Here is a 115,868-nt window from a genome sequence, read left to right on the forward strand (position 1 = left end):
AAGAAGATGGTATTGGACTATTGGTGGCCTGGGTTGCAGACTTGCAGTGGGTAATTTCAATAGTTATCCGTCCCAGGTTTTCACATGTATTATGACAGAGGACTTCCGATCCATACCTGTGAAATAAATCGATCGATCGAGACGTACGTACAATAACCAATTCAACCGGCTTTTTGTTTCATTCACATATTTATGTTTGGAAATTAGTATGTATGTAATTCTAGAGCTATAGCTAGTAGATGCTAGAAAATAGGGATCGACTGCGACGTAACTTGTTTCTAACAGTCATACTAATTAATGAATCTCCATGTGTTTGTATGGGCATCGAATGTCTACTACTCCGTATATGTATCATAATTGATATGGCTTACAAAATTACGTATCATATACTTCCTCCATTTTTTTATAATTGCACCATCTTGGTTTTAGCACTATTCACATATTCTTATACAGTTATTTTTTGTGATTTATATGTAAGGAAAAATATAATCAAGTGGGATCTTGTTAGATTCGTCTCGAAATATACTTTAAAATTATTAAATTTTTATAATTTTTTAAAATGTATAATGAGATATATTAGTGGTTAAAATAGTGCATTGACAAGCGTGAAATCCAAGATGGTGCAATTAAAAAAAAATGGAGGAAGTAGTTAGTAACCAGAACACCCAATTGAGCATTTATATTTGATTGTTACGTTACTCGACTCATATTCAAACAAATGATAAGCCACCTTTTTTTTTATCTACTACTCCCTCCGTCCCGGAATAATTGACCTGTTTTCCTTATCGGGCCGTCCCTTAATACTTGACTTGTTTCTAAAAATGGAAATATTCTAACAATATTAAATTATTTCTCACTCCACCTCTATTAACCCACCTACGCCCTACTCCATACAAAAAATAATTAAAAATTCAACCCTACTCTCCCCCAACCCCACCTCTTAAACCACCTCCCACTAACTACATTAAAATAATACCCCACTATCAACTACTACCTATTAAAATAAATAAGTCAATTCAAGTTCCTTAAACTTTGTGCCAGTCAAACCGGGTCGAGTATTCCTGGACGGAGGGAGTACATCAGTTTCAAAATAATCTTTACAATTTTTATTTTAGTCTGTTTATGATTTTCTTTACACGCACTCTGCTTTATTATTGTTTTGGGCATGGAAACTTACTACTTTATCTTTCTTACCCCTCAATATTTACAATTTCTCACTTTATTTTTATTTATTACATCCACCCAACTTATAGCAATATTAAGACAAAAGTAGAAAAGTTTGTTGAATATAAAGTATGGTTAAAGTATTAGCAATGTGTAAAAATAAACGTCTGATGCCATATATAGTTGATTTGTTGATATACAACATGCGTTCCTGAAAGTTATTTACGCTTTCCGGTTTAGTCTGTTCCTGATTTTTTTTTTCACAATTTCCTTTGTTCTTTATTGAGCATATAAATTTGACATTTGTACTCTTATTTATCGTACTAAAACATGCAACTTGTAATACTCCCTCTAAACCTAAATGTTATTCCCGTTTGTCATTTTACGTGGTTATTAATTAAGGAAAAAGAAACATTATAAGATTAACTATTATTAATGTAGTTTTATGGGGAATTGTTGCTTTTTTATTCCATTTTCACAAGAAAACAAAATAGTTGAACCAATAGAATTTAAGGAATAAAAATGTCAACTCATTAATCCATCCAAACTTAAACCAACCAATGAAACTAAAAGGTTTTTTATTGATAAACCAATAGAATTACAAAGTTAAAATTACAAGGAAGAAACTAAAAAAGGAAATAAAAGAAATGGGAAGATTATTTTGGGACATTAAAAAAGGAAACGGGAATAACATTTAGATTCGGAGGGAGTAGTTTATTATAGAAATTTACCATAAATTACCCACTGGCAATACTTTAATACTTCTTTCATTCCTTAAATATTGCACCATATATGGTTGATTTTACGCTTCCCAACGCATATTTTGACTCTTAATTCTCAAATTATGTATAAGTAAAAATTAGAAAATATATATTGATGCAAATCTAACAAGATCTGACATGACTACAATTTTTCTTAAGTAGGAATCACAAAAAAAGACCAAAGCTCTAGCGCGAATGGTATAAAAAACAAGATGGTGCAATATTTATGGAACGGATCAGAGGAAGTATCAATTTTCATTCACTCGGATTGTTAGACAATTTATAACCTCTCATTTTCCCGTTTGTTACCCCATCATCACATATTTAACAAAGTTCCTTAACTAGAGTACAAATAGTAAGCATAAAATTCATTTAAGAATATATATATGGAGGTAGTATATCATATACTTCGTATGACGTAGGTGCTTAGCCATATTATTATATACTTCAGTAAGTTGATTTGTTGATAGAAGGGGACCTAATCTGGATACTGGATAGCCATGCGATGGATATAGTTGCATAAGGACGTACTTCTCTGTCCTTTGAAGCCATTCTTCACCCATATCATACACAGACATAAACTAGCTAGACCACCCAGCTAGGTCCCTAGTACTACTAGTCTAGCTAGTAGAAGGTGATCATTATTATCGTATCATATCGATATATTGGCATGGATTAAACTACAAGTTACTCCTCCGTATTTATTTAAGGGATACACTTGTCTTTTCCGGCCGTATTTATTTAAGAGATACACTTGCCATTTTTAGTAACTTATCAACCCCACTATCTAATTAAATAATACATCTAATATACCCTATCACCCACCATCCTATTAAACAAATAATTTCATAAACCCACCCCACCCTCCACCCACCAAAATGACATGGTCCCCACATGTTTAATTATTAAAATATCTATCCAACCCCACTTGCTTTATTATTTTATTTCATTCAATTATTCTTCTTAATACCCGTGCCCGGCCAAGTGTGTCTCTTAAAAAAATACGGAGGGAGTAATACAAAGTATCTTTGGATAAAATGTTGGCATGTGGACAAGTGATTCCTTAAATTAATGACAATATACACACTATTGAAGGTCTGTTTGAAGGATAAACACACTATTCAGTAAAACCAATTCAAAAAAGGAAATTTTGTGAAACACTACATTTAAGTTTGGTGGTTTTGTGAGTTGCTACCTTATAAAAACTTTTTTTTAATTTAACTACCTTATAAGTTTGGTTTGTTTGACTAACACTACCATTTGACGTTTTTCGTTAATGTTTTCCGTCGTGTATTTCTTCTATTCTTTTAATATCTCTGTTCATTTGTCATTTTGTGCATTTGCCATATTAAATAACCGTTGTAGTGGAGTCCAAAGACGTAAAACATTAACAAAAATCAGCAAATTGTAGTGTTAGTCAAACAAACCAAACTTATAAGGTAGTAAAATATAATTTCTTTTTTAAAAGGTAGCAATTCACAAAACCACCAAACTTAAAGGTAGTGTTTCACCAAATTTCCTTCAAAAAAAGTGTATTTAGTTGAAATGATTTAGGAATTCGTTGGAAACAAATTTTAGAAATATAGGTTAAAATTAATTCAAAATTATTTTACATAATAACACGTGATTTTCTTTTTCAGTACTAAGTTGTTGTTTGGTTGCAAGAAATTAGAGGATAAAGTATGACTTCTTAGGAATTGGACATTTATCATGTTGTTTGGTTGGCAAGAAATAAATAGAATGGGGGGAAATGTAACCTCCTAGGAATTTGAAGTTCCCAAGGGACATGGAATTGTCTTACCCAACCCCCCCGGTAAGTCTCGTGTCATTTCTTAGAAAATGTGAATTCCTTAGGCTTAGTGCAATCAAACAAGAGTATGTCATTACCTAGGAAGTTCACAAAGGAAGTTAGGCCCCGTTTAGTTCACCTAGCTTATATCTCCTTATCTGATATGAACTTATTTTTATTTAACCTTATTAGTTCTAATCAAGTTGTTAATCTTAAGGATATAAGGAACTAATCATGGGTTTAACCAAAATATGAATAAAAGCCCCCACTCAAACCAAGAATTATGTGCTTAACTAATTTTTAAACATAAAAATGATTTTCCAAGTCCAATTGAAAACTACAAATTTAATTAAAAATTTAAAGCTCATATGCTAATTATTTAAGATCCCATTATTTGATTTTAGTTGATTAAATGAATTGATTATAATTTATTGAAGGTTTTAATTTTATTAAATAATTAGTATAAAATTAATTATAATAATTAAACTAATAAAATTAAATTCTGAGACAAATTATAAGCAAGAAAATAAAATTAATTAAGTTTGTCGCTCAACGGAAAATCAAAATCGCACAAGGCATACAATGGCACAAGACCATTGCGCCTCATGCGTGTACCGCTAGCAAGGCCCATGGGCACAACCCATGCCTCGCTTAGCACATACACCCTCTTCAACACCATGGGTTGCACGCACGTGGCCAAGGCTTTGGGCCTTGCCATCGTGTAGCGCCAATGTGCATGCTGGGTCGGCTTATCGCCAGCGTTGGTTGGGCGAGCAAGCCATGCGCAGTGCGCAAGAGAGCTCCCTTGCTCGTCGTGTCGTTGGCCCATGTTTCTGCCCTCGCCTTCCTCGCTTCCTTCGCTTGATGCTTCACTCGCCCAGGCAACACACAAGCCTGTCGCGCGCTCCCCTACACACTCGCACTCTGCACAGGTGCCGCACAACACGAGCTTCCATTGCTTGCACGTTGTGCGCGCACACCCAGCAGTGCGCCCTTGAGGCGCGCATAATTTCTTGGCCCTTGTGGTCGTGTTCGTATGCGCAAGTTCGTGAACGTTTTATAAAAATATAAAATTTTCATAATTTTAAAGTTCATGAAAAATTGATATATCATATTAATTTCATGAATTTAGGCGAAAAATCTAAAATATATTAATTAACAATGATTACATAAATTTTAGGGATTAAAATTAGGGTTCACAAAAATTTAAATTTTCAAACTTTAATAAATTTTAGGTGGTCTTCTAACCATGAGATCTCAATTAAATTATCAATTAATTATGAAAAACGAAACTAAATCCAATCTATTCGAAATTCAACAAATTAATTATAATTACAATTTAGGTAGCATAATTAATGAATTTAAATCTTGAAATTGTTAATCATAAGCAGTAGGTCAATTATTAATTCAAGATTATTAAATAAGATTCGCAAATATTAGTTTTAGCATCCAAAAACTAAAACCTCCAGAAAGTCATAGTTAGACTTCGATTGGGGATTTTGGGTTCGACTGAAAAATATTTTTTTGTCAAAATTTTAAAACATCGTTTACATGCGGAATTCACTATAAAATCATAAGACTCCGATGAGTATTGACAAAACTGCCGAAAATCCTGCGAACATATAATTAAATAATTGTATAGATTTGCAATTAATTACCACGAAATCAATTTACCCCTTTAATTCCTAGCAAAATTATAAAATTTAATCAATATTAATAATTGTTATGCAATTAAACAAGAGGCTCGTGATACCATTATTAGGTTATGAACAATTCAATGACATGCGGAAAAACCATAATTACCAAAATCCATGTTAAATGCACATAATCAATTAGCATAATGTCGGTTACATACTTTATGATGCGTGCCCTCCCTTGCTGCTCCCGAACCGAACAGGAACAAGTTAGAACTCCACCTTAATTAGGTTCAACCAAGTAAGATTTAATCTAAGGTATAATGATTCGGGATCTCACTTTGATGTGACATGCAAAAGTATTGTATTAAAAAATCGTGTATGTTCTATGATCATAGAACATGTATTTATAGGAAATAGGAAAACCCTAAGTGGCCAAAATCCTAGATTAGGTTTAGGCAGTTTTAAGAAAAATCCCAAAACCCAAAACCACTAAGACAACTAGACAAGTGAAGCTTGTAGCCAAGTGTACTTGTGAGGAAGTAAAAATCTCATGCTGTGATGTATCACCAAAAACATAACACCAACAAAGAGACAAAATAGAGAAAAGACAAAACTGCTTGCTGTCATATTTTTTTGGACCGATTATGGATCGAACAAATGATGTAATGGTACAAAAAATGAAATGAAATGGTATTTTTTAAATAAGAATGGCATTTTGTAAAAAACAAATGGTGTTTTGTTAAAAAATGGTACTTGTTTTTTAAATAAATGGTACATTGTAAAAGAAAAATTGTACTTCATGTCACTTTCTCTCTCCTCTTTTTCTGTCATTCACTTCTGTTTTATTTATTAATTTTGTCCTTTTCTGGTTGTCCGATTCATTTTGTCATATTCCTAATTTGTTTGATGTTGGTGTAAATTTACGAAAATACCCCTGTGATGTGTTTGCTCACACATCACAGCATGCCCCCTCTCCAACCTCGTGTACTTGTTGTGCAAGTAAGCTTGGCGTCCAAGCTTGCACTCGGCCCAGCAGCGCTAGCCAGAAGCATGCGCACACACGCTGGGCGCTGGGCCTGCGCACTGGCACTGCAACGCTTGGCTTGTGCCTTGCGTTGTGGGCCTTGTGGCGAGTCGGTGCTAGCGCATTGTCCTGTCGCTCGCCATGCTCCATTTTGTTTTCCGATTCCGAAATTATTTCATATTCGACTACAATAATATTTTCGATTCCGACGATATTATCAATTCGGATAGTATTTCTGATTCCTACAATATTTTCGTTTCCGATAATATTTTCTGATACGAACCATATTTCTGTTTCCGTTAATATATTCGACTTCAATAATATTTATATTTCCGATATGAAACATATTTTTATTTCCGACAAATTTTCTTATCTTGTCTTTTGATCGTTTGTTTAGCTCTCACTGAAACCAACATTTATCATTTCTGAATATCCAATACAATAATAAATTGTGACGTTAATAATATTAATTTCACTTGAACTGAAACGCCCTTTAGCTAGGCATTTTGATCTCTTGTTCGACATTGTCACATATGTTGTTCAAACTTGCCATCTACATCTAACAGCAGTCATACAGATTGCTGTTAGATGTACCAGCAATCATAGCCAACCAAAGATCAAATAGACACGATCAACAAGTACAAAACACAAACAATGGGGCAATATTACAATGGTTGTGAAGAGCAATATCTAAACCAAAAAAACCACCGCATATTTTTCTCATTACTACCGCAGTACTGCTAAGTCTGCAACCGTATAACCTCCGAACAAAATGAACAAGTTGGAAGCTATGATCTACAAAAATAACAAAAACTGTCTGAATTGGCCAAAACAGTATTACTAATTCTCAAATCTCAGGGCTTTTAGCAGACGAAAAAACAATACATGATTTATGATAGAAGATCCATAAAGAAACAGCAACATATTTTCAACGCTTCTTGGAGACACCAACAGTCTTTCCCCTACGTCCAGTAGTCTTGGTGTGCTGTCCACGCACTCTCAGACCCCAGTAGTGACGGAGACCACGGTGGTTTCTGCAAAGTTTTTCAAAATGTTAAAAAGGCATTTTGTATCATAGAGCAATGGTAACATGAAGCATTCAGTAAAAGAAAACACACCTGATCTTCTTCAGACGCTCAAGGTCATCCCTGAGTTTCATGTCAAGTTGGTTAGAAACAACCTGACTGTATCTTCCATCCTTGTAGTCCTTCTGTCTGTTGAGAAACCAGTCTGGGACTTTGAATTGCCTAGGATTTGCTACAACTGTCATCAAAGTTTCTAGCTCTGCATTTGTCAGTTCACCAGCCCTGCAGCAAAGTTTGCAGATTAGAGATAGCTTCTATATATGAAAACCACAGGAAGATATTCATAAAAAAACAAGTTCTAGAGCAGAAACCATTTAATGCATTCATAGTATGCAAAGATATGCATACTTCGGGGACTCGAAGTGTCTAATTTCATATCACTAAGAAGTAAGAACCCCCATATCTCATTTTTCATCAACAAGAACCTCTATTTCTGACTATTATGAACTCTCCAATATTTCTCAGCATCGCATCATTTTTTATCAACAAGAACCTCTATTTCTGACTGCTATGAACTCTCCAATATTTCTCAGCATCGCATATAAGTGGATGCTATAAGCATAAAGGATTAAAAGTGCAAGTTTCAAAGTTATCTTCATTCGGTCAATTATTATGCCTTATTAAATTGACGTACTGAAGTACAGAATAGACAAACCCCAATGAAACAGATACATATGCAAAACACCAGAATCAGTTATACAATTATGCTCTTGATTGGCCTCTGAAAATTCCTGTTCAATGCGCACAAACACGTATTATACTAGGACAAAAGAGGTTTTACAAAGAAAAATTGAAGGCCATAAATCAGAAGTTCGACTATAAGGAACCCACAAACTGTTGCTCAGCACCAAATATCACAGGCCTGAGTCACCCAACAAGTTAAAAAGGTACATTCGGCACAACCACAACCCTCTTCTTTAAAGAAGAGCCATTACAGCCAAAATCTAGACTTGCATTGCTGACTTGCTGCCCATCCTCCTGGCACTACAATGGCTCTTAGTTTTAAAAGAGCGAAGCGCACCGAAGCGCAAAAGGGTCCGGGAGCTTAAGCGCAAAGCGCATGCTTTTCGCAGGCGAAGCGCACCAGGAAAGAAAAAATAAAAATTTTAAAGTTCAGAAAAGATGGAGAAAATATGGAAAGAAAAGATGACAAGAAAAAGAGAAATCGAAAAGATGAAAGAAAAATTCAGAATCCAACCGGAGAAATCCGGCGAGAAGGCTAGAGAAATTCAGCTACGGGAGAAAATTGCACTAGGGTTTTCAAACCCCCAAATATTCGCTTTTTTAGAAAAAAAAAATCTCGTGATACTTAAAAAAAGAAGATTAGAGTCACGTGGCTTTATTTTTTAATTAAAAAGAAGGGCAAGGAAGCGCGCGCAAAAGGGTTCTTCTGTGAACTTCCGAGCTATCAGAGCTTTAAGTGCGCCTTTTAAAACTAAGCAATGGCTAACTATTTGAAGAAGTAAGGTCACCCCATAATATTTCTAAGGGTTCGGGAGGCAGTCAATTTGTAGTACCTATCCATATAAAACAAATAATGAGGAAGGTAGACTAAAAATGAAGAGAAATAGTCGTTTTTCCCTTCCAGAGAATTATTGCTCGAAGCAATGTTAGAAGGATGATGCGCATTGATTTGTAGACAGCTTAATGATGAAAATAAACTTCAACTTCATTAATTAAAAAACCCTTTGATAACCGATACACAAAAACAATGCAGAGCAAAACAGGATTGTTGCAACGGAAGAATTAGGCAAGGGCTATACACCAAGGATTTGAGATAGCATAGTGAAAAATCCAACTTCTACAATCTACAGTGGAACAACACGTCCAGAGACAGAAGTTCAAACCAAGACAATGACCAAATGCCCAAATTCGACAAAAATTGGGCATCAAAAACTTCAAAACCTGAATAAGCTTCTCTACACAACTGTGATAAACCAGGCCAACGATATTTAAAATCAACAGACTTGTAGCCAACTAAACTAACAATGAAATAGAAGAAGCAATTCTACTCTGTTACCTCTGCAATCAGGCTCTGAGTATTCTAAATCTAAAAGCTAATATTCTACTCAATGGCAGTAATCATAACATTACACTTGACACATTGTGTATATTTACATTATTCTGACAAAGACAGATGAATAAAAACAGCATCAGGCTTAACCTCCCAACATCATTTAACCAACAAAATCGAAGTTCATACAGCCGTAACAATAAGCATCAAGCATGATTAATACTCCGTATCACAAACATTATGTTGAATTTTCTAAAACAACAAAAAATTATAAAGTAGCAGAGCTACAAACTCCAAAACCCCAAAAAAATTCCATAATAATTATGCTAAAATACAAGATGCAGCAAATTGATTCCTAAATTAAGAGCAATCAACAGACCCAAAAACAATCATCAATAAACGAGCAGTATAAATTAAGAATTATCCTAAATAATAACATTCCCAGATATCTAATGTTCTTTTTGCTTTTTTTTTTATTTATAGACATGTAATGTTCTACATTCAACATTCTATAAAAAAAATTAATAAAAAAAACATCAACCCCATAAATAAAATGATGAATATTGTGCTAAAAATATTAGTTTTGGAGAAAAAAAATTAAACCTTTTGTTCATGTCGATGTCGGCCTTCTTGCAACAAATGTTGGCGTAACGACGGCCAATACCCTTAATTGAAGTCATTGCAAACATGATCTTCTGCTTTCCATCAACGTTGGTGTTCAACAAACGCAAAATGTGCTGGAAATCTTCATTTGCTACCAAAGACTGTTCATAAATTTTGCAACAAATATGCCGCAAATTAATCAGTCAATGCTACAGATAAGTAGTTCTATAAATTAAGAATTTATTATCATAATTTTTTAAGAAAAGGAGAGAGATCGAACCATGATTGCAGATGGGTTGTGGGGGTGTAGGCGTGTAGCTCCGAAGCGGCTGCTGGTAAGTGGAGGCGCAACAACGAAGGAGTGAAGAAATGTTTTCGCGGATTAGGGTTTTGCTTTTATAACGCTGACGCCTGATAGCTGATAGTACGACGTCGTTGTGATATGCTTTATTTTTCAGTTTTTCTTTAAAGTCAAATGGATGTATGGGCCTCAAGTGACACAAGTGACTTGTAATTGATAATTTGATACCCGCTAATTTGGTATTGGTACTAAGATTAGTATGGTATTGGTACTAAGATTAGTATGGTATTGGTATACCAATATATTGCTAAGAAATACCAATACAAATTATTTGTGTTATTGGTACTGACATAGGCTGTGTTGGTACTAAAAATAATTGTATTTGAGTCACTTGTGTCCATATGGACACAAGCCACTTGAGGTTTAACAATCCTCAGTCAAATTTATCCTTAATGAACACAGAGGAGGAAGGAGGTAGCCAGCAGGGGCGTTCAATTTCGGATATCGGATCCGATCCGAAATTTCTGATCGGGAAACGTGATCCGAATTCGATCTGAAAGTTTCAGATATCCGGATTTTTGAGATAGGATATCCGAATATTTAAAAACTATCCGAATTTTAAAAATTAAAAATATAATCACGTTTTAAACTAAATTTTGTGGATATTGGATACCTTAAAAACGGATCGGATATCCGAAAATTTGGATCCGATTATCGTATTTTTCTATTGTTTTTTTTAAATTATTGAAATACTTCGGATATCCGAAATGAAAAAAATATTGATCCCAATCCGATCTGAAATTTCGAAAAAAAAATCGGATATCCGATCGAAAATCTTAAAACCGGATCGGATATCCAAAAATTCGGATCGGATTTTCGGATTGTAATCCGGATTTTCAGATTGTATCAAACAGATCGAATATTTTTGCACACCCCTAGTATTCTAGTAACTAGGCACATGACGACCCCGTGTAGGTCAGGCTGTGTGAATTGTCCCTAAGAGTCGGTTTGGAACGGGATAAAAAAAAAAAAAGTCGCGTCATCTCAAGCTCATGTCTTTCTTCTACAAATGAATGAATGATTCACATGTGCGGCCTGTCCCAAATATTGTGTCGGCGGACTTTGTTAGCGAGGTCCTTTACCAATTTTAACATTTTGTTAATTGTTAAAAAAGAAACGTGTTGACATGCAGAGGTCCATCGTGCTTATGCAAAGTTTCTGAAATCATGTCCATGCACGGCTCATTTCTCATTGGTGTGCATGTTGGCGGGTTTACAACGGGCCCGTATTGTGTTGAGCCTTTCTTGTCGAACATAGGAAGCATGTGTGATCATCATACCCATGTCTAGCTCTATGAGAGAGTGAGGCCCCGTTTGGCGTTTATTTCATTTTTGTTTCCAAAATTTTGCTTTAAGAAAACTAAGAACCATTTACGGAAATCACAAGAGAAAATTTTAGTTTATGTACGTTGTCGGTTTTCAAAAGTGGACATGATTATTAACAGTGAGACTAATTTAACATTCATGATTCCCCTTAAAGCATCTAATTTATTCATAAAATAAAAATTAAGAACTAGACTGTGATTTATAGAAGACTAGTTTTGGTTTTATGAATCTGAAAATAATGTGATTTGGAGCACATTTAGCAATATCCAAGAGTTTGAAGTTCAACTTAATAAAATAAACAAAGTAATATTTTTTCTTTTCTTTCTCCAACACTGATAGGTTCAAGTCGTATCACCTAATTAAGGATAAACCTAATTTCACTAACTGAATTACAAGGGAAGTCAGGATTGAATCCATAGAGAAACAATGTTCTTCCTACTACTAATTTAATAGGTCTAAACTATTGGTAACAAATAAAAGTGTTGATTTTGGGATTATAACTACGACAATAATTAAATAGGAAAATATCAATATTAAAGGAATCTAAGGCAACGGTCACCACAAATGCAGACTAGGATTGGACAACGAACAATAACAATCAATTAACAATCATAAATAGGAAAACATGCATCTCTTGAATCTTATGATTTCCGTAGGAAATACAACTAGCAGACTCTCGCAATTTACTAGAAATAATTCCTATCTAATAGTCACAAATCATAAACATCAGATTTATACCTCTCGGCGCATAATCTAAGGTTAATCAAACTCAATCAAAATAGTCCTGCTGAACAGAATTGACGAACAATTAAAGCAGACTATAGAAATCACGATTACGAATCAATAATAAACCCAATACAATCCCAAACAAACATACATTCATGGATCCCCTAAACCCTAGAAAATAAACTAATCACACATATTTAAATTAAACCAAACAAGTTATATTTAATGAAAGCATAATTGAATTGAATAATAAAATAAGAAACAAACCAATACCGAATTGAAGAACGAAGGATGAAATTTAAATCTTGAAACTTGAATTGAATAATAAAAGTAATAACCAAAGTTTAGAGAGAGAATAAAACTAAGTCATAGACTAAAAGTCTAGGAAATAAGATAATAAGATGTTGAATACAAAAACTAAGGGCTTACATTTATAGTCTTGCCAAAAACAAAGTAAAAAAAGGGAACTAAACTTAAAAATCTGCGCCCAAGGTTGTCGCCGCCCGATAGGGCGAACAGCTCGCAACCCGCCCAACGGGCTTCCAACCACCTGATCGGGCACCCATCGCACGACGGGCAGCCATTCGCCCGATCGGGCGCGCGTACAACTGCACAATGCCCTATCTTCAAAACACCATATCTCCTTCGTTATTCGTCGAAATTAGGCGAGTGACCACTCGTTGGAAAGATATTGAAGTATAGAATCCAACCCAATTGAGAATCACTTCATTTGGATTTGTAGAACTTAATTTATGATTAAAATAGTGGACTATAGTCATTTTTCTGCTTCTTTCGTTATTCGCTTTACTTCAAAACTCCTACAACTCAATGTTCGTGCTCTGTAAAGTACATAATATCTTGTAGTGATTCAAATGAGTAGGAAATGCACACAAATATGCTAATTCCTACAATGATTAACCTGAAACTACAAACACAATACAAGGAGCACATTATTACTAAAAATCGCTCTAAAGAGCACAATTAAGACCAAAAGTACATACGGGACGGGGGTAAAAACACTATAAAATATGAACATATCAAACTCCCACAATCTAAACCTTTGCTTGTCCCTAAGCAAAGATCATCAATGAGAGATAGACAATTAATTCACCCTGAGTTCAACAGAAAAGATAAACGATGAAACAACAATAAAATTAAGGTAAGCATATATCATGATCGAATTCTCTAGTCCTTACGGTCACACATCAACCTGTACAAAGTTCACAATGCATACGCATAAAATCAAGATTGGGTCTCACCAAGTGAATCACTCCTCTCGTTATGTGGCGGGCTAAGCGAACCAAATGTTGCTCATTCACTCACCTTCCATTATGAACATGCATACAATCAAATGAGTAGTAACCCCTTCCAACTTACAACACTCTTGTGTTTGAAGGTTCTCCTAAACACTCCTACGTCGGAGTCGACTCGAAATGCACATATATATACTCTTTAATCCTTGATAAACGACTGATTTCAACCTATTTTTGTACACACATTGCACGATGATCAAAAAGGACTTTTAATAAGATTGTAATGTTGGCTGGATATAAACAAGGGGTAAGGAACATATGTGAGGGTAAAGTCTAACTTGGGGAGCAAAATGTAACCAATGAAACCAATCTCCAAAAGACTATAAACTCGTCATTAGCCAAACACGACCATAAGGGAAGAAGTAACCAACAATATGAAATATGAACCAACTTATACCATTTTCCTTGCCTGGCTAAACTACAAAAATAAATGACATGTTTTTTTTGTTTTTTGGTTTTTTTGAATTTGCTATTTTTTTTTTGAATTAAAATTATCGACAAAAATGACACAACTGAATATGTACAAACTAAAATACATGTAACCATAAGCTTTAGGTGCCACTTAGTAATTACACATCTTCCGAATTCACTTCCCATAAAACACAGGTGCGCAACCTTGAATATCATAGACCTAGAAAGCCAACCATCCCAACAAAGAGAACCAATACTAACATATGATAGCTCCCCCAAGCTTGATTTGGGATAAGTAACCAGCGGGGCTAATAAGGGTTATTTTGTGGAGTTAAACAACCAATCGATCAAGGCTAAGAATGGGAAAGAAAAATCAAGAACTAATGTACCTATGATCGTCTGGAGGCTTTCTAAAGAATGGTCTTTCATAATGCACAAAGTACAAGTGTGTTAAGCATACTAATTGTGTGTTAAGACTCATATCAATGTAACACCAAGAATTAAGCACTCAGAAGAATTAAGGCTCAAAATCTCACAGCTAACCACAATCCAGCAATATGCATATGACAAGTGGGACAAAGTTGACCTTCATCAAGGGTCAATGCAACCATAATTCATAAAAAAAAAATTAAAAAAAATCTATAATGCTCACTTGTCTTATCACCTTGAATTATCAAAAACTTTGGAACCAAAGGGGCACAGGGAGTTAATTGTCTCAATCTCATCAATCAACATGTATTTTTGGATAATTGTTTTTTTGAAAAGCGATAAACTACTCTAGAAAGCAATAACACATACCTCCCCCAAGCCGAAATCAACAATTTCCTCAGTGCTTGAAGGTTGAAGGAGTGGAGATCGGGGGTCTCAATCGTCGTTGAACCCCTTTGGGTCCAACTCTTATGTGCCTCCCGCTCAACCTTGATTAGTAAATAACCAACCAACGAGCGCAAAAGCTTGTCATGCGACCTTGCACAACTTTCGTGCAACAGGACATGCACTATAATCAACAACAAAATTTGCATGAGTTCCGAGCGAACTCTATGCCAGTAAGAAGTGGGATGCGTAAAGGAAGAAAAACAAAAAGAAAAAACAATAATAAAAGAAGAATAGGGAAAAGAAGGAAAAGAGAAAGTAGGCATACTCTCCTTATGGAAGTTGTTTTTGCGGACCATTAATTCTTCAACCTCAATTATCAATGAAATAACTCTCTTTGTGTTTTGGAATTCATGGTGAACAAGATCTTCACCATATAGAGCTCTCTGCAAAGCATCCACCTCTTCTTTATAAGTACTGCAAGTACCTGCAAAAGATTCACAAAGAGGAACAGACTTTACTAGGTCATTGGGCTTTTGATTTTCGGGGGGAGGAGGAAGGTCCTCAAGCAAAGGAGAGAAGTGCATGCTTAGCTGTATTGTCTACCAGTATGTCAATATGTGGTTGTGGAAATCATCCTTAGGACTGGGTTTGTTGAGAACACGGAAATCTACGCACATTCGCGCTCCTCCGTGTTTTTTAGCTACGGGGACGACATTAGCCACCCAATATGGATAATTAGATACCTTTATGAATCCCACCTCAAGTTGTTTGGTGACTTCCTATTTGATTTTCAGTGCTATTTCAGGCTTAAGCCGTCGTAGCTTATGTTTTACCAGCGTCTTTGTGGGATCTAGTGGGATCCTATGCTCAACGATTTCACGATATATTCCTGACATATCTTTGTATGACCATGCAAAGACGCCCATGAATTCTCTGAGAGTGGAGATTAGATCGGATTTTTCAGTTGGAGTTAAGGTTAAGCCAATTTTTATGAGTTTTGGATCTTCCTCAGTTCTGATGTTTACTGATTCAGTGTCCTCAACTACTGGAGTTTTATATTATATTCTTGCTCGTTTGCAGCTTTTATTAATTAGGCGTATTCATTTTCAAGTTCTTTATTTGCAAATCATTTAGGGTTGATATTCGTATTTTTAGACGGCCTGTACTCAAAAGTTTTATTCATCTTATTAAAATCATGGAGCGTTACATAAAAAAGGTCTTACGGGGTAGAAATTTCTGAATTACACTAGAATTAGGGGTGTCCATAGGTTTTTTGTTATTTGGTTCTGATTCGGATTCAGTCTCAGATTTTGATTGAGTGTCATCGAACATTGGGCCTTCTCCGAAAGACACTTTGAACTTTATTCCTCGAGCGTTAGTCCATTTAAAAGTTTTGCGCCAAACACGCTCAATCTTGTCGATTTGTGCAGTTGATGGAGAGATTAGTTTTGTTGGGTCGAATGATGAATCCTGTAGGGCCAAGGTCATGATTTCATCTTGATTTTGATAGGTTTCTTTTCTAACCCGAACAGTAGCCCTAAAGCATGTTGGTTTAGGTATCCATTATTGAGTGTATTGCATTCATGGAAAATCCTTGGTCCGTACTTAGAGGCACTTCCGAGAGCGAGTGGCTTTCGAAGGTTGTGACAGTCGTGGCTTGTAAGATCATGAGCCTTGATGATACCAACGTTGACAATGATGTTCGGTGTCGGTACATTGGGCTCACTTTGGGCTTGTGCGACTGTTAGGGACGAATTTTCTAAATGTGACTTCCCTACAGGAGAATCTATTAGTACGAATTGAACTTGCAGGTTTTCGAGCAGTATGACTTCTGGAATTGGAGTGAAAGATTTGAGAAGCATTAGTTGTTGGTTTGCAGAACAATGCCAAACAGTAGATCCGACCATATGTATAAGACAAACTATATTTAGGATTTCATATTTTATTTGGATGGAGCTTAGTCTAGACGCGGACTTATTTTATTTTTTTGAAATGGTTTTCAATAACTTTTCTTTGTGAACGTTAAAATTATTTTATGAGCATGAGCGGTATTAGGATGGACATTAGTGTCATTAGGAAGCTAATAACGACTTACGAATAGATTTTAATTATTGGTGCGTTTTAAGAAGTCAATTGTATGAAAAGATCTTGGGCATGACAAAATTCTTGCGCACAGGGGTGTGCGCTAGAATTTTGTTGCACGGGCCTGTGGGCGTGAGAAAACTCTTACGCCTGCAAGTTTATTTTTTGCTTATTCGTGTAGTTTATTTTTGTTAGGTTATGATACATATGACAATACATAAATCATGCGGAAAAACCATAAAGCCAGGAAAGCATATTATTTACACATAATCATTTAGCATAGTATAGATGCATACACTTTGTAGCGTGCCTTCCCTAGTTGCGCCCGAACCGAACAAGAACAAGTCTTTAGACTCCAATTGTCGTCCCTCCGTAGATAGTCCACAGTACGTCCGGATCCGCCTCAAGATTGACCAACTAGAATCGCCCTTAAGGTGCTTAGGAATTTTCGGCTATTAGTGCAAGAGTGTGGCTGATTTTTCTTTCAAAAAACTTACCATTTGAATACTTCAATCGTGTGTATAAATTATGACCCTAGGCCCTTATTTATAGAGGTTTGGAAAGGGAACTGGAATCCTAGTAAGATACGATTTAATTAAACTTAGAATCCTACAAGAACTCTATTTAATTAAATAATCCTAATAGGAATAGGAATTTAATCATACATCAAATCCTAATAGTTTTAGGAATTATGCATGGACACAAACACACACACGAGCATGACCCGCAAGCATGCAGGCCATGCCCGCGCACAGCCCACACGCCCACGAAGCCCATGCGAGCTACCGCAGCCCACGAGGCTGCCATGGCCTTAGCTGCGCGCTGGGTCTGCCTTGCGGTAGGCCTGCCGCAACCTTGGGCTGTGTTGTGGCGCGCCATTGCTTGCTGGGCGATGGCCTGGCTTCGTGCTGGGCCTTCGTCCGGCAGGCCTCGTCCGATGCTTATTCGTACGATACGCTTCCGATAAAATTCCCGGTTTCGGAATTCATTTCCGATACGAACAATATTTAATATTTCCGATTCCGGAATTAATTTCCGTTTCGAACAAATATTTAATATTTCCGTTTCCGGAATTATTTTCCGATTCCGATAATATTTCCGATTCTGACAATATTTCCGTTTCCGGCAATATTTCCGATTCCGACAATATTTCCATTTCCGATAATATTTTCCGATACGTACCATGTTTCCGTTTCCGGCAATATCTACGACTTGTATAATATTTATATTTCCGATACGATCCATATTTCCGTTTCCGGCAATATCATCGTTTCCGGAGTATTCATTTCTTGCTTGTGACGATCTCAGCTCCCACTGTAACCAAGATCCGTCGATTCCGAATATCCATAGATAGAGTATTTAATGCCATTAAATACTTGATCCGTTTACGTACTATTTGTGTGACCCTACGGGTTCAGTCAAGAGTAAGCTGTGGACTAATATCATTAATTCCACTTGAACTGAAGCGGCCTCTAGCTAGGCATTCAGCTCACTTGATCTCACTGAATTATTAACTTGTTAATTAATACTGAACCGCATTTAACATTGAATGCATACTTGGACCAAGGGAATTATTTCCTTCAATTTTCTGGTCATTCCAACTTTTCGTAGTTTATCTTTACTGAATTAGGCCATTTGTTTGAGCGTCCGTGCACTCAAACATTCAGCGTTTCCGGCACAAAAGTATAATGTATGCGCGTAATGGCCTCTGGGGTAATTTGTAAACACTACTTGGATTACTTTCATGACTTGTACGATTAACGTAATTCCATAAAGTACATTTGGCGCAATTTTGAATTTGCACTTTTAAGGTGGATATTTTTAACTAGACCAACGTATCGTTTTAAGTACGAATGCATTTTGGTCGTTTGAATTAGTTGCACGAATATTATATTATATATTTTTTTCTTTGACTTCGCCAACATACAATATTTTCCTGGGTAATTCTCAAGTGGGCGTGATAAAATTCTCGCGCACAGAGTTGTGCGCAGGAATTTAATTGCGCCAGGTCCCAGGTGTGAGTAAATTCTCGCGCGCAGGGCCAACTTTCACTTGTAGATTCATGCATAAAAAATTTCTTGCGCCATAGTTCGAGCGCTTAAAATCTTTCGCGCCAACTGGCGTGAATTACTTTATCCTTGCGCATAGCCTAGTTCGCAGAATACATATAGTTTACTATTATTCTATTCACAGCTAAGTAATTATTTTTCAACGTTTAAGCATTTTTTATTAACTTTTAAAATATCATTGGCTTTAAACTTAGCGTCTGTTTAGTTAATTTCACACCTAGCACATAATTTCTACACGAAACTAACAATTTGCATGATTTTTAAGCTTAAATATGCACAATTAGTTTATGTAAGTCTTTGTGGTAAATAATAGGCTTGGGTGTCAAAAGGTACCAAACATATCGTCAATAACATGCCCCTCTCGGAGTAGCCGAGTTTATGAACGAATTTTATCAAGGCCTATCAGGTAAAAGCTGGAGTGGCGCGTACCAAGAATGGACCTATGAGATAAGTGATTTGATTTGGGTGGATGTGCTACGATGTGAATGTGCCTAGTAGACAACATCTGATGCACGTGCACCCCCCGAGTTAATAGGATTTCTTATTCCCAACTTTTGAGATGAAACATGCCAAGGAAGCAAGAATTTCGTGAGGTTATGACTGGTCAAACGATTACATTGAATATTTCAGGTTGTCCCGACTTAATAAGGAAATAAAAGCGACCTAGAGTTAGATTTTTCCCTTGGGCTAGGTCCACTTACTACTTGCACGATTATTTCAATATACTCCCCAGTGGAGTCGCCTCTGTGAGGGGGTTGGAAAAAGACGGGTTTAGAGCCTCTTTCGTTCTCTTCCCTCGCGGATTTGTGGAAAGCAATGTTAAGTACAACGGAACTAATTGTGGGAGTTAGCCTCTTTTTACTAGTTTAGGAGTCGCCGTTCAATTTTCAACGACAATGACTGACAAAAGCCGGTGATTATGATACGGAAGTTAAGCTGAAAGCCAAGGCTCACGTATTTGACCACAACGCACTAGTAGAAAAATATTGATTTGCTGCCATGACTTAGCGGCGTTAATTTTAGAACGCCTCTAACTAAATGACAAAATAGATGAATTAGGTGAAAAAAACTTGCTTTGCAGCGTTATCTTGAATTATGACGCCTCAAACCATTTTAGTTTGCGGCGTCATCACGTTTAACGTCGCAAAGTGTTGTCCCCATACTTCTCTTATTCACCCGCGTTTAGCTTCTTTCTTTTGCTTCTCGTCCTTTCACAAAACCACATTGTTCTTCCTTCAACCTCATCTCCAGCATCGCCGTCTGTCCTTCGCCTCATCTCCACCACCGAATTCACCGAGAAAGTGAAGCTCATATTCATCTCCACCGTCACTGTCTGTCCTTCGACCTCATCTCCACCACTGCCGTTCTTACTTAAGGTAAATTATGCTTCCACTGACTCCTCCTCATCCTTGCCGTTTTTTTGGTTCAATTACTCTATTCCCCTCGTTTCAGTCTCTCAATTAACATGAATTGTGTATGAGTTATCGAATCTCTCTTGCTCTCTCCTCTCCTCTCCTCTCTCCACCGAAAATGTAAACCCTAATTATCAAATTCAAATTTTGGCTTAGAAGAACCTTAAAATTGCTTTGAATTTGAGGTAAGGTAATGTCGTATGTCTAATTTATTTTGCAAATTTGATGTTTAGATGAGGTGCTTCGAAGAAAGAAGTTCACAAATTTGAGAAAAACACAAGTTTTATTACAGTAAGACATATTTTTTCTTGCTGAAATTCTACTTAATTTTGTGAGTTTTACTTTAATTGTTGAATTGTCAATTTCAAATCCCTAATTTCACAATCAAAAACTCAAAATTCCGTAATCACAACCAACCAATGTCTTGAATTATGGATGTGAATATTGTTGAATTGAGAAGCAATTGTAGAAAAAGTAATCGAATTTCAATTGATGAGCTGTTCGATGAAATTCCTGTTTCAAAAGTAATCGAATTTCTCGAATTTATTCCAAATTGCATTCACTCACTTATTTTAATACTTGATTCTTCTTTATTTTGAGTATTGAGGGTGTAAATTATATATATATATATATATATATATATATATATATATATATATATATATATATATATATATATATATATATATATATATATATATATATATAGATTGAAGGGGCTGAGGCCTTGGAGGTATGAATTGAAGAGTAGGCCAGAAGAGTGCAGCATTTTTCTAGGTTTGTTTGGAAATCCCTGCTTGAATTATGTATTGAGTGATAACTAATTACTTACTGTTTTGCTGGTAAATTTGTTCCCCTAAGGTGATTTGTTAGCGGTAAGATTTTCAGCATTGAGTAAAACTGATATGTTAGTGGGAAAAGATGGGAGATAGATTCTCGGTTATCTATTCTAGGAGTAAGGATTTGGTTTGGTTGTTGTAGTCTTAATTGCAAGACAAGTCTCAGTTGAGTGTTGATGTAACCTGATAATGTCTACAAGTTGAGAGCTTGTAACATTCTCATATCCTTTAATTGAAATGGAACTCTGAGTCCGATCTCTGTTGCTTTCTGCTACCAACTAGCATGTTTGATTGACCTTAGTATGAATCTGTTCTAAGCAACTTTAATTTGGTGGAGCTTATATCATATGGTGTCTTGCCAAATTTCATTTGTTCACTTATGAGCTATTTGTTCACTTTAATTTCTGTTTTGCAGGGCTTTGATGATAATGTTCAGCAGGCTGATGTTTGTATAAACAATGATTCCCTCTTTTTTTTTTTCTTCTCTACACCCCCAGCAGGCTGTAGGCTGTTATGATTACATTGAATGAGATAAAATGCAACATTCCTCCAGGACAGTGTAGAACAGTTTCATTTCACATGGAAATTTGAAATTATCTTGTTTCTGGTTGTATCCACTTGAGGAAGCACTAGAACTAACACCTCTAATAATATATGGCTTGAGCCCTTTACCTGGGAGGTTAGTTATTTTGTAACCTTATTTTCTTTTGCTGATATATTTTCCACATTTTATGGGAAAGCTTGCGAAGTTAACTTCTCGTTCCGTTAATTTCTTATACACAAACTTGCAACTGAATATTTCGACTTCTTTTTTACAAGGTTTTTTTTACTTATTACTGTCACATTTGGTCACTTGGGATTTGATTATTTCTTTGCCATAAGAGAAAGAGTGCAATAAGACGACAAAAGAAAGTGAAGGGATATGACCTATCCCACCCAAATGAGTTCTTGCCTGAGCTGAAAGAAGAACAACAGCTTGCTCTTCCACCTAACGAAGTGAACTGCAAATCCAGACAAAACCTATTGTAAGGGCTACTTTAAAATTTTCATATTTCATCTTCGTCTTTTTAATTTTAGTTGATAAACTTGATTGTAGATGTTTCAAATGTGGGGTTTACATGTCGTACCGGTTTGTGATATGTTACACGGGGATGCTGCTGTTTTATGGTGTTGATTTGTGTGTTGGTATGTATATGCTGGTATGCAGTTAGGTGTTATGCATAATGGTTGATGTGTGTTCTGTTTGTATAGTCCAATTTTGTATAGTTCAGTTCTATTTCGTGAATTTCAGTTAAGCATATAAACAACCTGTCATATAAATTTGGTTATGTTTTGGTTTTGTCCGTTCTGTTTGCTTTTGTTCTGTTTTGGTTCAGTTACTTTGCTTATAAATTTATTCTGCTTTTGGAACTCTAGCATGACTTTAATACATTTGCAAGTGTTGTTATAAGTGCCTGCATTGCTTTCATATCAAAATCACTATTATAAGGTAGACACCACTTGAAGTAACCTGATCAAGGCTCTGGTTTTGCATGCTGGTAGTCCATGCCAAAGCTGTCTAAAACTGCAGTTTTGATGAGGTGGAGACTTCAGATTATCAAATTGGTAGCAACTCGCTTTGGGTATTGGCATTAGAACTGGGAAGCTATGTGATATCCTATTGAGTCCCTTTTTCTTTTTCATGCTTTCCAGTCTTTTTCATGATTATCACAAAACTCTTCAGACTCGTATCCACCGTGTCGTCTCACTAAAGGCTACGTGTACTTGACAAATTAGTATGTGTCACTCCTCCTTCGTCCTCCTTGTCGTTTTGTCTATTTGAATTACGGTCATATTTTGACTGTTATAGTCGTTTTGTCTATGTGTGCTTGCTATTTGCTAGTATCATAGTTGAGTAATTCTGTAGTAAATATAGTTGTCGTTTGATCGAATAGAACCTATATTGTTATAAGTGAAATAAACCCTTATCAATTGTCAAATCTGTGGCACATATCCATTTGTTGCTATGACTAGTGCAGAATTCTGCACCATTCTTGGATGAGTTACTGGTCACATAATATCGAGGGTGTCAGCTTTTTGAGATGATCCTAATTATCCTATAGAGTACAGACTGAAGCTAGTATATCAATGGGTACGGTGATCTGATTCCTTTTAGTATACACTGCTATAATTTTAAGTGTTTGACCTTGATGCAATCAGATTGGTTGCTTTGTTTTTTGGTAACTTCTGTTTTGGACTTTAATAGAAAAGCTCCCTTTGCCTTTTGACTTAGCGGGCTGGTTCTGATTGAAGTTGTTGCATAACTGTTGTGCATGCTCTGCCTTGATTGCTTAGCTTGATTAGGAATTGCAGGCTTGTGGGCTGATGTGGCATGTTGAATTGTTGCATATACTCCAACACTAATGCTGCATCACTCAGTGTGTGTTCTACCCTTGTTTTAGGAAATATTCTCTCCGTGGATTAATAAGGATCCACAGAATACAGAAGTTGGAGGTGAATTATTTTCGACGCCATTGACCTGAAACACCATCTAGGGGATCATACTTATGTCTCAGTAACTGATAGTGGTTACTGGCAGGTCAGCAAAGCTTTTAATTTACGAACTTGATATCTCCTTTTTGTAGCTTCCAATACATGAAACTTGAATCATGCATGATCTTGCTGTTGTGTTAACAGATAGAGCTAGAAGGTCTTGACATTGCAAACAGTTCAACAGGTAAAGTCCCTGACTGCACATTCTCTATATATGTTGAAAGTATTTTTCATACTATTACAATGATAAGTGGAAAGCAGGATTCAAATTTCCTTACAATTTACAGGTCACTGTTCGGCAGAATACTGCATCATGTGAAGAGATGGCTACAACAATGTCTACGGCAGAATCTGTAGCTCTTAAAGGACTACCTCAATGCATTGTTACTGTGATAGCTGAGGTCTGATACCTGATCCATGATTAAAATTCTATTTTCAAACTTTAAGGGGGGCTTTACTTCATGAACTTGATAGATTTAAATACATACTTATTTCGTAGTTCAAATGTTCAATGTGGCTTTATTTTCTAGTTTGCCAGATTCAGCAAGACTTTGATATTATACTGGAGCCATGTCCCATGTTTGCTGAAGCCATCCTTCAAGTCAGAATCAGTACCCTGGGGTGCTCCTAATAAGCTTCTTGGAGCTGATGGCAGCTGGATAAGGTATGGATGACTTCATGCTATATTTTAGAGCATTTTTTCTCTCTGAACAAGACATTCACTTAGATTAATTTTTTGAAACTCACTATTATGGTGACCTTTAATTTGTCAGGCGTACATTAAAAAAATTACAAAATATATTTATCAGCCGTAAGAAATGTTACTGGTGTATAACCTTGAATTATATCTGTTAAACACATACATCTGATTAGATGCATCCCATTGTAACTTTATATGGTATTGTGACTAACTGATTTCAAGTTGTTGGCCCTCTTGTATTTTTTTAGTTATGGCTTTCAGGCAAACATCTTTCCGAGTTGCCTTCCTTCTTCTCCTGTCTACCTCCCCTCATTCTCTCCCCTCCCCCATGTTACTTGTCATCTACTATGTACTATGCTACTTTAAGAAATACGAAATCTATATGCAATAACAAGCATTTTCACACGCTCCTTGGATTAACAGGCACTGTGTCATGTTCCTGAGTGGCTGACCTCATGAGATAATAAAATCAACCTTCAGAAGTGACAGAGATGCCAGCTGCTCCTGTACACCCTTTCCACTCCAAGATGAACATTCGAAGAGGGGTACTAGAAGAAGAATGTGCAGACATAATGCAGCACTTCTCCCGACTTAAAAGGAGGAAGGCAAAGGAAAAGGAAAAGGATATATCGTCATCTGATGAATCAGGCCAACGGTTTAGGTTTGCTTGAAAGGTTAAACCTGATTTATATTCTTGTCTGAAGATATTGGGATTATGTGTGTCTGCTATATAAGTTGTCAAATGTTTTCGGTTTCGCGTGGAAAATATCAAATGTCTGCTATATAAGGTAGCTTATTGAATGTTTGGCACGACAGTTAACCTGTCCTATCACTATTTAGGTGGTTTGTTTTTGTAAACATATGATGGTTGATTTATATGTGAAAATCAAAGTTTCTTGGAAGTTATTGGTGGTTGATGATATTTTTGGACATTGTATAAATATGGCGTGAGTACAGGTTCTATATTTTTTGGGATTGTAGAATATAAAAAAATAAAATTATTTATAAAAAAAAATTACACATTATTCGCGGCGTTTAAACTCACGCAATTTTACAATGTTTGAGGCGTTTAGGTAGAAAACGCCGCTTTACAATATTATTCATTTGAGGCGTTTTTTCTACCTGACGCCGCAAATGAATGATTAATTTGAGGCGTTTTTTAACGCCGCAAATCAATCCTATTCATTTGCTGCCACTCTATTTGCTGCTACGCCAAAAACGCCGCAAATGAATATAAAAGTGACGCCTCAAATGAATGTTTTTCTACTAGTGAACGGTCGTAGGTTCCCTTGTGATCCCTTGTGTGGAGATCACTCAACATACATCCTGCGAGTAGATATTGAGGGTTCGGGGGACATTTATTAATACGGGGAGTGCCCAGTATTAGCCCATGAAGCAGTGCTTACTAGATCAATGTAACGAAGACGAACATGCCTTATACTATGTTACTAATCTGAATTGCTTTAAATGCACATATAATTAACTAAATAAATGTCAAATATATGATATAGATTGATTTAAGGTAGCTAGCAATAATCCGTATTGTCTAAGAAAATCTTTTTAGGAGTTATAAATAATCATATTAAGTTTGTTAGATTAATAATGGTGATTAAAGTAAAACAGATTATGGCACTTCACAATATAGTTTTTGGCTATATTGCGGTGCTCAGAAAATTAACCATTTGACTTTGCTAGTTTTCCTTTTATGCAACGTACTTTCCTCGACTTGACTAGACTCTTGGACGGGATCCAGGCTTAATTTAAGTGCTCATAGGGGCTGAGTTCCTCTTAACTAGAGTTAATACGGTGGAACTACGAAATATACGGAGTATATGGAATATACGGACGGCTTAGGCTTAGGTTTAACTTGTGTATAGTATTGAGAATAATATTTGGTATCCTTTGCTCGGATAATTGAGGGTCTTATTTATAGTAAAAATGTGTCGTGAAAGATAGAGATTGTACGAAATTTGAGAACTACTGAAAAGCTTTGGTGCGCGCGAAAATTCTTGCGCACAAATTCAGGCGTGAGAATATATTCGGGCACACGTATGTCTGCCAGATCTACTTTAGAGTTTGTCTTTTAGTTGAACTGAAATAATGGCGTGGGAATTTTCTTGTGCTTGGACTATGGCACGAATTATTAGTTGCGCAGGGCCCTGTGCGTGAGAAATTTCTCGCGCACGTTTTGTTTTCCACGCGTTTTATCCACATTAAGGAGTAATTCAGTATAATTTGGTTTTATTCCGGATTAAAACTCATACAAACTTTTCTATAAGGTGGTCTTACACAAAGACCACCTTGATATCATATAAGTTAAGCAATGGAATCAATTAGTTAAGCATTTGAACTAATTAGTTAAGCACTGAAATTAATTAGTTAAGCAAAGGAATTAATTAGTTAAGCAATTGAATCAATTAATTAAGCAATGTAACCAATTAGTTAAGATATGGAACCAATTAGTTAAGCAACTAAAGTGGTCTTTCCGGTAAGGCGGTCTTACACAAAAGTTGCCGAAAACTCTTTTATACGCATTTAATCCTTATTTCGAATTTATCTCAACCAAAACTCTATTTTTCAATCCTTTTTTAGGAATTTAATTGGAATGCAACTAAAACTATTGCTTTTCTATCTCTTTTATGAGTTTAATTGGAATGCAACTAAAACTCCATTATCAATCACTTTTAGGGGTTGAGTTGGAGTGCAACTCTGCCCGTAAATTTATCTTGGACGGTTAATATTTTTAGCAGATACTTAGAATGGAAGCTACTATTAATAACAGTTACTATAAATAGAAATATGGGTTTGGATAATGAGTCACTCAGTCTTAGAACGTCCGTTGCTTGATTAGGAATGCGTTTGACAAGTGGATGTTTTGTTTCATCACTAAACTTATCGCTTCTAGCCAGAGGTCAAATGTAGGCGTCTTCAATCTTCCTTGGAGCGTATTGTTACTGCTTCGAGGCCAGGGTTTGATAATTGGCAGTGGTGACTTGCCACCTTACCTTTTGCATTTGGAGGGATTGGGTTTATTCCGCAGGTGATGTTCGTCATTATGCTTCTCTTGTTTCTCGATTACATTCTGATGGTTTTCAGACAAATTAGCTTCTACGCCGTGCTGGAATTGTTGGTCTTGGTCGAGTCTTTGAAGAGGCGTTGAGTCTATTTAATAGAATTGTGGAGTTTGACATTTTGAGTGATCCTAGTGAGGTCGTTGTCCCTAAACTCATGAAGAAATTGGCAGATATATATTTCACAAAGGTTACTGCATCTCCGACTACAGACGTGTTACTCTATCTTTGAATCGGGGCCGTGATATGTGTGTTGACTTGACGGGATCTTCTCCTTTGACACAATCTGGGTTGTATGACTTTGTTACAGGATGGGTTGTGACTGATGCGGCTAATCGAAAGCAGGTCAAGTACGAAACAAGTTGTCGGGAAATTGGTTATGGTTTCCTTCCTTTCTCCTTTTCTTCTATGGGCGAACGGGATAAGGACGTTGTTATGTTGTTGAAGCGAGTTCAGAAGTTCTCTAAGACTCAAATTATTTGGGCTCGTGTTGCTGCTCATATCTTCACCAGGATAGGTTTTCCTAAAGATGGCTTTGGGCCGGGTCGGCCCAAATCCCGACCCGACCCGGCACGAAAAAAGCCCGGCCCGACACGAGCACAAAAGAATCACGACCCGACACAGACACGAAAAACTGAAAGGGCTTCTAGCTAGGCATTCAGATCACTTGATCGACATCCTCACATTGTTGTTTAAACTTGCCATCTGCAACTAACAGCAATCTTACTATTGATTAGCTAAATGCCAAAGGTCAAATAGATACGATCAACAAGTACAAAACGCAAACAATGGGGCAGTATTACAGATTTACAGGAAACGGAACTATTATTTCTCACGTTTGCGCTTTGGAAAAATCATGATTAAATAATAATGTAATTCAATCCCTAAGAAAGATGGTTGTAAAGAGCAATATCCTCCGAACCAAAAAAAACCACCGCAAATTTTTCTCATTACTTAGAAAATGTGAATTCCTTAGGCTTAGTGCAATCAAACAAGAGTATGTCATTACCTAGGAAGTTCACAAAGGAAGTTAGGCCCCGTTTAGTTCACCTAGCTTATATCTCCTTATCTGATATGAACTTATTTTTATTTAACCTTATTAGTTCTAATCAAGTTGTTAATCTTAAGGATATAAGGAACTAATCATGGGTTTAACCAAAATATGAATAAAAGCCCCCACTCAAACCAAGAATTATGTGCTTAACTAATTTTTAAACATAAAAATGATTTTCCAAGTCCAATTGAAAACTACAAATTTAATTAAAAATTTAAAGCTCATATGCTAATTATTTAAGATCCCATTATTTGATTTTAGTTGATTAAATGAATTGATTATAATTTATTGAAGGTTTTAATTTTATTAAATAATTAGTATAAAATTAATTATAATAATTAAACTAATAAAATTAAATTCTGAGACAAATTATAAGCAAGAAAATAAAATTAATTAAGTTTGTCGCTCAACGGAAAATCAAAATCGCACAAGGCATACAATGGCACAAGACCATTGCGCCTCATGCGTGTACCGCTAGCAAGGCCCATGGGCACAACCCATGCCTCGCTTAGCACATACACCCTCTTCAACACCATGGGTTGCACGCACGTGGCCAAGGCTTTGGGCCTTGCCATCGTGTAGCGCCAATGTGCATGCTGGGTCGGCTTATCGCCAGCGTTGGTTGGGCGAGCAAGCCATGCGCAGTGCGCAAGAGAGCTCCCTTGCTCGTCGTGTCGTTGGCCCATGTTTCTGCCCTCGCCTTCCTCGCTTCCTTCGCTTGATGCTTCACTCGCCCAGGCAACACACAAGCCTGTCGCGCGCTCCCCTACACACTCGCACTCTGCACAGGTGCCGCACAACACGAGCTTCCATTGCTTGCACGTTGTGCGCGCACACCCAGCAGTGCGCCCTTGAGGCGCGCATAATTTCTTGGCCCTTGTGGTCGTGTTCGTATGCGCAAGTTCGTGAACGTTTTATAAAAATATAAAATTTTCATAATTTTAAAGTTCATGAAAAATTGATATATCATATTAATTTCATGAATTTAGGCGAAAAATCTAAAATATATTAATTAACAATGATTACATAAATTTTAGGGATTAAAATTAGGGTTCACAAAAATTTAAATTTTCAAACTTTAATAAATTTTAGGTGGTCTTCTAACCATGAGATCTCAATTAAATTATCAATTAATTATGAAAAACGAAACTAAATCCAATCTATTCGAAATTCAACAAATTAATTATAATTACAATTTAGGTAGCATAATTAATGAATTTAAATCTTGAAATTGTTAATCATAAGCAGTAGGTCAATTATTAATTCAAGATTATTAAATAAGATTCGCAAATATTAGTTTTAGCATCCAAAAACTAAAACCTCCAGAAAGTCATAGTTAGACTTCGATTGGGGATTTTGGGTTCGACTGAAAAATATTTTTTTGTCAAAATTTTAAAACATCGTTTACATGCGGAATTCACTATAAAATCATAAGACTCCGATGAGTATTGACAAAACTGCCGAAAATCCTGCGAACATATAATTAAATAATTGTATAGATTTGCAATTAATTACCACGAAATCAATTTACCCCTTTAATTCCTAGCAAAATTATAAAATTTAATCAATATTAATAATTGTTATGCAATTAAACAAGAGGCTCGTGATACCATTATTAGGTTATGAACAATTCAATGACATGCGGAAAAACCATAATTACCAAAATCCATGTTAAATGCACATAATCAATTAGCATAATGTCGGTTACATACTTTATGATGCGTGCCCTCCCTTGCTGCTCCCGAACCGAACAGGAACAAGTTAGAACTCCACCTTAATTAGGTTCAACCAAGTAAGATTTAATCTAAGGTATAATGATTCGGGATCTCACTTTGATGTGACATGCAAAAGTATTGTATTAAAAAATCGTGTATGTTCTATGATCATAGAACATGTATTTATAGGAAATAGGAAAACCCTAAGTGGCCAAAATCCTAGATTAGGTTTAGGCAGTTTTAAGAAAAATCCCAAAACCCAAAACCACTAAGACAACTAGACAAGTGAAGCTTGTAGCCAAGTGTACTTGTGAGGAAGTAAAAATCTCATGCTGTGATGTATCACCAAAAACATAACACCAACAAAGAGACAAAATAGAGAAAAGACAAAACTGCTTGCTGTCATATTTTTTTGGACCGATTATGGATCGAACAAATGATGTAATGGTACAAAAAATGAAATGAAATGGTATTTTTTAAATAAGAATGGCATTTTGTAAAAAACAAATGGTGTTTTGTTAAAAAATGGTACTTGTTTTTTAAATAAATGGTACATTGTAAAAGAAAAATTGTACTTCATGTCACTTTCTCTCTCCTCTTTTTCTGTCATTCACTTCTGTTTTATTTATTAATTTTGTCCTTTTCTGGTTGTCCGATTCATTTTGTCATATTCCTAATTTGTTTGATGTTGGTGTAAATTTACGAAAATACCCCTGTGATGTGTTTGCTCACACATCACAGCATGCCCCCTCTCCAACCTCGTGTACTTGTTGTGCAAGTAAGCTTGGCGTCCAAGCTTGCACTCGGCCCAGCAGCGCTAGCCAGAAGCATGCGCACACACGCTGGGCGCTGGGCCTGCGCACTGGCACTGCAACGCTTGGCTTGTGCCTTGCGTTGTGGGCCTTGTGGCGAGTCGGTGCTAGCGCATTGTCCTGTCGCTCGCCATGCTCCATTTTGTTTTCCGATTCCGAAATTATTTCATATTCGACTACAATAATATTTTCGATTCCGACGATATTATCAATTCGGATAGTATTTCTGATTCCTACAATATTTTCGTTTCCGATAATATTTTCTGAAACGAACCATATTTCTGTTTCCGTTAATATATTCGACTTCAATAATATTTATATTTCCGATATGAAACATATTTTTATTTCCGACAAATTTTCTTATCTTGTCTTTTGATCGTTTGTTTAGCTCTCACTGAAACCAACATTTATCATTTCTGAATATCCAATACAATAATAAATTGTGACGTTAATAATATTAATTTCACTTGAACTGAAACGCCCTTTAGCTAGGCATTTTGATCTCTTGTTCGACATTGTCACATATGTTGTTCAAACTTGCCATCTACATCTAACAGCAGTCATACAGATTGCTGTTAGATGTACCAGCAATCATAGCCAACCAAAGATCAAATAGACACGATCAACAAGTACAAAACACAAACAATGGGGCAATATTACAATGGTTGTGAAGAGCAATATCTAAACCAAAAAAACCACCGCATATTTTTCTCATTACTACCGCAGTACTGCTAAGTCTGCAACCGTATAACCTCCGAACAAAATGAACAAGTTGGAAGCTATGATCTACAAAAATAACAAAAACTGTCTGAATTGGCCAAAACAGTATTACTAATTCTCAAATCTCAGGGCTTTTAGCAGACGAAAAAACAATACATGATTTATGATAGAAGATCCATAAAGAAACAGCAACATATTTTCAACGCTTCTTGGAGACACCAACAGTCTTTCCCCTACGTCCAGTAGTCTTGGTGTGCTGTCCACGCACTCTCAGACCCCAGTAGTGACGGAGACCACGGTGGTTTCTGCAAGGTTTTTCAAAATGTTAAAAAGGCATTTTGTATCATAGAGCAATGGTAACATGAAGCATTCAGTAAAAGAAAACACACCTGATCTTCTTCAGACGCTCAAGGTCATCCCTGAGTTTCATGTCAAGTTGGTTAGAAACAACCTGACTGTATCTTCCATCCTTGTAGTCCTTCTGTCTGTTGAGAAACCAGTCTGGGACTTTGAATTGCCTAGGATTTGCTACAACTGTCATCAAAGTTTCTAGCTCTGCATTTGTCAGTTCACCAGCCCTGCAGCAAAGTTTGCAGATTAGAGATAGCTTCTATATATGAAAACCACAGGAAGATATTCATAAAAAAACAAGTTCTAGAGCAGAAACCATTTAATGCATTCATAGTATGCAAAGATATGCATACTTCGGGGACTCGAAGTGTCTAATTTCATATCACTAAGAAGTAAGAACCCCCATATCTCATTTTTCATCAACAAGAACCTCTATTTCTGACTACTATGAACTCTCCAATATTTCTCAGCATCGCACATTAGTGGATGTTGTAAGCATAAAGGATTACAAGTGCAAGTTTCAAAGGTATCTTCTTCGGTCAATTATTAAGCCTTATTAAATTGATGTACTGAAGTACAGAATAGACAAACCCCAATGAAACAGATACATATGCAAAACACCAGAATCAGTTATACAATTATGCTCTTGATCGTCCTCTGAAAATTCCTGTTCAATGCGCACAAACACGTACTCCCTCCGTCCCGGAATACTCGACCCGGTTTGACCGACACAGAGTTTAAGGGACTTGAATTGACTTATTTAGTTTAATAGGTAGTAGTTGATAGTGGGGTATTATTTTAATGTAGTTAGTGGGAGGTGGGTTAAGAGGTGGGGTTGGGGGAGAGTAGGAGTTGAATTTTTAATTATTTTTTGTATGGAGTAGGGGGTAGGTGGGTTAATAGGGGTGGAGTGAGAAATAATATAATATTGTTAGAATATTTCCATTTTTAGAAACAGGTCAAGTATTAAGGGACGGCCCGATAAGGAAAACAGGTCAAGTATTCCGGGACGGAGGGAGTATTATACTAGGACAAAAGAGGTTTTACAAAGAAAAATCGAAGGCCATAAATCAGAAGTTCGACTATAAGGAACCCACAAACGGTTGCTTAGCACCAAATATCACAGGCCTAAGTCACCCAACAAGTTAAAAAGGTACATTCAGCACAACCACAACCCTCTTCTTTAGAGAAGAGCCATTACAGCCAGAATCTAGACTTGCATTGCTGGCTTGCTGCCCATCCTCCTGACACTACAATGGCTCTTAGTTTGGAAAAGCGCGAAGCGCACCGAAGCGCAAAAGGGACCGGGAGCTTAAGCGCATGCTTTTTGCGGGCGAAGCGCATTAAAAGTTCAGAAAAGATGGAGAAAATATGGAAAAAAAGATGAAAAAAAAAAGAGAATCGAAAAGATGAAAGAAAAATTCAGAATCCGACCGGAGAAATTTGGCGAGAAGGCCAGAGAAATTTAGCTACGGGAGAAAATTGCACTAGGGTTTTCAAAACCCCAAATATTCACTTTTTTAGAAAAAGGAATCACGTGATACTTTAAAAAAGAAGATTAGAGTCACATGGCTTTATTTTTTTTATTAAAAAGAAGGGCTAGGAAGCGCGCGCGCAAAAGCGTTCTTCTGTGAACTTCCGAGCTTCCAGGGCTTTAAGCGCGCTTTTTAAAACTAAGCAATGGCTAACCATTTGAAGAAGTAAGGTCACCCCATAATTTGTCCAAGGGTTCAGGAGGCAGTCAATTTGTAGTACCTATCCATATAAAACAAATAATGAGGAAGGTAGACTAAAACTGACGAGAAATAGCTGGAAGGGAAACGTTAGAAGCAATCCTTCCAGAGAATTATTGCTCAAAGCAATGTTAGAAGTATGATGTGCATTGATTTGTAGAAAGCTTAATGGTGAAAATAAACTTCAACTTCATTAATTAAAAAACCCTTTGATAGCCGATACAACCAAAACCAATGCATAGCAAAACAGGATTGTTGCAATGGAAGAATTAGGCAAGAGCTATACACCAAGGATTTGAGATAGAATAGTGAAAACAACTTCTACAATCTACTGTGGAATAACACTTCCAGTAACAGAAGTTCAAACCAAGACAATGACCAAATGTCCAAATCTGAGAAAAATTGGGTGCCAAAGGCTTCAAAACCTAAATAAGCTTCTCTACACGACTATGATAAACCAGGCCAGCGATATTTAAAATCAACAGACTTGTAACAATGAAATAGAAGAAGCAATTCTACTCTGTTACCTCTGCAATTAGGCTCTGAGTATTCTAAATCTAAAAGCTAATATTCTACTCAATAGCAGTAATCATAACAATACACTTGAAAATTTGCATATTTACATCATTCTGACAAAAACAACTGAATAAAAACAGCATCAAACCTCCCAACATCATTTAACCAACAAAATCAAAGTTCATATAGCTGTAACAATAAGCATCAAGCATGATTAATACTCCGTATCACAAACATTATGTTGAATTTTCTAAAACAACAAAAAATTATAAAGTAGCAGAGCTACAAACTCCAAAACCCCAAAAAAATTCCATAATAATTATGCTAAACTACAAGATGCAGCAAATTGATTCCTAAATTAAGAGCAATCAACAGACCCAAAAACAATAATCAATAAACGAGCAGTATAAGTTAAGAATTATCCTAAATATAACATTCCCAGAAATCTAATGTTCTTTTTGCTTTTTATTTTTTTTGATAGACATGTAATGTTCTACATTCAACATTCTATAAATAAAAATTAAAAAAAAAAAAAAAAAAAAACATCAACCCCAGAAATAAAATGATGAAAATTGTGCTAAAAATATTAGTTTTGGAGAAAAAAATTAAACCTTTTGTTCATGTCGATGTCGGCCTTCTTGCAACAAATGTTGGCGTAACGACGGCCAATACCCTTAATTGAAGTCATTGCGAACATGATCTTCTGCTTTCCATCAACGTTGGTGTTCAACAAACGCAAAATGTGCTGGAAATCTTCATTTGCTACCAAAGACTGTTCATAAATTTTGCAACAAATATAGGCAAATTAATCAAACAGATAATTATTTCTAAAAATTAAGAATTTATTATCATAATTCTTTAAGAAAAAGGAGAGAGATCGAACCATGATTGCAGATGGGTTGTGGGGGTGGAGCTCCGACGCGGCTGCTGGTAAGTGAAGAAATGTTTTCGCAGATTAGGGTTTTGGCTTTTAAAACGCTGACGCCCTGATAGCTGGTAGTACGACGTCGGTCTGATATACTTTATTTTCCGGTTTTTCTTTCAAGTTAAATTTATATATGTTATATAAGTGAAAAATTGAGGTTATTTTAGTAAATTCATTATTGGTGTTCCCCTTAAATTATTGAAATAACCTCCATGATTATAGAATAGAGAATATAATGACGATTTACCCAATAATTAAAGCCCAAATAAGCATTTTAATCAATCTATTCTCGTAAATAAATTTTTAGCATTTTAATCAATTTGTTTATGCGTTTAGCTATATCTAACTTATATGTTTCTTATATTCGCACCGCATTTATATTATATTATATTCGAACGCATCGCATTTATACTATATTCTGTTTATAATATATGTTTCTCGGATAAAACGTTTCTTATAATCTGTTTATATTATATGTTTTTTATATTCGCACCGCATTTATAGTATATTCGAACACATCGCATTTATATTATATTTTTACATGTTATTTCAGGTTTAAATGTAATAACACAAATATGTTTCTTATATTCGCACGCATCGCGTGCACATAAGACTAGTCCTAATGAAGAAAGAGGAGGAAGGAGATAGAGCTAGGCACGTGACGGCCCCGTGTACGTCAGGCTCGCGTGAATAATGGGCCCCTTACACTTGATCTAGAACGGTATAAGGAAAACTCGTATCAGGCTCATGTCTTTCTTCTACAAATGAATGAATGATTCACATGCACGACCTGTCCCAAATGTCGTGTCGGGCAGGTCGTGCTAGCGAAGTCCTTTACCAATTTTAAGATTTTGTTAATTGTTAAAAAAAAACGTGTTGACATGTGGAGGTCCATCGTGCTCATGGAAAGTTTATGAAATCATGTCCATGCACGGCCCATTGCTCATTGTTGTGCATGTCGTGCGGGTTTACAACGGGCTTTTATTGTGTTGAGCCTTTCGTGTCGAACATATGAAGCATGCGTGATCGGCATACCCATGCCTAGCTCTATGAGAGAGGAGGCCCCGTTTGGCGTTACTATCATTTTTGTTTCCAAAATTTTGCTTTAAGAAAAATAAGAACCATATTACGGAAATCACAAATGAAACTTTTTTGTTTTTGTTGTCGGTTTTCGAAAGTGGACATGATTATTAACAATATGACTAATTTAAAATTCATGATTCCCCTTAAAGCACCTGACTTATTCATAAAAATAAAAATTAAGAAATGACCAATGATTTAAAGAAGACCAATTTTAAGTTTTGGTTTTTGAATTTGGAAATAATATGATTTAGAGCACATTTAGCAATATCCTGGCTGATACCACCTGATGACAGCACCAAAATCAGATCAACCAATAATAACCCAAATAGAAGTACCTAATTCAAAAGTCACTTCGATCACCCCAAAACCTCCCATGGCACATCAATTCGGAATGCCTCGAAATGTCGGATACAAGACAGGGTCATCACCTCCTAAGACCAAGGCAACTCAAAGCCAAGTCACTCGGGGTCCAACTGTATCTTTTCGATTTTTTTTATTTTTTTTAAGATTTAAATGTGTTAATGATGTTAGACTTAAAATCAGATTTGTGTTCTTTTAAAAAGTCTAATTTGTTCTTTTAACTAAAGCTATGTTCTAATTTATTTATTTTTTAAATAAATTCATTAATGGTTTTGGACTTAAAGCTAGATCTCTGTTCTTTTTAAAACTGTAATTTTTCGTTTAAAAAAAAAATATGATATTTGTGTTAAGAGTTAAAATGAGATCTATGTTATTTTTAAACGTTGTGTTGTATGTTCATATTCCACAAAAAAATATTTTTAAACAAATTGCAATTGACAATGTTAAAATTTTAAAAAGTAGATTGATTATCGTTCACGATATTCATCATTTCGGCCTTTGAGTAGCTATCGTCATCCATGATCTAGGGCATTATATAATTAACTTCATCTTAATTGTACTACATCGTGTGTACCCATTTGCTTCACGTGACTTTTACAATATTACTTTTGTTTATTTTAAAAAGTAATATTTTAATTTAAAGTTTCAGATTTTAATTAGAACTAGTTTTAACCCCGACTTTGGTGTTTCTTTTAAAGTAATTTTATATCATCGATCATAATGATAATAAGATTATACGGAGTATTTATATCCACTTTGTGCTTGTTACAAATACGAAGAGGATTCTTTCAAAATACGAAGTGGATTCTTTCAAAATATAGGTCAGAAGGGAAGTAAGATTAATGTGTGAAGGTCGACAACGCAACATATCGTTAATTAGTAACCGTAGCAAGTTGTAAATTGTGAAAAAAAAATCTAGAAAGAAAAACACGGTGCAATGATTATCGTTAATTAGTGATTGTAGTCAACACAAACCAAAAACATAACAAATTCAGTAAAAATAGAGACAAAAAGAATGGTGCAATGATTATTGTTATTGAAATTGAATACATTCATAAAATAAACAGTCATGCACCATCTGATAACGAAGAAATTCAATTCGATCTATTTAACGTATGAAATATCCTCGATCTTCCACATCTAGCAATTTTGGCATCTCAGAAGCCACTACCTTAAAGTTGGAGCAAGAATTGTAGGAAAAGACTCCACTTGTGTCCCTTTTGCTTCCAGATTATGAATAAGCAGTCCTACATATTGCTCTCAATTAAAGTCAATTAAACACTACAAACTCGATTATGAAGATGCATGTCTCGTTAGTGGACAGTCCTGCAGTAGATATAAGCATGGTTTTGATGGGAGAGAATAAGTATGAGAAACTTGGTTATATAGCAAACTCGCAAGACTAAAGTATAAGAAATTCATTTCAACTTACATAAACCAATCTGACCATTGAGATGAGGACAATTCACTACAAAAGCCAGTACCAGGATAAAGAGCTCCCTGAGAAGGAGATGTGTCATTCTAAATCACAAAATCCATGAGACTGATTGTGCTGGAAATATATGGAAATGGAATTAGTTTAACAAACAGTATTGCCTCAACTTAAAGAACTAATTAACCACACAAAATGTAGCACTGCACTGCCAAAAAGTCTTACTGCTCTCGTGTCAGGACACTTAAAAAAGAGCACAGAAGCTTCAAGTGACAACAAAAATAGCAATTAAGGACCATACTAAAATAAAAATATGCATGAGTTACGTTTGATTTATGTTTGCGTTCATGAGTCCAACTCATACATACATAAGTTAACCACTACATATATAATCATTGGGGGCATAGGGACAAAAAGAAGAAACATTTTTCATCAAATTTTGGGATCTCTGCTTTCTCCCTTTCTCCTTTAGAAGTCACGTTTTCAAAATTAATCAACTGCTCTTTAATTGAATTTCACTGCCAATAAAGTAAATCAGGAATTGTCTTCTTCCTTTTACCAGGATAAAGAGCTTTTTCAATATTGGCATCATTATCCACCATCAAACTGAATTGGAGGGAAGCCGTGTTTGCCTCTTGATCCAAATGAAACTTAGGGGTCTTGTTGTCTGCTGAGACATTCTTTGTGTTTCCTACGACAAAGTTACCATGATTTTGAACCTTTACACATGGCCAAGTAAATTTTGCTAGCATAGCTCTGCTCATCACATGGATCTAATTTCACCAATCGCTTCTCCCTTTTCATGAATGAGATTAATTAATTAGAAAATCATACTTGCAATTGCTGCTAGGAATTCTGTCGCGTTCCACTCTCTCGTTGTCGGCGATTGTCACACCATGGCACCACCACTGCACCCGCATCTGTAACCCAAGCCATGACATCTTACCAGCTGGAATTATTATACAACTATCAGAGAACCACCATAGTGATTAGTGAGCACCAAGTTTTGGAAATAGTTTGCCTCTTCATACCCTCTTTCAACACATTAAGAACATATCATAACACTTTTATCTCTATAAGAATACCTGTATGATAAACTACAGACATACTTCTCTTCATTTGAACCAACCTACATGAACCATTTGATATCTTAAAACATGAAGAGCACCAAGCTAGAAAGACCCATGAAATTAATTTATAATACTATATGATCGAGTACATAGAAAAGATTGTAAGAAGCTTGTGATAAAGTAGAGATTAATGAATGGCAATGGCAAGTCGTTGTTGGATTTATTTAATATGAAACATGTTGAGAACGGTTACCTATGTCTTGTTTTGTACCTTCTTATTCAGTTTACAGTTTGTGTGACTCTAAATACGGAGTAATACAAATTTTAGTGGTGGGAATTTTCTATAGAAGCTTATTAGTGGTAATCTGCCGAGAATTGTTGAACAAAACTACCTTTGATGTTGTGGCAAGATCAGCAATGGCCTGTTCCTTGATCTGGATTTTAGAAATTAGAACCAAGTTAACTCGCATTGACCCCTTTATTTGTGGACTTTGGACCTGGATAAGAGTAATAAAATTTTCATATGTTGTCTTCTTCCTTTTGCTCTGCTATGGGTTCTGAGCCGATGACATACTTCGGTTGCGACTTCAGAACTCAGACAGGAAGGAATACATTACAACATTTCCTCTACCTTAATTTTGGTAAACTGCATTGCTGAACTGTTTTAGAAGATTGGCGTATTCTTTTTGGTTTATATATCTCCTCCATATCCATACCATATTGGTATCCTCGCTCTAATACCTTGTTTGGACATGATTATGCATTTCTGTGCTTGGATGCAAATTCAACCTCCATGCCAACCAAATTATTCATTATTGTTGGTCTTATTAGGGTATTATTATAAAAATCTATCGACTTCGAGATTAAAATGATATATCAGTAACAAATCATTTATAAAAAGAATTGAAGTCTGATATGTGCGTTTTATATAGTGTTTTCACCCCGTCCCTTAGTACTTTTATGCGTCAAATGAGCTCTTAGGAGCCATTTTAGCACTAATCTGTGTATTTGAGTGTGCCTTGAGTTTCAGGAATACTTAGTGAGAAATTGGTCTTTTTAGGCCCGTTTCTTGATGATTTAGGCCACTACATGATCCCGAGGGAGTTCGGGACGACTTTTGTCGACTTACGGGAGCCTTAGATGTTCATGATTGAGCCCCAGAAGTTAGACTCGGTGTTGCGGACGAAGAGCTTCCCACCCGGTTGATCTCCCCTCGCCCATCGGGCGAGCAAACAGAGGATCAGATCGTCAGAAGGCGCCCGACGGGCGGAGTCTCGCCCGGTGCCCATCGGGCGCCCATCGAAGCTGCATCAGCGCATTTTCTCTCTTCACTCGGCGGGCGAGAGCCGCCCGACCGGGCGCGTGCAGATGTTTTAGAAGTTTCTCCCTCCGCCCGCCGGGCATCCCTGCGCCCGTCGGGCGGATTTCGAGCTGGTCGCCCGTCGGGCGGCCAACCCTGGAGCCTTTAGCGCGCGGTTTACTTTAGTTTTATTCCGATTTTCTCTTGTGTTTTTAGGCTAAACTATAAATATAGCCTTTGTTAATTTAGTAGGACATCTTATTATCTCATATTCTAGTATTAAACACTTAGTTTTTCTCTCTAATTTGTTCTAAACACTTAGTTTATTTTCAATCAAAAATTCAAACTTTCATTTGCCATTGTTCTTCAATTAGGTATTGTTCTTTATTTCAATCTTTTGTTTTGCCTTAATTATGTTTTCAATCATGCTAATTGCTTTGTTTATTGTTAATATGCTAGAGTAGTCTAATTTCTAGGGTTTGGGGATCCATGATTAATATGAATGGATATTGAATAGTTATGATTGTTGGCATTGTAATTGATTCCTATTGATTGGTTTATTTCACTATACAATTAGATTTGCGCAGGTTTAATTGTGGTAGTTATGCAATGTCAAGTTAAGATTCGAGAGATGCAATTTGATGTTTAGGCTTGTGCCAATAGGTAGAATTAGAGTTAATTCGTAGCGAGAGCCCGTTAATTCTAAGTCTATGATTAGTATCGATTCGAGAGAGCATGCTAGTCTAATTAATTACTTGTCGATTATCGTAATTGTTCATTGTCCTGGATTATTATTTGTTGGTGAACCTATGCCCTGGATTCCTTAATATATTGATTCATACTCGTTTAATTATCGTTCGTAGTCTTAGCATACAAATCACCAACCAACTCTTGTTCCCAATAGTCTAGATTAATTAATTGATAGTAGAAAGAACGCCTGTTTCCCTGTGGATTCGATCCTGACTTCCCTTGCTACCTAGCTAGTGGACTTAGGTTATTTTTTATTAGGTGATACGACTTAAGCCTGTCAGAGTCGTTAAGAAAAAATAGCAAATAGATAAACGGTTCTTTAGAACAAATCCAAATGTTATTTTAAAAACCAAGACACATTTCATAATTAATTTTAGAATTATGAAAATGAACAAACTGCCAATAGAACATGAACAATCGAATCCAATTGAAGCAGACCAAATAATCAAAAAGTGACTCATAAAACTCAAATGCAGAAAACAAAACTCATATATTTAATTGAATGAAAACAAAATTAATCATTTAGAATACAAGTGTTCTCCTTAGTAGATAAAATCCCTCACTATTTTCCTTTAGAATATAATCCTTCAAGAATAGCACAAGTGTTCTACAGTGTGGTTTTACAATGTGAAATTACACGACATATACCAAAATCACCAAACTTGCTCACTAAAATGTCATCTAGTGGTATATTTGAAGGCTTTATATCTCCTTGTATATTACTGCCGAGAGCCTTATAATAATCTTTCAATCATAGATTGAAATTTCCAAGATCCTCATACTTCATTCAACATTAATAACTTGACAAAATCATAAATCTCATAAAATTAAAATCCCATCCTCTAAATTGATGCAACAATTAAAGTTTAATTGTACAAACACACACATTACATGTTCTAGATCAAACCAACTACTACTAATAATTCAAAGAATCCAACGCCAAATTGAATGAACATACAAATTACAGGTTATAGATCAAACCAAGTACTCTTTCAAAAAATCCAACCTATGCCAAAAAATTTATCCAATCCCAAATTTTTCGATTACAAAAATATTTTCAAATCAAATACTTCAATAAAACTGAGGATTTTACCTAATTACCTTATACTGAAATTTCCATCCGGACCGTCCACCATCAATTCGTTAAAACAAAGTCGTACAAACAACTAATCCAACAAACCAAACACCAATAAATGTACAGATTATAAACTTTATGCAAATAAATAACTCCCAATTTAAACTTGTAAAACGGGAATTCAACTGAAAGCAGATCAAATAATCTAATAAATTACTCATGAGCAAAAATAATCGCAGAAAGAAACATTAAAAACAAACTGAATTTCAAGTCCAAAAAGAATCCCAATTCTGAACTGTCAAGACACGTAAATTAGAGTTCGGTATTTCCGAAACTCGAAATTCAACCTAAAATAGCAAAAAAAAAACACAAACTTCATGACCATATAAAATAAAATTAAGAAAACAAAATAAAGCATCAATTGTAAACCAAACTTTGTACCTGTTCGGAAATTCAGAATTCATATGCTTTGCGAAATTACTGATAATTAGTCTCGCCTGCTTTGCAATTTAAACTTGAAAATTCAGAACTGGAGGAAGACGGGGGTAGAGAAATGAATAGGGATTGAATTGGCGAAGGGAGTAGGAAAGGAAAAACAAAGAAATTGGAAAATGATTTTTTTGGAGAAGGGAAATGAGAAAGAAACTGTAATTTTGAGAGCAACGATGAATGACACAGAAGCGTGGTTCGATTGATTTTTTTTTTTTAAAAATAAACTCATAATTTGAGATTTGAAATCTCATAATTGATTGATGAAATTGGTTGATATAATTTGGGTTTATTAATTTTTCAGAGTTGAAGGTTTGAGGAGGGAGTTGAGGGTTGAAGGGATACCTCGTCGTTTCATCTTTGATATTAACCTTTAAAAAAAAAATTGTAATTAAATCTTGAAATGTCAGGAGGGGGCCATGTGGCACTCCAACTACCCTGCTACGGAGTATTAAATATTAGAATATATATGAATTAAGTGGGTTTTAAATCCCTTCCTTTTTCTTTGGTGTGTTTTAAATACCCTAATTCACTTTGGTGTTTTAAAACTTTATATTTTTACTTTATTGTTCAATACATACGGAGTAATATTTAGTTTGGTGTTTTTTAAAGACTTATACTTTTTTTTTTTTGGACAACACAAAAGACTTATACTTGGTATATCTACTTTGGTGGATAAAAAAACATTTTTAAAATTTCTTTCCCTTGGATTAGGTAACATTTTCCTTCGAGGCGTGCCTAGTGATTGATTAGTTTCTCTATTGAGTAAAAACAAAGCCACGCTTGGACGAACACTTGAAATTTCAGAAATTCAGAAATTCAGAAGATTCAAGGCTTCAAGCTTCAAGCTTCCTCTCTCTTCTCATCAAAAGAAGGGAGGAGAGAGAGAAACTGTACAGTTCGTCATGCGATCGAAACCACTAATAAACCCAACCACAATAACAATTATGCTATCAATCTCAATCTTATTCCTCCTCTTCTTCTCTGGATTCTTCCCATTTTCATCATTTGCTTCTCCTCCTCTCAGCGACCCATCAATCAAATCAAGCGAACTCGACCCCTTTACCGATTTATTGGGTGCGTTTAGAAAATGGGATTCTGCAGTGGGCTGCCCTAGATTCCGGGAAAAGTTTCAGAACTGGGGGTTTTCTAATGGTTCAGCTTCTTTGCAATTTAGTGACGTGGAAGGGGGAGGAGGGATTGGGTGTGGTAAGGAGTTGAAATTGAAGCATGTGAATGTGTTGGTAAAAGGATGGACTTGGATTCCTGATAATCTGGAAAATTTGTATGAATGTAAATGTGGGTTGAGTTGTTTATGGACCAAATCTTCTGTTCTTGCTGATCCTCCTGATGCCCTTTTGTTTGAAACCACCACCCCTCCTTTGCAGGTATACTTTTTTACCTAATCAACCCCTTCTTCTGGTTTTAATGTTTAATAGTTTTTAATTTCTATATTGTGATTATTTGATTAGTATTGGAAATGTGTGTAGTTTCTGTAGTTGGAAATTTATGAATGTGATTTGTTGTGCATTTGGTGTTGTAAGCTGAACATGGAAATTAGGTTTTAATGTTTAGATTTTGTTTGTTGTGGTGAGCAATCATAAACCATTATGTTCTGTTACTCTGTTAGCAGTTAGGTAAACTATACTGTATTGGTCTCATTATGAAAACTTTAGTCGTTAGCTTTAGTTTGATTGGTGCCTTTGGGGGTTTATTTGAAGATGGAGAAAACATACCTGAATCATTGCGGTGATTTGTGTTTTGGTATGTTGAATAGGTTGTCATACTATATCTTTAAATACACGAATCTTTTTTGGGAAGAGGGTTTTCCAGGTTGATCGAGTGCATGGTGTTTGAAAGGTCATTATATAACCATTAAGGCAATTCTCTATCAGACAAGAGACATTGTAGTTGGAAAGTTAAGGCCTCTGTCATATCTACCGAATTGGTAATGGGGTGTTCACTTAGGTGTGATTGTAATGAAATACTTCTACGTCATATTTGGAGATGTTGAATTACCCTAACGGCTTGTTTGGTAGCCAATAATAAATGGTGGGAATGAGAATAAATCTATGTGTTATTTGGCAAGAAAAATATCTATCATAATGTCCATAGTAATGAGACTTTATCCCAAACTTAGTGTTTTTCTTCATAAATTTGCATTCTCACCTAATACCACTTCCCAAATGGTAATGGATGGTAATGGAACTTTATGAAGAAAAGAAAAGAAATAGCATTACCATGGGAATGAATATTGATTTTCCTTACAAATTTACATACAAATTCATTTCCATTTGACATCATTTATGGCCGGCTAAAAACGGCCCTTAAGTTCTGAAAGTGTGATTTCTTTGTAAAGAAATGCATATGGAAATACCACATCCGGGCTAATGATTCCAATTTTGAGTTTTATACTTTTATGTGTATGCCTTAGGTTACCCTTTTACTTTGAGAGACGTTGATTTAACACTTACTAGATGCGTCCCTTATCCTGTTGTATTTATCTCCTTGAAAAGGGCATATTTTCAGTAATAAACTTGCTGATTATTAAAGTGGGAGTAGCAGAAGTTAGATGCGGCCTTAGCAATATTGTACATGTAGCTTGTTTCATCCTGGGAGTGATGTAAATCCTTCATTCTTGATCTCTTCAATTTCTCCTACGTAGGAATAATGATCTATTATAAGGAAAAGTCGACCATGTGCACAAGTCTGGCTGTGCAGTAAGTACATGACAGTCGCACAATAAATAGGTTCAGTTACTGAGATTTCTTGATTGCAGAGAACAACATAGACCATTACGTCTTTCTGGGTTTTGAATAATCTATAGAGACATGTTAAACGGAGTGATATTTGGAGGAATATGGAGTTTAATGGAGATGTATCATTGAATGATTGTTTCATATCTTCAAGGCTTTTGGATACTGATACAGTTGTGTGATTAAACATTTGCTTTTGGATGATACAAGCTATATGCATCATATCTCTAAGGACATAAAAACATCTATATCGCTTAAAAACATTTAGTGAGTTAATTGTCAGAAGGTACACACAATACTAACAGGACAGTAGTGCACAACAGGATTTTGTATTACTCTGTAATATGCAAATCTGCGATTTCCATATGATTTTTGTCACTAATAAAGACCACTGCAAAAGTACATTGGTTCCAAAAATAAAATAAAAAATATTCCATAGCAGTATAGTGACAAAGGTATTAACTTCCCAACTTGTAACTGATTTATTATCTTAAACAGAAGTGCATACTATGGTGGCATTTATATAATGAACTAATGACGACCTTCTAATATCACATACTCTGCAGATTAGAACCCCTGACAAAAAAAAAGACACAGATTTCAGCGTAATAGCATAACTATTAGTTTATTGTACATACCAAAACTCAAACCACTAACTGAGTTGAGGTTTGTTCTCAGCATCTTCAGATAATCCAATAAAGAGCACACATCAAAAAAAGCAACATTCTTCCTTCCTAAATATCTACTCTTAAATGTCTATTTCTCGTCACATCTTGTGCCTAATGAACCCATGAAAACAGTGTTTAAAAAAGCAAAGGTGCAAGTCGTTAGGGGTCATTAGGTGAAGTGATTTCATAGAGGCGCAAGACAAGTGTTTGACCAAAAAATTGTTGTTCATTAGGTGCGCCTCTCTTTAATCAGGCGCGCGCAGGGGACTCTAACGTCTTAAGATTTTATATACATCGCATGAACTCAATTTGTTTTTTTGGGTAAATAAATAAAACATGGACTCAATATTGTCTAACAAAAAAACCACAATAATTAGCAGTTATGACTTATGACTAACACACCAGTTTAGTTGATGCTTTGTTTGGAAATTAACTTGCTGAATGTGTAAGCAATACTCGGGCACTAATGTCCATGTAGCAATACGTTGCATCTAGCTTGTACCATTCAAGATAAATGTTTTGAATCCTTCATGCGTGCGGCTTGGGACTGTTCAACATTGCACGGCCATACTTCCCCTGTTTTCTAGCCAAATCATGCCTGTGATATATATAGCTTCCGAACTGAGTGTCCTCCAAGTTGTTTAACCTTTTGCCATGAGTAATGAAGTAACATATCTTTGTTGAAAGTAAACCCCTTCCACACACTTCCATAACTTCTGTTGATTTCATTCCTTCTCCAAGGCTTTGTTTTTCATGTACTCGGTACTCCTCATGTACCACATTGCAGCAACTGAAGAGTCTAAGGCCCTATATTCACGTTATTTCCACTTATTTCAGGAATCAGGACCAATAAGTTGATATAAGTCCATAAAAAGTAAGTTTATAACTAAAAATGTTATAATAAGGGAAAGTTCAAGTCAAGTTCATACAAGTTCAGATTGGTGAATAGGATGCATGAGGTTTGAGGGGCCTATATGTCACAATAACCAACTCTATTAGGCTGTTGTAGCTTATAAATTATAAGAGTGCCATGAGCGAAAAAAGGTACTGTTGTTTTCACATCAAAAAATCTATTGGGTAAAAAAACCCTTTTCATGGATTTGTGCATGAACATTTTGAACAGTGAGTACGTATGATATTCTGCACTGTGCCTCAGGCCCTTGGGTGTTAGGCAATACTCATTAGATTTATTAGTGTTCTACTTTTGTGTCCTTATCCAGTACTCTACGTTAGATGCTTGTCCTTAGAGCTTGATATTTCTTCAGAGACGCATGGGTGACCCGCTACGAGTCTACATGGATCTTGAGGCTGGTAGGAGACGATCGGGACGCGAGGATATTTTTGTTAGTTATCATGCTGAGGATGATGTGCAAGCAACTTATGCTGGAGCCCTATTTCACAACAATCGAAATTATCACGTGTCTTCTTGGAAGAAGAATGTAAGTCCTTTTTAGCAAAACTAAAGCAACTGTTTGCTGTTTATGTATAACCTGATGCCGGTTGGTTCTCTGTTTCCAGGATACTCTTGTGTACTGGTCATCATCCCGTTGCCTTCCTGAGAGAAACGACCGTGCCAAGAGATTTCTTGCATTATTACCTTATCATTCTTTTGGGAAGTGCTTAAACAATGTTGGTGGCCTAGACAAGGCACTTTCTATGTATCCAGAATGTGTAAAAGACCCTATTTATGCTCCTAAATGGTGGGATCATTTACATTGTGCCATGTCTCACTATAAGTTTGTCCTTGCCATTGAGAACACTATGACCGAGAGTTATGTCACTGAGAAACTATTCTATGCCCTAGACGCTGGAGCTGTTCCTATCTATTTTGGAGCACCAAATGTATGGGACTTCGTGCCCCCAAATTCGATAATAGATGGTAGTAAGTATAGTTCGCTGGAGGAACTGGCGTCTTACATAAAGACACTTGCTAATGACCCTGTTGCTTATGCGGAATATCATGCTTGGAGAAGATGTGGTGTGCTTGGTAACTATGGAAAGACTCGTGCAACAAGCATCAACACGTTGCCCTGCCGTCTATGTGAGGTAGTTAGTAGACGGGGCGGCCGGAGTGCCAGAAACCTTTGATTTGCTCATCATCTCTAACGACTAGTAGAGATCTGAGCTTTATTTCATTTTTGGGATTAAAATTTGTTGTAAATGTGTGTTCATTTGCTAGGTTAAAAGAAAGTATAAATAGGTTGTATGATGCTGAGAATCACATTGTAGTGAGAATGAAAGTCATTAGGTTAACTTCTTGTTTTCTTTATGGCATTCACTGTCTTTTGTATCTTCTTTCTTCACCCTTTCAAATGTAGCAATTGCTTCCATGATGGGGGCACAAACTCAGTTAGTGGTGGCCTATGTCCTGCTATGGGCTGGTTAACTTGTTTTAGGTCTGTCTTGTTATTAAACAAAACCATTAAACAAAACCAACCATGAAGTTAAGAACAAGGCCTGAAATAGATGGGTATGTCTATGTCATCGTTTATTCATTCAGTATATCCTAGACGTACTCAAATCAAACCTTAAACCATGCTAGACATGTCGAAATTTATGATTGATGAGAGACGAAATCACGAGCTAATTGAGCTCAACACTAAGAAATCTGAATTGGTGTAACATCTGTTTGAGTTTGAGTTTGAGTTTGAGTTTGAATTAGAGTCAATATGTTATCAAATCTAGTCGAGCAAATTTTAATTCTCCTGATATCTTGTCACACATTTTATCCATGATATGGGTCACACATCTATACTCACTTTTCTATGGCACTAGACCTAGGGATATTAGGTATTAGATCACTTAATTTAAAATCGAATATCACCAATTTACCTAAAATTAAATGACCCGACTTGAACTTAATCCTATCTGATTCGACCCAACAGTTACTGCCCTGTATCTAATACGGAATAACGATTATGTTACAAAATTTACCCTCAACCGGTCAATCTAAAATGATGGGTCGGGCTCGGGTCCAACATTTTCTCAAATTGGTCCCATGGCCAACAAGTATTTCATGGAGTGGCAAAAACACACAAAGCCATAAATGGAGAGAGAATGATGAGAGTAGTGGCGCCAAGTGCACACCGTTTTGTATTAAGCTGCCCAAAATTCCCACTCTCACTCCATAATCACCTTCTTCAGCTTCCTCTCTATAGAATCCGAACCCTATTAAACCCTCCCAAAACCCTACGTTGTCTCCTCCATCGCAGAGCAACAATGGCGACGGAACCCCCTCTGCCCGGCACCGTTCAAGTCAACGACAAAATTCTTCTGACTGAGAAGGAAACCTTAATTTTCAAACGCCTTAAAGATGTTCTTCATCACTTCAATCTCAACACTCAGCTCCGTGTTGCCGGCGGTTGGGTCCGAGATAAGGTCTAATCTTTTGTTTAAGTTCTAATAAATTTATTATTTTGTTGTTGTAGAGATTAAATTTGATTAATATGTCGAAATTTGTTGGATTTCTGGTTTTATTATTGTTATTACCGTTAGAAGGGATTGTAAATATTAATGGGTATTAAACTTTTGAAGAATTAATTTTATAATTTCTGTATAATTTATGTGATTTTGAAAGTGAACATGAAATGCTTTACTTTACATGCCAGTTTATGAAATAATTTATGTAATTTATGTGATTTGGTAACTATTTATGGTATTGGGAATGAATTTGTATACTTGTATAAATTTATGGGCAGTTTGTCTCTTGTTGAATGGGAAAGAAAGGAAAAGGGGTTGCTTTTAATATGAGTGTATTCTCATTTTGGAGGGTTTTTACTTTTGACTGGCCTAGTTTTGGTAAGCCTTATAGACATGCTGATTATCTGAAAGTAAGCATGTTAAGCTTTGATGGATTCAGGGCCTGCCCAGTTCGTTTGCTAGGTGCTTTCTTATATACATAGTGACTGCCAAAGCATTGTGTTTTACTCTCCCCGTCTCGCTTTATTTGTCTCTTGTTTGTAAGGGTTAAATTTGGTGAAAATTGATGATACTTGTGCTCATTTTTGGAATGAATTTATATACTTGTATAAATTTACGAAAGTCCTATCGCAGTTGCCTCTTGTTGAATGGGAAAGAAAGGAAAATAGGGGGTTGCTTCAATATGGGTGTATGCTCATTTTGGAGGGTTTTTAATTTTTGTTGAGCCAGTTTTGGGAAGCCTTATAGACATGCTGATTATCTGAAAGTAAGCTTGTTTAGTTTTTATGGATGAAAGGCCTGTCCAGTTGTTTTGCTAGGTGAATTTTCTTATTCATAGTGTGCCATAGTGCCATAGCATTGCATTGTACTCTCTCCATTACACTTTAATTGTCTCTTGGTTGGTTCAGAAATAATAACGTCCGTTTTATAGGTGGTACAAATTGGTGGTAGTGGGAATGAATGTACATAGATTTGTACGAAAGTCTTATGCCAATTCGCTTCTTGTTGGATGGGGAAGACAGGACAATGGGTTACTTGAAATTGGGTGTATGCTCATTTTGGAGAGTTTTTAATACTAATTGAGCTGTTTTGGGATGCTTTTTAGGCAATTAGGCATGTTGATCATCTGAAAGCAAGCATGTTAAGCTTTGATGGATCCACGAAAAGTCTAGTTTGTTTTCTAGGTGAACTTTCTTATTTGTAGTGACTGCCAAAGCGATGTTTTGTACTCTCTTTGTCTCGTTTTATTTGTCTCTTGTTTATAAGGATTAACTTTGGTGCAAATGGATGATACTTTTGCTACATATTACTGCAGAAGGGAAATGGAACATTTATAAATTGGTGAAGTATGGGGAGTAACTAGTAAAAAATTATTTCTATATATTTCCCACTTGCATTGATTCTCACCTGATTGTTCTAATTTTGCAGCTTCTTGGAAAAGATTGTTATGACATTGATGTTGCTATAGATAACATGTTGGGTAGAGAATTTTGTGAAAAGATCAATGAGTACCTAATTAAGACTGGAGAAGATGTTCAGGGAATTGGCGTTATTCAATGGTATGTTCTACATAGTTCCATCTGATGTCTCTCTGCTTGGTAAATACACCGCATCGAAGCATTCTCTGTATTTACTCAGTTCTAACTTAGTTCTCTGATTTCTCATGCAATTTTCTATGTGCTTCAATTTGACTCTCTTATGGCTGGACATTTTGCTTGTAGGATGTATTTTTCCTCTCTGTAGGGATTAATTTAGTAGCTAGACTTTGAAAATGATGAATGGCAAGTGATACTGATCTAAATGGCGGAGTCAGGAATTCTATGTTGGGGATCGAGAAAAAAAAAAATGAAACCAAAAAAGAAAGGTATAGTTATATTGTAGTAAAAAGGATTAGAAACATTGACCAGAGAGTCTACATGACTTATTATGAAACCAGAAATAACCATTGAAGGAGCATTTAGTGATATATTTTTGTTTTTACTACTATATATCAGTTTTTGTAAAAAAAAAACTTTGGGGGGGCGGCAGGCCGGCAGCCCCGAGGTGAGACCTAAAGCAAAGTACCTGCTTTTTGACTGTGTTGAGCTCTTGTCTGAAACCTGTGTGCGAGGGCTGATGAAAGGCCAGGGCAGTACAAGTTTAGGTGACCCCCCCCCCCCTCCCCCTTAGGTGTATTATAAGGTGTGCGGTGGTAATGGTTTGAAGAAGAGATTGTAATGTTTAAAAGTGCGGATATGTATGTTGGTTTTGTAGCGAGTTAAAAGTTATTTGAGGCTCTGAGAATCTATGCTAATCCTCCCTTTATGTGCAAGCCAAATACACGAACCAGGTTTCTGCTTGTGGATTATTTTGAGGTTCAAGAAGTTTTCGAACTTATCACCATCTCGTATAACAATTTGTAGTATACAGTTGCCGTAGAGAACCTCTTATTTTGGATATGGCCAATAGCTCAAAAGACATGTGCTCTATTTTCACTGTTACGTGTGTGTGCATATGACAAAGATCTTTTCTTTGCAGCAATCCTGACCAATCAAAACACTTGGAAACTGCAAGGATGCGCCTTCTTGATCTGTGGGTCGATTTTGTAAATTTAAGGGCTGAAGATTACTGTGAAAATAGCCGCATCCCTACCATGGTAAATTACTATGTCCATACTTAATAGTTAATAAAACTATATTTTTCCTGTCACTCTTGAAATAAAATGTCATTCTATTTTGATGTAAAATAAGGTTCTTGAGAGCTTGAAAGAAAAAAGTCAAAACTAGTAGAGCAATTATTCATGTGATTGAAAATTAGTCTTGACCAAACCAGAACTCTAATTGGCCAAATATAGAACTCATCTCTAACAAAAATAAATTATTCTGACTTGGGGTGTGCCCATAACACGAGGCTATTACTTGTCAGCCGTTCTTAAAAATCATGGTAAGACCTGTTATAGAGTGGGTTGCAGTTGTTTGGCTCGTAGCTCCTTACATTGCTTTAGATTTCCATACCGTGTTGAAGTTTAGAAGGTTTGTTTTAGAGTCTAAACTGTGGAGTAAGTTGTTTGACTTGGAATCGATCGACTAGCTCTTAAATATAACCTGGTATATAGGATCCCATATGGGTTTCATTTTTCTTTTTTAAGTAGTGAGTAGTGAAATGTGGGAGAGTGGTCATCTCTTCCCAGTTTTGTTTTAGTATGTCAATGTACACGAGGAATTCCTAGTGGTTGTGGTGAATCAAGTATGAAGTAAGTAATCAGGTTAACACAATCAGAAACATGCACTGAGCTGTCTCCTCTTTGAATCTGTTAAACAAAGTATTAACGGATATCTCACTTATACTCTGATCTACCGCGGGATTTTGGTCATTGTATAGATGAAGCCTGATGTTTTTCGAAGTAATTTGCGCACTGAAAAAGTTCAAGTTCTTTTTTTTGTCCTTTGCTAGATTGATGAGTGGGTAGGTTTGTTTTATGTCCTGAAACTTGAAAGTATCAGTTTTTCTGTGATGTAGGTTGTAGTTTTCATGTTGGGCGCTTATGTTCCGACCTCATCATCTTCAAAATAGTCGAGGAACATGTTAAGTCTGGTTAGTGAGAGTTGGAAAATCTGACCGCTGGGAGATATGTGATCTAACTGCTGAGACCTAGATATGCGTAGAGTGTAGACATGCGAGTTAGCTATGTGATCTAACTGTTGAGACCTAGATATGTGTAGAGTGTAGACATGCGAGTTGACACATATTAGGAAGGAGTAACGAATACAACCACCTTATGAGCCTGCTTAGTGGGTTATCCCTCTAACTCTCTAAGTTCCATATGGTTTTGGGATGGAAGCACACTTGAGCTTGTAACCGGTGTTTCTCCTTTTCCTTCATCGACATAGTGCTATGGTCTAAGTAAGGCGGATTCTAACACAGCCTAGACTTATTTTCAGGTTTTCTCTAATTCAACTTGGCATGGGAGTTTGATTCTGGTTTGATCAAGATTGTGGACCTTTAATCATGCAACTGGATAAGGGTTTGACCTCTAACGGATTAGCATAAATGGGATTGTTATTCACTTTTCCTGTATGCTCGAGTTCATAGGGGAACTTACATCTGAGATTGTGAGGGGATTTCGAGACCCTATATATAGCAGAGGAAAATTATCACCTTATAAGTTTAGGTGTTTCTTCTCCCCCTGGGTGAGACTTTACTTGGACTTGTAAGTGGGTCAGTGGGTCTAACTCACCTCTTCTTGCCTTTCCGCTAATATTTCTATCCTTCTGCTAATGGACAGAATGATAGGTGGTCATAAATAACGGTGATGGGAATGAATTTAAGTGTAATTTGGCAAGGAAAATATCATTCTAATGTCCATGGTAATGGCATGCAACCTCATCCCCTAAAATTGTGTTTTCAACATAAACTTCATCACCATCCAATCCCACCTCAGATGGTAATGCATGGTAATAAGAATTTATGAAGAGAAAGTGATACTTGGGGATGAACTAACATTACCATGGGGATGAGTATAAGACTTTCCTTGCAAACTTGTGCACATTCATTTCCATTACCAAGATTTATTACCGCCTTCCAAGTGGGCTGTAAGAGTACTGCAGCATCTGCCAGTGCCATAAAATGAAATTCATAACTAGAAGCTACAGGTGGACATGGGCTAGTCACAACCGGTTCAGGTTCCTGTCTGTAGCAAGTCTGAGGCTGGCCATGGTCCGTTTCAGTTGCTACCGACTAGAAATTTGACAGGCTCAGGTTCCTGGCCAGTTCATTTTATCATTACTATTTGAAATTGTAAAACATGTTGGGTAAATGGACCACGCCGATATGTGATATATTTGGACCTGAAAACTCTTGGCTACCTGGGTTTGGCCGTTTCAGGAATGGTCCTATTATGATCCACTGACCTCTGCTGGGAGCAGATAATTTTATTTTCAGGGGTGGTACACTGGTACGCATGTACTCTTTATAGACAGAATTTAGAGCGGTTCCTGATTGACTTTGTTTTGAATGACAGAGATTTGGTACACCGGAAGAGGATGCTTATAGGAGGGATTTGACTATAAACAGGTAATTAAAAAATTTCTTTTCAACTTTCTTCTTTCAACTTTCAAGTAAAGAGATGGAAGAAAAATGAACAATGTTAAATCCTCATCTCCTCACGCGGAGTTTGCCTTGGTGTCCCTTATTTTGGGTTTCCCTGAGACATCGAGAATCTTAAGCTGTAAGAACGGAGTGTATGTATCAAAACTAAATAAAATGTATAATTTATGTTTCTTCATTTTTTCCCTTTTCCATTTTGCATAACGTGAACCATATCAGAACAGTTCGAAACGCCACCTTTTTACACGAGTATACTCTTGTTGAACTGCAATTGTACTTCTTAGGGAATGCTTGGATTGGGTGTAATGGATTACGGGGGTAATAAAAGTCAAACCACATGAATAAAAGGACAATGAAGGTGAACTGAGGTGGTTGCAAGGAGGGTGGTGTGGTGGTATTATGATGAGAAGTTGTGGTAATGGTGGTGTTGTGAAGAGAAGGAAGGAAGGGGGAAGTTATTACCCCCCAAATGAGGGTAATAATCACCCTAGTGGGATGGTGGGTAACTATTCCCCCCATAATGAGGGTATTTGTTCCCCCTTTCCTTTTATTTTCTTCTTGCCAACACTAGCTTATTCTCTTTGCCACCACTTCATCCCCTCATCATCACCTTCAATTACCTTTTTTTTTTAGTTTGACTTTTATTACCCCTTAATACATTACCCTAAATCCAAGCATGCCCTTACTGCAATGTATTTTTCCAGTATGGGATTATTTGTTGCAATTTATTTCTCTACCACTGTGAAATTTACTATTCAGTAATGTCTTGCATAGTTTGGATTTGCCTAATATGTATGCTAATTCAATCGTGTGTTTTCATTGACATTTTTCAATGTGACAGCTTGTTCTACAATATTAATACTGATACTGTGGAAGATTTTACTGGCAGAGGTTAGTTCAGATGTGTATATTGTTGGATATACATTGATTACATTCTGTGAAAATTATACTCTCTTTGTGTCCATTCATATATCTATCTATATATCTACTATCTGATTCTTCATTGGCTCTATCTTGTTTTGGTGGCAGGCATTACAGATCTAAAGTTAGGAAAAATAGTCACTCCTTTGCCCCCAAAGGAGACATTTTTGGATGACCCATTACGTGTTCTTCGAGCTATCCGTTTTGGTATGTACCTCTGAACGAATTGCTTATTTCAAACAAATATGCTCTCGTATCTCGCCTTTGCATGTATTCATGTTCACCTGTTTTGATGATCTTGTAGGTGGAAGGTTTTGTTTTGTGCTAGACGAGGGACTAAAGGAAGCAGCAGCTTCTGATGAAGTGAGAGATGCCATTAAAGAGAAGATAAGCAGGGAAAGGATTGGTCATGAAGTATGTTTAACTCTTTTTTTTTCTTTTTTTTTTTTCTTTTTAATTTCTTTTAATTTTTTATGCTGTGACTTCAGTCATAACTCCTCCATTTAATTGCTCCAACGGTCCTTCAACCTTCGTTTGGTTTCTGCAGCCGAGAATGGTAGCTACCCCTGTTTTCATTGGCTTATTCGTGTTTTCATATGTTTTTGGCTTGCAGGTAGATCTCATGGTTGGAGGAAATCAACCTATTAAAGCAGTGACCTATATCTGTGATTTGCAGTTATTTTGGATTGTTTTTAATCTTCCTTCTAATGTCGAGCCTTCACCACCAGAAGCTTGTGATAGGTTTGAGCCATTCTCTACTACGCTAACCTCATCTTAAGTTAACTGATCAGTTTGGGAATCCTTCAGCTTTTCTATCCATCAGAGCATAATCTGGCTGATCTACCGTCATTAATATTCTTAGCTACTACAAAATGTTGTTGCCAGTGAGTTATCAGCAACACCTTAAACAATTACTTTCTATTTCCATCCGTCCCAAATTACTTTTTACACTTCTATTAGGAAAGACTCCACAATTATTTTAATGCCTCTCTTTCCAACTACAAAATGTTAGGGTCCCATACTCTTAACATTCAAGTATTCAACTTAAAAATACTCCACTATCTTTTATCACATCTACTTTCAATAAAATAATACCCCACCATCTCATTTCACATCTACTATTCCAATAAAGTAATACGAAGTATTTGATAACCGAACAACAACTTATTTCCTAAAACTGTGTGCCTTGATAAGTGTCGAAACTAGTCTGGGACGGAGGGAGTATCTGGAAGGACCTTTGCCAGCATAGTTGCCTCCATTTAGAATCCTCATCCATGGAAGATTTTCATAAATTATCAAGCTTTTATTTCCGTGAGAGTCATAAAGTGAAACTATTAACCAATCAAACAACTGGCTCTATGGATATGGGTATCCCATTATTGACATGCACTTGGATCAAAGTTTTCTGATTAAAATGACGTATGAATGAATAGTTTTCCTCCCCTTGTGCTCACTACCTCTTTGCTTACTACAGGCTCTGTCTTGCTCTCATGGATTCAACATCGAAACTTATTCAGTCACTGGAAGCTCTTACCTTAAATGTTAGTTTACATTTATCATCTCTTTCATGCTTATAAGATTGATACTCTGTAATTTTTTTGTGTTCATGTTTCCTTTTGAATCTAATAGATGTCATTATGGCTATCTCGTGTACGTCAAAATTAATCAGATTAAAGATGTTGGTAATGAGTATTTATTTAGAATATTAGAATGCATTGAAGTCCTTAAGTCCACCCCACTTTTACAATTTAGATGCATCTCATGCAGTTATTTAGATACTTACCATTACTACTATATAACCCATTGAAGGGATTGATTGGGTTTGAAATTTCTTCTATGCTGTTTTGGGCCTTTAAGTCCTTAAATTTGTTCTATGCTGTTTTGGGCTGTGTTGCTAGGAGGGTGGTGACTTGATTCGAGTTAAATATGTTTTTTTTTTCTGTGGTTTCTATATCCCTTGCCTTATTCTTTTATGAATAATTTTGTTATGTTATTGTAGATAGAGGTGTTTGATGTGGAGATGGGCGGTTTTATTTTTTTGTGAATTTTTTTTATATGTTATTGTAGATAGAGGTGCTTGATGTTATTGCCATAATGCTGCATATCATTTCAGAGTCTATTTGGTGGTTCTAGTTTCATGTGCCCATTTTTTCCGCCTTTTGTGGATGGATGGTTTAATGGGATTATGTGACCATAATTTTTTATGGTAAACTAGCTAGTTGAAGCAAGTAGCCTAGGCATTATACATTTAAGGCAACTGACGGGCGCTGAACCCTCGGTTGTTGCAAAGCAGGTTGCTGATAATAAATGACGGTAATGGTAATGAACTTGAGTGCAATTTGAAAAATTAATCACCATATTCATGTAAATGCAATTCATCCACAAACTTGATGTTATTTGGATGGAACACTACAAGAGGGGGGGTGAATTGTAATATGGAACTAGCTAGCCAATTTTTGCGGAATTATAAAGAACATAAGCAAGTAGAGAAACAATGCAAGAGAGATTTTACGAGGAAACTTTCCAGGGCCCAACTGGAAAGAAAACCTCGACCCACTAGGGATTTCAACTCAAACTCTTTTCACTATACGGCAACAACTCAGCTACAATCCTATAAGAAACTTGGCCATTACTTGAGTTCCTCTACGAACTCAAGTTCCCAATAGTTGTTCCCTCAAACAACTACGCTCTCAGCCTCTCACTGACTTCCCTAGAAGTCTCTTTTGACTCTTAGACTTCACTCAAAGCCTCTTTGCTTCTCTCTCATAGACTTCACTCAAAGCCTACCCAAATACATATCAGGAACTCACTCACGTTCCTGCCCCATACACATCAGGAACTCACTCAAGTTCCAGCCCAAAACTTGATACAAGAATTCACTCAAACCCTTGACCAATTCCCCATTACAAGAGTTCACTCAACCCTTGACCAACTCTCAAAATATTGATGATTGATAATTGATTAGTATCCCTCTAGAATGTAGCACGTGAAAAACCAATGGGGAACATGTCACTCGTAGAAACTTGGAACTCGTAGGAACTGACTCAAAAATGTGGAATGAAAAACATATTATTCTATAACATTATTCCACAGCCAACCCTTATGGAATGACACAAGTCAGACTTTTTGGAATGAAGATATAAGCCTCTATTTATAGCGTGCACGAGACTTAACCATAATCCCACTTATTCCTCCACTAACAGTAAGTTTCCTAACTTCTAGGCACTTACCCATGATCAGTTAGTTGGGGAGAAACTTGGGGAGAAAGCAGTCAAAGTCTTGGGCACAACTTATACCACGTTTACAGTAAAACAGTTAGAGTAAAAATAGGAAACAAAAAGAAAATAAATACTTGGAGAAAAAGCAACGTTTTATCAAAACATAATCCAGGAGATATTTTTCCAAAACTCACTTTTTATTTATTTTCTTATGCAAAAATATTTTACTGAAAACCTTTTCATAAACGTGAAATAAATACATGAGATTTCGTTCGTGCAGGAACTTGCATTACAAGTTCCAACACTTACAAACTCATTATACGTATTTTAAATTTTGACTCTTTATTTTCCAAAAGCAGGTAAGATAAAAATAAATAAAAGATGAAATTAAAATCAGAATCCTAATTAAAGTTGATTTAATTTAAAACTTATCTTTTATTTAAAACTAAATCTTATCCTAAAATAACTAGTGCATATTATCTAAAACTCTTAACCAAGTAGAGATTTATTAAGAAACAAAACTCTAAATAAATCCCTACAGATTACGATAATAATATGCAACATATTCACTGACTCTTAGATGCTTTTGACTCTAAGTTCCACGAGTTCCTTTTGACACCTTGTTCCATTACCTTTCACGCTACTACATACTTACATGAATCCTAGAAAATAAACTCTTATTTCCTGTCTTCATGTTCCATGCTGCTCCGCATGTTGGTTGTTCCACCTCTGGAACTTCTCGAACCATGTTCCCATCAGGAACTTATTCATGCCTGCTTGATCAGTTTCTCTGATTGTCCAAGTCTACATGCTTTGGCCTTCTCTTGTTCCTGCTCTGGAACTCCTGGTTTTCTTAGCATAGAAACTTAAACATTTATTAGTTAAGTTTGCTTGTCATCATCAAAACCCTGTGGGTCAACACTTGAGTTCTTCATAAATTTTCATTCCTACCCAATTCCACCCCAAGTGGTAATGGATAATAATGAAGATTTATGAAGAAATTGATATTCTTTAGGTGAATTAGCACTCCCATGGACATTGGTAAATGAATTTTCTTACATTTTCCCCCACAAATTCATTCCCATTACCTATTACCGCCTATCAAACGGCACGCAAATGATACTTAAAAAGGACAAACAAATTGTTCATGCTTGAGCTCCTAAAAGAATTTGAGATAATTAATAGATCCCTCTCGGATTCACTCGGGTTTTGGAGTTGGGTTGCACCCGTCAGACTGGGTAACCTTTCTTGTCTTCAACACTGCTTTTTGTTTCCCAGAGCAAAGTTTCAATCTGTGGCATTTGGTGATTATTATATATCGAAGAATTTAATCTTGAAGACAGAAATTGTTGATCAATTGAAACTAGATGTCCTGTTACTGTCAGTTCAGACTTTGCACATATACACACCTGTCGAATTATCAACTTGTATTTCTCTGAGACCATGATTCATTTTGTGAATCGGCTATTCTTCTCTTTATAAGTTTGTTTATCCATTTCCCTCCTTACAAAGTTGGACATTGTTTGATATGAATATTTTGAAAGAAAACTCTGGTTGTTCATTTTACCACTTTCAATTCTTCTTGTGCATTCTCATTTACAATAGGATTGCCATGTCTTGATAATTTCAGGATGAACAGAGGCGGCTATGCTTATATGCTGCTTTATTTCTTCCTCTAAGGAGCATGGTGTACAGAGATAATAAGAAGAAAAAGGTAGCCTTTAATTAGTTATCTTTCCTGCTCCCCTTTCTCACAAGTTCATAACATTCAGTTTTATGTTCTGGTCGGGAGATTAATTACCCGCTGAAAATTTCTTTGTACATATTTAGTGCTTGTTTTTCTTTCTTGGATGTTTGCTAATGTTCAGTTTTTCACACTTTATTTTACCCTTACCATTAAATCAATTGCTTGGATAAGGCGGTGTCGGTGCATACGGGACTATTATAATCTGTGATCAGAGGTTATAAAGACATAACCCGTGCTTGTAAATATTGGACCTCCGTGAAGGTTTTGGTGTCAACTGTCAAGTATCAGAAGATAATGAAAGGTCATCCTCATGTCTGTTTTTCCTGTCTTGCAGATCCCAGTAGTTGATTTCATATTTCGAAATTCTCTCAAACTTAAAGCTAAAGATGCTGAAACAGTAAGTTCTGATCCTTTGGAGCTCATTGTGTTGCTAATGCTTTGTTATCTTGCATTTTGAGTGACCTCCGTATACAGTTGACCTTTTTGATTTGATTCTCTCTTCCCTTATCAGGTTATTAGCGTACACCGCGCAACAGAGAAATTTATACCATTAGTTTCTTGTATTACGTCTGAAAAGGATGTGCAACATGCTGAAGCTCACTGTGGGAAAATTCTTACTGATGTTCCTGAGACATCAAAATTACGGATATTATTAGGTCTTATTTCTTCCTTTTCGTATTGGTTTTTTCTTGCCGGGATCCAAGCGTTTTGCTTGATGAATCTGATTTCTGTTTAGTATAAATGTATAGTATTAAGAATCGAACAAGAAGATGGATGTTTGTTTTATGTCTGAATGTGGTGGAACAAACTGAATAAGGCTATAGGATAGAGTCAGGTTCTGGTCTTTCTCTGACAGCCGAGACTTTAGACAAATCGATTACATGGGCAGAAGTCTCTGAAATGTATTATTTTTCTGTTATACCAGGCTTGCTTCTCCGGGAAATCAAAGAATTTTGGCCAGTTGCATTGCTTGTATCCACATTACTCTATCCTAATGGTGTTTTATGCGAGTCATCAGCTGAGGACTTAAAGTTAGAGAAGAGCGAGGAGTTGTTTAAGCTGGTTAAGGATGTGATTGTGAAACTAGGTAAGCATCATTCTCTGGTTTTTTTGGGAATCCTATTTTTTTAACAACAACAAAAAAAAGTCAGACATATTGGCACTATCTGAAATATTTAATTTTGTAGATCTTGAAAACATTTGGGAGGCGAAGCCATTAGTGAACGGGAAGGACATTATGAGTATCTTAAACCTCAAAGCTGGACCAAATGTGAAAGAATGGGTGAGACATTCGTCTCTTGACTAAATACTGGTTTTGTTTGAGATAACTGGTCCTGAAATATTTCCCCTTGTTATGTCCAGCAACAAAAGGTTATTGAATGGCAGCTTGCCTATCCTACTGGAACTGCGGATGAATGCCAAGAATGGCTGAGGGAAGCAGGTGCAAAACGTGCAAGGATGGACGATAATGTTTAAGGCAACTTTTTTTAAGAGTACGAAGAGTTTTTTGCTTTTTTATTTAATCTCCACGGGGGCAGTGATGTAATGTTGTAAGCTTCATTTAAAAGATTATGTGAATAACAAAGCTGATGCCAAATTTAAATGGATCTTTGTCATCTATGTACAGTGCTTTGTATCTTAGATGATTTATAGCTAGCAATTTTGGTATGGGGTAACAATTAATGGAAATCGCAAAAACAAATTTGTTAATATTTGGTTGATTTTGTTTACCTGTCAATATGAGCAGCATGTTATAGCAAAAGAAGATACAAGTAAATTAACCAAAACATGTTTGAGCCAAAAGATATTAACCAAAACATTCTGCAAAATTTTTGTTGAGGGAAAAGCCGAGCTTGTGAGAAATCTCCTATATATTTCGTTTACTATCAACAACATAGTTACATAGGTCTGCTGGCTGCTGCTAATTTGGTGCATAACAATTAAGTATATTTCAAAATAGCATGTAAATTAAAAAATTTTAAAGAATTTTAAAAATAAAATAAAAATAAAAATAAAAATAGAAAGAAACAAAAACATGAAATCTGTATAAATCAACTGAAGTCATCAATGTATATTCTCTGCCTCCACTCTGTCCTATTCAACGCCATATTTTCCTCAATCCCAAGAAAGCTCATATCGTGTTCAATCACCTTCCTCCAAGTTTTCTTAGGTCTTCCCCTACCCCTTGCAATTCTATCACTTTGCCCCCCTTCTATCCTCCTAACCGGGGCATCACTTGGTCTTCTGCTCACATGTCCAAACCATCTTAAACGATTTTCCAATCATCTTAAACTCAATCGGTGCAACCCCTACTTCTTCCTAATTATCTCATTCCTCAAACGATCATTTCTTGTATGCCCACACATCCAACGTAACATGCGCATCTCCGCCACATTCATCTTGTGCACGTGACAATGTTTCAATGCCCAGCATTCTGTGCCGTATAACAAAGCCGGTCGAATTGCCGTGCGGTAAAATTTTCCCTTCAATCTTTGGGGCATGCTTGAATCACCTAGGAACCCCGTGACACCTTTCCACTTCAACCAACCTGCTTTGATTTTATGGGCCACATCGCCATCCAATTCTCCATCCTTTTGGATAATAGATCCTAAATAACGGAACATTTCAGAGCCTTGGACAATTTTCCCATCTAAGGTAATCTCCCCTGCCTCTTTAACTTGAACTCCACTAAACTTACACTCCATATATTCCGTCTATAACAATTAATAAATATTTGCACTTAACAATCCATTGCCGAGAGTTACATCAATTTTTTGTCCAAACTATGCACTTCAAACCACACCTTTCACTTTCACCCTTCTCTTTCAAACCCAATTCTCTGATTTTCTACTGCACTCAGATCATCCCTGATAACCCAAAACCCTTCATTCTCAAGCAATGCATTGCACTTTTGCAAGCATGTGCTTCCTCCAACTACAAACTCAAACAAATTCATGCCTTTTCTATCAAACATGGCGTCCCACTAAACAACCCTCTTCTTGCCAAACACCTCATCTTCTTTTCTGTTTCTCTCTCAGAATCCATGTCTTATGCCCACAAAATCTTCTCCCAAATTCAAACCCCTTATATTTTCACCTGGAATACCATGATTAGAGGGTATGCTTTCAGTGAAAACCCTAAACCTGCCATTGATTTGTATACCCAGATGAGAGCTCATCTTGTTGAGCCTGATACACATACTTACCCTTTTCTATTGAAGGCAATAGCTAAGTTGTTGGATGTTAAATTGGGTGAAAAGGTGCATTGTGTTGCAATTAAAAATGGGTATGAATCCTTAGTTTTTGTGCAAAATGGGTTAGTGCACGTATATGCTACTTGTGAATGTCCTGAGAGTGCATACAAAGTGTTTGAGAAAATGCCTGTGAAAAATCTTGTGACTTGGAATTCTGTCATTAATGGGTTTGCTTTGAATGGAAAGCCTAATGAAGTTTTGAAGTTTTTTAGGGAGATGAGCTTGGTGGGTGTTGAGCCTGATGGTTTCACAATGGTGAGCTTGTTATGTGCTTGTGCCGAGCTTGGGGCATTGGCATTAGGTAGGAGAGTGCATGTTTACATGTTTAAGGTTGGTTTGAATGAGAACTTGCATGCAGGGAATGCACTTCTTGATTTTTATGCAAAATGTGGGAGAATTAGGGAAGCGAAAATGGTTTTTGATGAGATGGGAGACAGAAGTTTGGTGTCTTGGACATCTTTGATTGTTGGGTTGGCAGTGAATGGGTTTGGAAATGAAGCAATTAAGCTTTTCAAAGAGATGGAAATGAGACAATTGGCGCCAAGTGATATAACATTAGTTGGAGTTTTATATGCTTGTAGTCACAGTGGTATGGTTGAAGAAGGATTTGATTATTTCAATAGGATGAAAGAAAGATATGGAATTACACCGAGGATTGAGCATTATGGTTGTATGGTTGATCTACTTGGTAGAGCAGGAAAGGTGAAAGAAGCATATGAATTCATTAAGGACATGCCAATGCAACCAAATGCTGTTATATGGAGGACATTATTGGGTGCATGCTCACTACATGGGCATTTAACTCTTGCACAAACTGCAAGGGCTAAAGTTTCAGAGTTAGACCCAAAGCATTGTGGTGACTATGTGCTTCTCTCAAACCTCTATGCATCCGAGCACCGTTGGACAGATGTCCATCAACTGAGAACCAAAATGGTGGAGGAAGGAGTTATGAAAACACCGGGAGTTAGCTTTGTTGAGTTGAGGAATCGTGTTCATGAGTTTGTTATGGGAGACAGATCTCATCCTCAGGACAAAGAAATAAACGCGAAGTTAAGAGAGATTACAAAGGTTTTGAGAATGGAGGGATATATGCCTCACACAATGAATGTGCTAGCTGATGTTGAAGAGGAAGAAAAGGAGACTGCCTTAACATATCACACTGAAAAAGTTGCTATTGCTTTCATGCTTATTAATACTTTGCCAGGAACCCCAATAACAGTTTTCAAGAACTTGAGAATATGTGCTGATTGCCACCTTGCTATTAAACTCATTTCCAAGATTTATGACCGTGAAATCGTTGTAAGGGATCGTAGTAGATTCCACCATTTCAAGCATGGATCTTGTTCTTGTACAGATTATTGGTGATCAATGATCATCATTCATTTGTGAGATGAAATTTTCCAATACAATTTTTTTTTTTTGCATTGGTGCAATTTTTTTCCCTTTATAGTCTTGTTACATTTTACAGATGGTAATTTCCTTTTATTGTCCAAACATAGAATCATTCTTGTCAAATTTTTTCGAAGTTTCAAACATTGCGAGGCCGAAAAGAATTTTTATGGGTTAAACTTTCAAGTTCATAGTTTTGACAAACGATCTTTCAAGTGTAATATTTTTTTTATGGATAAACTTTTTTGAAAGTTACAAGTAATGCACATGATTATTGATTAACTTTATACGGAGTACTTCACATTACTAGTGATTTTGAAGGGATAATTTTTAATAAAAAGAAAATTTTATTCCTAATAAATAAGGTAAATTTGCCAAATACAACCTAATAAGGTTCTCTATTTGCCAATTACAACCTCAAATTTCAATTTTTGCCAATTATAACCTTAAACTTGTACATCTATTTTAAATTACAACCCAAAACCATTTTCCGGCAAAAATCACCGGAAGATGATGTCATAATGTTATTAAAAAAAATTCCGAAGTACATAATATCTATAAAATTTTTTTTTTTGATTTTAATTCTTATTTATCGATTTAATTTTTTTATAAAAATTATGTAATTGTTTTTTTTAATAACATTATGACATCATCTTTCGGTGATTTTTGGCAGAAAATAATTTCGGGCTGTAATTTAAAATGGAGATATAAGTTTAAGGTTGTAATTGGCAAAATTAGAATTTGAGGTTGTAATTGGCAAATAGAGAACTTTATTAGGTTGTATTTGGCAAATTTTCCAATAAATAAATAATTTTTATATTATATCGAAAACTTTAAACATTAGATCTATTTTTCTTTTGAGGGACAATATTAATTGTACATTCGTTAAATAAACAAGAGTTTGTGTTCTCTTATAAAGAGTTTAGTTAGGTTACCGTCTTAAGATAAGACTTTCCTGAGTGTAAGTGTAACTTTAAAAGAATAAAAAAAAAATTAAAGAGTTTACGTAAATCCAAACACAGTTGAAATACCTGACTACTACGGGGTATATATCAAGTAGAACTCTGTGTCCTTCAAAAAAAAATTAAAATAAATAAATAAGTAAAGGTAGAACTCTGTGAACTAAAATCTCCAGAAAAAAAACACACACACCTCCGAACAAAAGAAGCCATGCGAAGACGATCAGTAGCAGTTGGACTTCTGATCTCCTCGATCATCTGTTTCTCTCTCCTCTCGGTCTTCGCCGACGAACAACAATTCACCATTGATGGAAAAGTTATTGATCTGGACGATTCAAATTTCGATTCTGTGATTTCATCCTTCGATCATGTCTTTGTCGATTTCTACGCCCCTTGGTGTGGTCATTGCAAGCGTCTTTCTCCTGAGGTCCTTTCTCTCTCTTTCTCCTCTTTTTTCAGTTAATTTTGATCCCCTAATCGTACTCCTATACCTCAATTTGCCTGAACTTCATTAAGATTTAATTTTTTTTGTCTTTTTTATTATTAGTGTATTATTCTTTGAATTAAGGTTTTTCGGGTGATATTGAAGTATAAATTCTGTGGATAATTGGTGGAAGTTTTTGAACTTTTGATTTGATCAAGGTTTGCCTTTTACAGTATTTCTAAATTTAATGCAAACATTGCGATCCAATGTTAGGGGTCGTTTGGTCGACCATAGGAAGTAAAACTTCATGTTTTTCCCCATGTATAAGTTTTCTAGGAAAGTGGATACTGAGTAGTGTTGTTTGGTTAAACATAGCAAGTAATTCCGTGGGAAGTTCCACTTACCTAGGGGCACCTAGGTTAGTAACTTCCTTAAGCAGAACCGTGACTTCCCTTGTTTTTGACAACCAAATTATACTGCAATCTTTCACTTCCTAGGAAATCATACTTCCCATGGATTTTCATGTCAACCAAACATCTCCTTAGTGAGTGATGTTACTATGGTTACTACGTTTAGTTTAGCTAATTAGACTAAGTTCTTTAAGCATATGTAACTTACTAGCTTAATTAGAGTTGTAAGCTTGTAACTCTTCCCAGCTGTAGAACTGTAGAAGCAACTTTTTGATATTTCTAAAAATTGGAAATTGGAATTGAGTTCTGTGAGGGGTTGAGGTTCTGTCCCTATTGAAACATCGTATAAGTCTTCAATTTCGTGCATTGGTACTGTAGTGACATAATGTGTTGCAATACAGTCTTGTTCAAAATGTTATGCAACAGATGGTGCTGCCTTTACAATTTCCAATTGTGTGTTGATGTATCCTTCCTTTGTGATTGGGGTGAATTTATGCTGATGTCGTGATGTATCAGTGGAATGATACGGAGTACTACTTATGTTTAAGAAAAGTTCTCTTTTTGTCCGGAATAATAGTTTGGGAGTACTACTTATGTTTAAAACATACATTATGGGATGCCTAGATTATACGGAGTAGCTGTCACCATTTCCTTACATATCCTTGATTTGTGTGTATGTGTGGAGGAGGGGGGTGTCTGTAAGAACTACTACTTCTGGACGGAGGGAATAATTTAGAATAGTATAATACAGGCACTTTTAGTTCCAACAGATCAATTCCATGGCAATTTGAATCATTTTTACAGTTAGGAGATAGTATGTGTGTTCATTTTACAAATTTTCTTAATTGATTATAAGGGGGAATTTTATTGATTATCTAAGTAATTTCATTTCCGATGGAGCCAAAGATTCATTTGTTCTTTTGGTTGTGGGATGTAATGGACTAAATCAAAATGGCTTTGAAAACCTCTTTGCTTCCATTTCATGAAGTAGAAGATGGTTTGTCCCATTGTTGTCCCGTTATCGCTTTTGGGTCACTTGGAAACAACCTCTCTGCAATTGCAGGGGTAAGGTTGCGTACACCCGACCCCCCCTTACCCCGCTTCTTGCAGGAGCCTCTTTGAGGCAATGGGGTAATGATAATGATCTAAGTAATTTCATTCTTCAGTAAGTCCACCCCAGCTCCCAACAGAAAAAACCAAATAAATTAAAGTAACATGCAGTATTCAATTTTTGAGTACTCGTATCCAATAGTTGTGTATGGAAATTGATCACATAGACCTTGGAGATTAATGCTTCTGATTTTCAAATGCAGTTGGATGCAGCTGCTGCTGCCCTTGCTGAACTGGAGAAGCCCATAATGATAGCAAAAGTTGATGCTGATAAGTACAGACGTCTTGGTGATAAATATGAGATTGAGTATGCAATTATGCCTTTTATTTATTTGACAACCAAATTTTATTTTTGCTTATTGTACGATATGAAATTTCAAGTCGTGTAATACTTTGCATTGAGTTTTTCGGTGAATATTCCTGGGAATTTTGTTCCCTCTGAATTAATCCTTTTATTCCGTGTAGTATTTTTTTTGGGTTACTTATTCTGTGTAGTAATAATCTTTCTTTCCATTGTCACACAGTGGCTTTCCAACTCTGAAGCTCTTCGTGCATGGGGTTCCTGTCAATTATAACGGACCTCGAAAAGCTGATTTGCTTGTCCGTTATTTGAAGAAATTTGTTGCTCCTGACGTATCCATTCTTGAATCAGACACTGCTATTAGTAACTTTGTTGAAGCAGCTGGCCCCCATTTCCCTGTCTACATAGGCTTTGGAATGGACGAGTCAGTCATATCCAAGTTAGCTATGAAATACAAGAAAAAAGCATGGTTTTCTGTGGCAAAGGATTTTTCAGATAGTGTTATGGAATCATATGATTTTGACAAAGTACCTGCTCTGGTGGCCCTTCATCCAAGTTACGACGAACGAAACATATTCTATGGGCCTTTTGATGGTAGGCTCTCATTCAGATTATCAAATTTTCCTACTTTAATTTTTGTCAGATATATCCTCTATTTTAAATACGGTCATGGAAACAGATCAACTGGGTGAAAGCTGTCGGAATTGCATATTCTTGATTCTTCTGATGTTTTTCGTGTCTGGTCTTGAGAATCTTATTTCCAGCCCTTTTTGGCTATATAATGTCTGTAGTGTACAATGTTTAGGAGTTAGGACTAAAGGCTAGTTCTAAATAAGAATGTGAAAGAGCCTCTTTAATTAGGAGTAGGTTTTATAGTTGGTGTATTACATTGCTTTAGAGTTTGACTTCAGTAGCGTCAGGTGCTCAGGTCCTTTTGTCTTACTTCTATAATCTGCATTGTGAAAATAAAAATTTACTTGCCCTGTGTATGCGTGGAGTTTCTGAACTCACTATGAGGACTTAGGTGTTTACATTTCAAGAAAATGCTTAGCTGACCTGCTTATCACATGCAGATCAATTCTTGGAGGAGTTCATCAAGCAAAATGTACTGCCCTTGTGTTTGCCTATAAACTCTGATTCACTGAAGTTGTTAAGAGATGAAGACAGGAAAATTGTTCTTACATTTGTGGAAGACGAGAATGAGGATAAAACAAAAAAGCTTGTCAAGTTATTGAAGGCTGCTGCTTCTGCTAATCGTGATTATCTATTTGCTTATGCTGGTCTCCAGCAGTTTCAGGACTTTGTTGAGACATTTGAGATTAGTAAAACAACAAAACTGCCAAAAATGGTTGTTTGGGACGGAAACGAGGAATATTTCAACGTAAGTCATCACCCCTTGTTTATATCTAGGCTTTATAAAGCTCATGCTTCTCAAAATACAACAGCAATAACAACCAGTGTAAAGATGCTATTAATGGCATGGTTGCAGACTTGCATTCTTACCTCTACCTAGTTTGCAGGACAAGTAGAGAGTGTTACTGTTCTTGTTTATGTTTGATCTGAAGTTTGAGTTTTGGCATGTACGACAACAGTAGTGCTAATGTCTAATCCTTTTTTGGGCAGGTAATTGATTCAGAGAGTATTGGTGAAGAAGATCAAGGATCCGATATAACACGCTTCCTTGAAGGATATAAAGAAGGAAGGACAGAATCAAAAAAGATTAGTGGCCCGTCATTCATGCAGTTCCTGAATTCCATGATTGGGCTGAAATTGGTTTTCGTTGTTGTATTCGTGGTAGCTGTCATGTTGATGATACAAACCCTTGGTAAAGAGGATGAAGATAATGCTAGTTCACGGCCTTTGAGACCTGATAGCGGTGAAGTACAAAGACCAGCTGACAAGGAAGATTAGGAGGAAATGTATTTATAAGGCTATGTCCTCCATCATGGTGCAACCTAACTTGGAGCAGGATTGCTTAGTTAGAGATGAGACGAGTTGCTAACAGCTTTACCTGTGGACTGTGGTTCTTTGATCATCACGTTTGGCGTCAAATTATGAGGTCACCCCCTCCTTTTGTAATTTTCCAATGACAATGGCTCTCATTGCAGCTAACTTATTAAGATTTGTAAACGGATGATACAGGTTTTTTTGTCTTCTGGGTTTTAATCCCTTGTTGACTTTTTACCAGTAATTGTTATGCTTTGTTTCCTTTGAGTACAATATGAAATGCAAATTAAGAAAAATGGAACAGGATTTTGATTCGCTCCAACGCTTAGATTACCATTTGTACTGGATTTGAATCAGGTTTCAAATGCGCATTCTCTCACTGATTGGGGGAACACATGTACGTATTTCTACTTGATGGAGGAAGAAAAAGTTGAACTATTTGGTCCACTTTTCTATTTTGATACAACTTGTAAGTTGTAACTGACCAAACCGAGTTGGTACTTGGTAGGTTGGTAGTTCGATCCACAACCCATCGGCTAAATGGACCGGTCTAGGTTTGGTCGTGCACTTGTGCACAATCTAAATATCTGGTTAGGCTTGGGTAGAACCGAACACCATCCATAGATCAGATTAGCAAACGTTCTATATTTCTCAATCGTTTTTCATCGAATATAGAATAGTCAATCAAATTAATTCCAACCACATCGAATCTGACCAAACTAGACTAGGTCCATAGTTGATCCAACCACATCGGATCCGATCAAACTAGACTAGGTCCGTAGTTGATAAGGTTTCAGATCAGCTCATGGACCATGGTAAGCTTAACTCAAGTAGTTTAAAGCTTGGAGGTGGATCCCAATCAGGTGGACCAAGATCAAGACTTGAAGAGACAATAATTGACCTCATAATTTATGGTACACAAAATCATTAGTTGCTACGGAGTAGTTGCTACAGATAAAGTTGATGAGGTTTTAAGGACCGAACAGAAATAATCTATCGTTATTCTTTTCCAATTTTGTTTTTGTTTTTGTTTTTGTTCTTCTGGGGATAAAATTGCATACTCTCTATTTCATTTCGCATCTTGGCATATTCATTATCCAATAATTAAATAACAAAATAGTCAATTTGCCAAAAAATAAACCAAGCACATTGTTTTCTCTTCTCTGTCTTAGTGTGTCCTCTGTTTTCTTCCTCTGTCAAATTCCCAAAATCTGCAAATTATCTTGAAAAACTGGCAATTCCCTTTTCAATTTGCAGATGGAAGCTGATGTTTCCATCCTCAAAACCCTAAATTTCCTTGTTCCTAATTAGGAAAACTGTTGGTTTTTTAGGTCAAATTAGAGCTTTCCTTTTCCGAGTTTTTCTTTTTGCAAGGTAATTCCTTTTTTGTTTTTTAATCAAACCCTAAGTTTACAATCCTGTTTCTGCTTCTGGGTTTTCCGGAACTTGAAATTGTTCTTACACAAGTAAAACCCTCAAAAAGAATTCCACTTTCTGGGTTTCTTCAAAAAAATATACATACAAGATCTGATTTGGGTGTCTTCTATTGAATAAGAATACCATTTAATATGGGTCTTAAGATTTGTAGATTAATTTTGTTAACTACGTTAAGTTTGATCATGATGCTGTGTTTCTCTTCTGCTTCTGTGATTCTCGAGGGAAGAAATTTCACACTCAAATTTGATGATGTTGAAGCTAACTTTGGTAAGTCTCAAATCTTAAATCTTGCATTTTAGTTCAATAACAAGTTTTCCGTATAAAAAAGTTGGGTTTTTGTATGAATTTTTAGTTTGATGTGAAGCTAAATGCTATCTGAGTGAATTCTGATATTATGAATTTTTGATTTGTAAATTCAGCACCACCTTTGGGGTTACATGGTATGTGTGGAAAATTGTACATAGCAGAGCCTATTGATGGGTGTTCACAGTTGAGAAATAGAGTTGAGGATGTTGTTGGCAATTGTTCATCTCCAATTGCATTGATCGTTAGAGGTGGATGTAGCTTCGAGGATAAAATTAGAAGGGCGCAGAATGCAGGTTTTGAAGCTGCAATTATTTATGATAATGAGGATGTTGGTTCTTTGGTTGCAAGTAATTCTCTATTCTTTTATCTCTAATTGGATTACTATTTCTTGTGTGTGAAGCATGATTTACTTGTTTGGATGGTTTACTCGAAGATGATATATGGAGTTTTCTTAATCCTGCTTATGTAGTTGACTTGTTGATCTTGATGGAACTTTTATGGATGGTTTACTCAAAGATGGTGATATGGGGTTTTCTTGACATTTGATCCTGCTTATGTAATTGACTTGTTACTTGATGGAACAATAGAGTTTAGGTTACTGAAATAATAGATATTTCTGCCGAAACATGAGCCATTGTTGTATGGAATTACATTGTGGGGAGTCTTTGCTTTGCCGAAACTAGGCAGTGAAGGTTTACAGAATCTATGTTAGTGATATTCCATATATTTGTATTTACATTCGCCTCGTAGTTTGAGGACCAAAATGCCATGATCCCAAACAAATATTGGAGATAATTGAGTAGGGGTTTTGCAGTTCCCCAGTCCAAATGTGTAATCAGTGTTGCCTAATTCGCTACCCCCCCCCCCTCCCGCAGGAACTATGTGTGTGTACTGTGTGGTGCACTGGTACATTTTTGTACTGGTGCTAATTAAGTTCCTGTACCAATTCATCTGCTGTTTTTTTTTTTTTTTTTGCAGAAGGAAAACAAATAAACACAAACTAGTCCCTTTTTCTGGCTTTTACGGCCAAATTAAGCTCTAGTTACTTGAATTCTTGGTGCTTTAGAAATACATAAAAAATCTAACCCTTTCATAAATTAATGATATCTTCGATTAAAGCTTTTTATCTCCGGTTCTCCACCCTTGCTGTGCCATGCTCCAAGATTGCTTTAACTAACTCATGATGTCCTTCAAAGCCAACCATAGAGCTCTTGCTTCTGCTTGTATGGGCAAGGTAGTAAAAAATACTGGTTCCCCTCCCTTTGATTATTTTCCCATGTAGCAAACCATCCTGCACCTGCAACCCATTCAGCTCCACTTACCTTCTTGATCTTCTTCCACGCACCATCCACTTGAAGTCTAAGAGGAAAAGAACCTGCAGTATTACCGGTAGACCCGAAGGCTTCACACACCCCATTAACAGTACTGCTGCTGCCCTGAAATCTGCCTTTTTTCTTGCCTTCCATGAACTAACAACACCTACTAAAATGATCAGCGACGTTCTGAATGATGGCATCCAAGCTTGGCGAGGTATACCTGAACACGGTCTCATTTCTATGTCTCCAAATGCTCCAAAGAGTCGCAATGAAATACACTAGTATAGTGATATGTTAACAGAATTCTTTTACTGATGTTATCTGCATGTCGGTAATATATGCTGTATTGCAGTCTTTTGGGCAAGAAGATGAAAAATACCCAACCTCTTAAATTGGATATACCATGTGTTCATTTTATGTGCTTGTGCTTGTCTCTATTTTATACGACTAAGTTGTATTGCAATATTATAATGGGTTGTCTCCTGACAACAGTGGCAGGAAATTCTGCTGGTATAAAGATACCTGCTGTATTTGTTTCAAAAGCAACTGGGAACAAAATAAAGACATATGGGGCTGGCCCTGATGTGGAAGTGTGGATACTTGCTAGCTATGAAAGTTCTGCATGGTCAATAATGGCGATTTCTTTCATTTCTCTTCTGGCAATGTCTGCGGTGCTGGCTACTTGTTTCTTTGTTAGAAGGCACCGTATTAGACGTGAAAGGCCTCGCGCCCGGGTTCGAGAATTTCATGGGATGAGTAGCCGTTTAGTTAAAGCTATGCCAAGCTTAGTATTCACAACTGTAACAGAGGAAAATTGCACAGCATCAACCTGCGCTATCTGCCTTGAGGACTACAGGGTTGGAGACAAGATCCGGATTCTGCCATGCCGCCACAGTAAGTTATGCCTTTTGAGATGTTCACTTGTACTTTTCTTTGCTTCTGAATAGTAGCTTTTGGTACTATGGCGCCCCTAGGTTTACTTCAAATGGGTTTTTTGCTAATCCAATTTTGCTTCTTGAAATGTCTTATGCTTCTTGTTACTCTCTTAGCAATTCTTTTTTACGGACTACAGAGTATAAGATATTTGCTAAAATTGCAGTAAGTATGCTCTAGGTGCACTTTAGGATGTCTTTTCCCTTCATTTGATCAATGAGGGGAAAAACACTATTGGGTGGACCTAGAGCTAGATGTTCTCATAAGCGTCTCCGTCTAAAATTCCTAATTTTTGTTTCATGGTGAATTATTCTGTGGGCTGTTGTGTTTTTGCCAAGTTTTCATTTCAAATTTGCAATCATCAATTCTGAGTAATGTATGAGGGGGAAGTAGGAATTTTATGCCCCCCTCATTTTCTTAGAAGAAGTGCTTCAACAATTCTTCCTTTTTACTTACTAACCAAGTTCACCAGATTTTTTAGGGTTAGTCATAAACTCATAACACAAGGATTGTTGATAGGTCTATTTAAAAAATAAAATGTAATAAAGCTCAGGATGCCAAGTTGAGTTTGTTTCAGAAAAAAGATATGCTAACAGGATTCTTTTACTGATGTAATCTGCATGCTGATAATATATGTTGTATGTTTTCGGGTAACCATTACTTAGGATGTGGTGGAATTTATGCAGAATTTCACACATTTTGTGTGGATGCTTGGCTGACTTCGTGGAGAACATTTTGCCCGGTATGCAAGCGAGATGCAAGGACTAGCAACGGTGAACCTCCAGCATCAGAATCAACACCATTGCTGTCTTCCAATCCATCATCTGCTGCTTCTTCGCCATTTTCATCATTCAGGTCAAGGTCATCATCAGTACGTTCCTCTGCTATACAAATAGCCTCACCAAGTCCACGATCCCATTCAACTTCTCGTAACTCTTCTATTTCAAGTAGTCCTCAAATACCTCGTCCTCTTCGAAGCTCCTTAGAGTTTAGGAACATGTCCTCACAAAGGTCGTATGGTTCTCAGTTTATGTCTCCTGGTTCTCTGGGTTATCCGTCAATTTCACCTCTGAATGGTAGATACATTTCTCCATATATTCCAAGTCCTAGTAACGGTTCATCAAGTTATCTCGGGTCTTCTTCTCTGAGATATCCAAATCCATTGCATTACAGTGAATCAGCAGCGAGTTTTTCTACTCCGTATGATTCTGCACAATCCCTTCCAGGATGTTGATTTTGGATGCTGTTTGTGACATTGTGTGCAGATAATTCTGACCTCTAACTTATACCTCTTTGATCCTTGCCATGGTGTTGACTTGTGTGTATATTGTAGCATAGGGTAAAGTTTTGATCTTTTTTTTTTGTTTTTGTCATTCCGCTTGCTAATGAGTTATCTTGTGTTAATTTCCTAGAGTTGAGGCTCCAATGTTTGCATAAACTCTTATATAATTAATTAGAGTGATGAATGGAGATTAGTGTTTAATTTATGTTGTTTGTGGAATAAGCACATAGAGTAATTGAATGTAGACGTCAAGCTTACAAATACTTGCGGGTCTTGTTCTGTAAATACAGAGTACTCCATAAATCATAACAGTTTAGTTGAAGTTGATATAGAAATAATAAGATGATTCTGGGTGTTTTGTTCTTCATTGTTTTTCCATCAAGAACCTTGAGTGCAAGCTGGATTGCCAATTTTTTAACTTTGTGTATTTCCACAAAAATACATTAAACTTGGATTCACCAACCAATTTGTGGGCTTAAACGATCCATTCAAATTTTAACAGGGTCCACTTATTGTCTCATACCACTTTATTTGGGTTTTAAACACTATTAATTGGACCCAACTTATTATTCTTTCTGGATATATATAACATTCTTGGTCTTTCCACAAGGATATAGTAACCCGACTAAATATTAACAGAGTATCAAAACTCAAAACTTATGTTCTAAATATTTACACCTGAATGAATGACGAATTTAATATGTACTCCCTCTTAATCTAAATGTTTTTTCCCATTTCACTTAGACACATTTGTCAATGCGTATTTTACATCGTTAATATCTCTAACTAAGTGTTATTAAAAATTATAAAATTTTCATATTGTCAAAGTATTATTTGAGACAAATCAAACAAGATCTCATATGAGTATATGACTATTATTTCTTATATATTGGTAATTTGGTAGTAATTTAATAGATTCTCTTCCATAGTGAATAGTGTCAAATTTTCAAATGGGAAAAACATTTAGATTCGGGGGAGTATATAAGTAAAGTTTATCAATTATTACCTAGGTTGCTAGTGAGTTTATCAATTACTCTTTTCGTATTTTATTAAATGACACACTTTGATAGGCACGTAGTTTTAGGAGATGAGTTGAATTTATTAAAATAAAATGAAAGTGGGGTAATGGGCGAATTATTTTATTGTAGTAAATAGATGATGTCATTAAGTGTGGGGATCACAAGAACGAGAGATATATTAATATAATTGGAAGTTGAGACCATGACATGCCAAAAAAGAAAAGTGTATCCCTTAATAAAATACGATCATGTATGAGAAATGTATCCTTTATTCAAATACGGAGGGGGTACTACTTAAGTTGCCAATTACTTACCTTTCTAAGAATTGATGTCAATTGTTACCTCAGTTCATATTCTGACCAATTAGTCCACCAATTACATCACAATTAACACATAATTCTAATTTAGTAATTTTAATTAATTAATAATGCCCAAAATTAAAAGTCAACCGGAAGTACATAAGATTTTTAAAAAAAGTTTCCGAAATTACCAAAAGTATTAGAGATTGATCATTTTGGATTATTTTTTTCCGAAGTTACCCAACTTTTTTTTAAAAAAATCCAAAATGGTCAACTCCAAAAACAAATGTTTTGACTTTTTGGACTTTTTAATTTACGGTAAACTTTGAACTTAATTTTGAGAATCTTTCTTTTTCGGAGTTTTATTTTATTAATTAGTTATAAATGATTAAATTATAAGTAAGTGTTAATAATGATGTCATTAGTAGATTAATTAAATTAAGTTAGCAATTGACATCAATTATTAGAGAAGTAACTAGTAATTGACAACTTTTAACAAGTTAGTTAATAAATGACAAATTTTTCTATAAAAAAAGCTTAGGATATGCTTTTAATTCCAAATTAAAATGTTGAAGTATCAAATACTTCCTCCGCGTTTTTTAACTGGATCACTTGCATAGCATACTGCATACAGGTTAAGAGGCTCACCCAAAATTATAATTAAATAATATAAGTGGACAAATAGACAATTTAACTTATTATAGTAAAACAACAATGGGGTATGATAATTTTTTAATTATTTAAGTGGGAATCATAAAAAAGAGAAGCAATAAAATATTTTTAGTAGGATTATTGACAGAGAAATAATAAAATATGGTAGAATATTACCAAATATAGAAACAAGTGATGGATTTAAAAATACATTCATAAGAAGTAAGTAATGCATTTAAAAATAGGGAGGAAGTATAAAAACTTCAATTGCATGGTTGATTTTATTTATTCTTTTATACTCCATCCGTCATAATTTGATTGTCGCAATAGATTTTTCACGTAGTTTTATGCAGTAAGTTATTGTAATCTTATTTATCATAGTTTAATAGAAAAGTAGGTGTGGTGATCGAGAGATAGTGGATTTTTTTCAATTGAAGGTGTGAGAGGGTACCACAAGTCTTTTATGTGACCAGCCACACCATCAACTTGATGGTGTGGCGTGCTCACACTTATAAATAAGTCCAGCGCGTTTGTTAATGAAACAAGTAACACCAACTTATAAAATAAAGTAACACTAACTTAGAAAATAAAGTAACACTAGTTTATACAAGCAACCTCTAACATGAAATTGAAGTAACTGCAATAAAGCAAGAAAAGTAACCGCGAATACAATGTATAAGTAACACCAACATAGAAAGTCAAGTAACACTAGCCTATACAAGGAACCTCTAACATGAAACTGAATAAACTGCAATAACTAAAATTAACACCACCATTGAAAATCAGGTAACACTAGTCTATATCAGGAACCTCTAGCATGAAATTGAAGAACCTGAAATAAAACGAGAAAAGTAATAACAAATACAATGTATAAATAAGGTCGGCATAGAAAGTCAAGTAACACCAGTCTATACAAGGAAGCTCTAACATGAAATTGAAGAAAATGTAATAAAACAAGAAAAGTAACAACGATTAGAATGTATAATTAACACCAGCATAGAACGTCAATTAACACCAGTCTATACAAGGAACCTCTGACATGAAACTGCAATAAAACTAGAAAAGTAACAGGGAATACAATGTGTAAGTAACACCAGCATATAAAGTCAAGTAACACCAGTCTTTACAAGGAACTACAGTACGTAAAACAAGAAAAGTAACAACGAATACAATGTATAAGTAACACCGGTATAGAAAAGTCATGTAACACTAGTCAATAACCTTCTCCTCTATAGTTGCGCAAAAATAAGTTGTGCGTGCGCGTCACACCATCAAGTTGACGGTGTGGCTGGTCACACATGAGACGCGCTGGGGAGGATATGGGGTCATAACTTATGCTAGTGAAAAAAGGCACGTAATAAAATATTAGTGGGTCCATACCATAAAATAAAATATGAAAATTAAATTGGGACGAACGAAAAAGAAATTGCAACGATTAAAATAGGGGGTTGTAATAAAATCAAATCACTAATAAAAAGTCATAAGACGTCTATAATAGAAATCTAATTTAACAACTATATAACAAATTGAACTAAAAATAAGTATTCCTTCATTAAAACTACGATAGTTGAGAAGATCTTGCACCGTGGGATATCTCTCGCCCACGTCGTTGGAATATACAAAATTTTTAAAGGGGCGGTCTAACGATATGTTGTAGTCGCGATGACGATTTCCATCTAACTCATCTAAATAAATTTGAAAAATTGACGACTATTGTGATATTGCATAATTCTTTACCAACAGACCAAATTCACGATGATACTCCACCAAAATTATACTATATTCTACTTAAGGCCCTGTTCGGCAAAATTAGCGGTAGCGGGTAGCGGTTAGCGGTTGAGTAGCGGGTAGCGGTTAAAGTAGCGAGTAGCGGTGAATAGTAGCGGGTAACGGTTAGCTGTCGAAATAGCGGTAACTAATATGAGTGTTCGGTAAAAGTAGCGGTTGATATTATAAAAATAAAAATAAAAGCAAGAATATTATTTAAAACTTTATTATAAATTTGTCAAACGCTACCCGCTACCTTAAACGCTACTAATTTTAACGTTTGACAAAAGCTACCCAACCGCTACCTCAACCGCTAACCGCTACCTAAATCGCTACTTTACCAAACACTTACAGATTTTACAAGTAGCGTCTTGACTAGGTCAAAACGCTACCCGCTACCTCAAACGCTACCGCCGAACACGCCATGAAGGTTACTACACTCAAATAATGTAGCTTTTATTGAATCTAAGGACAAAAATATTTAAAAAAATTTTAAAAAAAGGTTTGAAAGAAATTCGGATATTTTCTGTCTAGAAAACCTTGAGATTTGTAAACTAGACAGAGAAAAATGGGAGGAGAGCGACTAGGTTTTTTATTTCATTTTCTTCTAATCCCTCGCAGGTTGGTACTTAGGCCCTGCTTCTTCTTTTTTGTTGAATTTTAGGGAGATTCAGTTTTATTTAGTTTAGTTTATTTCAGTTTAGTTCAATAAAATTCAATTCAATCTAATTTAATTTAATTCAATTTACATTGTTATTTTTATTTTTATTATTATAATTTGATCATTTATTATATAAATAATATATTTATAAATAATATTAATATAATTATTAATTATATATTAATTTATTATTAATATAATAATTATTTATTTATTTATTATATAATAATTTATTATTATTTAAATTAATTATTTATGATTATTTTCTTACTATTTATAACTATTAGTATGTAATATGTATTAATTATTTAATTTTTATTATTTATTTTTATTTTTCATTTATTGCTTATTTCAGTTCATTTCAGCTCAAAAGAACAGAGATTTAGTAGGTGCTTGAGAGTGAAACTATGTTTTGAGTTCCAGTTTTTGTGTTGTCTCCTACCTAAGAAAATGTATATGCCTGCATCATGTATTATATACTCCCTCCGTCATAGAATAGTCGTTACACTTACCTTTGCACAAAGTTTTAGGTGATAAGTGGTTGTTTGGTTATCAATTGTTATTTTATTGAAAAAGTAGATGTGATAGGAGTTAGTGGGACATTTTTTTTAATTGAATGAGAGAGAGTGTTGGGACAAAAAAATTTAGTGAGAAGAGAGAGACAATATAATAATTGTGGGGTCATTCCTAATTTAGAAGTGTAACAACTAATCTGGGATGGAGGTAGTATATATATGTTGTTTCTTAGGTATATTTTGGCAGAGAACACGATATGTTTTGTTGTAACTTGTTAGCCTGAAACTTTATTATGAAATGTACAAACTATAACTGTTTGGGTGCCCAATTGGCTCCCAATTGGGCCTGCAACCTAAAAGCCATCTTGGCTCACAAGGCACTTCAGGCTGGCTTTTGGTGGCCTGCCATGGTTTCCGAAGAAAACACAATGGTGAAGAAATGCGAGAAGTGTCAGAAGTTTGCTCCGGCTAGCTATCCATCATCCCGCTCAAACCCTATCATCTAATCTATACCCACTACCATTCGCTATGGGGATTGGATATCATCGGCCCATTACCCTCGGTTGTAATCAGAAGAAGTGGTTGATTGTAGGAGTATATTACTTCATCAAATGGGTTGAAGCCGAAGCAGTTTCTGCAATCACAGAGGCTCAAGTTGGGGAAGTTCATCTGGCAAAACATCATCACCAGCTTCGGCATCCCGAGGCTAATGATCTTCGACCACGAAAAACATTTTAGGGAACATGGTCTTTTAGGGAACTATTATGTTTGTGTGAAAGTTAAGTAGTTCCACAACCATGTGTACCTTTTGCAAACAATCATCCCTTATGGTCGGTGACTTTAGTATTTAGCCTATCTTGTGTTGTGGGGGGTTTTTTCAAGAAATATACAACTCTTATGCTTTTATGTTCCTATGAAATACCCAATTGCACCTTTTGGATCCCATGTAAAATATGTAATGGGGATGTGATTGTAACCTACATTCACTGATTATCAATGCTTATTTTGTTCTGTATTAATGTTCTTGGACATTATGCAAGAAAGCAACACACTCTAATTATGTACATGCACAAATCTTGCACCAGGATCAACAAGATTCAATATTTTTCACAGTTAGTTTGCAGTCATACATGTACCTAGCTATTGTTGTATACTAATTCCGCCCGGAATTTGCTTTACATTTCGGTATTCTTTTAACACTAACTTGGAGGACTGTGTGTGATAACGCACGGGCCAACAACTAGTAAGATGGAATGCAACAACATAACTAAAAATGTAGGAACAAAGTTGATACCCATAAGGCCATACGTAAATGTTACTTTTTTTTGTTTAGAAAAACAATGTTTAGTATTTTATTTACGGTTTTTTCATGAAATGCCCCTGAGGTTTCACGAAATTCACCAAATACCCCTGCGTGTTTCAAAATACATAGTATACCCCTAATTTTTTCATACTGTTCACCAAATACCCCTATTATGACTTTCCGTTAGTCCTCCGTTAAGTCATGTTTATAATTCACTAATTGCACCTATATATAAACTTTTTGCATAATATACACCTATTTGTAAAGTTCTTTGCACCAAATACCCAAACTGCCTTTTTTCTTTTCTCTCCATCCCTTCTTTCTCTTTTCCTGATCCATCTTCTCCAGTACTCCTATTTGCTTTGTCAGTTTTCAACGGGATGATTGTCCTTGCAAATGTGTGTTTTAGTGTTGTTGTGTTGGTGCTTTTGATGCATAAATCAAGGTTGTTTTTAGGTGTATACAAAAAGGGTCCAAGCTTGGTAGTTAAATTTCTAAATCACTACATTGATGATGCCATATACGAAATACTCTGTATTAGGTAACTACTTCATCATAATGAAGCATATTCAGTCCAACTAACGACTAATCCATATTTTACGCTTTGCAACAAATCTTTCATCGATTTCATTGCTATAATCATAATAGATTAAAACCCGACTACAATATCAACAAAAGAACACGAGATCTATATTTAACAACAAAGATCAAAAGATTTATCAGACATGCAATTATAAGAAAACACCATGTCAATTTGATTCAAGCCAACAATACAAAACACCCCCAAATTACACTATTAATGGTAGAAATTATATACAAATTGAAATGGAAAATGAATAAAAACAATTGGAACCATCAACAATTGGAAAATAATCGCCCACAAATTGGACTGAGATTGGAGATACAAGAAGGAAGAACCCATAAAAGAACATACGGGAATGTAGATTGGAGAAACTCGCGTTCATTGCCTTCCTCCGATTCACCGCATTATCCATCTTTAAAATTGCAAACCCCAAAAAAATCAAATTGGTAAAAAATTGAAAATTGCAAACCCAAACAAATTATCCATTATATCACCCACAAAACTGCACCAAAATCTAGAAAAGTCATCCACAAATATTATGGAAAAGCAGTCCCTAATTTGCAGAAAAATCGAATAAAATTAAACTCCCACAATCCCTTTTCGGTGCTTGTCAAGTGGTACTTCGTGGGATGATGAGAAATGGGTTGGAGAATGCAATACTTTTAACCGGTTCCGCCATCGTCGCGAACGCCTGACACGCCGCGGTGAGATCCGCTCTCATTGGCGACCGACACGGGCTGACCGGAGGTAATAGCATGTCGGATAAGTCGTCGCTTGAACTGATATTGGAGAAACAAGAAGGGCGAACCCACAGAAGAGGGTATAAGGTTGAATTCGGATTGGGATGCGGATATGAATTTGTGTTGGGTTAGGCTAATCAATGGGGTAGAAATATTTGTTTTTGTGAAGAGAGCAAAAATGGCAGAAGAAGAGAGGAGAGAGAAGAAGAAGAAGAAGAGAGAAAGATGGGTCGAACAACAGAGAGGAGAGGAGAGAGAAGAAGAATAAGAAAGAGGAATTTTTTTTTTTTTTATAAAAAAAAAGGTTAAATGTAGAATATTGGGTGAGTAAGGGTATAAAGGTAAACTAACGTTAACGGAGCACTAACGGCCGTTAAGTCTAGGGGCATTTGGTGCACTTTAAGTTTAAATAGGGGTATACTATGTATTTTGAAACACGCAGGGGTATTTGGTGAATTTCGTGAAACCTCAGGGGCATTTCATGAAAAAACCGTTTTATTTATATAGTACTTATTTTGGATTATGATAATTTATTTTTAGTGTACGTTATGATTTATGGAACTTGGTTTACACATATTCTCCTATTATTTGGGTTTATTTTAGTTAGCATGAAACAAATGGTTTACTATTGACAAGTATTATTTATTAGTCCAAACATATACTCGCTTTGTTCCTAAATGTTCTACGCATTTCAATTTGACACATTTACTAATGCGCATTTTACATTGTTAATATCTCTAATTACGTGTTATTAAAAATTATAAAATTTTCATATTGTCAAAGTGTTCATTAAGAGGAATCAAACAAGACTCCACATGACTATATTTTTTCTATTATATACCCAATTTGGGGTTCGATCCAATTCGTAGCTCAATAAAGGTTCATTAATTAATTAGGAGTAATACCTACGAATGCTGTTTTATTAATTATTAATTAAGTGAAAGATTCTTTGACATTATTGGATCCATGATTAATGAGTTGACTTGTTTGTTATACTGGTTGTGTTTTATGGATCGGATGCAGAGTAAATGGTGTAAGCTGCTGTCTCTAATATATTTACTCGATCCTAAGCAACTACTTGCAGTACACGGTACGCCATAGATAGCTTAACTTGTATTACGGAAAACAATAAAAGAGATAAATTCTTTAGTCTAATTAAGTAGAATTATTTATATATTTATTTTTCTTTAGTACGTACTAGGAGTAGTATATTAAATTGATTTCAATATATTATGTTGGTGGAGTTGGTGGGGAACTCACCTTGTGACTTGGAGGTCACAAGTTCGAGCCCCATCAACTGCGAAATGCTTGGCTGCGGAGCTGGGCTGGTTCACCTGTGCTAGGTGCTGGTTCAGTTAGGGTTCCTTCTTCTTACCTATTATAAAAAAAAATATATATATATATTATGTATCCTTAATTAGGTTTGGACCTATGAAAATCTAGAGTGATGCACAACCTCTCTGAAGGGGAATTCCATCATTCTACAATATGATTGGAAAAAAGGAAAAATTGGGTGGGAATTTCTCATGTGACTCTATCCAGAATATTATGACACGTCGGAAAATTAGTACAAATGTGAGAAGGTTTAAAGTGGCATGATGTTGTTGTTAGCTATAAAAGTTAGAACTTATCTGGATATTACGTAAATATGAACTGAATAATTTGTCGCGACGTAGTCGAATCACTGCTTTAAAAGACAATTTTGCGCTACCTCTGATGCAGTAGAACACTTGTGGTTGTCCTCCATAGTTAACACGACACCAAGGTTTGTGTGCACTCACGTACAAGCCTCGATTGGAGAACATAATAGTGTTTGAGAGTTTGAGAGAGAAGTGAGAGAACAGTTTCGGTGTGTGTTTCTGAAGAACGGAAGTGTGGAATATATATGTGAACCGTAACATCCATAAAACGGCTAGTAGTGGGAAAACGGGAAGTAGTGGGCAGTTACAGCGTTTAGTGGATTAATTGGGCAATTACATCATTTAGTGGGTTGAAACCGCTTCTGACCAAAAAGAATAACCCGGCCCACAAAACTCACCCCACGCCCGCGAACCGCATTCGCCAAGTACGAAGGCCCAAGGTCCGAGACCGACCAAAATGGCGCGCGCGTGTTTGTGTTGTGTGTCCACCCATATCACTCTCATGCTTTCTTAAACAAATGTTTCACTCAAGTCCCCAAATATAAACAATAAATGAAGTTGGTGTTTTTCCCATATAGGACTTTTCACATTCCCACTTTTTCCACTCATTTTCTTTGCGATCTCACCAAGAACTTCCAATAGTTGTCACACATAAGTAGTAGTGTAGTACTTCACGTATGTGCCATGTTCATATACCGGATCCTATAGCTGTCAAAAATTAACCCAACCCAAAAATCCGACCTAAACCGATCAAATCCGTAACTGACCATGACCCGAAATTTTGGTATAACAGGTAACCTGAAATCTGACACGTACCCGACCGGAAAAGAACGATAACCGATTTTAACCCGATGTTGTATGACCCGAACCCAACACCAGACAGAAACGAATAACTGAACTGACCCGACTGTACAATGATCTGAACCCGACTCGATACCCGACCCGAAAATGATCTTAACTCCTTTTTTCCACATAACATGTTAGTGACTCGACCTGTGGAGTTACGCTTGAATATTTTGAGATGACCAAATCAGTTATTGACTCGATCTTAACCCGTGCCCAAAAGTGAACCCGACTTTAATTTTAACCAACCCGAAAATTATCCGATCGGAACTTGACCCCAAACCCAAGATTAACTAATACAAACCCGATTCAAACCCAACTATATAAGTCCTAAACTCGAAATTGAACCCGACCCGCACATGACTCGATCCGAACCCGACTTGTACACGAAATAGGAATAAAACCCGACATGACCCAACCGAAAACTAAACCGACCTACACCCGACCTGCACCCGAGTGATAAAATGACCCGACATAACACAACAAGAATTTGTATCTTTTATGACAACTTAATTACGACGAGTCAAAATTCCCGTCGCAAAAGCCTTTTGCGATGGGACTAACAACCAAACAAAGACGGGAACAACCTCGCAAATGTCTTTTACGACCGGTTAACGACGGGATTTTCCATTAACGACGTCCCCTTTTATGACGGGTTCGCAACAGGAAATTCCGTCATTAATCAACGATTATTGGTATTTAGTAACGGAATTTCTCGTCGTTAATGGTACAATAACTTATAGTGCAACCCGACCTAATCATGATCCGAAACTCAAAATGATCCTAACCGAACCCGACTTGATAACCTGTTTTTACAACTCTATCGGATCCTTAATTATAGTATCTACACAATACTCCGTAACACAATTTTTTAAAACTGACAAAGTATGCACGTTCTTCTGCTTCTTTTTTTTGTTTGTTATTTCATCGATTTTCTTAATTTGTTTTTTTATATAGTTATTTCATCGGTTTGCATAATCCTATCGCTAGTAATTGTTTTCAAATCAAACAAATCACCTAAAAAAATAGTGGAAGTATATTTATGTTTTTGGGTCTGCGTACTGTTCAATAATAGAGTTATAGAGTAACAATTATTGTTTCATCATCATATATATTAACTTATCGATCTCTGGTTAGTAGAGAGACACGTTTATTTTAGGCGGCAGACGGGAATATATTTTTTAGTTCTGATTTTTTTTAACAAAAGAGACACAAGGAATGACACGTATCAACTCCTGGTGCGATTTTTTCCCGCTAAAAACAACTTTCTCAAAAAAGTGTATATGTTTTAACTTTATTTTTATTCTCTACCTTTTTTATAAACTATTTATATATGGAAACAAATTTTAGTTTATAAATTATGGCAATAATAGATACGACGTAATAATGATTATTCTAAATTGGTAATATTTTAGTCAAATTTTATATTAATAATGGAAAATATGTCACTCAATATTTTGGTCAAATTGTTATATTAGCATTATAAATATGCATATTAGATGAATAAATTTAAACGAATATGTTAAAAATGTTATAACTATGCCTTACCCTTCTTACCTCACAATATTCACCATTTTCCACTCAATTTCTCTTACTTTATTCATTTTTTTTCTTACACCCACCCACCTTTTTACACATTTCTCTTACTTTATCCATATTTTATTATATTTAACCAACTTTCCTACTTTTGTTTTAATATTTGTGAAAATAGTAACTGTAAAGATCTTTCTGAAACGGAAGTAGTAACTGTTATTCTCTACCCCGTCAAAAACAAAAAAATCTCTCTACTATGATGTTTTTTCATTTGTTATACTTTGTCGTAAATTTCCGCGTCACTTTTCATTTTAGTTTATTTCATTTTGTAGTCCTATATATACGGAGTACTTCGTACTGCTACTTCTGTTTCATAATAAATTATTAATTTTTATGTATTTGCTATTTTAGTTCGTTTCATAATGTTATTTACGTTGTGTTTTATACTGCTTTTTGATATGAAAATATAATATTCCCTCCGTTCTTGAATATTAGTCCCATTTTTTAATTGAGTTGTTCTCTTTTTATTAGTCTCTTCTGGAACTTTTTTCTTATTTGTCCAACATTTATTCCTTTTATACCTTTGTAAATATACCAAAGTACCACTTGTTTACTCTTAAGTAAACTTTTATCCCCATTAAACTCCTTAATTATTTCTCTCTCCCACCCACATGGGATATATTCTATTGAAATATTCATGTGATAATTGTACTTTTGTTAAATTGTCTTAAATTTCAAAAGGAATTAACATTTAAAAACGGAAAAAGTATCATATTTACCCCTCTTATCCCATAACATTTATACATTTTCGCTTACTTTTTCTTACTTTATTCATTTCCATCTTATAATAATCATCTCGTCTTTCTATTCTCATGAAAGAAGTTTAGTCTATCCAAAGGGTAGATTACCTCTTTAATTAGCGTGGCATGCTACAAATTCAATTATAAAATGAATTGGCAGTGGACGAGTAGTATGTTTATTTATCTAATTTGGCATGCTCTACCTACTCAAACTAATTATTTATTGACCCATGTTGATCAAATAATTGACTATGACTTTCTTTTTAGCGGTTCAAGTGTCATATATTTTGTTAAATAAGGGTTGGGTCGCATTTATTATCAAGAGAGAGTGTTTATTTCACAAAAATTTTAGGAGATTTCACCTTAAAATCTTAGGTGAATAAGGGGAGTAGAATTTTAACCTTATTAAGTGATTAATTTTTTCATCTTTTATTTATATGGGCACTCACGACGTGATGTTTTGGTGGATTAGATTTTAACATATTTGTTAAATGAGTGAAAATGACAACGTTTAATTAACTGATCAAATGTTTTCTTTGGTGAAAATGAAGCTTTTGCGTATCTTTAATTCCGTGGAAAAATATATCAGATGGACTATTCTTTGTAGATAAAAGGAGTGGCTTTAATTTTAATTTATGGTTCGTCATCATTAAAAATATGGAGAATGTAATTAAATTACACTTTTACGGAGAAAAAAAGATCAAGAATAAGATGAATGATTAAATAAAACACATGCTGGCTTTTACTTTCATGATTTTGAGAAGCCGAAGTTGTGAGCCACTTTGGCTTGAAATAAGGAACTTTTGATCCAGTATTGGGAAACAACTATAATCATAAATGTGGCCTCCCTCATTGCACCTATAGCATATAATATATATCACTTGCGTTGTAAGAATGTTTAGTTATAATCATTACTTTCAACCCTAGGGGTCGAATAGTGGTTACTAATCTCATGGACACAATGTTTGCGATATTAAATTGAAACATCCACTACAAGAATTTGTATTTTTAATGATAATTTAATAACGATGGGTCAAAAATTTCCGTTGCAAAACCAAACAAAGACAGGAATAACCGTCGTAAATGTATTTTACGACGAATTAACGACGGGATTTTCCATTAACGACGATCCCCTTTTATGACGGGTTCACGACAGAAAATCCCGTCGTTAATCAATAATTATTAGCCTTTAGCGTCGGAATTTTCCGTCGTTAATGATACAATTTCTTGCAGTGGTCACATTGTGTTATTGCATTTAATAACCTCAAATAATAAATAAGAAAAATTGTTCATAAAATTTCTCTATACAAAGATTTTACTATTGTAATTATTGTGATAGTATTTTTTTTATGTGCATACAAGATGAGCCCACTAATAATATACGGAGTAATAAATGTAGTAGGGAGTCATTATGTCTATTTTTTTTAATCTTGATAAACTCTATCCGAAGCTAAATATAATCATGACAATCTACAATCGCCTTAACTCATAGCCACTAATCTCTGATATAGCCAATTGCCAGCCAAACACCGCCTCAACTTTTAGAAATAAAAAGATCCAAAACCCCAAATATTTAACATGTTTAAAATTTGTTTGCTTTTGAATATGTATAGTTGTTCACTGGTAGACGACCACGGGGAAAAAGAGATACTTCCTCCGTTCTTTTTTAAATGACACAATTATTTAGGCACGTTTGCCAATGCACGATTTCAAAAATTAATATCTCCAATTTTAGAAAAGAAAAAATAATAAAAAGTTGATATTTAAAAAATATTTATTGAGACGAATCTAATAAGACCCCACACGACTATTTTTTTCTTAAGTATAAACCTCAAAATCAAGTCAAAGGAGCTTGTGTGAATAGTGTCCAAAATCCAATTGTGTCATATAAATAAGAACAGATGAAGTATGACTTAAAATAATAGTGTCTTTAGTCCTTTATTTCTGGCAATTGTGAGATCAACAATATACGGAGTAGTATGACAATATTCTAATATAGAGCAATATAAAAGAGCAATAATCTTACTCATAACGTGATTGCACACATGTCATACAATATTACATTTTAAGTAGTATTACACATAGAAGCACAACAATTAACAAATAAACTCAATAACAATATTTGAATATTACATCATTTTTAAAAAAAAGAAACTCAATAACAATATTGTATGTTACTTTATTTTTTTAATGAGTTGATGGACAACATGTCTTATTTGGTGAAAATGATTCGATGGTGGTTATTGAATGCAATGAAGAACTACATAATACATGCATAACGATTCAAGTATTTTAGTACAATTTAGAAGACAAAACTAATTACTAATTAAGTTTGGAGTTGCATCTCAACAACCAAAATAAACTATAGATACCAAATTATTGGAGTTGAAGAAATCAAAGTTGAAGATTAATTGTTTAAAAGACCGTTCTTTTAATATATTTGTTTGTTAATTTTTTCCTATTTCATGCATAAAATTACTAATTGGTTTAATTACACCATCCTGTAATATAATCATGAATTTCTTATTTTGTTAATCATTCTATTTTTACAATTTTAATCATGAAATATCATAATCATTATGTTTTTAATTTGATTATTTATGTATGGATTTAGAAGAAGTAATTAGTGTCAATAATTGCAAAGTAAATACTTTCGTGTATTGGCGCGAGATCAACGCTATTAAAAATGGGGTAGAGTTTTTTGGGGACGAAGTAATATTTTTTTTCTTTTAGTTTTCTTTTAAATTTTTTGGAACTCGTATTACTGATATTTTTCAGAAAAATTAAGTTCATAATTATATTTTTCCGTATTTGACCCTTCAAGATTTTGACAACTAAACAACTGTTTATGCCAAATTTCGTATGGACGACCTTTGGTTGGGACATAGACGACTAGATAAAATAAAGTATGCAAATGACGGGAGATAAATGACAGAAAATAAAGAGAGACGAGACAAGAGATGGTGACGCGGAAAACCCGAAAGGGATAAAAACCGCGGGTGGCAATGAGTCCACCAATCTACTATGTTCTCGGCATAAATAGCCTAGGTACGTGGGTACAAGTACAATGTATATTTTCGTATGTAGACATAGTTAACAATAAAGCGTGACCATAGAAGGTATCGGGGAATATGTAGAGTATATAAATAGGCCAGGGAACGGTTAACGGACAAACATCCGTAAAAGATAAGGGATGGCGTATGGTTTATAATATGATCGGATGTCATTTGGTAAGATAAGGCAGAATGTTAGCAAGGTCTTCTGTATAAGATAATATGAGAATAGGATAAATAAGGGTGATTAAGAGTTTAGTGGAATATCTAGGTGGAGCTTAGAAGGTGGGTTTATTCTTGTTGATGGCATGAGCTACGGGAAAGAGCTTCTTGCTTTTAGGTGCAATGAGTACGTCGTCTACCAGGAGTAGCAGGCATCAGGCATAGTTTGGGCATATATTTAGACGGAGGTATAGATAATGGAGAAGTGTGGATTTTATCGTAGATCTCGGAAGTGTCTTATCATTGTAGAGTGGTGATCTTTATATAGTACTAGGTCTAGCATAGAAGACGGAATCATGTTGTTAGTTGTTCCATGATACTCTCAACCGCCTCCACGATCTTCTCAACTGATCGCTTGATCTTCTCTAACCGTTTTCTTGATCCCTGTTAGCTTCCTTGACCTTGTCCAACAAGCATGAAGTGGGGATAGTGGCTCCTTGAATATAGGAACCAACCTTGACTGCTTCCTTAATAGGATCCGAGGACGGACTGACTTGCGATGACTTGTTCCCGCGTCGACCTCACGTCGTACAAAACGACCAATAACAATAGCCCCCATTTTCCTAATTGTAGGGAGTCGAAAGTTAGGAAAATAATCTTCAAAGTCTTCCACCGCGTTGATTTGATGTCGATGCTAATCTGTCATTGTCTTCGTCTTGTCCGTCGTCTTCCATACTTAATCTTGAACAGTGGCGTCGCAACTTGGTGTCATCCATGATTTTTGACAGCACTTGATGTCATCATGCGTAAATTGGCGTCTTCATGTCGGCGTTGGTGTCCTTAGCTTAATTAGATGTAAACCTGACATCTTGTTAAAGAATCATTCCTCTTAACGAGCATAAGACAACAGAATGTAATTCTCAAAAAACCTGTGCGAAAACATATATGTTAAGACACAACGTTAGTTAGGTATCTAGCGTCATGGCCAACTTTTGTATCTTCGTCTGTCGTTTGATATTTACGGGCGTCACGGCCAACTGTTGTACCTTAGTCCGTTGTTTGATGTTTACAGGCGTCATGGCCAACTGTTGTATCTTAGTCTGTCTTCTGATGTTTACAGGCGTCATGGCCAACTGTTGTATCTTAGTCTGTCATCTGATGTTTACGGGCGTCATGGCCAACGATTGTATCTTAGTCTGTCGTCTGATGTTTACAGGCGTCATGGCCAACTGTTGTATCTCAGTCGGTCATCTGATGTTTACAGGCGTGCCTCTATTGTCGCTGTTGTGTGACATCTATCGTATGCAGGCGATATAAGCCTCTTCGTTTGTTCGTAGTCATGCGAAGAATTTAGAGAAGGAAGTTGCGTCGATTGGGCACAAGGTCGAATTATTTTAGTCGGATGTAATGTCGTGTGAGGGTAGGTAGCAGGAGACTAAATTGAAGTTACAGGTGAATGAAGTGAATGATTCGAAGCAACCTTATGACGAATGTCAAGAAGATTCGAAGGGTTGTGAGGTTTCCTATAACATGAGGATAAGGGATAAGATGTTTTGATGGTGTAGTTTATGGCAGAAGACTTTAGCCTATGGGATTTTTAGAACAACAATTTAAGTAGGTTTTGAGCATTCTGGGCTTGCTTTTTTTTTCGTCAGTGTTGAGGGGGAAAGACATGTGTTTTTCAATTTTGTATTTGTCGATTGGTTAGGCATTTGGACAAGCGTCGGGGGCGCATACACGTCGTTAGCTTAAAATGTTGTTTACGCTGTCTCTATTGTTCGCTGTGTAATAGATGTTACCTGTGAGGTACTCGAAGAACGAAGTTATGTGCACATAAATAGTACCTGTGTATTCTGTAGTGGTCGCGCTTAGAAGCGACATGTCGTCGTTGGGATCCAATAAGTTTAAGGGTCATGACCATGGAGACGTCGTCGCTTGTAGTTGATAGCGTCGTTCGTTGATGCCGTCTTCTGATGATGCCGTTCGTTGCTGTTGCCGTTGGTGATATCGTCAACAAGTGATCTGTAGAGAATAAAAAAGGTAGAGGTGGACGTTCGCTTGATGCGATGTTAGCGTTGATTTTCAAATAAATAAGACGAAACATAAATATAATTGCGTTTGGAAAGATATATTCAATGCGACAGATAACAAAAACTGAAATTGAACTTTAATCGCAGTGTAGTGAAAAATGTAATAAATTAATTAACGCACGAAGTAAGTGTTAGATATTACTTAATGTGGGCTCGTGTAACGAAATTGCGTCGTGTCGCTGACTGTCCCTTGATGACGATTCTACAATTGACAGCATTGTCCTGATGTCGTGACACCTCTGGTCGCCGATCTTGTTTTCGTTCCTGAGATCACTGTCATCGCTTGTACCACCGTCATCACAACTGGCGTCGTCCCGTCACGTTGAATGAGATTGACGCACCGCTAGTCTTGACACTGTCTATTCCACGTTGGTCGACTTATTGGTTGATCCTTTCTTGTTAATCGGTTGACGTCCTATGACTTGTCGTCTTTGGGAAATCCAATGACTTTTCTTTATCCGCCTATTTTGTCATGTGATAGTGGTTGAGCCCCCAATGTTTGTACATTTGTCTTAGCGTCGTGCCTGTTACCAAAATCTCACGACAAGATCATCATGAAAATAAATTGTATCACATCGTTAGTTAAATTTCAAAGTTGTAACAAGTATATTAAACTGAACAGGAGTATGTACTATCTTGTGAAGGAAATAATGCCCTTGGTCCAAGTATGCATTCTATGTTAAGTCTAATAAATGCGGTTCAGTATTAATTAACAAGTTAATAATTCAGTGAGATCAAGTGAGCTGAATGCCTAGCTAGAGGCCGCTTCAGTTCAAGTGGAATTAATGATATTAATCCACATCTTACTCTTGACTGAACCCGTAGGGTCACACAAATAGTACGTAAACGGATCAAGTATTTAATGGCATTAAATACTCCATCTATGAATATTCGGAACCAACGGATCTTGGTTTCAGTGGGAGCTAAGATCGTCACAGGCAAGAAATGAATACTCCGGAAACGATGATATTGCCGGAAACGGAAATATGGATCGTATCGGAAATATGAATATTATCCAAGTCGTAGATGTTGCCGGAAACGGAAACATGGTACGTATCGAAAAATGTTATTGGAAATGGAAATATTACCAGAATCGGAAATATTGCCGGAAACGGAAATATTGTCATAATCGGAAATATTACCGGAATCGGAAAATAATTCCGGAAACGGAAATATTAAATATTTGTTCGAAACGGAAAATTAATTCCGGAATCGGAAATATTAAATATTGTTCGTATCGGAAATAAATTCCGGAACTGGAAATTTAATCGGAAGCGTATCGTACGAATTAGCATCGGACGAGGCCTGCCGGACGAAGGCCCAGCACGAAGCCAGGGCCATCGCCCAGCAAGCACGCGCGCCACAAGCCCAGCCAAGGCAGCGCCCAGGCCTACCGCAAGGCAGGCCCAGCGCGCGCCAAGGCCACGGATGCGTGGGCCGCGCTGCGTGGGCTGCTGCTCGCACGCGCATGGGCAGCCCTTGTGGCTGCCGTGTGTGTGTGAGTTTGTGCTCATGCGTGATTCCTAAATCTACAAGAGTCAGTGTATGATTAAATTTCTATTCCTAATTGGATAAATTAATTAAATAGAATTCATGTAGGATTCTAATTTCAATTAATTCGTATCCTACTAGGATTACGATTCCTTTTCCATAACTCTATAAATAAAGGCCTAGGGGTCATTATTTATAGACAAGTTTTAAGTATTCAAAACTAAGATTTTTAAGCAGAAAAATCAGCCAATATTCTTGCCTACCTAACCGAAAATATTAGAACCTTAAGGGCGATTCTAGTTGGTCAATCTTAAGGCGGATCCGGACGTGCTGTGGACTATCTACGGAGGGACGACACTTGGAGTCCTAAAGACTTGTTCTTGTTCGGTTCGGGCGCAGCTAGGGAAGGCACGCAACAAAGAGTATGCATCTAAACTATGCTAAATGATTATGTGTAAATAATATGTTTCCTGGCTTTATGGTTTTTCCGCATGATTTATGAACTGTCATATGAAGTATTTTTCTGCCGAACCCAGAATTCTCAAATTCGAAGCCTAACTATGACTTTTCGAAGGTTTTAGTTTTTCGAATGCAAAATTTCGTAAATTTAAGATGTTAAATTAAATATTTGCGATTCTTGTTGATAAATCTTGAATTTTTGATTGACCTACTGCATATGTTTAACAAGTTTGAATGCCTAGTCTTGTTAATTATGCAATCAATTTGTAATTATGATTAATTTGTTGAAAATTAGAATAATTTAGAATTAATTTGATTTTCATAATTAATTGTAATTTAATTAGAAACCTATGATTAAAAACCACCATAAAAATTGTAAATTTACGATAAATTTTAAATTTTTATGACCTAGACTTGAATCCATAACAATCGGAAATCAATTGGATAATAAATTTTCGATTTTTTCGCCCTAAAATTATGAAATTAATAATATTTATTAATTTGTCATTAATTTTAAATATAAATTTTAAATTTTTATGCGATTCGTTCATATAACTTGCACGCACGAAGCAATGGACGCTTCGTGTTACCCTTAAGGGGTGTTGTATAATGCGGGCATGCGACGACGAGCAAGGGAGCTCGTCGCCCGTGCGGCACGAATGCAATGAGCAAGGGCGTAGTGCACGAGCACAAGGCAGCAGCCCTGCCTTGTGTCGTGTGCCACGAGCAATGAACGAATGGGCATGGGCGAAGGGCGAGCCAAGGCAGTCGCGTGTGGGCAGCAAGCGAGCTGCGCCACAGCGCGCGCTGCCTCGCACAAGAGCGCGCAGCCTCGCGCGCAGCGAGCGCAAGCTCGCGTGCCACGAGCGCTGCGCCCAGCATTACTCGCGCGCACAACGCGCGATGTCGCCCGCCCAGCGAGCGATGTCGCGCCCCAGCGAGCGATGGCTCGCGCGCGCAGCGAGCGATGTCGCGCGCCCAGCGAGCGATGTCGCGCGCCCAGCGAGCGATGGCTCGCGCGCCCAGCGAGCGATGTCGCGCGCCCAGCGAGCGATGTCGCGCGCGCGCACTGCGAGCGATAGCTCGCGTGCGATGAGCGCTGGCGCGCGCAGCGAGCACCAATGCGTGCGGAGGCTTGCGATAGGGCAGCAGCAGCTATGCGACGAGCGCATGGGCTGCGCGCACATGGCCAGCAATGGCTGTGTGCGTACGGCCCATGGGCGTGCAACGCGTAGGGTGTTTGCGTTACGATTAGATCGTTTTGAATGTTTAATTTGAAAATTTCAGTTCACGTAATTTTAATTGATTTTAAAATTAATAATTTGAATTATTTTCTTGGATTTTAATTTTGAATATTATAATTATAATAAATGTTATTTATTCTAATTATTTTACTAAAATTAAAATCATGAATTAATTTAAAATACGACTGAAATTAAATTAAATTTTTGGATTCAATTATAAATTGATATGAGCTTTAAATTTTAATTAAATTTGTATGTTTCCGGTTAGACTAGAAATACATTTTTATGTTTAAAATTGGTAAAGCATATGAATTTATTGGTTTAAGTGGGAGCGCTTTTTAGTCATAAACTCTTGATTAGGTCTACAAATCCTTAAGGTTAAAACAACTTGATTAGAATTAATAAGGACTGAATAATTGGTAGATTATTGGTGCCCTTGATTAATTGCTGCAAATGTTTACGTGATGCATAATGTGTTTTACTAACCAGCTATGTGGGCCATTCATGATAATGAATGGGTGAATGGTATATATTGTATATGTACTGTTTTGCAGGTTATGAAGTGACTAGTATGGCCCAAATAGGATAGAAAATATGGTCTGCGTACCATTAATTTGAATGTAATTGGTCTAAAGTACCAAAGTTATTTTTCAATTCAAATATGGTCTGCGAACCATCAAATTGTTGTAATTAGTTATAGCTTATCCTATTTGAAGAAAATGGTGCCTCCCACGGAGATTTTCAAGACGGACTTTGAAGTCAAAGCTTCAAGATGAAGTCGGGCCATACTAGATCACAAATATCTTATGCATGTTTTAAGTTATTTATTGCTTTAAATATGTCTTAAAATGCATGAGATCAAAAGCTTGATTATGTTGCATGATTAAGGATTTTAGTTCACTTAAAATCTAACCAACATAGTAAGAGCCTTAAGTTCCAAACTTAAAAATTGAGTTAAAAGGTGCCATGCCAAAATATACACTTGCTTGGATATCCTTTACATCAATCTAGTAATAGTTTTCGCTCAGCGAGGTGTTACTTATTGGTCCTAAAGGGGCAAGGTACACAAATAATTGTGAGTACATGTTAGTTTTGGTGAAACTCAACGATATAAGTAAGGAGTCCTTTTATGTCGTGGCAAATTCGATAGGTTTACCTAATAAGTTCTTAGACGTACCTATCAACCAAGAATAGTTTCTAGACTATTAGCAAAAGGCTTTTGCTTACCTAAGATGTTCTAGGATTAAGTCGACAAACTGTGCTTAGTTCTTCAATGATTTTAGGATCTTGGAATCATTTTATTCACACCTGCCGGAACACATAACTTGAATAAAATGCTTAATAAACATTGAATTATGCATGTATGCTAGAATTTAAGTTTATTAAGAGAAACTGTGAATGGTTATTTATTTGTTTATTCTTTTCAATTGTAGTTTTTAATATGGCAAACAACAATTCATTCAACATTCGATCAATTCTCGAAAAGGAGAAGTTGAACGGGAAAAACTTCCTTGACTGGCAAAGGAACTTGCAAATAGTTCTTATGCAGGAAGAAAAGGAGTATGTCCTAGATGAGGCGATGCCCGAAGCTCCAGGCGACGGGGTCACTCAGGCAGCCCTCAATCGTTGGATTGATGCCAACAAGGATGTGAAATGTCTAATGCTCGCCACCATGAGTGCGGATCTGCAGAAAACGTTCATCAACTCAGATGCTTACACAATCATCAGTGAGTTGAAGAACATGTTCCAAGATCTGGCTCGAGTCGAAAGATTCGAGACTCATAGGCAAATTCTTGAGACCAAGCTTAAGAAAGGCGAGCCCGTAAGTCCACATGTTCTCAAAATGATTGGACTCATTGAGAATATGAGTCGGCTGGATCAGCAATTTTCTCAGGAAATGGCTATAGACACCATCCTCCATTCTCTTCATAGCGGGTATGATCAGTTCAAACTGAACTACAGTATGAATAGTCTGGACAAAACGCTCACTGAGCTTCACGGTATGCTGAAGACCGCTGAAAAGACGCTCAAAAGTGATAAGCAGGATGTGCTTATGGTGCGTGGGGGCAAGTTCAAGAAATCTGGAAAGAAGAGGAATGCTAAGAAAGGTGGCAACAAGGCCAGCCCAACTAAGCAAACTGGCGCCAAATCTGCAAAGAGGAAGGTCAGTCAACCCACTTCTGAATCCGAATGCTTCTACTGCAAGAAGAAGGGGCATTGGAAGAGAGATTGCTTGAAGCTAAAGGAAGATCAGAAGAACGGAACAGTCGTTCCATCTTCAGGTATTTTCGTTATAGACTGTATACTTGCTAATTCAACTTCTTGGGTATTAGATACAGGTTGTGGCTCACACTTATGTTCCAATCCACAGGGACTAAGAAGAAGTAGAAAGTTAAGCAAGGGTGAAGTCGACCTACGAGTGGGAAATGGAGCACGGATTGCTGCATTAGCCGTAGGAACTTACTATTTGTCGTTGCCCTCCGGGCTAGTTTTGGAACTGGAAGAATGTTTCCATGTTCCAAGTCTTACTAAAAACATCATTTCAGTTTCTTGCTTAGATGCTAAGGGATTTTCCTTTATAATAAAAGACAATAGTTGTTCGTTTTATTTTAAAGAGATGTTTTATGGATCTGCTAGATTAGTCAATGGACTTTATTTATTAGATCACGACAAACAAGTATATAACATAAATACCAAAAAGGCCAAAAAGGATGATTCAGATCTCACCTATCTGTGGCATTGTCGATTAGGCCATATAAACTTGAAACGCTTAGAAAGACTTCAAAGGGAAGGAATTCTAGAACCATTTAACTTAGAGGATTATGGTAAATGCGAATCATGTTTACTTGGCAAAATGACAAAGCAACCTTTCTCTAAAGTTGGAGAAAGAGCAAATGAACTATTGGGTTTAATCCATACAGATGTATGTGGACCAATGAGTACAAATGCTAGAGGTGGTTTCAGCTACTTTATCACTTTCACTGATGACTTCAGTAGGTATGGTTATGTCTACCTAATGAAGCATAAGTCTGAATCCTTTGACAAATTCAAGGAATTTCAGAGTGAAGTAGAGAATCAATTAGGCAAGAAGATTAAGGCACTGCGGTCTGATAGAGGCGGTGAATATCTGAGCTATGAATTTGATGACCATCTGAAAGAATGTGGAATTCTATCAGAATTGACTCCTCCTGGAAACAACACAATGGAACGGTGTGTCAGAACGGAGGAACAGAACCTTGCTAGACATGGTCAGGTCAATGATGGGTCAGGCCGAACTTCCATTAGAATTTTGGGGACATGCACTAAATACAGCTGCACTCACTATAAATAGAGCTCCGTCAAAAGCTGTCGAAAAGACTCCATACGAATTATGGTTTGGAAAGCCTCCAAATGTGTCTTTTCTTAAGATTTGGGGATGTGAAGTATACGTCAAACGATTAATTTCAGACAAACTTCATCCAAAATCTGACAAATGTATCCTTGTGGGCTATCCAAAGGAAACAAAGGGGTATTACTTCTACAATACATCTGAGAACAAAGTGTTTGTTGCTCGAGATGGTGTCTTTTTGGAGAAAGATCACATTTCCAAAATGACAAGTGGGAGAAAAGTAGACCTCGAAGAAATTCGAGTCGAACAACAAACTCTAGAGAATGCTCAAGATGACATTCAAGATGAAACTCAGAGATCTTTAGAAGAATCTGGTGAGAATCATGGTCAATCTAGAAATGTTACCCCGCGTAGATCGCAAAGATATAGATCTCAACCGGAAAGGTACTTAGGTATTTTGACGAACGAGAGCTATGACGTTCTATTACTTGAAAGTGATGAACCTGCGACTTACAAGCAAGCTATGACGAGCCCTAGCTCCAAGCAATGGCAAGAAGCCATGCAATCTGAATTAGACTCCATGTCTGAAAACCAAGTATGGGATTTGGTCGATTTGCCAGATGGCTACCAAGCCATTGGAAGCAAATGGGTTTTCAAACTGAAAAAGGACAAGGATGGGAAACTTGAAGTTTTCAAAGCTAGATTGGTTGCAAAAGGTTACAGGCAAGTCCACGGTGTGGATTACGATGAAACCTTTTCACCAGTTGCAATGCTAAAGTCTATTCGAATAATGTTAGCAATCGCTGCATATTACGATTACGAAATATGGCAGATGGATGTCAAAACTGCTTTCTTAAACGGCGTTTTAACAGAAACTGTGTTTATGACACAGCCTGAAGGTTTTGAGGATCCAAAGAATGCTAAAAAGGTATGCAAGCTAAAAAAGTCAATCTACGGATTGAAGCAGGCATCCAGGAGCTGGAATATACGTTTTGATGAAGCAGTCAGTGACTTTGGTTTCATCAAGAACGCGGACGAATCTTGTGTATACAAGAAGGTCAGTGGGAGCAAAATTGCTTTCCTAGTATTATATGTCGACGACATATTACTTATCGGAAATGACATTCCTATGTTGAACTCTGTCAAGATTTGGCTTGGGAAATGTTTTTCGATGAAGGATCTAGGAGAAGCACAGTACATATTGGGCATCAAGATTTACAGAGATAGATCTAAAAAGATGATTGGACTTAGTCAAAGCACTTATATCAATAAGGTGCTTGATAGGTTCAAGATGGCGGACTCCAAGCGAGGCTACCTACCCATGTCTCATGGAATGACTCTAAGCAAGACTCAGTGCCCAAAAACACTTGATGAGCGTAGACGAATGAATGGGATTCCATATGCATCATTGATTGGTTCAATAATGTATGCTATGATATGTACACGCCCGGATATTGCGTACGCACTCAGTGCTACGAGCAGATACCAGTCAGACCCAGGAGAGGCGCATTGGACTGCTGCCAAGAACATTCTGAAGTACCTGAAAAGGCACAAAGATGACTTCCTGGTCTATGGTGGAGATGATGAATTAATTGTTAAAGGCTATACGGACGCAAGTTTCCAAACCGACAAAGATGATTTCAGATCACAGTCTGGGTTTGTCTTCTGCCTCAACGGAGGAGCAGTAAGCTGGAAAAGTGCTAAGCAAAGCACCATTGCGGATTCTACAACTGAAGCGGAGTACATTGCTGCACATGAAGCAGCAAAGGAAGCTATATGGCTAAGGAAGTTCATAGGAGAACTTGGTGTAGTCCCCTCCATTAAAGGACCAATAGCCCTGTATTGTGATAATAACGGAGCTATTGCACAGGCAAAAGAGCCTAGACACCACCAGAGAGTCAAGCATGTACTTCGTAGATTTCACCTTCTACGAGAGTTCGTTGAAAGAAAAGAAGTCGAGATAAGCAAAATTGGAACTGATGACAACATATCAGATCCATTAACTAAACCTCTGCCGCAAGCGAAGCACAACTCGCACACTGCAGCTATGGGAATCAAGCATATTGGAGAATGGCTTTGATGTCTCTGTTTAATGTTTTAAAGTTTTAGAGTTTAAATCTTTGTAAAACATTATTGGTTAATCATTCACAATAAGTGAAAGGAATTCATTTTTCCATTTAATTTGTGGTTTATTAAATGATGAGTCCCTTCAACTTGACGATATATTCAAGATAGACTGTCAGGACCAGTCCTGTGACTAAGAAATGTCTATCAAGTGAACTTGAATGTCAAAGGTTGAAAATGGTCCCTAATCGGAGTTTTCTATAAAATTGGACGCATAGAAAACGTTAGACGATTAGAATGCAAGATGACTAGTAGTTCTGTTTCTTGAACTATGTGGACATGGCAATGTCATAATCATTTGCATAGATACTTACTTTGGGAAGACTAGTATCGGACAAGACCTATGAAACTTTACTGTAAGAGATGAAAGTCTGTCATAAGTAAATTTCATTAAATTATTAGACACTAAATCCTCAATACCTGAGTGATTTGAGATTACTTGTTTGAGAACTGGTTGCTTTGACGTTGACCAACCGTCGCACCGTAAAAGGAGGCTATAAAGGCAACGCTCAGGTAATCACCTATCAAACGAAGTCTAATCTCAAGATCGCAAGATTGGGATTGTCCTCCCATAAATCGGGAAGAGATGCTTAAAAGTTGTACAAGGCCACTCGGAGAGCTAAAAACTGTGAAATGCATGGCCGTGCTCGGATGAATCATAGGCTATGATTATCTGTTTATTTGATCAGTTGAACTCTGAAACCGAGAACACCTCTGGACATAATAAGGATGACAACTCTTACCTTATGTTCAAGAGCAAGCATCGAGCGACAAAGGAATTAGGAAATGCACACTTGTCCCTAAGGACAAGTGGGAGACTGAAGGAAATAATGCCCTTGGTCCAAGTATGCATTCTATGTTAAGTCTAATAAATGCGGTTCAGTATTAATTAACAAGTTAATAATTCAGTGAGATCAAGTGAGCTGAATGCCTAGCTAGAGGCCGCTTCAGTTCAAGTGGAATTAATGATATTAATCCACAGCTTACTCTTGACTGAACCCGTAGGGTCACACAAATAGTACGTAAACGGATCAAGTATTTAATGGCATTAAATACTCCATCTATGAATATTCGGAACCAACGGATCTTGGTTTCAGTGGGAGCTAAGATCGTCACAGGCAAGAAATGAATACTCCGGAAACGATGATATTGCCGGAAACGGAAATATGGATCGTATCGGAAATATGAATATTATCCAAGTCGTAGATGTTGCCGGAAACGGAAACATGGTACGTATCGGAAAATGTTATTGGAAATGGAAATATTACCAGAATCGGAAATATTGCCGGAAACGGAAATATTGTCAGAATCGGAAATATTACCGGAATCGGAAAATAATTCCGGAAACGGAAATATTAAATATTTGTTCGAAACGGAAAATTAATTCCGGAATCGGAAATATTAAATATTGTTCGTATCGGAAATAAATTCCGGAACTGGAAATTTAATCGGAAGCGTATCGTACGAATTAGCATCGGACGAGGCCTGCCGGACGAAGGCCCAGCACGAAGCCAGGGCCATCGCCCAGCAAGCACGCGCGCCACAAGCCCAGCCAAGGCAGCGCCCAGGCCTACCGCAAGGCAGGCCCAGCGCGCGCCAAGGCCACGGATGCGTGGGCCGCGCTGCGTGGGCTGCTGCTCGCACGCGCATGGGCAGCCCTTGTGGCTGCCGTGTGTGTGTGAGTTTGTGCTCATGCGTGATTCCTAAATCTACAAGAGTCAGTGTATGATTAAATTTCTATTCCTAATTGGATAAATTAATTAAATAGAATTCATGTAGGATTCTAATTTCAATTAATTCGTATCCTACTAGGATTACGATTCCTTTTCCATAACTCTATAAATAAAGGCCTAGGGGTCATTATTTATAGACAAGTTTTAAGTATTCAAAACTAAGATTTTTAAGCAGAAAAATCAGCCAATATTCTTGCCTACCTAACCGAAAATATTAGAACCTTAAGGGCGATTCTAGTTGGTCAATCTTAAGGCGGATCCGGACGTGCTGTGGACTATCTACGGAGGGACGACACTTGGAGTCCTAAAGACTTGTTCTTGTTCGGTTCGGGCGCAGCTAGGGAAGGCACGCAACAAAGAGTATGCATCTAAACTATGCTAAATGATTATGTGTAAATAATATGTTTCCTGGCTTTATGGTTTTTCCGCATGATTTATGAACTGTCATATGAATCATAACCTTACATCTTGCCCCCCTGTGGCGGCTTTAGGAAGATATCATGACTGAAGTCGGCCACAGATATGATGACGTTCGTTTATATTTGACGCCGTACATGCGTGCCAGTATGATGCAACCTCTAAACGTCTCATGTGTCATCATGGTCATTGATGATGATTATTCGACATTCCGATTTCCTTAGCTTTCTCGGTAGTCTGGTGGAGTCGTGTCATCGGTCATTGCCATCTCGTGGCGTCGGGGCATACCCTCATGATCAAGGTAATCTGTTGTCATTAATATACATACTAACGCGTATAGTTGTGGCATGTCGTTAGTAAATGAAAAATAGTTATCACGGATGATATATGAGAAAATTTCAATAGGGTATGTGGTGTTAGTTTATAAAATTTTGACGTCACTAATAAATGAATTGAGTCACTCATACCATTCGATTGTGTTGATGACCCTCACGATCTGCGATGTACGTGGCAGCGACAATACGTGTATATTATAAATAAAAGATAACTTACTTCGAAAGTATGTTCATACCTTTAGCCCCCATTGATATTCATCTATCAATCAACGATCTATTGGCGAACTTACGAAGAAATATATTGTTAAAATAAAGATGTTCGATAATTACTTCACCGTACCATGTTTAACGCCAAGAAACTTCTTGTCGTCATAGGGGTAACCAGAATGGTCGCGTCCTGCTGTCGTGACTTGTTGTCGTGGTGTCATGTTGTGTCGTCGTGACCTCATGTCGTGTCGTGACCTCGTGTAACACTATCACCAAATAAATTAAAAAATGTTAGGTATTTATTTCTATGTGTCATACTTGACGCCAAAGGATTTCTTATCTTCTTATGTGGCTGATCGCGTCCTGCTGTCGCGACATGTTGTCGTAACAACGCGTTATGATGTGCTGGTGAAGAACTTGGTGATGAGGACATGGGAAAAGGACACGACGTTGGGTTTATGATGTCAAGTGGTTTGATGTTGGTGGGGGGTGAAAATATGATGACATGGAAAGTGTGATGGCGAAAGGTTAATTTTTTGAGAGGTGATTGTGTTGTAGGCTTGGCAATGTTGATGTGGGAAGTCACTTTGAGGCGTTACGTTTTTTGGGTCCGGTTGTGTGAATAGTCATTTGATGTCGAGCCCCCGATGTTACGTACCTGGCTAACATCTTGTCTACAACCACATTCTCATATGAAAAGTTTACTTTTAACTAAACTTGAAATCATAACAAGTGACATGCATCAACATGGTAATAATAATTCAGATACTTTCGAAAATTAAATCGCATCAAAAATATCGTATAAAATTTAAATCAAATAAAGTATATATACTATATGCTCACGGCCTTCTAACGTTGGTCGCCTGCTTTACTCACGACCTTGCCAAGCGACACGTCAGTACCTGCATTCTAACGTCGGTCGCCTGATGTACTCATGACCTAGCCAAGCGACACGTCAATACCTGTAGACAAGATAATACTTGGCGACACGACATGATCAAACGAAAAGTGGTGACTACGTTAGTACAAAAAGTAGGATAACAACGTATAGCATATATTTCAAAGTGCTTTTGGAAATTAAAACAAGCAAAGTATACTATATAAAAAGCAAATCAAGTATACTATATGAAAATTAAATGAGATAGAGTATACTATATGCTCCCCTGTGGCGACTTCAGGACAACTACAAATTCTCCTATTTGATACTTGGACTGAAGTTAGCCACAAAATCTAGTATTGCCGACAATTTGTTGTTGAATCTCCATTTGTCGTCTTCGTTTTTGGAGACGTCGTCGACTGATGTGGAGGTGACGTCGGACGAAACTATGTTGACGTCATGTCATTGGTGGATGACGTCACGTGTTTGCATCTGTTTTAGTGACAACAAGGACTAGAAACAATATTAGTTTAAATTAAAATCACTGGGGTTGAGTTTTATACCATACTTCTTGCGACGTCAAGTGATCAAATCGTCTCGAGATCTTATCAAGGTACGAGACAACTCATATTGTATCTTGTTTGTGGTGACATCTGCATGATGGTCCGTGACGTCTAGAACGAAACCTATTTTCGATGTCATCAAGCGTTAGTGTCGTTGTTGTCACGATATGCATCATCTAGGTTGAATTCGACCACTCAGACGCGTCACTTCTAGCGATGACACCTGCTGATGTCGACACCTGATCTGGCGACGACATGTACCCTGACGTCATTCCACATTCCATCGACCAACGAGCCTGGCGACGACACCTGACCCGTCGACGACACCTGACCCGTCGACGACACCTGACCCGTCGACGACGCCTGACCGTCGACGACGCCTGACCGTCGACGACACCTGACCCGTCGATGACACCTGACCGGTCGACGACACCTGACCCGTCGACGACACCTGACCGTCGACGACACCTGACCGTCGACGACGCCTGACCCGTCGACGACACTTGACCCGTCGACGACACCTGTCATGTTGACGACATGTGCCCTGACGTAGCTCCATCTCATGGTGGCGACAAAGTATGACAACAATCCATAGCTTGGCGACAACTTTATTGGTGAACCCAAGTGGGTCGGATATTGTGTTTGAGAGGATATTTGTGGATATGTGTTTGAATATAAATCTAGCCATCTCCCCACAGACGGCGCCAAACTGTTTATGCCAAATTTCGTATGGACGACCTTTGGTTGGGACATAGACGACTAGATAAAATAAAGTATGCAAATGACGGGAGATAAATGACAGAAAATAAAGAGAGACGAGACCAGAGATGGTGACGCGGAAAACCCGAAAGGGATAAAAACCGCGGGTGGCAATGAGTCCACCAATCTACTATGTTGTCGGCATAAATAGCCTAGGTACGTGGGTACATGTACAATGTATATTTTCGTATGTAGACATAGTTAACAATAAAGCGTGACCATAGAAGGTATTGGGGAATATGTAGAGTATATAAATAGGTCAGGGAACGGTTAACGGACAAACATCCGTAAAAGATAAGGGATGGCGTATGGTTTATAATATGATCGGATGTCATTTGGTAAGATAAGGCAGAATGTTAGCAAGGTCTTCTGTATAAGATAATATGGGAATAGGATAAATAAGGGTGATTAAGAGTTTAGTGGAATATCTAGGTGGAGCTTAGAAGGTGGGTTTATTCTTGTTGATGGCATGAGCTACGGGAAAGAGCTTCTTGCTTTTAGGTGCAATGAGTACGTCGTCTACCAGGAGTAGCAGGCATCAGGCATAGTTTGGGCATATATTTAGACGGAGGTATAGATAATGGAGAAGTGTGGATTTTATCGTAGATCTCGGAAGTGCCTTATCATTGTAGAGTGGTGATCTTTATATAGTACTAGGTCTAGCATAGAAGACGGAATCATGTTGTTAGTTGTTCCATGATACTCTCAACCGCCTCCACGATCTTCTCAACTGATCGCTTGATCTTCTCTAACCGTTTTCTTGATCCTTGTTAGCTTCCTTGACCTTGTCCAACAAGCATGAAGTGGGGATAGTGGCTCCTTGAATATAGGAACCAACCTTGACTGCTTCCTTAATAGGATCCGAGGACGGACTGACTTGCGATGACTTGTTCCCGCGTCGACCTCACGTCGTACAAACGACCAATAACAACAACCTTCAGCAATTATATGACTGTTTTTATTTTGCTATGATAGAAAATATTGATTGTGGTATTTTGTTGACTTTTTTTAATTTTAACTTGAGAAATTGCATAATCTTAGAAGAGATTGTAAATTTTTTGTGTGATTGCTTCTCTCTTAAAGATTACACGACATAGTAAAAATACTAATTTGACTTTTTGTAGGAAATAAGAATAGATTTATGTGTAATTTGAATTTTGCATTCTTAATTGTTCATTATATTAAATTGTGAGCCAGGATATTTTAATCTTTTAGATAGGGAGACACTAAAAATATGATTACTGAACTATCTTCAACTCTTCACTTATAAAATAGAGATTATAAACTCTAAGTTGTAACAAGTAGCGTAAATTTGATCGATCATTAATATGCGTACACGATGCTAGCTTATGGTTTACCAAAAGAACACGTTTACATCAATATTCCGTGTTTAATGTACGTGCAAATAATTTATTATGGCTCATTTTCCACAATTTTACCTAAAATTGACCTATATAAGTAATATCCGTACATACATGAAACTAATATTAAAATTAACCTATTAAGCTTAGGGATGAAAATATCCAGTAGATGATCCATTAACCCGGTCACCGGCTATAATTAAATGGGTGAAAATCCGAATTAAATGGATGAAAAGCGGGTGATGGGTGAAGCGGGTGATGGATGCGGGTCGGATGCGGGTGATGTTTTTTTTATCCATCACCCGATCCATCACCCGTTTATCACCCGATCCGTCACCCATTTATTTTAAATATATTATTTATATTAATATTTAAACATAAAATTTGTGTAAATCCATTATATATTAAAGTTAGTGCTTATTTAATTTTCTTTTTTGGTTATAAGTTATGCGTGATAAGAACTAATTATATGTTTTGGAAATAAGTGAAGGTATGTAACCTTTTTCTATTCGTTAATTATTATGCATATTATTAGATGGTGAATTTTTAATAGTTAATAATTTTCACCCGAATATCACCCGATCCACCCAGTTCACCCGCGGGTGATGGATGGACGGAATGCGGGTGATGAGTAAAGCGGGTGATGGATGGACCGGGTGGAGCGGATAGAAGCAGGTGATGGATGCGGGTGATGCTCTACCCGATCCAAATCCCACCCATTTCCATCCCTAATTAAGCTAATTACTTCTTCCGTTTTAAAAAAAATTGTAACACTTCAATTAGTAAGTTTACCAAAATGCAACTTTGACCTTAAATATTTCTAATCATACTTCTTTTTTTAATCTTAAAATTGAATATTATGAAAATATACAATAAAATTAATCCACCAACATTTTACTTATAACATTTGCTTTTACTAAATTAGTATAAACTTATGGTCAAAGTTAGTATAAGTATATATATATATATTATTCTTGTAGAGACAATGTCATTACCCTTGGCTTAAGCTATATGACAGGTAGCCTTAAAGTGGAGATCGATAGATTACATGATGAGTTTGAGATGCGCATTTCGTCTCTTACTTACGACTCCAAGCCCTAATTAAAGTCTACTTCAAGAAGCTAGGAAATTTTAATTAGTTATTCACCGTATGTAAAATATTATTGAGATGAAAGTCGATCATAATTGTTATCAATTACGTAGTACTTTGTACATGGGATCTAATAGTCATATCTCATAAAACTAAAAAAAACTCATCTTCGAGATTAAGCAATGGTACGTAGTGCATCACTTAGCTTGTTTAACCTAAAGACGAACGGGTTAAATACAGAATCAGAAAAACTACAAATTTTTTTGGTTCTATTACGAAGAGTTCCCATCGCCTTCGGCGAGTGGACTAATTTTCCGCGAGAGTTTGCATGAGTACCTCGAAGGGAAACATCCCTCCAAGCTAAGGTTTTTTCCAATGCCAAAAGCTCGAACCCGATACCTTAATTAAGGAGCAAAAGGTCATTAACCACTCACGACAACCCCAGTTGATAGGAAAACCACAGGTTAAAAGCTAGCCATAACTATAATTTTGTATGTGATAGACGATGCTCGATATAAATAGTACGTGCTACTAATTAATATCTATGCTCCACTAAAGTTGTTATGATATGATATAATGATGATGTTGAAGCAATAATAAGACATATCACATACTTCGTATCACATATGTATGAATAGTTGTATACTTGTATAATGTTGAACAATATAAAATAACTTTTAATTAAATTATTGGCCTCAACAAATTGAAGACAAAACATTAAACATGCATGAAAAGAAATGTTTGTTTGCTAATTCGTTGTTGCTTCAAGACGTAATAAACTAAGTCCATCATCTTGTTTAGGTCTATCACGGACGGAACTTCACAGTACTACCTTCGACCCCTAGTGTTTAGACTTTATCACGGCTTTCACCAATCACTGAAGTACTATATATCTCCGTTTTAAAAAGATTTTTACACTTACTATTTACACGGATTCCGATGTAATGTTTGACCATTAATATATCCTATTCTGTATGGTAAAAAGTTATAAAAATTTGATATTTGTAAAATACATTTTGAGACGAATCTAACAAGATATCTTATGATAATTTTTTATAGATATAATAGTGAGAATTTAGGGTCAAAATTTTGATTTTTGGGAATATTTTTCAAAGCGTAAAGAACTTTATGAAACGGAGGTAGTAGTAGTATACTCCGTACATTTCAATTCATTCACCGTATATTATACGGAGTATTTATTATTTTGAAGCGAAGGGAATACAATATGTGTATATATAAAATAGTATAATCACGTACGTATATGGACCAAATATTTATTACACAGCTTCCTAACACCTTAATGCCTATGCCTTATCATTCTTTTATTTTTCACGTTCTGGAAATAGACACCTTCCTAATTCCTACCAATGAGCCCGAGGCAATGAAACCAGAATTTAAGACACTGGCAATGTGTCCCACCTACATAAAGCTAAGCAAATCGATCGAGTAGCTCATTGATCAGATCGTCATTGTTGGACATTTTATTTCCACTGCCTAGGCGGGTCGTTTGTTTAGAGGGATACATATTTCTTATTCCTACTTACTACTCCCTCGTTTCTTTTTGTTATTTACGTTTTTATTTATAGGTGTTCCAAAATGTTCTTTATATTTTTTTTTTCTATTGTCACATAAATGCTTAATACTTTATCACATAAATTCTTTTCTTTTCAAGGGTTTATTAATTTAATCTTCCACACTTTTCCATTGGGACATTAATTTTTTCTCATTTTCTCAATATCATAATTTTGATAAAAGTGAAAACATTATAAATAAATGTAATTTGTCTTGTTTTTTTTTAAAAAAATAGAGGAATCTCATTATATATTAATTAGTCATTAAAACGCGTGCAAAATACCAAACGTAAAGAACAAAAAGAGACGGAGAGAACATTAGATATCTCGGTTTTATTTCTTATAATCCGTTGTATTAAGAATTCCACCCGTAAAATCTTTTTCTTAATAAATATGCAAGGAAACCTAAAGTATTTGATCGACCAATGATAAATATTGTAAATACATTCTTAATTTTTATATTTAAAAGTCAACGTTCAAGAATTTTCTTTTTATTAAATAAAAAAAGAGCAATTGTAAAATGTGGTCCAAAACGTATGTAATTATTTGGATGTCACATGGAAGATGGCCAACCTAGAGAGTAATGTTCCCTTGACAACAAATTATGCAGTACGGAAAATCCTTTTAACTTAGATACTTGCAGACTTAATTGCCCTGCACCTTCATTTTCCTGATTTTTATCTATAGTTTTACATACATACGCACCAAACCTATAATTGACTACTACAAGTCTACAACCATTTCTTAATATATATAATTCCTTTTTAGAGTTAGATGCATTACCAACTAAGAAAATTCGCATCCACAACTACTACAGAGTACAGAGTACTTGTCTACTTGTAACAAAAATATTGCTTGACTTGGCTTTCCAAAACAAAAATAAACCCTTGAATTTATGTCTCTCTTTCTTCTATGTTATTGTTGTTGTCTCTTCAATATGTTATTACTTACGTAGTAGATCATATATTCGACAAAAACATTGCTAGGTTAGTGTTGATCGAGACTACTACGTCACTGCAACATGTAATATACTCCGTAATATACACGCATTAATCATAATTAATATAAGTATTGCACAACTATCTAATTAATGTTTACCAAATACTCCGTATTAAATACTACCGTCTACCGATTATTAGTTACTCCGTAATTACCAACCATAATGAGCCCAATAAGCGCATAACACAACAATATTGAAAAGCGCATAGTATCTCAGTGTCGGGACTACGATGACGTCACGATTACAGAGCCTTGTGTAATTTCTCAGGCCCTCATACAACACAATAAAAATAACAAGAACTTGTTAGGGACTGAACCCAAGTCCTTGGAAATTACACAACAATACCTTAAACGCTATTCCAATTTTATTTTTGTTATGTTTAGGAAACTGATACCATATTTAAAATTTAGATGCCCTGTTCAGTAACTCACTCCGCGCCACACCAGAATCGCCCCTGAATAACCTTCACATATATATGTAATGTACAAAGTGTCTAAATTGGAACGAAATTTTCTTAATAAGAAAAAAAAACACTTAAAAAAAAAAATTATTATTATCTAGTTAAACGTAAGTAGTACTACGTATAATATTACTATGGAGTCAAGAAAGATCTTTGGAGTCCTGATAATATATACAATGCAATTTCAAACTTCGATCACATTTTCACACATCTCAAATTCTCAATATGTATATTATATAGAAATTTTAAAACTCACATTTAAGCAAAACCATGCAACTTATACAATAACCTAGGGTAACAAAATAGTAATAATAAAAATATTACCTTTTTGTCCCTGTGATCATGATTATTTCCCAAATCCACAAAAAATTACCCGGCCCGTTTTTTGACCAAGCCGTAAGAAATTCTCCTAGGTTGTTCTCTTGGTAGAAAAACCAAAGACTCAGAAACAGAGCAAGTATTTTTACAAGATAAATTGACAAACCCCAATCTATGGCTTAAACTCTTAGCAGGACCTTTGAAGATGCTCCCAAACACTTCCTTATCGTCTTCGTCGTCATTATCACCTTTGGAACACTCGACTAATGCATCAAAGAAAGGATCTTTCGTACAAATAATGTGATTTTTCTTGTAATTTGAAATTGATTTAGTAGTAGCGGAAACAGGGGCAGCAGCTGGAGGCAGGGGAAGATATTTTGATTTCCTAGAAGAATCAAGTCTTTTGATAATCTGATGTTTTGGGATTCCTGGGATTGATTCCCAAGAGAATGGGATTCTGTGAGGTGGACTAGGAGGAGGGGAATCTTCATGGGAGAAGGATCTAAAAGATGATGATGAGTTTGAGGAGAGAGATGGTGAAGACGAAAGAGATGGAGTTCTTCTTGAAGATGGCCATTTCGGTTTGGTCGAAATGTCGTTTTTTGTGTTTATCACATTGTTGGGTGTTCTTGGTTCTTCAAATGAGTTCATTTTTATTTTTGGTCTCAATTTTTTTTTTTTTTGTTTGGGTGGAGTTTTGAAGATGGGTATGTGTGGTTGTTTGAAGTTTGTTTAATTGGGTGCTCTGTTTATTTTATTTGTTTGGTTTATAGTGGGGTTTTTGCATCTATAAATCTATAATGTTATAAAGACTATATAAAAAGATAAAATGAGAGCCTAAGTTTGCACTCAACTATGGGCCCATAGTGTTGGGGGAGGAAATTACTTTTATATTCGCTCAAGGGCCCGTGATATTTTTGTCATTTATGTTGTTTTTTAGTGTCTATTTACTTTAAACATTTGCCTTAATCATAAATCATAATACTTCGTGCTTTCTGCCAAAAAAAAAAACTTCGTGCTAAAGCTCTATTCTCTAATCCCATGAAAATCGCAGGTGAGTGTTACGCGTAGATAAAATAAGAGTGTGATGCTCAAATTATTCAGTTAAAAGGTCATACCTTCTTACAAGTTAAAGATTTGGGTCTTATAAAACGAAATCTGACTTTTCCGGTGGATTTTCCAGGGGTTATACATAATACGCAATATTTAACCATATGCTGATATAGTTTGATAATAACAGTCTATTAAGATTGTTTTATAACAAGGTTGGTACATGCACATGGTCGTAGAAGGCGTATAAGTAACTCTGAAAATTTTAGAGAAATTAGTGCTCCCCATCTATTAGAGTCATGCATAGATTTCACTTAACCGTCAATTTTCTTTAAAAAAAGTTCTAAGGAGAAAATTAGTGTACGACCAATAAAGGAAATACCACATACGGAGTAGAAGTATAGGACTAACTTGCTTACGGAAACAGTATGTGGTATAATTAAAAACTTTGTCGTCGATGCGCAACATGGCAACATGGGAACCATATACTTCGTAGTTCGTATATAGATTGAGATTTGAGATGGTATAATAAGGTCAAACGTTCTTGTTACTGAAATAAACACTATACCAAATACTACCTACACTTTAGATGTCACCGTCTGGCTCACACTAATTGGACCTATTAAAAGTTGACCCAATTTGAAAAAATTGGGTCTTGGACAAGATTTTGTGATTTATAATTCGATTTTATCCGTACCGAACAACCTGGAAAGTAATGGGTTAAAATTTAACCGAACCTCTTTTTGACCCGAGGTATTGAAATTGTTGTATTTGTAATAAATGAGAGTATGAAGAATTTTAAACACAATAAACGCGTTGTTACTATTGTTTGGTGTAACATGATTTTGATTTGAACTATACTCCATTTTATTGTTGAATTTAACTAACATAAACTTGTGCTGAAATTTTGTTACTTTGTACGCATATTTTTTATATTTATTATTAGGGGTGAGTAAAGTCAGGTACCGGAACCTGTTGGTTAGATCTACAGTAACAAAAGCGAGAACCTGTCGCAACAGGTTCCGGTTCTCAAAATTTATAAATGGGTACCCTGCACACACCAATTCTAATATGAAGTACCCAAAATAAAGAAATAGGACCGAATAAAAATAATTCTAATGCCCAAAATATAAAATAATACACGCTATTTTTTGGAAAATATAATAAATATAGAATTATAATTTAAGCCCAAACTTTAAAACAATCAAAGCCTAAACCATAATAATTATTTTTAACAAATTAGCAATTATTTATTTATATTTTTTAAAATGACAGGGTACCATGAAAATGAACTTGTTGCAATAGATTCTGGTTCCTATTTTCATTTTCAGGAACCGCAACAGGTTCTGGTTCAGATTCTCATTTCAAGAACCTGTTGCAACAGGTTCCGGTTTCGGTTCCTAAAATTTTAACAGGGTACTCTATCATGTTCACCCCTATTTATTATTCATTATTAATGAAAATATAATACGCATTTTAAAATCACTCAATCCGTTAGATCGACTCGAACCCCGAAGGTTTGGATCTTGAACAAGTATTTGTAAACCCAAGCCCGAAAGTGCCCGACCCGAATTAACCCAAACTCAAAAGTTATTTTTATAAACCCAACCCGACCAACTCGTTTGACAAGTCTAACACTATTTTATCTAATCCTATAAGCTTCATACCTTGCCAAACAAAATTTGCATGTTACTTTCTCTGTATTTTAATATGAGTTTCGCTTTCTAAAAGCATATATATTTTAATATGAGTTACATGTTCTGTCTGTTGTATGTTTTTCTCCTTTTTTCCCCCCTTATACCTGGTCTTAACTCCAATCTT

At 36.2% G+C, this 115,868-nt stretch overlaps 8 protein-coding genes and 2 long non-coding RNA genes across 12 annotated transcripts; 6 read left to right on the plus strand and 4 right to left on the minus strand.

Moving 5' to 3' along the window:
• Positions 1-7,066: 7,066 nt before the first annotated feature.
• On the minus strand, positions 7,067-10,516 carry LOC110787626 (40S ribosomal protein S18). Its single transcript, XM_021992257.2, has 4 exons — positions 10,358-10,516; positions 10,078-10,238; positions 7,494-7,682; positions 7,067-7,409 (listed from the first exon to the last, which is right to left on the minus strand). Exons 1-4 carry the CDS (start codon positions 10,358-10,360, stop codon positions 7,304-7,306), a joined length of 459 nt encoding a protein of 152 aa, XP_021847949.1. The 5' UTR covers positions 10,361-10,516; the 3' UTR covers positions 7,067-7,303.
• Positions 10,517-23,413: 12,897 nt separating this feature from the next.
• On the plus strand, positions 23,414-25,501 carry LOC130468033 (uncharacterized). Of its 2 annotated transcripts, XR_008928322.1 has the most exons (6): positions 23,424-23,562; positions 23,873-24,009; positions 24,108-24,147; positions 24,251-24,364; positions 24,494-24,627; positions 25,087-25,500. It is a non-coding gene; the product is annotated as an uncharacterized lncRNA (long non-coding RNA). The 2 variants fall into 2 exon arrangements; XR_008928321.1 differs by having other exon boundaries at positions 23,414-24,009; positions 25,087-25,501.
• A 6,496-nt stretch (positions 25,502-31,997) lies between these two features.
• Positions 31,998-35,676, minus strand: LOC110787628 (40S ribosomal protein S18). The gene is made up of 4 exons (XM_056837413.1): positions 35,519-35,676; positions 35,247-35,407; positions 32,425-32,613; positions 31,998-32,340 (listed from the first exon to the last, which is right to left on the minus strand). Exons 1-4 carry the CDS (start codon positions 35,519-35,521, stop codon positions 32,235-32,237), a joined length of 459 nt encoding a protein of 152 aa, XP_056693391.1. The 5' UTR covers positions 35,522-35,676; the 3' UTR covers positions 31,998-32,234.
• A 2,359-nt stretch (positions 35,677-38,035) lies between these two features.
• LOC130468034 (uncharacterized) lies at positions 38,036-43,474 on the minus strand. Of its 2 annotated transcripts, none has more exons than XR_008928323.1 (3): positions 43,072-43,474; positions 38,436-39,564; positions 38,036-38,329 (listed from the first exon to the last, which is right to left on the minus strand). It is a non-coding gene; the product is annotated as an uncharacterized lncRNA (long non-coding RNA). The 2 variants fall into 2 exon arrangements; XR_008928324.1 differs by having other exon boundaries at positions 38,039-38,329; positions 38,436-39,384.
• A 404-nt stretch (positions 43,475-43,878) lies between these two features.
• Positions 43,879-48,833, plus strand: LOC110787629 (alpha-(1,4)-fucosyltransferase). The gene is made up of 3 exons (XM_021992259.2): positions 43,879-44,507; positions 47,809-47,982; positions 48,062-48,833. Exons 1-3 carry the CDS (start codon positions 44,025-44,027, stop codon positions 48,629-48,631), a joined length of 1,227 nt encoding a protein of 408 aa, XP_021847951.2. The 5' UTR covers positions 43,879-44,024; the 3' UTR covers positions 48,632-48,833.
• A 727-nt stretch (positions 48,834-49,560) lies between these two features.
• LOC110787595 (tRNA nucleotidyltransferase cca2) lies at positions 49,561-62,554 on the plus strand. The gene is made up of 15 exons (XM_021992221.2): positions 49,561-49,921; positions 51,392-51,522; positions 52,481-52,598; positions 54,963-55,015; positions 55,890-55,939; positions 56,078-56,176; positions 56,274-56,383; positions 56,583-56,710; positions 57,444-57,510; positions 60,818-60,901; positions 61,269-61,331; positions 61,446-61,590; positions 61,860-62,021; positions 62,122-62,216; positions 62,297-62,554. Exons 1-15 carry the CDS (start codon positions 49,601-49,603, stop codon positions 62,408-62,410), a joined length of 1,740 nt encoding a protein of 579 aa, XP_021847913.2. The 5' UTR covers positions 49,561-49,600; the 3' UTR covers positions 62,411-62,554.
• A 1,034-nt stretch (positions 62,555-63,588) lies between these two features.
• LOC110787590 (pentatricopeptide repeat-containing protein At4g21065) lies at positions 63,589-65,611 on the plus strand. The gene has a single exon (XM_021992218.2). It carries the CDS (start codon positions 63,720-63,722, stop codon positions 65,550-65,552), a length of 1,833 nt encoding a protein of 610 aa, XP_021847910.1. The 5' UTR covers positions 63,589-63,719; the 3' UTR covers positions 65,553-65,611.
• Positions 65,612-66,657: 1,046 nt separating this feature from the next.
• On the plus strand, positions 66,658-71,033 carry LOC110787630 (protein disulfide-isomerase 5-2). The gene is made up of 5 exons (XM_021992260.2): positions 66,658-66,962; positions 68,683-68,786; positions 69,004-69,374; positions 69,854-70,161; positions 70,404-71,033. The coding sequence occupies exons 1-5, from the start codon at positions 66,747-66,749 to the stop codon at positions 70,689-70,691; spliced, it is 1,287 nt and encodes a 428-aa protein (XP_021847952.2). The 5' UTR covers positions 66,658-66,746; the 3' UTR covers positions 70,692-71,033.
• A 647-nt stretch (positions 71,034-71,680) lies between these two features.
• LOC110787631 (receptor homology region, transmembrane domain- and RING domain-containing protein 2) lies at positions 71,681-76,206 on the plus strand. Its single transcript, XM_021992261.2, has 4 exons — positions 71,681-72,431; positions 72,584-72,817; positions 74,279-74,680; positions 75,406-76,206. The coding sequence occupies exons 1-4, from the start codon at positions 72,296-72,298 to the stop codon at positions 75,951-75,953; spliced, it is 1,320 nt and encodes a 439-aa protein (XP_021847953.1). The 5' UTR covers positions 71,681-72,295; the 3' UTR covers positions 75,954-76,206.
• A 36,623-nt stretch (positions 76,207-112,829) lies between these two features.
• Positions 112,830-113,781, minus strand: LOC110802945 (uncharacterized). Its single transcript, XM_022008405.2, has one exon. The coding sequence runs from the start codon at positions 113,646-113,648 to the stop codon at positions 113,049-113,051; it is 600 nt and encodes a 199-aa protein (XP_021864097.2). The 5' UTR covers positions 113,649-113,781; the 3' UTR covers positions 112,830-113,048.
• Positions 113,782-115,868: the final 2,087 nt, after the last annotated feature.

This window comes from Spinacia oleracea, chromosome 2 (assembly GCF_020520425.1).
Source record: "Spinacia oleracea cultivar Varoflay chromosome 2, BTI_SOV_V1, whole genome shotgun sequence".
NCBI lineage: Eukaryota > Viridiplantae > Streptophyta > Magnoliopsida > Caryophyllales > Amaranthaceae > Spinacia > Spinacia oleracea.

Bases quoted from the DNA above. Each gene is read 5' to 3' on its own strand.
- LOC110787626 (XM_021992257.2), bottom strand. The intron at 7,683-10,077 runs GTTTAATTTTTT...ACTTTGCTGCAG, and splicing joins GACATCGACATGAACAAAAG to GGCTGGTGAACTGACAAATG. The intron at 7,410-7,493 runs GTGTGTTTTCTT...AAAACTTTGCAG, and splicing joins GAGCGTCTGAAGAAGATCAG to AAACCACCGTGGTCTCCGTC.
- LOC110787628 (XM_056837413.1), bottom strand. The intron at 32,614-35,246 runs GTTTAATTTTTT...ACTTTGCTGCAG, and splicing joins GACATCGACATGAACAAAAG to GGCTGGTGAACTGACAAATG. The intron at 32,341-32,424 runs GTGTGTTTTCTT...AAAACCTTGCAG, and splicing joins GAGCGTCTGAAGAAGATCAG to AAACCACCGTGGTCTCCGTC.
- LOC110787629 (XM_021992259.2), top strand. From the start codon at position 44,025: ATGCGATCGAAACCACTAATAAACCCAACCACAATAACAATTATGCTA. The intron at 44,508-47,808 runs GTATACTTTTTT...ATATTTCTTCAG, and splicing joins CCACCACCCCTCCTTTGCAG to AGACGCATGGGTGACCCGCT. The intron at 47,983-48,061 runs GTAAGTCCTTTT...CTCTGTTTCCAG, and splicing joins TGTCTTCTTGGAAGAAGAAT to GATACTCTTGTGTACTGGTC.
- LOC110787595 (XM_021992221.2), top strand. From the start codon at position 49,601: ATGATGAGAGTAGTGGCGCCAAGTGCACACCGTTTTGTATTAAGCTGC. The intron at 56,384-56,582 runs GTATGTTTAACT...TTTGGCTTGCAG, and splicing joins GGGAAAGGATTGGTCATGAA to GTAGATCTCATGGTTGGAGG. The intron at 62,022-62,121 runs GTAAGCATCATT...TTAATTTTGTAG, and splicing joins GGATGTGATTGTGAAACTAG to ATCTTGAAAACATTTGGGAG.
- LOC110787590 (XM_021992218.2), top strand. From the start codon at position 63,720: ATGCACTTCAAACCACACCTTTCACTTTCACCCTTCTCTTTCAAACCC.
- LOC110787630 (XM_021992260.2), top strand. From the start codon at position 66,747: ATGCGAAGACGATCAGTAGCAGTTGGACTTCTGATCTCCTCGATCATC. The intron at 68,787-69,003 runs GTATGCAATTAT...ATTGTCACACAG, and splicing joins GGTGATAAATATGAGATTGA to TGGCTTTCCAACTCTGAAGC. The intron at 70,162-70,403 runs GTAAGTCATCAC...TTTTTTGGGCAG, and splicing joins GAAACGAGGAATATTTCAAC to GTAATTGATTCAGAGAGTAT.
- LOC110787631 (XM_021992261.2), top strand. From the start codon at position 72,296: ATGGGTCTTAAGATTTGTAGATTAATTTTGTTAACTACGTTAAGTTTG. The intron at 72,432-72,583 runs GTAAGTCTCAAA...TTGTAAATTCAG, and splicing joins TGATGTTGAAGCTAACTTTG to CACCACCTTTGGGGTTACAT. The intron at 72,818-74,278 runs GTAATTCTCTAT...TCCTGACAACAG, and splicing joins TGTTGGTTCTTTGGTTGCAA to TGGCAGGAAATTCTGCTGGT.
- LOC110802945 (XM_022008405.2), bottom strand. From the start codon at position 113,648: ATGAACTCATTTGAAGAACCAAGAACACCCAACAATGTGATAAACACA.